This window comes from Cydia amplana, chromosome 26, assembly GCF_948474715.1.
Source record: "Cydia amplana chromosome 26, ilCydAmpl1.1, whole genome shotgun sequence".
Lineage (NCBI taxonomy): Eukaryota > Metazoa > Arthropoda > Insecta > Lepidoptera > Tortricidae > Cydia > Cydia amplana.
In genome coordinates, this window is record NC_086094.1 from 307,813 (window position 1) to 425,477 (window position 117,665).

The 117,665-nt window shown below is 41.2% G+C and overlaps 12 protein-coding genes and 1 long non-coding RNA gene across 13 annotated transcripts in view; 7 read left to right on the forward strand and 6 right to left on the reverse strand.

The window, feature by feature from the left end:
- The first annotated feature begins 5,372 nt into the window (after nucleotides 1–5,372).
- LOC134659973 (gastrula zinc finger protein XlCGF57.1-like) lies at nucleotides 5,373–8,943 on the forward strand. The gene is made up of 3 exons (XM_063515670.1): nucleotides 5,373–5,451; nucleotides 6,353–6,547; nucleotides 7,550–8,943. Exons 1-3 carry the CDS (start codon nucleotides 5,373–5,375, stop codon nucleotides 8,914–8,916), a joined length of 1,641 nt encoding a protein of 546 aa, XP_063371740.1. The 3' UTR covers nucleotides 8,917–8,943.
- A 3,705-nt stretch (nucleotides 8,944–12,648) lies between these two features.
- On the reverse strand, nucleotides 12,649–17,132 carry LOC134659974 (gastrula zinc finger protein XlCGF7.1-like). The gene is made up of 5 exons (XM_063515671.1): nucleotides 17,080–17,132; nucleotides 16,838–17,015; nucleotides 15,718–15,801; nucleotides 13,994–14,089; nucleotides 12,649–12,869 (listed from the first exon to the last, which is right to left on the reverse strand). Exons 1-5 carry the CDS (start codon nucleotides 17,130–17,132, stop codon nucleotides 12,723–12,725), a joined length of 558 nt encoding a protein of 185 aa, XP_063371741.1. The 3' UTR covers nucleotides 12,649–12,722.
- A 47-nt stretch (nucleotides 17,133–17,179) lies between these two features.
- LOC134659975 (oocyte zinc finger protein XlCOF6-like) lies at nucleotides 17,180–24,568 on the reverse strand. The gene is made up of 7 exons (XM_063515673.1): nucleotides 24,545–24,568; nucleotides 23,463–23,572; nucleotides 22,170–22,266; nucleotides 21,631–21,693; nucleotides 20,347–20,439; nucleotides 17,314–17,529; nucleotides 17,180–17,278 (listed from the first exon to the last, which is right to left on the reverse strand). The coding sequence occupies exons 1-7, from the start codon at nucleotides 24,566–24,568 to the stop codon at nucleotides 17,180–17,182; spliced, it is 702 nt and encodes a 233-aa protein (XP_063371743.1).
- Nucleotides 24,569–25,866: 1,298 nt separating this feature from the next.
- On the reverse strand, nucleotides 25,867–28,743 carry LOC134660119 (uncharacterized). Its single transcript, XR_010097843.1, has 3 exons — nucleotides 28,633–28,743; nucleotides 27,019–27,093; nucleotides 25,867–26,019 (listed from the first exon to the last, which is right to left on the reverse strand). It is a non-coding gene; the product is annotated as an uncharacterized LOC134660119 (long non-coding RNA).
- Nucleotides 28,744–30,149: 1,406 nt separating this feature from the next.
- LOC134659976 (zinc finger protein 652-like) lies at nucleotides 30,150–39,730 on the reverse strand. The gene is made up of 11 exons (XM_063515674.1): nucleotides 39,485–39,730; nucleotides 36,701–36,835; nucleotides 35,892–36,014; nucleotides 35,559–35,775; nucleotides 34,893–35,036; nucleotides 34,227–34,370; nucleotides 33,561–33,704; nucleotides 32,923–33,038; nucleotides 31,522–31,653; nucleotides 30,764–30,892; nucleotides 30,150–30,290 (listed from the first exon to the last, which is right to left on the reverse strand). The coding sequence occupies exons 1-11, from the start codon at nucleotides 39,617–39,619 to the stop codon at nucleotides 30,150–30,152; spliced, it is 1,560 nt and encodes a 519-aa protein (XP_063371744.1). The 5' UTR covers nucleotides 39,620–39,730.
- A 1,989-nt stretch (nucleotides 39,731–41,719) lies between these two features.
- LOC134659977 (uncharacterized) lies at nucleotides 41,720–44,917 on the forward strand. Its single transcript, XM_063515675.1, has 5 exons — nucleotides 41,720–41,874; nucleotides 42,826–42,960; nucleotides 43,527–43,847; nucleotides 43,922–44,047; nucleotides 44,741–44,917. Exons 1-5 carry the CDS (start codon nucleotides 41,746–41,748, stop codon nucleotides 44,915–44,917), a joined length of 888 nt encoding a protein of 295 aa, XP_063371745.1. The 5' UTR covers nucleotides 41,720–41,745.
- LOC134659978 (zinc finger protein 585B-like) lies at nucleotides 44,917–49,461 on the forward strand. The gene is made up of 6 exons (XM_063515676.1): nucleotides 44,917–45,066; nucleotides 45,930–46,063; nucleotides 46,764–46,838; nucleotides 47,831–47,960; nucleotides 48,744–48,836; nucleotides 49,234–49,461. Exons 1-6 carry the CDS (start codon nucleotides 44,950–44,952, stop codon nucleotides 49,459–49,461), a joined length of 777 nt encoding a protein of 258 aa, XP_063371746.1. The 5' UTR covers nucleotides 44,917–44,949.
- Nucleotides 49,462–49,543: 82 nt separating this feature from the next.
- On the forward strand, nucleotides 49,544–49,999 carry LOC134659979 (zinc finger protein 771-like). Its single transcript, XM_063515677.1, has one exon. It carries the CDS (start codon nucleotides 49,544–49,546, stop codon nucleotides 49,997–49,999), a length of 456 nt encoding a protein of 151 aa, XP_063371747.1.
- A 25,267-nt stretch (nucleotides 50,000–75,266) lies between these two features.
- On the forward strand, nucleotides 75,267–76,748 carry LOC134660306 (zinc finger protein 271-like). Its single transcript, XM_063516052.1, has one exon. The coding sequence runs from the start codon at nucleotides 75,297–75,299 to the stop codon at nucleotides 76,722–76,724; it is 1,428 nt and encodes a 475-aa protein (XP_063372122.1). The 5' UTR covers nucleotides 75,267–75,296; the 3' UTR covers nucleotides 76,725–76,748.
- A 9,244-nt stretch (nucleotides 76,749–85,992) lies between these two features.
- Nucleotides 85,993–89,112, reverse strand: LOC134659980 (zinc finger protein 782-like). The gene is made up of 2 exons (XM_063515678.1): nucleotides 88,791–89,112; nucleotides 85,993–87,017 (listed from the first exon to the last, which is right to left on the reverse strand). Exons 1-2 carry the CDS (start codon nucleotides 89,110–89,112, stop codon nucleotides 86,056–86,058), a joined length of 1,284 nt encoding a protein of 427 aa, XP_063371748.1. The 3' UTR covers nucleotides 85,993–86,055.
- A 2,853-nt stretch (nucleotides 89,113–91,965) lies between these two features.
- On the forward strand, nucleotides 91,966–100,047 carry LOC134659981 (gastrula zinc finger protein XlCGF57.1-like). The gene is made up of 2 exons (XM_063515679.1): nucleotides 91,966–92,431; nucleotides 98,999–100,047. Exons 1-2 carry the CDS (start codon nucleotides 91,966–91,968, stop codon nucleotides 100,045–100,047), a joined length of 1,515 nt encoding a protein of 504 aa, XP_063371749.1.
- A 9,048-nt stretch (nucleotides 100,048–109,095) lies between these two features.
- On the forward strand, nucleotides 109,096–112,946 carry LOC134659983 (zinc finger protein 184-like). Its single transcript, XM_063515680.1, has 3 exons — nucleotides 109,096–109,507; nucleotides 111,094–111,219; nucleotides 111,832–112,946. The coding sequence occupies exons 1-3, from the start codon at nucleotides 109,096–109,098 to the stop codon at nucleotides 112,944–112,946; spliced, it is 1,653 nt and encodes a 550-aa protein (XP_063371750.1).
- Nucleotides 112,947–116,046: 3,100 nt separating this feature from the next.
- The window catches only part of LOC134660184 (zinc finger protein 518A-like), a 2,190-nt gene continuing 571 nt past the window's right edge, over nucleotides 116,047–117,665 (reverse strand). The window contains exon 2 of the mRNA XM_063515909.1: nucleotides 116,047–117,441. Within this exon, the coding sequence (XP_063371979.1) occupies nucleotides 116,069–117,441 (1,373 nt within the window). The 3' untranslated portion in view covers nucleotides 116,047–116,068. The remainder of the gene's footprint in view (nucleotides 117,442–117,665) is intronic.

The window sequence follows — 117,665 nt, forward strand, 5'->3', positions numbered from 1 at the left end:
ATTTTAAATAAATAAACCAAGCAACAACGAAAAAATACACTAAGTACACATTTAGTAATTTATTTAGAATGTTATAAATTTCAGAAAATAAAAGTCTGTAAAAAATAATAAATCAAATAAATTCAGCTGTTAATCAGTCTTACGTAATAAATGAATGGTGCCTACTTTTGTGTAACAAAACGTGTAAACAGTTATATTAATTAAAGAAAAATCATATTTACTAGAAAAAATAATCTATATTGTTCAGTCAAGCTGAACAATGTTCGAATCTTGGAGGATATATTCAAACGGAGACGCCATGTCTGTAATTTTCTGTACAAAACAGTCTGCCGATTTTTGCGGGGGAGGGGAACGTCAAATGTATGCGTAACGTAAAAATAAAACCAAAATAAAATAACTTAATATAATATCTTTTTTAAAAAAAGGGAACCGCCTTCAAAAAACCAACCCACTGAAAAGCACAAAATAATTTTTATATGGCATCCCTATACGTCTCCAGTCCCTGTCCCGTCGTAAAGCAAATTTCTGCCAAAAAGTAATTAATACCTAATAATAAGAAAATTAATAATCATCCGGGTAATTACTTAGTTTTTGCAGTCGGTGCCAAACCAAAATTTTTGAGAACCGATATTTTAGACAACAAAGAACTGCACTTACTTGCATTATAAAGACATAGGTACTTAGTTTACTCATTAATTTATTTAGTTCTTGTAGGTACTAGGTACTTACTCGTATTTTTTTGCTGATTGGTAGTAAAGAATGTTTTTGTTGGTTTGGCACCGCCTTCAAAAACTAAGTAATTACCCGGATGATTATTAATTTTCTTATTATTAGGTATTAATTACTTTTTGGCAGAAATTTGCTTTACGACGGGACAGGGACTGGAGACGTATAGGGATGCCATATAAAAATTATTTTGTGCTTTTCAGTGGGTTGGTTTTTTGAAGGCGGTTCCCTTTTTTTAAAAAAGATATTATATTAAGTTATTTTATTTTGGTTTTATTTTTGTTTATTTTTAATTTTTTAATTATTTTTTATTTATTTTATTTTTTACTTTTTAGTGATAGGTAGGTACTTCATTTATTTTAGGTTTTGGGCTAAAATATACTAGTTTGTTAGGTTCTCTATTTAGTTTTAGTGTAATTTAGTATTAAGTTAATTTGGTTTGGTTTTCTAGATGTGACGGATGACCTAAATAGCGTGGGCCTATGTTGCACCAACCCTGAGTTCCATTAGGTGAGCCAGGGTTCAGCATCAGCTCTATTTTGGGTACTGCTCTCCCAAGTGCTCATCAAGATGTGACGGATGACCGAAGTAACGTGGGCCTATGTTGCACCAAACCTGAGTTCCACTAGGTACAGCCAGGGTTCAGCATCAGCTCTAACTTGGGTACTGCTCTCCCAAGTGCTCATCAAGATGTGACGGATGACCAAAGTAGCGTGGGCCTATGTTGCACCAAACCTGAGTTCCACTAGGTACAGCCAGGGTTCAGCATCAGCTCTATCTTGGGTACTGCTCTCCCAAGTGCTGATTAAGATGTGACGGATGACCAAAATAGCGTGGGAATATGTTGCACCAAACCTGAGTTCCACTAGGTACAGCCAGGGTTCAGCATCAGGTCTATCTTGGGCACTGCTCTCCCAAGTGCTCATCAAGATGTGACGGATGACCAAAATAGCGTGGGAATATGTTGCACCAAACCTGAGTTCCACTAGGTACAGCCAGGGTTCAGCATCAGCTCTATTTTGGGCACTGCTCTCCCAAGTGCTCATCAAGGTGTGACGGATGACCAAAATAGCGTGGGCCTATGTTGCACCAAACCTGAGTTCCACTAGGTGCAGCCAGGGTTCAGCATCAGCTCTATCTTGGGTACTGCTCTCCCAAGTGCTCATCAAGATGTGACGGATGACCAAAATAGCGTGGGCCTATGTTGCACCAAACCTGAGTTCCACTAGGTACAGCCAGGGTTCAGCATCAGCTCTATCTTGGGCACTGCTCTCCCAAGTGCTCATCAAGATGTGACGGCTGACCAAAATAGCGTGGGCCTATGTTGCACCAAACCTGAGTTCCACTAGGCACATCCTGAGTTCCACTAGGTACATCCAGGGTACAGCATCAGCTCTATCTTGGGTACTGCTCTCCCAAGTGCTCATCAAGGCGTGTCGGATGACCAAAACAGCGTCTACATATGTTGCACCAAACCTGAGTTCCACTAGGTACATCCAGGGTTCAGCATCAGCTCAGATCTATGTATACTAAAACCTTCTCCAGAATGTAACAAACACTTTTCTGAAAACCGCATCAAAATCGGTTCAGCCAAACGCGAGATAATCGCGAACAAATATACATACATACATACATACGGGTCAAACTGAGAACCTCCTTTTTTTTTTTTTGAAGGCGGTTAAAAATAGCCATGTCAGATAAACGTCAGTCCATACATTGTGTTTGACCGTTGGCCGCCATTTTCGACAGAGGGGAAAGCCCGTTAATGGCTACTCCGTTTAGTTGTATCCTCCAAGGTTCGAATCAATTATAGACAACACTCACTCACATACAGAAGCAATTTAACTTTGGATAACATTTATAGAAAGAACAGAAGAATAAAGTTATCCCTTTAATAACTTGTGTAATAAATAAACCATGCTCTACAGTCTATTTATATTTATACTTTTAAACTTCATATAAAATGCTGTCTCACGGATTTTTTTGCTTTTAGGGCGTTTTCTAAAATAAATATTGAAAACCCGATTCTCACAGATCCTGGTGTTTTTGGGTTCTTTCAACTCAGAATCACTAGCATATTCAATCCTGATGATAAAAAAACTTGTCCCAAAAATTTGTATGAAAATTGTACATTCCACTACGTCACGTCCATACAAGTGAAACATTTTCTCATAATAAAACGTGACGTAATGGAATGGACATTTGGGGACATCGTTTTTTTAATGGAAGGATGGAGAATGCTGTCGATTCTGAGCAGAATGAGCCCAAGAATGTCCAGATTTGAAAGAATCAGGTTATCGATATTTATTTTAGAAAACGCCCTTTAATACTTCTGTTGCGTGGGATATATAATTTGAAAGTGTCTTAAGACTGAAAGAAAAAGTTGATAATCATAAGTTGAATATTCATCATCAGCAACTGATATTTATAATAAGCTAGTAATCTCACACTGCTTTCGTCGTAGGGAACAAAGTGATTTAAGATATAATATGTACCAAAAATAGTAAAAATATCCAAAAAGGAGTTCATGGGGCTGATGACCTCATCCAAGCGCGCATGTTGCTTTCTTACTAAATATCTCTAGAACTAACCTTCAGATACTGTAACTACTTATTTTAGACGAAATAATGGGTCAAAAATCAACGTATAAACACCTTTTTTCAATTGGATTTCACTTATTAACTGATATAAAACGGTAACTAACGAAAACAATCACGACACTAAACTCCGTTTCAAGGAAAGAAGCAAAGAGTAAAGTAAGTATATCTTGCTCCTTTGTTTTGTTTATTGGGGTTGCCAGTGAAATAAAATTATAGATTTAGCAGCATTTCTCAAATATACTTGGTCAACCAGATCTTGACATTAGAAAAAGGCGGCAAATTTGAAAAATGTAGGCGCGAAGGGATATCGTCCCATAGAAAATTTGAATTTCGCGCCTTTTTTAGGGTTCCGTAGCCAAATGGCAAAAAACGGAACCCTTATAGATTCGTCATGTCTGTCTGTCTGTCTATCCGTCCGTCTGTCTGTCCGTCCGTATGTCACAGCCACTTTTCTCCGAAACTATAAGAACCTTCGATCAACACGGGCTTCCGACAGGTCGGAAGGGATAGGCCCAAGCGATATCTTGACATTCAAATCATTCTGCCATTTTTCGCGGGGGGGAACGTGCACACAGTCGCACTTCTCACACACTTGCATACAAAATCCAATCTGTAATGACGACACAAATACATAGAAAATGACACCCTACACAGACAAATCTTGCACACCTCGATCTGTTTTTGTGTACGGACGAGTCACAAGTGTCACAACACGCACACTAACACATTTTCGTCAAAAGATGAGAAGTCGGATTTGTTGCACGACCGATCCACAGTTTGTACTGGGCGAGAAAAATCGATAAATCCAGCAATTACATGAGACTAAAATATAATAATTGTGTTTAAATATAATTAATATAACACCTTCTTTTTGTAAATTTGATGTCCCCGACCTCTTTTTACAACAAAAAACCGAGCAATTAGGCATTTTTTCTGCTGCTGTGTTCACTCGCGCGTCTGGACTCGGTCTAGTTAAAAATCCGAGCGCAACTAGTTTTATTACCCGCGCTAGATCAGTTGATCTTGTACCTAGGCAGAGGGGAAATAGTGCGAATGCCGCATCCCTTCCGTGTTGATCGAAGATAAGAACTATACTGTTGAAACTTGGTAAGTAGATGTATTATGTGAACCGCATTAAGATTTTCACACAAAAATAGAAAAAAAAACGAGATCTAGTAAGTAGTTTTTTTTTATACGTCATAAATCGCCTAAATACGGAACCCTTCATGGGCGAGTCCGACTCGCACTTGGCCGCTTTTTTTTACTGACAAGATTTGGTTGACCAGCTATACTTTGATTAACGAGACTATGGACAGCACCATGCACCAAGGCCATGGACAGCACTGTCAGCACCTTTGGTCAGCACTGACTGCTGCTGTCATGCTTCAATTGCTTCATGCTATTCAAATGCTATTGTTGATAATGCTTAGCGTCGTCATTTATTTTTTTTCTACTCCAGCACTTAAATGTGTCAATTAAATGACTGACAGTGATATCTAAAGCAATGTCATTTGAATGATTTGTCTATAGGCTCATAAGATGACTGCTAGCAGTCATCTTATGAGTATAATACAACTGCTTTATTTTTTTTAAAGATACAAGTTCCGATCATCTTGATTGAAAGAGGTATGTTTTCATTTACAATAATAACTCTTTTTTTTTTTAAATAATAACTCAATTTTTTTTAAATAATAACTCTTTTTTTTTAATAATAACTATTTTTTTTTGCTGCAGCTGTCATAGAAAAAGTAATGTATGCAACAGCTCATAATTGGTTCTTAAAATTCTCGGGTCTTTTTTTACAAAACTCGACTACGTCTCGTTTTGTAACTTCGACCCTTGAATTTTAAGAACCCTTATTATATCACTGTTGCATAAACTACTATATTTTCATTTTCTTTAATAATATCATAAGTATTATGCTTATAATTACTGTCAAGTAAGACAATATTGTATACGTATAACTTTTGAGTGACAGTTGTGAGTTGTGACCCTATATACTTACTTTACTCTTTGGTTGTGACGCTGACGCGGCCATTGCGAGAGATGGAGACGAGTGCTGACGCGGGCAGCATGTCGTCGGCGCGCGTGAAGCAGGAGGCAGAGACGGACCAGACGGAAATACGTAAGCTCATCACTACACCTTACAATACAAAGTCCCCCGCCGCGTCTGTGTGTTTGTTTGTATATTCGCGAAATCGATAAACTCTGAAACTACTGAACGGATTTTCATGCGGTTTCCACCTATCAATAAAGTGATTCTTGAGGAAAGTTTAGAATGTAAACCTTACTCAAGAATCACGCAAACGCGAAAAGCATTTTTTTAAATAGGGTTTAAAAAAGGTCTATTTTTTTGTCATTTCGATCCACTGTGCTTCGCACGCACGGGTTAACAAATTATCTTCAAATTATACATCTAAAGTTTAGATGTATAATTTGTTAACCTGTGCGAAGGAAGCCGGGGTGGGTCGCTATAGTTCGTTTTTTTAGCATTAGAAAGAAGGTAAGCGATCTTGACATGTCTTTTAATTGAAAAATGCTTTTTAAAAATCAGTAACTATTACTTATGAAAGCAGAAGAATATAAATGATCCTATTAGATTAATTGTTACATATTTGCCATTATTTATTTTTAAAACGTGTTTTTCAATAAAATGACACGTCAAGATTGTTTACCTTCTTTCTAATGCTAAAAAATACGAACTATAGTAGAATATACACCGAGATAAATTCAATTCATTCATTCAACCTGTATTGTAACTTCAATTTAACTGATTTCATCTATTAAACATATAAAACATTCTCAAAAACAGGTACCAGAGGAGAAAATGTACATTTTTATACAAAACCTGTGGACTATTGGAATTTAGTCTGCTGCATTACTACTTATTCGTTTATACATTGAAGTGTTGGCCTGGTTGTCTCAATGAACACACATGTGGGCAGCATTGTAAACAATCTATGTTGATTTATCCATATATTTGTCTGACTTACAACTCTAATGGTAATTACAACCCTTTGTTTCAGCCCTTATTAAGGAGGAAGCCGGATTTGTGGATGCAGAGGCTTGTGTGAAGGAGGAGTGTGAGGACAGCACAGCCGGGTGCGGCGTGAGCGAGGCCGCCATGCTGGCCGGCCTGTACGACGAGCATGTGGTCAAGGACGAGCTCGTGCTGGGGCCGGAGCGCCCGCACCGCCCCATAGTCGCCCCGGTGGTGACAGGTGTGTTGATTGTTGTTTAACTACTGTCAGAACTACTTCGCAAAGCTCCTCCCGACACACACACATTCAAACTACCATAACACACACACACACACATCAACACAGAGTCTAAATTCTGATTTGCTATGTACGAGTATTGATTTGTCTTTTTATTTTTGTTATTTGATATTTATTATTTATTTCTTATGACGATCATAATATGTATTCTTGTAAATTGACATACTGTAACAATTTATAATATAATGCTATATTATGAAAAAATAAATCGAAATCTATTTTAAATCTGTAAATATGTTTTCTATTTTTCTACAATGACTTTTGTGATTAATCTTCAGCTGAATTAATTGAAAATTTCGTTTTAGATGTATAGATGATGTATAGGAATATGTTTAGATGGAACATATTGATAGTTCTAGCAAAAAAGTTATTCTTTATTCTTAAAAGACATATCGCTAGCCCAATATTACAGGGTTCTATGTTTTACTTTTATCGAACTGAAATTTGAACATTGTCACTAAGTTGACTTTTAACTATCTTGAAATTGTAACATAGAACCCTGTAATATTGGGCCAGCAATATAGCAAAGTTTAATTTTATCCTCTGGAGTGGCTTGCTTGCCGCATAGATGCTAATTTTCAATTGCTTTACACACATTGGCTATTGAAAGTTCACCCTACCGTTAAAGTTTAAAGTGATGATATTTAATGATTAATTTGGATTCGGTTTGTGATGGTTTATAGCTAGAGTTTTCTTCGCGTTGGTGTGGTCAATATTGTGTGTTTCACTTGGTAGCTAGTTTACCCCCATGCTTTAAAACTCTTGCACGTTTTGAAGCATCTCAGTCGTTATGGATCACCAGCTCATCTATTGACAAGAATGAAGTTTGAAAGATAATTATTAGTTAAATTGTTAAATTAAAGAAACTTATGTATGCCCTGCCACTATTACATATTTATCAGGTTGGTATTTTGGATATTTGAGTATTATTTTGTCGTGTTACAGCGCCCACTCTTGCGTCCTCAGCGGTGGTGTCGTGTCGGCGCGGCTCGTGCTCGGTCAGGCTGGAGCGCCTGCTGGTGGACGCGGCGCGCCGCACCTGCCGGGTCGGGCGCCGCACATACAAGCTGCACGCCACCGAGCCCGCACCCACACCCCATGTCACCACCACCATCTATCAATGTCACCATTGCGGCAAACGGTTCAGGAGCAAGTCGGTTTTGAAGAAGCACGTACACAATCACTCGCCTTTACATAATTCAACCGTAGGGGATTATCGTTTAGAACGACATCAAATGCTACACGGTGACAAAAAACTGAAGAAAAAGGCTCACATGATTATACACTCGGGCGAAAAGCCTTTCAGGTGTAAATACTGTGGCTACGAGAGTAGTAGAAAATCAAATTTACGGACTCACCTGATGACTCACACAGACGAGAAGCCTTTCAGGTGTACACACTGTGACCACAAGTCTAGAACAAAACCACACTTACGGAATCACCTGATGACTCATACAGACGAGAAGCCTTTCAGTTGTAGTCACTGTAGCTACAAGTGTAGAAGAAAAGCAGATTTACAAACTCACCTGGTGACTCACACAGAAGAGAAGCCTTTCAGCTGTAGTCACTGTAGCTACAAGTGTAGAAGAAAAATAGATTTACAGAGACACCTGATGACTCACACAGACGAGAAGCCTTTCAGTTGTAGTCACTGTGGCTTCAAGTGTAGAAGAAAAGAAGATTTACAGAGACACCTGATGACTCACACAGACGAGATGCCTTTCAGGTGTACACACTGTGGCTACAAGTGTAGAAGAAAGGGAAATTTACATACTCACCTGATGACTCACACAGAAGAGAAGCCTTTCAGTTGTAGTCACTGTAGCTACAAGTGTAGAAGAAAAGCAGATTTACAAACTCACCTGGTGACTCACACAGAAGAGAAGCCTTTCAGTTGTAGTCACTGTAGCTACAAGTGCAGAAGAAAAGCAGATTTACAAACTCACCTGGTGACTCACACAGAAGAGAAGCCTTTCAGCTGTAGTCACTGTAGCTACAAGTGTAGAAGAAAAATAGATTTACAGAGACACCTGATGACTCACACAGACGAGAAGCCTTTCAGTTGTAGTCACTGTGGCTACAAGTGTAGAAGAAAAGAAGATTTACAGAGACACCTGATGACTCACACAGACGAGAAGCCTTTCAGTTGTAGATACTGTAGCTACAAGTGTAGAAGAAAAGAAGATTTACAGCGTCACCTGATGACGCACACAGATGAGAAGCCTTTCAGGTGTAAACACTGTGCCTACATGTGTAAAAGAAAAACAGTATTACTGACTCACCAGATGAGAAGCCGTTCATGTGTAGTGTAGCCACAAGTGTAGAAGGAAATTTGGCTTACGGACAGCGTGAGTCAACAAGCCGTCCAGCTTGTTGACTCACACTGGTGAAAAACCTTTCAAGTGCAAGTACTGTGACCACAGGAGCCGTCGTAAATTCTATTCGTCGTGTTCCTATTAATGTATTACTACATGTACACTTTTTAGAATAAGAATAATATTTATTAACAGAAAAAACCTTATTAATAATACATAGTATCATTTTGTATCATTCTTACATTTTGTTTTCATTCGGCGATTAAATGCATTGAATTTATCAACTTAGTATGTTGGCGCCTTTACATTAAATATTCTTTAACCTTTTCGACGCCGTGTCAAACACAAAAGCTGTCACGCTGACGCCACGTCACCGAAGTGTTAAAACTGAAATTGAACTTTATGCATATGCACGTAGGTGTATGTTGCTCTGTGATATGTGACCGATTAATCGGTCTCTGGCGTTGAACCTACGGTGCGGATATATCGGTCATTGGCGTCCAAAAAGTTAACTGCATTTCAATCTGATACATTTTACTTTTTGTTTTCATCTTTTGAACTCTGACACCTCAGTTACTCTAGGCGCTAATGAACGAAGTAGTCCGAAATTTAGGATCTATTCTAATAGCTGCTTTGATAGTGCACGACACCTTGCACTTTGTGACTATGCGCTGAAACTTGGCACAATTGATTCTTAGCTGGTCTTGAGTTGGTAGAGATCGGCAGCCGACGAGAGCCACCTCTTAGTGGGTGGGGGGAGGGGGGGGGAAGTTCGACGCTGCCGCGCTTCAATTAAAGCAGTAGTAGGGCATGTGATATATCATTTTCGGATAAATTAAGGACGAGGAATTTATGTTTAGAACAAAAACAATGCACTTTCTAACAAAAAAAATGAATAAAGTAGAAAAGACTAAAAAAAGTATATTTGTTTTTTATAATTACCAACTTTTTTTTAAAGTATGACAGAAATCTCAAAACAAAAAATATAGTCGTAAAGCTACACTCATCTAGTTTACAAAAATATATAGTTTATTATATAAATCTGTTGAAACACGGGAGATAAAAAATAATATTCAGTGTGGGTTAGGGTGATCTCAATGCATGATCGTCCGTGAAGTAGTGCTTAGGTACTGTTTTAAACACACGAATGGTGAATATATTATTGTTTTAGATCTGTTAGCGCCACTTGCATCATCCCACTAACCCGGGGTTAACCGGTTAAACCTGGAGTTACCATTTAAGCTGCCGGGTTTTCCAATTGAACCAGCCACGGCACTGTTTTATGCATTTGCAGTATTTGCACCTGACAATTTCTAAACGTGCTTCTGCAGCAACAGGCAAGTACGTCCATATAGGCTCCAGGTTGTTGGTGACCTTCGTGCAACCTCAAGTAGACGGACAGGGTAGATTTTGAGCTTGTGCCAATAACTGACACCAAACATGCACCCCTTGATATAATATAATATGGCTTTTAAATATGCTGATCTAAAGTAGCTTTGGTCTGTGGGATGTCTTCTATCTGCCGGTCTTTCTTAGTATAGGTACTGTTATTTACGGCACTCATTTACTGAAGTATACGATGCTGATCTGAAATAACAATTATGACCCACAATCTTCCGGTTTAAGCTTGGAGATCCTATTATAATTTGTTTCAAAAAGCAGAAAATCTGACCTATCTTATAAAATGACACTCGGATCATGGTGCATGCATCTGGTGCTGTCGATCGAGGCTTTACGACACTCATAATACGTACTGTGGATACGTATGTGATGTGGTGGTACTGGCAGTTGCACAATTGCATATATGCAAAATTTACCTTAGTTTGAGGAACTGTGGGTGCATTATAGGAACAGGAAAACATAATCAGTATGTGTGCTGTCATGATATCGCCACCGCCTTAGGTATAAATGGTATATTTGGTGATAGAAAATTAAGAAAAGACGGGTTTGACACGGTGTCTTTGTTCAATGGTAAAGGAAAGAGAATAGTGTACTTCAGTAAATGAGTGCCGTAAATAACAGTATACTAAGAAAGACCGGCAGATAGAACACATCCCACAGACCAAAGCTACTTTATATCAGCATTTTTAAAAGCCATATTATATCAAGGGGTGCATGGGGTCAGTTGGCACAAGCTCAAAATCCAGGTACCCTGTCCGTCTACTTGGGGGGGGGGTTGCACGAAGGTCAACAACAACCGGGAGCCTATATGGACGTACTTGCCTGTTGCTGCAGAAGCAGGTTTAGAAATTGTCAGGTGCAAATGCATAAAACAGTGCCGCGGCTGGTTCAATTGGAAAACCAGGCAGCTTAAATGTTCAGACCTCAAGATAAGATAAGATAAAAGATAGTTTATTCAAGTAGGCATAATTACAATGCGCTTATGAACGTCAAATAAACCTAGGTAGACCTCTGTATGTGCACTTGTGCAGTGGACCGTCATCATCATCTTCCTCGCGTTGTCCTGGCATTTTGCCAAATGTACATTGCGTTGTTTTATTTAAAATACTACGCGCCACTTGCATGATCCCACTGACCCGGGGTTAAGTGGGTAAACTAACCCACACTGAATATTATTTTTTATCTCCCATGTTTCAACAGATTTATATAATAAACTATATATTTTTGTAAACTAGATAAGTGTAGCTTTACGACTATATTTTTTGTTTTGAGATTTCTGTTATACTTTAAAAAAAAATGGTAATTATAAAAAAAAAACAAATTATACTTTTTTTAGTCTTTTCTACTTCATTCATTTTTTTTGTTAGAAAGTGCATTGTTTTTGTTCTAAAAATAGATTCCTCATCCTCAATTTATCTGAAAATGATATATCACATGCCCTAATATTTATAGCTTTCGAGAAATGTGGCTTCAATTGAAGCGCGGCAGCGTTTATGCATATTTTAGCATTATTTATGAGTAAAAATACAACATGTTTCCTTGATTTTTTATTTCCTTACAAGTAACTTTGTACCTACAATCGAATATAAATACTTAGGCTAATTCAGTTTTCATATCATATATCTTATTAAATATCCCGAAGTGGCATGTAAATACTAAACATATAATAGGGACAATCTAATCCATACTATAATATTATAAATGCGAAAGTGTGTCTGTTTGTCTGTTACCTCTTCACGCTTAAACCGCTGAACCGATTTAGTTGAAATTTGGTATGAAGATAGTTTGAGTCCCGGGGAAGGACATAGGATACTTTTTATCTCAGAACTCACCCATTAAGGGGGTGGAAATTTGTATGGGCAATCAATAACCGCTGAACCGATTTAGTTGAAATTTGGTATGAAGATAGTTTGAGTCCCGGGGAAGGACATAGGGTAGTTTTTATCCCAAAAAACCTCCCTTTAAGGGGGTAAAAAGGGCGGTGGAAGTTTGTATGGGGAATCGTTAAAAAGCAGATTGGGTAAAAATAAGCTACCCAAATTACTAACTCCGCGCAGACGAAGTCGCGGTCAAAAGCTAGTAGTAAATATTTACAGAAAACTTCTAGCGCAGCCCACAGCGGCAAGTAACAAATAGCAAAAGTATGTCATACTCAAGTGACGTATTGAGTAAGGGCTGATTTAGACGGCACGCGAACTCGCATGCGGTTTTAGTTACATTGCGGACTGCTGGTTACGTCCAATTCAACCGACCGATCAAAACCCGCAATGTAATGAAACTCGCATACGAGTACTAAGGCTATACAAAGAAGCTTTACACGTCACAAGACGGGGCGATGTTACTTTAGTAATATAGCCGGCTCAAACTGGCGAAGGGTAAGTTGTATGTCAGTAGTGCGTATGTCAGTCGGGCTTGTCGCGCTTGCCGCGGTTGCGCGGCGGCGCGGGCAGCTTCTTGTGCACGTACTTGACGTGCGTGTGCACGGAGCCGGACTGCGTGAACGCTTTGCCGCATATATCGCACGCGTATGGTTTCTCACCTGTGTGTACCTGCGCAGATTGAGTTTTATTCAGATTTTATTATTAGAAATGACGATTTGACATCATTATTGGCATCACAAAGTAGATAAATCGTCAAAATTCTTTTAATTTACTCTGGCACAGCAACATTATCAGTTTTTAGGGTTCCGTACCCCAAAGGGTAAAAAACGGGACCCTATTACGACTTCGCTGTCCGTCCGTCCGTCCGTCTGTCACCAGGCTGTATCTCATGAACCGCGATAGCTAGACCGTTGAAATTTTCACAAATGGTGTATCTCTGTTGCCGCTATAATAAAAAAATAAAATAAATATTTAAGGGGGGCTCCCATACAACAAACACGATTTTTTTGCTCTATTTCTTGTTGATGGTGCGGAACCCTCCGTGCGCGAGTCCGACTCGCACTTAGCCGGTTTTTTATTTTATTATATTATAAATGGGCTTACTCATGGCCACAGACAGTAGAAAAAAGCAAATAAAAAAAAAATTAGGCGTGGAGAGTTGATTTCCCATAGAAAATTTGAATTTCGCGCCTTTTTAATAACAAGTTGGGTGTGTTTCAGTATACATCGATACATTTTGGAGGTTTCAAGCGATAAGCCAGTACAGACATATAATACCTACTCACGTACTCATTACTCAAGCTAGCGATGTGAATGTATAATCTATGTATTTATGTGTCGTGGCCAGATCCTGGAACTGATAATAATTTCATGAAATGATCGGTTAGCCACATCATGAAAAAGTCAAACCTGGGCCGTGTTGCATAATAAACTACAACGCGTACAAAGAGTTCCGCTTGTACCTTATATTCGTTGTAGTTTTATACAACACGGCCCTGACCTTACCATATCATGAAGTGAACTCTAAAAAAAATAATATGCTTTATTCAGCAAATTACGTTAGTGGTATATACAGTCATGAACTGAAATAGATATTAAAGAAAACAAATCAAAATATCGAATAAAATAGTTTGATTTGTTCCCAAAGTTGGGTATATACAGTCCTTAAAAGTATCAAAATAAATCAATAAACTACTGTACTGTTCAAAAAGACGTTCTAAAATGGCATTTTATGAAATGATAATATTCTATGATCTGGCCACAACACATGTAGCATATGATCTAGTACTCACCGTTTTGTGTTTCTGCAGCATGGTCTTCTGTGTAAAGGCCTTCCCACACAGCTCACACTTGAACGGCCGCTCGCCCGTGTGTTTGAGTAGGTGAGTCTGGAAACACCATATATCATTAACAGTGTGTTCCAGGTCGCTAGTTTATATAAGGTTGGTTATTTAACTTATTAACAAATAATGATTTAGCTGCAATTTGTGTACATTTTACAAAGACTTTCATTATACAGATTTGAAAAGTAAATTTTCACCTCAGCAGCTCGAACAAGGGTACTTTGCTACTTAAAAACAGTGAGCAAAATCGCATTTTGCTCACTGAGTGAGACAAAATGACATTCAAGTGACCTTAATATTCAAATGTCATTTCAACATGCGGGGTCTAATACAAATTCGAAATACTTGGATTTTATTATCTCTGTCCCTTTCACGTCGTTAGCAAAAAGAAAGAGACAAAAAAATTTTCAAACGACATTCAACGGTATATTGACGGTTTATAATAGACCCCCGAAAACCGTCAGAACGCATCGTTCCAAAACACATACAAGTATGAATTCTTAATATGTAATTAATGAAAATAAAGTTTCAGATTTGATAAAAACTGATAAAAACACTATATTTTACGTAATTTATTGTACGATTAAAATAATGAACTCAAAAAATACACAGTATATCACGTAAAATAAATAATTATACTTTTAAGAATCTCTACAATAGTTTACAAATAGTATCCGTAATTCGGACCGTATCTTACAATGTTTTTTTTTTACAAAAAAAAGTTGCCGATTCAAATGTCAATCAATTGATGGTCGTTGTTTTCATATATTACCTATTTTACTGAAATTTACTACGTTTGTTTGTTTGTTATTGTGTTTGATTGTGGTAATTATACTTAATTGTTAGTATGTCTTAAGAAACATGACTAAATAGGTAAGTGATGAAGAAGGATTACATTTTTCGGGTTGTCTAAATGTTCTTACTGCTGAGGTGAAAAGTTTTATGAACTACACGAGATCAAAGTTATTTACATCTCGTGCGCTTTTGAGTCCCTTACTACGCTCAAGATTCTAAATTAGATTCACTCGCTACGCTCGTGAATCTACTATAGAATCTTTCGCTTGCACGGGACTCAAAATAAGCACTCGAAGAAATATCAAACTTTGATCTCTTGTTGTACAAATAACTATTTTTGATATCTACAGATAGACTAAAAAGTTTTTGACCCGGATGAAATTACGCGTCAAAAATATCTACCGTTCTCTAATAATTTTACAAAAAGAGATACGAGTATGTGAATCACAGTGTGGTAGATATTTCTGAACACGAAAGTGTATACATATTTATAAGAGGGTGACTGCATCTGGGTCAATCAACTTTTAGAAGTTAACTCAGGAGACAATAAGTTAAAATGTTCACTAAAGTATCTGCATAATTTTTCAATAACAGTGTGTGAGTGCCAACAAAATCGTCCAAAAACTATTACGTTTATAAAGACACTTCACACTCTATGTAGAGTGAAGTGTCTGGTTAAAAAAAATACAAAAAGAGGGTAAAAAAATTTGTCCAGTATTTTGGACAGCGCCAAATTAAGGGTTAACTTATAAGAACTTCATTAATGCTTAATTCTCATGTTTGTAAGTACAAGTTTGGGTGCTACGTTTTTAAATGATACATTGTGTAGCCCAGGAGACTTGAGCACGGCAGCTAGTGATAACAGTTGATTGACCCACCTGCAGTCCCTTGTGTGTGGCGTAACGCAGCGGACAGTGCGGGCACGCCAGCGGCTTGTCCCCCGTGTGCGACCGGATGTGGTACTGCGCAGAAACGGGACACTTACTATCTGTCTAGTCTAATCAGTTCCATTTTCAAGCCGTAATAAAGATTAACCAGTATAGAATCTATATGAAAACAGAGCGACGTCACGGTCAAGTTAAATTTTTTATAGTTCTATCCAAAATTCAACATATGTCATCATACATGTTGAATTTTATAACAAAATCTAGTAAAATATATAGCAAATAAGCAGTTTTTCACAATTATGTGGATATTAAAATAATACAAAAATACAGGACCTGAAAGTTTCAAAATTTGAGTTTCCAAAAAGGGAAAAGTAAGGGTACCATTCGATTCCTTACATTTTATCCAGAAAAATATTGTATGGCAACTATATACATAATCGCAATATTTCACCGACAAAAACGCAATTTTCTTGTTTTGTCCTTACTTCAAGATGGACACTGAGTGACCGTGACGTCACGTTCACTTATCATTTAGTTAAGAGCGTTTCGCGAGTGAAGTACGACTGTCGGACTTCGACTATCATTCCTCACTTTTGTATTGGTTTAATGCAATACGTCCCATATAGACATTTGATCCCAAAAACAAACCTGATCGATTGATAAACGTACCATTAATGAAAATGTGTCATCTAGCCTATTTAAACAAAGAACAGAAATAGTATTAAAAAAAACTGATGTCTTCGTTTTTCCAATAATTTTCTGATGTCGTGAATGGTGTATTCATTTATTTTAAATACAGGCAACATTCCTGTTGAGAGGCAGAGGTAGGATCGCTTAATACAAAATTGCTAAAAACAAGTCAAGTGAAGTGTACCTGCAGCGCGACGGGCGTGGAGTAGTGCTTGGGCAGTGCGGGCAGGCGTGGGGCTTCTCTCCCGTGTGTGAGCGAATGTGATACTTCAGGGCGATGTACAAAGTCAAGTGAAGTGTACCTGCAGGGCGACGGGCGTGGAAAAGTGCTTGGGGCAGTGCGGGCAGGCGTGCGGCTTCTCCCCCGTGTGCGAGCGGATGTGGTACTTCAGGGCGATGTACAAAGTCAAGTGAAGTGTACCTGCAGCGCGACGGGCGTGGAGTAGTGCTTGGGGCAGTGCGGACAGGCGTGCGGCTTCTCCCCCGTGTGTGAGCGGATGTGGCACTTCAGGGCGATGTACAAAGTCAAGTGAAGTGTACCTGCAGCGCGACGGGCGTGGAGTAGTGCTTCAGGCAGTGGGGGCAGGCGTGCGGCTTCTCTCCCGTGTGTGAGCGAATGTGATACTTCAGGGCGATGTACAAAGTCAAGTGAAGTGTACCTGCAGCGCGACGGGCGTGGAGTAGTGCTTGGGGCAGTGCGGGCAGGCGTGGGGCATCTCCCCCGTGTGTGAGCGGATGTGGCACTTCAGGGCGATGTACAAAGTCAAGTGAAGTGTACCTGCAGCGCGACGGGCGTGGAGTAGTGCTTGGGGCAGTGCGGGCAGGCGTGGGGCATCTCCCCCGTGTGTGAGCGGATGTGGCACTTCAGGGCGATGTACAAAGTCAAGTGAAGTGTACCTGCAGCGCGACGGGCGTGGAGTAGTGCTTCGGACAGTGGGGGCAGGCGTGCGGCATCTCCCCCGTGTGTGAGCGGATGTGGCACTTCAGGGCGATGTACAAAGTGAAGTGTACCTGCAGCGCGACGGGCGTGGAGTAGTGCTTCGGGCAATGGGGGCAGGCGTGGGGTTTCTCCCCCGTGTGTGAGCGGATGTGGTACTTCAGGGCGATGTTGTTCTGTAACAAACGCTATTATTCAACCACTCCTGTTTCTACAGGGTCAATTGCAAAAAAACAACGGGTTGCACTCCGGGAGTGCCGGCAGAAGTGAAAACTCAATGACATTGTAACAGTTTTTCGATCAGGTCACGTGTCCGTCTTACGAAGCGTCTTACGACTTACGCTCTCGCGAGTTTAACATTTTTTCCCCATCACAAAAAGTGCACAGCGCCGCTAAAGAAGTTTTCACTTCAAAAAAATTTACATAATTAAGGTAGTTAAGAAGCTGTGATTAGTCTTAAGTAAATTTGATTCAATTGTGTTACGAAAATTAACCATATATGTAAATTGTATTGTATTGTAAGAACAATACAAATCCTATTAAGTAATTCATACACATATAAGTCTATTGCATACGCTAACACACTTTCATGCATATAACTTAAACAGAAATGGCTTAACTGTCATAACACAATGGAATTAATTAACTTATAGACTAACTACTACTTTAGCAGATAAGTCTATCAACCTATGTATATTAGGCAGTCATCCCGAATATAATAAAATAAATAAACTAGCTTTTACCCGCGGCTTCGCACGTGGAGTTTTTTTAATTTTGGACCCCATTTCACCCCTTTAGGGGATGAATTTTGAAAAATCCTTTCTTAGTGGACCCCTAGACCTTATAAGGAACCTACTTGCTAAATTTGGACTTTCTAGTCCCAGCGGTTTGGGCTGTGCGTTGATTTAAGTCAGTCAGTCAGGTCTTTCACGTTTATATATATATAGATTACAGGTCCTACCCTACGTTTTGCCGAGTTTTATAGCATATTTCAAACACGATGGGTACGGTGAAAGATGTCATCTCAATACAATTTTACGAGATTTTGCGTTTTAAGATTATAAATTGTATGACATCTGGCCCCTATTTCACCACGGTGACAGGTGCGACAATAGGGATGTTGACAATTTTTTGGAACTGGTTTCATTTTGTAGATAGACACGTAATAATTACAGAAAAAAATATTAAAAAAATATATTCATTAATTTTGAATAAAAAAACATGTATAATAAGTTTCGTGTTTAAATTTCGCGCCTAAACGCTCCAAACTGTCACGTGACCTTGATGACGTAACGGCGTTTTAAACAAACTGCTGTCAGTCATTTTTTAAATTGTTTATATGGCAATAGACAATTTTTTTTAAAGGTTTAACACACTACCGCATCGGACAGCGACCTTCTTTCTCGCTCTAACTTATAGCTGCGTCCTTAACGCACCACCTTACACACTATCGATTCGTGCGCCGCACCGCACCAAGATCGCGTTTCGGTACGATAATCTGTAGACACTTAGGCAGGTTTTATAACTTGTCTTTGGTGATTCCACTGTGATTACGTCACGCGCTCCGATTGGCGTTTGCAGTCACGTGATACTGGGCATTATTTTAAATACTTTTGATTATTTCTAATTAATTTATTACGCATATTTACACTTGCAAAATATGATTTTCCGCGTTCTAATATTCCCTGCTATGGTAAAAACATAACATGCTATATATTCGCGATTCATGTCAACATCCCTATTGTCGACATCATAGTTACTGACTTCACAGGCCTCCATAGACTACGGTAACCGCTTACCATCGGAAGGGCGGTGTGCTTGTTTGCCACCAACATATTAATTTAAAAAAACTCCATTATATCGCCAATAAATAAGTACTTATTTTGCGAAGCTAATGACAATTGTCACAAGAAACACGACAATAGGGATGTTGACAATTTTTTGGAACTGGTTTCATTTTGTAGATAGACACGTAATAATTACAGAAAAAAAGATTAAAAAAATATATTCATTAATTTTGAATAAAAAAACATGTATAATAAGTTTCGTGTTTAAATTTCGCGCCTAAACGCTCCAAACTGTCACGTGACCTTGATGACGTAACGGCGTTTTAAACAAACTGCTGTCAGTCATTTTTTAAATTCTTTATATGGCAATAGACAATTTTTTTTTAAAGCCTTAACACACTACCGCATCGGACAGCGACCTACTTTCTCGCTCTAACTTATAGCTGCGACCTTAACGCACCACCTTACACACTATCGATTCGTGCGCCGCACCGCACCAAGATCGCGTTTCGGTACGATAATCTGTAGACACTTAGGCAGGTTTTATAACTTGTCTTTGGTGATTCCACTGTGATTACGTCACGCGCTCCGATTGGCGTTTGCAGTCACGTGATACTGGGCATTATTTTAAATACTTTTGATTATTTTTAATTAATTTATTACGCATATTTACACTTGCAAAATATGATTTTCCGCGTTCTAATATTCCCTGCTATGGTAAAAACATAACATGCTATATATTCGCGATTCATGTCAACATCCCTATTGTCACAAAATTCCGACACAGAACTCATTTTCTGTCAAGAATTACCGAAAGTTCTATTAAATCGTGTGACAATTGTCATCAACATCATAAATTGCGAAAGAGAAATACCTGTTTTTTGCCGATATAATAAAGTTTTTTAAAATAATACAATGATAGTGGCAAACAGGAATACGGCCCGCCCGATGGTAAGCGGTAACCGTAGCCCATGGATATCTGTGACGTCAGCAACAGTGACATTTGTCGAATTGTCGCACCTGTCCCCGTGGTGAAATAGGGGCCAGCTAACGTACCTGTCGTGTTTGAATAATACTATAACAGATATATATCTGTATTCTACTCATTTCTGTTGTGTTTCTGTTGTGACGTATTTTATATACATAGAATGTTTTTTTTACACAGGATCCTGTGGCCCCGTCCCTCGAGACGCCCTGTATACGCACCTGGCACTTCTTGCCACACATCTCACACATGAAGTGGTCCCCGTAGCGGTCGTACTTGCGCCCAGTCTTCGGCAGGCAGCGGCGCACTTTCACCTAACAACAATATACTATAGTCAGTCCAGCATCATATCTGTATTATGATTATCTTTATTCACACACTTTAACCCTTAAATGCATGATTTTTTCTGTTTGCCCGAAATTAATATATGTGTTACGTAATTGTTTGCTGATTATGGGAAAAATGGTAAAAAAAATATAACATCGATTTTCACTGCGAAATCAGTGTTAGAAGTTGCATAGGCTAAATCATATTTATGTAAATATATAATTTTCAGTAAGAGATATATGATAAATACTACTATCATCAGAAAGGTACACTATTTGTGATACACCTATGATAGAGTTTTTAAATATAAAATAATTACTAAACCCAAAAAAACATACAATATCACATACTAAAAATCATCAAATTATGATTTTTTTCAAATTTTCTGACATATCGTCTTAAAACGAATGTAATTTTTATAAATTAAAATATTGCGTAAATTTATATAAAAAATCGGAAACCGGATTAGTTTTTCTTATGATATCACTCATTGTCATTTATTTTGGATAGCTGCATATTGAGCCACGGACCATCAAATATACGATGCATATATACATCATTATGCATTTAAGGGTTAAATAGTAAATTTTGTCTTTTTCTAGCAAACACTGAATTAGCGAATGATGAAAGGGACCAAATGATTATGCTTGAGCTTATTCAACTCGACAGAAACGGCTTTGGACAGAGTAGCGTGGCGGTCTTTGGTGTCGGAGGCCAAGATCCACTTCGGGTCGTTGCGCCACAGCAGTAAGTAAGTAAGTAAGTATTATCAGATATCAGATTCTGATTCTTGGAGACCCTATACATCTCTAAGGATAATTTGATAAACTATGTTATTTTTTAGTTCTGACACTTAGAGACATTTACACCTCTAAATAAGTTTAATTTTTTTTTTCCATGTATCTGTTTTGTTTTTTTTTTTTTAATATTATTATTATAGTTTTTTATGTAATTCGACATTAAGAGACCTTATACATCTCTAAGTAATTGTATTACGTTAGTTTGATTTGGTAGTTGTAGTTGTATTTAATAATTGTTGATGTATTATTATTATTATTTTGCTTGTATGTAAATTCAATGTTGACGTGTAAAAGTGCCCCCTTGTGGCCTATTTGCTGAATAAATGTTGAAGTTGAAGTTGAATTAAACTCGACAGATGTTTATGAATAATAAAATACCTTGAGATGGACTCGCTCGTAGTGCACGCTGCGGGATGCCTCGCTCGCGAACGTCATGTCACACTGAAAAAAAATTTACATGTAATCAAATGCAAATTTTGAGTTGTTTTCTTATCTTTGCTGGTAGAATTGACTTTTAAATGATGATTTTGGATGATAAATATTTAATAACATTAATTTGAATTTGATTTTGTTTGATATTTTACATTTAATATTTGCTTCGGGTTGGTGTGGTGAAAAATTTTGTGTTTCACTCGGGGGCAAATTTTGTTTAACCCTGGTGCTTTGAAACCCCCGCAACGCTCAAGATTCCAATTTTCGAACCACTCGCTACGCTCGTGGTGAAATTTTGGCATCTTTCGCTTACTCGGGTATCAATATAAGCACGAGCGATTAAACAACAACTTTGCCCCCTTGTAAAACAAATAACTCTTAATTGTACATATTTATATCTATGCTCAGTAAACCAAATGTGTTAATGGAAAAAAGCGGCAAAATTCTAAATTAAATTTATTTATTTAACTCATCACCCCTCTCACCTCCTGGCACTGCGTCTGCCGATCTTGGTGTCTCTCTCTAACATGTTCCTGCAGCGCGGGATCATCTTTAAAGTTTTCTCCGCACAGCGCGCATGCCCTGTAAACCATTCAATCCAATTACATTGCCACTCTTGTGGATAAAATGCAATCACATCCGCTTTTGCCTCAAAAAGTAGCCGAAAACGACACCTCGCGTGATTTGTGCACAACCACTCATGAGACAGACAGACAGACAGACGGTCAGCGGAGTCTTATTAATAGGGTCCCGTTTTTACCTTTTGGGTACGGAACCCTAAAATTGGGTCACGTAGTATGGACACAGAATAAATAATAGTACTAGGTACAGAAGGTTCACTCTCTAACGAAACGCGTCTATTACGGCAGATATGACCGCTAGGTGGCGCAAGCGCGAGCAGGCGTCCGCTCCGTAGCGGACTTTCCGGTCGGTGCTACATTTATTGTCAAGTAGCAGTACTGATAGTTCCGCTACTCGATGCTAGATGTAGACACTAAAATTAATAGTCTAACTGATGTATGGAGTGAGCACTCTTGTCTGACTATAAAGTAGCCGTCATTAGAACTTGCAAACTATGTAAACAAACCGCCATATTGAAATTGTCTCTGAATGATGAATTTACTAGTGATGGGCAAGACTCTTACTTACTACTTTACTAATGTCAAACCATATCGAATAATAAAATACCAAAATTAAAAAACAAGTAGTTACTTATTTTTAATTTGTTTAATCACGATCAGAAGACAAATTGGTACTTAAGAATGATGTATTGATGTATTTTACAACCGCGGCGGTAGGTACAGAGCGTGAGTTGGGTAGTGTGTAACGGGTTTATATCACAAACTTTAGTCACAACGCTACCCATCATAGACAATTGTATAATTTAAAAGAAACAAAAACGTCATTCCATCAGGTCCTAATAACCTAACTTATGAAACCATTTTAAACTTTTAATCAAATATCCAAGATACAGTTATATATTTATGTATTTTACGGAACGGACCGTTTCAATAGTGTATATGTGTATAGTTTGAATTGTGTTTGACGGGGTAGTGTGAAAATTCAAGGAGAAACAGTCACAAAACAAAGTTACATTGTTTGTTTACATAGTTCGCAAGTTCTATTGACGGCAACTTTATTTAGTTTATTTCTCTATGCCTAGGGTTTGCACGACGGATCCGAAATGTATGGGAAGATTCGTGGATCCGGATCCAGATCCGGATAATTTCATACATTTCGGATCCGGATTGCAAACCCTATCTATGCCTCTATGGTACCTGGTGAGCTGGCAGGGGCGCGCGGCGAGCGCGGTGTGCCTGGCGCGCGCGTACTCGCTCTGGAAGCTCACGCCGCACTGAGCGCAGGGCGCCGCGCCTTCCTCCACCACCTAATCATTTTATAACATAAGATAAGATAAGCGCTGGTGGCCTAGCGGTAAGGGCGTGCGACTTGCAATCCGGAGGTCGCGGGTTCGAACCAGGGATGTTGCGAACATCCGCATCCGCAACCGCGGAACTTCCGCATTATTTTCAACATCCGCATCTGCATCCGCATCCGCATAAAATCGATGCGGAGCTTATGCGGATGTCGAACAAGTCGGTACATGAACGTCTTAGCGGCGGCGTAAGTGCTAGGTAATTTTGTCATTACCTATAACGAAATCGTCTAGATCCAGAAAAGTCGGCCAAGTTACTGTTTATTAAATATAACGCACCTATATTCTTGCTCAAATACTAAACGTTTCGTTTTTTTTTATTTTTAAATTAAAAAATACTAAAAATGTATTTGACGTTTTCTAAGTACCTAATCTTGACATCCGCATCCGCGGATGTGAGCCTTTAAATATCCGTATCCGCATCCGCATCCGCGGATGTCAAAAAATCTGCATCCGCAACATCCCTGGTTCGAACCCCGGCTCGTACCAATGAGTTTTTCGGAACCTATGTACCTACGAAATATCATTTGATATTTACCAGTCGCTTTTCGGTGAAGGAAAACATCGTGGGGAAACCGGACTAATCCCAATACGGGCCTAGTTTACCCTCTGGGTTGGAAGGTCAGATGGCAGTAGCTTTCGTAAAAACTAGTGCCCACGCCAATTACTGGGATTAGTTGCCAAGCGGACCCCAGGCTCCCATGAGCCGTGGCAAAAAGCCGGGACAACGCGAGGAAGAAGAAGATAAGATAAGATAATCTATTGACCATGTAATATACATTACATTTAGCACGTCATACATTACAGTTTATTTAAAAAAAAATTAATAATACGTCAGACACTTCTTTTTTAAAATTAATTCACTAAACTCTATACAAACTAATTCTCTAATACAAGGGTGGGTTTCGTTTTCTTGTCACTCACTGTAACTGGCCCCGTAGCCAACATGCCAATCGCTAACGCTACGTAGCGAACGAAACGTAACTGTCATTGTCACACTAATACGGAAGAGTGATAGAGAGACACAAAGCGATTCGATGGCGAAGCGCTAGCGATTGTCACCTTGGCTAGGCCGCCTGGTCACTCTTTAAAAGAAAACCGGCCAAGAGCATGTCGGGCCAAGCTCAGTGTAGGGTTCCGTAGTTACTCGACCGTCAAAATATACTTTTTAATAACTCCAAAACGGCTGAACCGAATGTTCTAGCGATCAGATCAGTACCGCTGAAATTCCTTGAATGTACTTACTAATTACTATAAGCTTTACCACAGAATAAATAATAGTACTAAGTACAGAAGACTCACTCTCTAACAAAACGCGTCTGTTACGATCAGCACAGATATGGCCGCTAGGTGGCGACAGCGCCACGCGCGGCTTATGGCTTTCCCCAAAATTGGGGCCGAACGGATGTACTTTTAGCTACCTGTAGCAAAGCGACGAAATCGCGGAGTGAGACACGCCTGGCTTTACTTTCATGTTTTTTTTTATATTTTCTGGACCCATTACCTGTCCACGAGGAAATTACCTGTCGATGAGGCAGTTACCTGTCGCTGAGGGAGTTACCTGTCGACGAGGGAGTTACCAGTCGACGAGGGAGTTACCTGTCGACGAGGGAGTTACCAGTCGCTGAGGGAGTTACCTGTCGCTGAGGGAGTTACCTGTCGGTGTGACTTCTTCTTGTGTAGCGCGAGCCCGAGTGCTCCGAGGAACGTTTGTCCGCACACGTCACATGTGGAGTTACCTGTCGACGAGGGAGTTACCTGTCGGTGTGACTTCTTCTTGTGTAGCGCGAGCCCGAGTGCTCCGAGGAACGTTTCTCCGCACACGTCACATGTGGAGTTACCTGTCGACGAGGGAGTTACCTGTCGGTGTGACTTCTTCTTGTGTAGCGCGAGCCCGAGTGCTCCGAGGAACGTTTCTCCGCACACGTCACATGTGGAATTACCTGTCGACGAGGGAGTTACCTGTCGGTGTGACTTCTTCTTGTGTAGCGCGAGCCCGAGTGCTCCGAGGAACGTTTCTCCGCACACGTCACATGTGGAGTTACCTGTCGGCGAGGGAGTTACCTGTCGGTGTGACTTCTTCTTGTGTAGCGCGAGCCCGAGTGCTCCGAGGAACGTTTCTCCGCGCACGTCACATGAAGGAGTTACCTGTCGACGAGGGAGTTACCTGTCGGTGTGATTTCTTCTTGTGTAGCGCGAGCCCGAGTGCTCCGAGGAACGTTTCTCCGCGCACGTCACATGAAGGAGTTACCGTCGACGAGGGAGTTACCTGTCGGTGTGACTTCTTCTTGTGTAGCGCGAGCCCGAGTGCTCCGAGGAACGTTTCTCCGCAAACGTCGCACGACTTGTTCTGGTTGGGGTGCTGGATGCGGACGTGCGTGCCGTACGTTGACCGCTTTCTACAATAAACATACAACATATTAACAATTTGACCACCAAAGACGTCAACGCGCACAATTGGGTCAAAATTCTTTTCGTTGTCTTTTTTTTAAATAGATTTAGAAAACCAAACAGTCATATAAACACATCAAAAATGCAATACAAAAGATGTATGTACTACAAAAGAAAAATACAACAATAAAAGACCTGAAGGTTCATAATTCATAACTATAAATTATGTTAACTGAAATAAATATATAAAACTTTGTCTTGTCCTCTTGTTTTTTGTCCCCAAAAACTGTGACGGAGTGGAGCTTTTTGTATGGGTGTGTACCAGGGATGTTGCGGATGCCGATTTTTTGACATCCGCGGATGCGGATTTTTAAAGGCTCACATCCGCGGATGCGGATGTCAAGATAGGTACATAAAAAACGTCAAATATTACATTTTAGTAATTTTTATTTCAAAAAACCGGCCAAGTGCGAGTCGGACTCGCGTTCCAAGGGTTCCGTACATTAAGTCCCACTCACGCTTGACTGCTCATTTCTAATAGGTTTTTTTGGTTAATGACTAAATTACCTATAGTTCGTTTTTTTTTAGCATTAGAAATAAGGTAAACAATCTTGATGTGTCTTTTAATTGAAAAACACATTTTAAAAATAAGTTACGGTAAATGTGTAAGAATTATGCATCTAATACGATCATTTATATTCTTCTGCTTTCATAAGTAATAGTTACTGATTTTTAAAAAGCGTTTTTCAATTAAAAGACATGTCAAGATCTCTTACCTTCTTTCAAGTTCTTTCTAATGCTAAAAAAACGAACTATAGCAGTCTAGCACTTACGCCGATGCTAACACGTTCCTGTACCGACCTGTTCCAGATCCGCATCCGCATTAAACTCCGCATCGATTTTATGCGGATGCAGATGCAGATGTTGAAAATAATGCGGAAGTTCCGCGGTTGCGGATGCGGATATTCGCAACATCCCTGGTGTGTACGTCAGTAGTCAGTACTTACTTGAAGGTGTCTCCGCAGTACGGGCACTCGTAGCGCAGCCCCCTGTGCTCCTTAGAGTGCGTCATGGCGTGCGACCTGCACACATTAAGCGCTTTTAGGGTTCCGTAGTCAACTAGGAACGCCATGTCCGTCTGTCTGTCTGTCCGAGGCTTTTCTCCGTGATCTAGTGCGAGAAAGCTGCAATTTGGCATGGACGTGTAAATGAATAAATCCGACAAAGTCGTACAATGAAATATTTTACCTTTACCTCCCCTACACGTAAAGTGGGGGTGTAAAGTGTGGGGTATCGTTGGATAGGTCTTTCAAAACGAATAGGGGTCTTCACCAACATGTTTTTGATAAAGTGAATATTTTCGGATATAATCGCTCCGAAAAAAAAAACTGACACACACTAGTAATATGAGTAGTAGTATAGGTACAGGGTTTTTTTAATGTAGGTATGAATGCAGTTTTTCTTGTTACTAAAATCGATGACATGGTTCCTAAGAAGAGATCGTCGTATGTCTTATAGTTTCAGATTTTTCCATACTGACTGATCTAAAGGGACCACCCTGTATAGTATTATATATATATATACGGTAATGTTACAATGTTATAGAATAGAATATGATTTATTTCAGCATAGGTACACAGTTATACAATACATACACAGGAAGAAAGAAAAAAAAACTTATAACTAACTTGTACACTGTCACTACACTGAAAAAGGTGAACACTCAGCATGATGACGGGTCCTACTGGAGTAGTATAATATAATAATATAGTATAATATAATAATTATACCTGACGCTGGTCTTCCGTGAACACCTGTAGGGAGCGTAGTTGCGCGCAGCTACCAGCTAAATACAGTAGAGCTACTAAGATAACTATATTAATTGTATTAATTACGATAATACACAACGAAGCGGCAACGAAGCAGTTGACATCAAATGATAGTATGACTAGCATGGTCTGGAAAATGTAACATCCATACTTAATATTATAAATGCGAAAGTGTGTCTGGCTGACTATATATATAAATACAATACATAAAATAAATAAATAGTCTAAACAGTTATAGTAGGTAAAAATTCGAAATGACTCTATTTTTTGCTTATCTTTGCTTTTTGAAATGGCTCTGACACTACTTTTTGCTTTGACAGAAGATAACTTTTTAGTTAACTTTAAAAGACTGTAAAGAAGTTAGTTGCTTAAAAGGTGGTGGCAGGTTGTTCCAGCATTTTGTGGCGGTATACTTAAAACTGCCACGAAATGCTGCAGTTTTGTGTTTTGGACACATGAGTAGAGTGGATAATCTTTGGCGCTGCAAAAACCGGAGCTTCTCATGCAGGTATCGAGGTGCTTGAGACTTCACAATCCCGAACAGTACGCAAGCAAAGTGAAGAGAGCGCCTAGATTACATGTTCATTAGGTCGCTTCTGTTAAGATATGGAGTTACGTGAGTTCTTGGTGGTATTATAAAACAATAACGTGCACAAGCATTTTGGACTCGCTGAATCACTTTCTTTGTGTACGATAAGAGGCAGGGACCTACAACTGTGTCAGCATAATTAAGTTTCGATAGTTTCAGTGATTCGCATAGAGTAATTCTCAGGTCTATGTTAGTAACAATACCTGTCCCTGGCGGTGAAGCCGCAGTGCTGGCACACGAACCGTAGCCGGTGCGTGGCGAGGTGGCGCCGCAGGATGGCGGGGATACGGAACCGGCACAGGCAGAGCTCGCACCGGGCCCACGGACCGACACACTAGTAATACTATATACACGGTAATGTTAGTAACAATACCTGTCCCTGGCGGTGAAGCCGCAGTGCTGGCACACGAACCGTAGCCGGTGCGTGGCGAGGTGGCGCCGCAGGATGGCGGGGATACGGAACCGGCACAGGCAGAGCTCGCACCGGGCCCACGGACCGACACACTAGTAATACTATATACACGGTAATGTTAGTAACAATACCTGTCCCTGGCGGTGAAGCCGCAGTGCTGGCACACGAACCGTAGCCGGTGCGTGGCGAGGTGGCGCCGCAGGATGGCGGGGATACGGAACCGGCACAGGCAGAGCTCGCACCGGGCCCACGGACCGACACACTAGTAATACTATATACACGGTAATGTTAGTAACAATACCTGTCCCTGGCGGTGAAGCCGCAGTGCTGGCACACGAACCGTAGCCGGTGCGTGGCGAGGTGGCGCCGCAGGATGGCGGGGATACGGAACCGGCACAGGCAGAGCTCGCACCGGGCCCACGGACCGACACACTAGTAATACTATATACACGGTAATGTTAGTAACAATACCTGTCCCTGGCGGTGAAGCCGCAGTGCTGGCACACGAACCGTAGCCGGTGCGTGGCGAGGTGGCGCCGCAGGATGGCGGGGATACGGAACCGGCACAGGCAGAGCTCGCACCGGGCCCACGGACCGACACACTAGTAATACTATATACACGGTAATGTTAGTAACAATACCTGTCCCTGGCGGTGAAGCCGCAGTGCTGGCACACGAACCGTAGCCGGTGCGTGGCGAGGTGGCGCCGCAGGATGGCGGGGATACGGAACCGGCACAGGCAGAGCTCGCACCGGGCCCACGGACCGACACACTAGTAATACTATATACACGGTAATGTTAGTAACAATACCTGTCCCTGGCGGTGAAGCCGCAGTGCTGGCACACGAACCGTAGCCGGTGCGTGGCGAGGTGGCGCCGCAGGATGGCGGGGATACGGAACCGGCACAGGCAGAGCTCGCACCGGGCCCACGGACCGACACACTAGTAATACTATATACACGGTAATGTTAGTAACAATACCTGTCCCTGGCGGTGAAGCCGCAGTGCTGGCACACGAACCGTAGCCGGTGCGTGGCGAGGTGGCGCCGCAGGATGGCGGGGATACGGAACCGGCACAGGCAGAGCTCGCACCGGGCCCACGGACCGACACACTAGTAATACTATATACACGGTAATGTTAGTAACAATACCTGTCCCTGGCGGTGAAGCCGCAGTGCTGGCACACGAACCGTAGCCGGTGCGTGGCGAGGTGGCGCCGCAGGATGGCGGGGATACGGAACCGGCACAGGCAGAGCTCGCACCGGGCCCACGGACCGACACACTAGTAATACTATATACACGGTAATGTTAGTAACAATACCTGTCCCTGGCGGTGAAGCCGCAGTGCTGGCACACGAACCGTAGCCGGTGCGTGGCGAGGTGGCGCCGCAGGATGGCGGGGATACGGAACCGGCACAGGCAGAGCTCGCACGAGTGCGGACCCACAGTCTGGGAATATAATAAACACTTGTAAAAGTTCTCGGAAACTTCAAGAAAATTTCTCTGGAATTTTCCGTGACCACAGCTGGTGCAACTCAGCTGAAACGTCGGAATTAAAGGTAAAAACAATTAAATTATATCGCGGTAGCCGTTTGTGTAATTAAATATGTGTACAAAACGCGAGAGTTTAAAGTGTTAAATTTCTTTGGAAACCCAAAAACTATTGATTTACCTTAATTATAAACTGAAATCTCACTTAGCTAACAATCTATTATATTGTAGATTTAATTAGGCTAAGTCTGTCCGTGAACCTTGTATTTTTTTATTATTAATAAACAGTTTAAAAAAATATTTTTTAAATAGATATCATAAACTAAAGTAGAAGTGACCAAGTCCCCCGGTGGCTCGGAATCGAACCCGCGTCTGCAGCTTACGCGGCTAACGGCCCACGCTGTATAATATTGTATTGTATTGTAACGTACCTCGTCGTGATGTTTGGAGTCGTGGTTGGCGAGTGTCGCCTCGGTGTAGAACCCCTTGAAACATTTCTCGCATTTGAACTGAGAGTTCATGTAGTTGTCCTTCTCTTTCCGCGACGCCATGTCTTCAATCTGACGATACATACAATGATGATGTATTTTTGTTGCCGCTTTGACAACAAATACTAAAAAGTACGGAACCCTCGGTGGGCGAGTCCGACTCGCACGTTACTTCCTGTTTTAATAAATGTTAGTTGTATTTTTAAAGGGAATTGTAATGTAGTGCAGTGTAATGTAGTGTATTATAGTGTAGTGCAGTGTAGAGAAATGTTGTGTAGTGTTGTGGAGTGTCATGTAGTTTAGTGTAGGTACAGTAGTGTAATCTTGTCTAGTGTAGTGGAGTATAATAAGCTGTGTAATGTATTGCAATGTGGCGTAGAGTTGAATAGTGCGGTAAGTTGTGTAGTGTGTTGTAGTATAGTCACAGAATAAGTAATAGTATTATCATACAGAACGGCCACGCACCGCCCCGCCCCGATTCGGATTACCTCGCCCCGCGACTGGCCGCGACATGAATGTGTGCGTAAGTCGCTCTACTGAGAGCATGTCAGGATTCCGTCAGAAACTCAATGACGCGTGTACAGACGTGCCGCGCACACATATAAACGCAAATCATTTTTGATGTATGGCGTGTCCGCCCTGTGGTATATAGTGTAGTGCAGTGGTGACAGTGGTTGTGTGTTGTGGCGTAGTGTACCCACCTGTTGTTCCCTGGACAGTATGACGACATCGAAGTTGTATTCCTTCTCGAACGCGGGGAAGTCTTCATCCCGAATCTTCTCAGTCTTTTTCCGTTCTCTGCTCTTCACTTTCTCAGACTTTGTTTTTTTCGTCTGTGGATGCAAAATCCTATATTAATTGTTGATTTTATACCCGAGATAAGAAAGATGGCATCTTGATTGCCCACATTTTTCCAACCGATTGGGCAAGTAAGTAGTAACACTGATTTAAACTTTCACGATTTTTACACATTATTAAATTGTACAACGGGACTTAATCGCGTATCTAAGTTTTAAGATTTACCTCCGACGTTTCGAGGACGGCGTTGTCCCCGTGGTCTCGGAGAAGACTGGCTTAAGTTGACATCAGCATCTTCTAACCGCGCGAGTTTGCAAAACGCAAAACGTTCAAGCTGATAAACAAGACCAAGTGCGGGTAGTTCGAAAAACTCGCGCGGTTAGAAGATGCTGATGTCAACTTAAGCCAGTCTTCTCCGAGACCACGGGGACAAAGCCGTCCTCGAAACGTCGGAGGTAAATCTTAAAACTTAGATACGCGATTAAGTCCCGTTGTTCAATTTAATAAGAAGTAAGTAGTAAGTAAATAGTGTAACACCGCTCACAATCTCTCAGCTTGGCCTTAAGGTTGACTGGTAGAGAATGCCTTATGGCATTAAGTCCGAGTCCGCCTTTTATACTATAAGGTTTTTTTTTTGTGCAATAAAGATTAAATAAATAAATACCACCAATAAATAAACTTAGTATTGCACCATTAAATAAAATGAAATGTGACGTTTTGAACCACATTGTCGGTTGTCGATAAGGTTGATTTCAAATTGAAGCTATATGGAAATAGTGTCTTATTATTAAGTAACCTTTTGGTTGAGAATGGCACAAATGTAAATTAGGTATTAGGTGGCACCAGGCGGTTTTATTACTAAGGGATATCTTCCAGACAATCTTTGTGTAGCAGATAAATGAGAACTCAAAACAGTCATAAAATGGTCAAGCCTCATTTAGGATTACGAGTTACTAGAGGAATATTCGCAAGAAGTAGGTATTTCAAACAGAGTTATGTTACCGTGGTACTCGTGGTAGTGCATACTTATTTTTCATCGTATTGTCTTGCTATTTCTGTCAGTCTCTGTACAAAAAAACGAACATTGACTGAAGTAGCATGACAAATACGATCGTTTCCGAGAAAATACGATGGAAAACAATTATGCACCACATCTGTACAGGGGCCAGATAAAACCATATAACTGCGAAAGAAGTAGCGTTATGATAGCCCTTCCAATCCACCGAACACCACTCCCCTTCGATTTTCTTCTTATTTCCCTCCGTCTCACTCTAACTATAGACGACCAGAGAGAGACGACTTACCTTCGATTTCCTCATAACCTTTTTCCTCTTCCCCTTGTGCTCCCCGGGTCTCTCCTGCAGCTCGCTGAGAGCGACGTCATCGTTGGACTCGTACTCGCAAGCCAGCTCGTCCTTCACTATGAGAAAGAGAGGGAGACATACGTCTTTCCCACTCACACTATACACAGTTGTTGCAGGTAGCGCGCAGAGAGGCAGAGACAGAGGGATAGTTAGATAGAGACGTCATTTACGGTTTACCTTAGATTTTTACAACTTTCCTCTCCCTAGATTTGTACAGAATGTGAGCCATGTCAAACCATACAAGTGTCTATGTCCTCTATCTCTATCGCACTCTAGCTAGTCAGAGAGAGACAACTAGAAAGTCAGAAAGACATACCTCTCACATTTACTAAACTCATAACCTCAAGGCAACTCGTCCTTTACTATGAAAGAGAGTCACGAGACGATGAGAGGAATAGAGAGAGACGCCACTCACCTTCGCTAACTTCACAACTTACTATCGTAGTTTTGTACAAAATTCGCGTCATATGAAACCATACAACCGCGAAAGAAGTAGCGTTATGATATGATAGGCCTTCCAATCCATCGAACACCACTCCCCTTTCTTTTCTTCTTATTTCCCTCCGTCTCACTCTAACTATAGACGACCAGAGAGAGACGACTCACCTTCGATTTCCTCATAACCTTTTTCCTCTTCCCCTTGTGCTCCCCGGGTCTCTCCTGCAGCTCGCTGAGAGCGACGTCGTCGTTGGACTCGTACTCGCAAGCCAGCTCGTCCTTCACTATGAGAAAGAGAGGGAGACATACGTCTTTCCCACTCACACTATACACAGTTGTTGCAGGTAGCGCGCAGAGAGGCAGAGACAGAGGGATAGTTAGATAGAGACGTCATTTACGGTTTACCTTAGATTTTTACAACTTTCCTCTCCCTAGATTTGTACAGAATGTGAGCCATGTCAAACCATACAAGTGTCTATGTCCTCTATCCCTATCGCACTCTAGCTAGTCAGAGAGAGACAACTAGAAAGTCAGAAAGACACACGTCTCACATTTGCAAAACTCATACTCTCAAGGCAACTCGTCCTTTACTATGAAAAAGAGTCATGAGACGGTGAGAGGAATAGAGAGAGACGCCACTCACCTTCGCTAACTTCACAACTTACTATCGTAGTTTTGTACAAAATTCGCGTCATATAAAACCATACAACCGCAATAGAAGTAGCGTTATGATATGATAGGCCTTCCAATCCATCGAACACCACTCCCCTTTCTTTTCTTCTTATTTCCCTCCGTCTCACTCTAACTATAGACGACCAGAGAGAGACGACTCACCTTCGATTTCCTCATAACCTTTTTCCTCTTCCCCTTGTGCTCCCCGGGTCTCTCCTGCAGCTCGCTGAGAGCGACGTCGTCGTTGGACTCGTACTCGCAAGCCAGCTCGTCCTTCACTATGAGAAAGAAAGGGAGACATACGTCTTTCCCACTCACACTATACACAGTTGTTGCAGGTAGCGCGCAGAGAGGCAGAGACAGAGGGATAGTTAGATAGAGACGTCATTTACGGTTTACCTTAGATTTTTACAACTTTCCTCTCCCTAGATTTGTACAGAATGTGAGCCATGTCAAACTATACAAGTGTCTCTGTCCTCTATCTCTGTCGCACTCTAGCTAGTCAGAGAGAGACAACTAGAAAGTCAGAAAGACACACCTCTCACATTTACAAAACTCATACTCTCAAGGCAACTCGCCCTTTACTATGAAAGAGAGTCACGAGACGGTGAGAGGAATAGAGAGAGACGCCACTCACCTTCGCTAACTTCACAACTTACTATCGTAGTTTTGTACAAAATTCGCGTCATATGAAACCATACAACCGCGAAAGAAGTAGCGTTATGATATGATAGGCCTTCCAATCCATCGAACACCACTCCCCTTTCTTTTCTTCTTATTTCCCTCCGTCTCACTCTAACTGTAGACGACCAGAGAGAGACGACTAACCTTCGACTTCCTCATAACCTTTTTCCTCTTCCCCTTGTGCTCCCCGGGTCTCTCCTGCAGCTCGCTGAGAGCGACGTCGTCGTTGGACTCGTACTCGCAAGCCAGCTCGTCCTTCACTATGAGAGAGAGAGGGAGACATACGTCTTTCCCACTCACACTATACACAGTTGTTGCAGGTAGCGCGCAGAGAGGCAGAGACAGAGGGATAGTTAGATAGAGACGTCATTTACGGTTTACCTTAGATTTTTACAACTTTCCTCTCCCTAGATTTGTACAGAATGTGAGCCATGTCAAACTATACAAGTGTCTCTGTCCTCTATCTCTGTCGCACTCTAGCTAGTCAGAGAGAGACAACTAGAAAGTCAGAAAGACACACCTCTCACATTTACAAAACTCATACTCTCAAGGCAACTCGCCCTTTACTATGAAAGAGAGTCACGAGACGGTGAGAGGAATAGAGAGAGACGCCACTCACCTTCGCTAACTTCACAACTTACTATCGTAGTTTTGTACAAAATTCGCGTCATATGAAACCATACAACCGCGAAAGAAGTAGCGTTATGATATGATAGGCCTTCCAATCCATCGAACACCACTCCCCTTTCTTTTCTTCTTATTTCCCTCCGTCTCACTCTAACTATAGACGACCAGAGAGAGACGACTAACCTTCGACTTCCTCATAACCTTTTTCCTCTTCCCCTTGTGCTCCCCGGGTCTCTCCTGCAGCTCGCTGAGAGCGACGTCGTCGTTGGACTCGTACTCGCAAGCCAGCTCGTCCTTCACTATGATGTCTTTGGGGGAGGGGAGGGAGGGGAGGGACGGGAGCGGGGAGGGGGAGAGAAGGGGGATCTCCTCCTGTAACAATACACCATATAGGGTATTTGACTTTATTTAAAATAAATTATTTTACACCGTGCATGAAATAAAGCAACAGAAGATTAATAGAGAACTTTAAATCTCGAGTCACTTACTTTTATAAGATCGTCGTTGTCATCATGTTGGAAGAGTACAGGCTCAGGACAGACAGAGATGGAGAGAGGCAGACTTAGGCCCTCAGCTATACGGTCCACTGTACGAATGTAGTCTGTCGTTATCTGAAAGATTATAGGACATATTCCGAGTAGGACATTAGACCAGTGGTTCCTAACCTGGGGGTAATTACCCCCGTAGGGGTAAACCTGGTATTTTACGGGGGTAATAAGCTAACCTAATATAACAATACAACAAACGTACACGTTTTATTTTTTTATTACCATTGGGAGGAGGGGTAAAATCAGGTTCCCTAGTTAGTCATAGGGGTAACCGGACTGAAAAGGTTAGGAACCACTACATTAGACAAACAGGGAGTATTACTGCAATGTTTGGCCGCCAGAGCGCAGCACTAGCGCCTTTCGTAAAACATAGAGTAAGTTATACATACTGTGCCTTAAACTGTTTTTACAAGCTTTTATTTAACTTGCAATGTACCTATGTATGTATGTAGTTAACTATGTTTGTAGTCGGACTCGCGCACGGAGGGTTCCGCACCATCAACAAAAAATAGAGCAAAAAAATCGTGTTTGTTGTATGGGAGCTCCCCTTAAATATTTATATTATTTTATTTTTAGTATTTGTTGTTATAGCGGCAAGAGATACATCATTTGTGAAAATTTCAACTGTCTTGCTAGCGCGGTTCATGAGAAACAGCCTGGTGACAGACGGACGGACGGACGGACAGCGAAGTCTTAGTAATAGGGTCCCGTTTTTTACCCTTTGGGTACGGAACCCTAAAAAGACTAACAGTATGTTGTAGCATGAGGATCCTCTTGAGTGCCCGCTGCGCGCGGCGGGAGCGGGCGCGCAGGTCGCTCGCGCGGCGCAGCAGCGCGCGGCACGCCACGCAGATGTGCTGCGGGTAGCCGTCCCATGCCGACAGCTAGAAAAACATTACATTGGAATGTAGGTATAAGTAACTTGATATATTATTCTTGTAATACATATAAGGAGAGGCATGTAATATGACTCTCCTCCACATAAGGAAGGGAATTTAGGTCATGATACTGGACACCATCCACGTGTAAGTCTCCCCACCTCAACACGTGTAACCTAAATTCCCTATGTTTATATAAATACCAGTTTTTAATCAATAAATTACAGTATTTACTCGGCACTCCTGTGTTTCACTACTTACTTGGGTCCCATCATTACAGTCTATATCATTCAGATCTTACAATAAATTTAAAACCCAGCTCATTGAAATGGATGAATGAATGAACATGTCTTAGAACTACTGCTAGAAATCTTGCTTTCAAATAAGACATTGCTAAAACTGATTGTTTCTACTGTGGTTGGCTCTTATTAAGTTACAGATATTGCCTTACCATTATAGATAGAGCTACAGGATGGCCGGAGGCGTTTCCATTGCAAAACATATCGGCAGAAATAGTAGCACAAACTATTTACGATGGCTGGATTGTGCGATTCGGATGTCCAGTTACTTTAACCAGTGATCAAGGTAAGCAATTCGAAAGCAATCTTTTCAGACAACTAATGAAATATACAGGCACGGAGAGGATTAGAACTACGCCATATCATCCTATGAGTAACTCGGCTATTGAGAGATTTCACCGTACTTTGAAATCTGCGTTAAAGGCACGTATAAATAGTACTTCATGGGTTACAGAATTAAGCACAGTTTTACTAGGTTTACGTTCTGTACCTAGATTAGATACAGGCGTGAGTGCAGCTCAATTAGTTTATGGCTGTTCCATTCGTTTACCTGCTGAATTTTATTGTAATGTTGATAAAAATATAACAGAACCATATACTATGTTAGATAAAATTAAGGAATCGATACGTAAATTAAAACCAAGACCATTCTCTCATAATAGAGACGATAAATTCTTTGTAAGTCCTGATCTTAAAACCTGTGATTATGTGTTTGTACGTAGAATAGTAAAATCCTCATTACAGACGCCTTACGAAGGGCCATTCAAAGTTCTGAAAAGAAATGATAAGGTTTTTAAAATTCAATTAGATGAGCGTGAGGTAAATATGTCAATTGACAGGCTAAAGCCTGCATACTTACTTAACGAAAAAGTGAACTCATCACAAAACTTAACTGTACCAAGTACGCCACAAGCTGATAGCGGAATCGCTCCGCCTATGCATAGCGTTGCGCCCTATGTTACGCGCAGTGGTCGGACAGTTAAGAAGTCGGTCAGATTTTGCGATGAGTAAACTTAATATATAGCAACTATTATTTTAATTTTGCAAATAAGTATTAATTGTGACAACACTTTATGTAGGTTACATGTGTTTTATAAATATGTAATTTTAAGAAACAATTGGCACTCCACTCGAAACAGTGAAACATTTAATACCTAATCATGGGAAATTACAGTACCAAGAAAGACTCAGAAAATATGGATAAATTTAATACCGTTACGGCAGAAGCATCTATTAACGTTTCCGGACTCGCTACCCAGATAAACACGTTCAGTTTCGTGTTATTGGCAATAATTATTGTTTTGATGATATTTTTACTGTGCTACTTCTACAGTCGTTGTAAACAAAGGATGAATAAATGGTTCACCAAGAGAGTTCAGGTCCTGACGAAGGACCAACAGCTGTCTTCTGGAGTTCAGGCGACTCCAAGCCAGCCACAAGTGCCACAACAGATTTATTTGAAAGTCTAAGTGCAGTGCAAATTGTTTAACGTGGTAAAATAAGCTACTCATTTTTTATTGTAGGTCGGATAATATCTATATTTAGATATCGTGACGTGTTTATGTATTACCATGGTATTACTTAAGTGACTACCTATTGTGCATTCATAATTTCAACCTTAAGTTCAGCATTGTACTCAAGTTACATTGTGTCCTGTTATCGCTCTGATTTCAAGTACCTAGTAACTGCGCGATATTGTTTTCATAGCACATTTGATTTGATTTAAAGTTTGTTTGATTTAAAATAGTGAAGGTAACAGACACAATAAAATACAAAATATGTAGATCCGTTTAATGTGTAATTACAAATGGTTCTTACTGAAGCATAACAATATTATGTAATTTGTTTATTATTAAGTTTTCTTAAAAAATTTGTAATTTTTTTTTGTTTTTTGGGGAGGGACGACTATAGGGACAGATTACGTGGTCAGCATTTCCCCGCGCTATACGGAATGCCCGCCGCGCGACTTGCTCCTCAGTTGTTCCCCGGCTGTGTACTGAGAAATACACGTTCTAATTAAGTATTCCGGATTATCATTTATATACTCCCAGATAGTTAATTCCTATATGCTCCTTCCTGATGTAGAAAATGTTGTATCTGAGCGGCTTTTAACCATAACACATACGTAAATAATGTTTTAAATGTACTTTTAATGTTAATCAGGTGCGTTAGCGACTTTAATCGTTAAAACTAGATACTAGAACTACAAGAAACATATCCGAAAAACGCTAGCAATATAGAAATATTAAACTGACAATTCCGTAATTAACAACTAAAACTCTGCATTAGAACCTATTATAATATAAAACACAAGCATATGATCTATAAGCTTGTATAATTTATCATTTGAACTCACGGTAGTGCCTGTAATATCAATGAAAGCATTTTCCAATCGGTGCTCCAAAATCCCATACAAATGAGTGTCCGTCGCGAGACATATGCGGCAAGCTAGCAGCTCCTCCGCACTTTCCTGCTTCAAGCTTTTCAACATTTTGAGCCGGCTACCGCATTTAGAACGGATTTTGTGTGATTATTGTTGTAAAATCTGTGTAATACGTAAAATCGATATGTAAACACAGTTATAGATAGAGTGACATGTCAGAAGTTGTGTTGCATAAACTTCTTATAAAATAAAGTATATTAGCTTTTTGTAAAATAAACTTTATGATCAACAAATAGGGTCTAATTCTAAATTTTATATACGTCACTTACTAATGCTCTACAATTAATAAAATTAGCATCTGATCTGATTGAACGTGTAATGTTGCCAAGGTAAAAAATTACAAAGCACGGTAACATTAGGGTCCTTTCTACTAGGCAGATAATAGTCCATTTAGACTCTCGCGCAAGCCACGAGACGAGCCGCGAGCCGCGCCACGAGACGCGAGTGTAAGCGGTGGGCTCGCGGCTCGTCTCGTGGCTCGCAAGCTCGTCGAGCTAATATAATTTAAACACTAACGGCACGGCATAAGGTTTATAACCGAATGACAAGCCGAACGCGAGTGTAAGCGGTGGACTCGCGTCTCGTGGCGCTTATTATTCAATATACTCTATGTGTCAGACTCATCTGTCAAAATCTTGATCAAATTCAGTGTTGCCAGATCGTACCTTTTAGTACGGTTTTGCGTACTATTTTTTACCCTTCCGTACCTTTTTAGTACGCAGCGTACATCGTACTAAATCCGTACCTTTTGAAGTACGATTGTTTTTCTTTTTTTTTTTTTGGTATGTTGGTTCATTCAGGGCAAAATTTCTAATCTGAATATAATAGCCAAGGTAAAAAAGTACCACGTACTTACGTACGTACTTACAAATAGTAGTTGCAGTCGGCAGTTGTGTCTTAACAAAACTCAGATAGTCAAAATCAAAGAATATATAATACTCACTAGGTCGAAATTCGATCGACGGTCGGCCATTTATATCAATTTATACTTGGTCAAGCAGATGTAGTCAGTAGAAAAGCGGCCAAGTGCGAGTCGGACTCGCCCATGAAGGGTTCCGTATTTAGGGGATTTATGACGTATTAAAAAAAAACTACTTACTAGATCTCGTTCAAACCAATGTTCGGTGGACAATGGTAATGTACATCATATATTTTTTTTTGTTTTATCATTCTCTTATTTTAGAAGTTACAGGGGGGATGGGGGGGGGGACACATTTTACCACTTTGGAAGTGTCTCTCGCGCAAACTATTCAGTTTAGAAAAAAATGATATTAAAAACCTCAATATCATTTTTGAAGACCTATCCATAGATACCCCACACGTATGGGTTTGATGAAAAATTTTTCTTTTATTTTCAGTTCTAAGTATGGGGAACCCCAAAAGAAAAACTACTTACTAGATCTCGTTCAAACCAAAGTTACAGGGGGGGGGGGGGGGGGAGAGGGACACAGATTTTACCACGTTGGAAGTAAATTTTTGAGTTTCAGTTCTAAGTATGGGGAACCCACAAAATGTGTTGTTTTTTCTATTTTTGTGTGAAAATCTTAATGCAGTTCATAGAATACATCTACGTACCAAGTTTCAACAGTATAGTTCTTATAGTTTCGGAAAAAAGTTGCTGTGACATACGGACGGACAGACAGACATGACGAATCCATAAGGGTTCCGTTTTTTGCCATTTGGCTACGGAACCCTAAAAAAGGCGGCAAATTTGAAAAATGTAGACGCGAAGGGATATACCCATAGAAAATTTGATTTTCGCGCCTTTTTTTACTGACAAGATTTGCTTGACCAGCTAAATTTTAAAACAAATGAGTTGTATTTTGTACCTACTTTAAAATACTTAGTTCTTTTCTTTATTGCAAAAAAATATATAGCAAATGTAGGCAAACGCTGATGCTAATTACGCCTTCATTGGAGTAAAAGAGAAAGATCGCTGCTATTTGCGAATTTCGGTTTTCGCGGTAGGCTCCCTGAATGTAAAAATTGTTTCTGTAAGAAATTTTTCAAAAAAAAATAATTTCGTACTTTTTTTACCCAAATCGTACCTTTTTTGACGTACGAACGTACATAAGCTGGAAGCGCTCTGGCAACACTGATCAAATTGTTGTTGCGATCTCAAATGTATTTAAATCATGAGATTCATGAGATAAAACTGCGATTAATCACGCAAAATGACTGCTATTAAATTAGAAGCAGACGAGTTACTGGCGTGTCGCATTTGCCTGGCCACAGACTTGAAACTCTTCGGAATTATTGAGAGTAAACTGGAAGACTCATTTGCCGATATTCTGGGTACTCCTGTAAGTAAATTTATATTCAATCGAGTTATATTGATGTCTACACAGCGGTTTTTAACGAAAGAGAATTACTTAAAATATATATTCAGTTAAGGTCTAAATCCAAGTGGGACATGACAATGTTTGCAATAAGAACAAATAATTTATACCTAGATAATTAAGTTTAAGAGTAGGTATCATTTATCAAACACTTAATAATGGCTGATACGGACTAGTTCATGCATGTAAAATCCTGTACATAAGGACTACATGAATATAATGAAACACTGGGATTCATTGTGAGTGTTATATTTTAATCATGATGAAGTTAAGATTTCAATGTAGTAAATACAGTGAAACCTGGTTAAGTGGGACCTCGAAATTGTTTTTTAGAATTTTATAGGAATTGACCTCTGTATCTGAGATAACGTCAATCTATGACCTCTCGAACTTGGACTTTATTGATCAATTTCCGTATTCTTACTAACTCTTAGTCTATACACAAATTTCGCAGTTGCTTAATTGTGTCTAAACAACTTCAAGTTTCATTTAGTTACTTTATGTAGTTAAAACTATCGAAACTAAAGCTGAAATCTTGATAAGTATCACAAATAAATAAAAAAATTAAATTTAAAAAAAATCTATCCTTTGGTTTGGAGAATCATTCAAAATAAATTCAAAGAATATTTAAACAGACTTAAAATATTTAGGGACAAAGATTATTTTACCTTATAACTGAAATATATCCTGTATTCTCACCACTATTAATGGGACCCTCTGTACATGAGACAGAAATTTATTTGTACCTGGCTAACTGAGAGCCTGGATAAGTGGAATAAGTGAGACAAATCTACTCATCCCTTGAAGTCTCACTTATCCAGGTTTCACTGTAAATAATGTTGGAATCTTGAATCAATGTTTATGTGTGCTGTACGAGAAAGCCTCATCGTAGGCACATTATATTTCATGCGACAGGTGTCGTTGGGTGACGGGCTGCCCGACCGCGTGTGCGGTTCGTGCCGCACGGCATTGCGGCGCAGCGCGGAGCTGCGCGCGCGCGCCCGCGCGGCTGTCGACGTGCTGCGGCGGCTGTTACTGCAACAGCATTATGTAAGTCACTGTATGTGCCGTGCCACATGTAGTCAACAAAACTATTCGCTTAGCTCTCCCGCATACATTAATATAATATGCTGGGGTGCTAAGCTTATAGGTTTGGCGACTGTACATGCAGTGTTGTTATTTGACGAGATAAATATGTTGCCTATGTTCAAATAATTTGACGTTGTCATGGCAGTATGTAAATAAACATGTCAATGAAAAAGTGTGATCTTATTTGAGAATGATAATAATATATAATAAACAAATAGAATATCTCCGCTAAACGTATGTATCGTGTTACTGGGCGTCGGTAACATAGTGAGGCGAGTTTTCACTTCTATCGGCACTCCCGGAGTGCAACCGTTGTTGCTTGTTTTATTAGAGATATGTATTGTAGTGTAGGTTAAATTGTAGATCTTAATTATTAAACTTGATGTAACCGAGGCATAAATAAACGCAATATAAACGAGACGATTGGTCAGTGGCAAATAAATTTATGTCACACACGCGCAATTTGTGCACACGCGCAACTTTGAGGAGGCCTTTATAGTAAGGTTCTATTCTATCTTCTTTTACAGATTACCACCGATACCATCCGTGCTATCGACCGCACATCGCTTCGTATCGACGACAAGACTCACATAGCCGACTACCCCACACATACAGAATACCCTGCAACTGGCTACTTTCAGGACTCAGTCAGTGACCATGACGACAAAAGTGACGTAGATTTAGTAGAAAATACAAATATGGTAGAAACGACAGTGGTAGATAATGGTAGAAGCATAGAGGAAATAAAAATAGTAGAAACGGATGTGATAGTAGAAAGTAGTAGGACAGAAGACGTTAAGAAAGAGAAGAGGAAAAGAATTAAGAATGAGAGAAAGAAAGTTGTTAAGGTAAGTTTTGTGATTTTCCCTTTACACAATATATTTTAAATAAAGTGTAGTAAGTAAATTATATTAATTTCAAGGTAAAAGCGAAGCCGGAAGTGGAATGGGTGGTGAAAAAGAAGCCGGTGAGGAAGAAGAAAGGTTTTAAGAGATATTTCATGTGCGACGAGGATTATATCAAGTTCGAGGAGAAGTATAACATACAGGTGAGCTCGTGTTTCGCACAACTTAAGGTGCCGTGGGTTCAGCGAACAGGTTTTATGAAAAATCATAACACTTTTTGTAGATCATAATGTGGTTGCTAATAACTAGAGTTAGACCAAGATAAGTATGCAACGATTTTGATAGCACACGCAGTGCAAGTGTTATACGTCATAATTTCATAGGAGTTTGTTTGAGTAATTTCATTTTGTTAAAAATAACAATGCTATCATAACGCGGGCAGTACCCACTACTCAGCGAGCTTCATACGGAGGAGGACCTGAACTCACTGCACCTTAATAACGTCTACAAATACCTGTAAATCTCTTGTTGAAGAGGATTGTGGGCGGTAGACGACCGTTTCTCCGGTTGGCATTATGTTAAATACATAGGTAATTCCCTATATCTTATATCGATGGCAATTGATGTGTTGTTATTGTCAGGTTGTTGTTGTTATTCACAAGACATAAGAAAAGGAAAAGAGGTAGACCATTTAGAAGACGGGTGGACGACATCAAAGCCATAGCAGGAAGCACATGGACAAGAGTTGCCAAGGATAGAGAGGAATGGAGAAGGTTGGAGGAGGCCTTTTGCCAATAAGTGGCACACAGACAGGAATAAAATATGCAAGAACTGTAGAAAAATAAATAAATTTACTTTATTGTCTGAAATAAAGGATTATTGTATTGTATTGTCAGGTGATACGATTATCAGAAGAGGAGCAGGCGGCCGAGATGGCGGCGCGGCGACACGCAGACAGCTACAGGAACGCGCTGATGCGCTGCGAGCGATGCTGCAAGGGGTTCCTGTCCGCTTTTACCTATGAGAACCATCTGAAGGTCCACGATCCGGTGAGTTTTGTTATTGTCAGGTGATACGATTATCAGAAGAAGAGCAGGCGGCCGAGATGGCGGCGCGCCGACACGCGGACAGCTACAGGAACGCGCTGATGCGCTGCGAGAGATGCTGCAAGGGGTTCCTATCCGCATTCACCTATGAGAACCATCTGAAAGTGCACGATCCGGTGAGTCTTGTTATTGTGTCGTCTACAGGCAAGAGGCGAAAAAAACTAAAATAAATAGTAAAACAAGTATTGAAAAAATTATTGTGCATTTGTATACCCGGTGCTTGTTGATGGTGCCACGCAATGTTGGTTTTTACTTTTGACTCTAATATTGATCATCATCTTCCTCGCGTTGTCCCGGCATTTTGCCACGGCTCATGGGAGCCTGGGGTCCGCTTGGCAACTAATCCCAGTAATTGGCGTGGACGTAGTTTTACGAAAGCGACTGCCATCTGACCTTCCAACCCAGAGGGTAAACTAGGCCCGTATTGGGATTAGTCCGGTTTCCTCACGATGTTTTCCTTCACCGAAAAGCGACTGGTAAATATCAAATGATATTTCGTACATAAGTTCCGAAAAACTCATTGGTACGAGCCGGGGTTCGAACCCGCGACCTCCGGATTGCAAGTCGCACGCTCTTACCGCTAGGCCACCAGCGCTTGACTCTAATATTGATATAGATATATTATAAATTATCATGTTAATTCCCTGATTTATAAGATCTGGAATCACTACATGTATAAAACAAAGTCGCTTCCCACTGTCTGTCTGTCCCTATCTATGCTTAGATCTTTAAAACTATGCAACGGATTTTGATGCGGTTTTTTTAGTAGATAGTGTGATTCGAGAGAAAGGTTTATGTATAATTTGTTAACCCGTGCGAAACCGGGGCGGGTCGCTAGTATATTATAATTCTCTTAAGAGTCCCCAGCAAGCTCGGCCGAATTTCACCTTCCTATACAAACTCTTAAAATCTAAACTTCACGAATTGGAAATGTATATTCAAATTCTTACATCTATTTATGTTTAATTTTGCATGTCAGGCGGTGTCAGGACCGAACGAGTGCCGGTGGTGCGGCTGCCGGTTCAAGTGGCCGAACAACCTTCGAACACACTTAATAGAGACGCACCAACTCAAATACGTGTGCAAGCAGTGCCAACGCGTCGTTAAAGGGAGGTAATGTATGTTGTACAGTCAGCAGCAGAAGTTGCTAAGCGGGCGGGGTTCAAAATTACCTTGACGCTCTTATTCTCTTAACAATAAAGTTACGTCAAGATCATTTTGAACGCCGCGTCCGCTTAGCAACTTCTGCTGCTGACTGTATGTGCCAGGCCCGAACTAGTGCCTCAAGTGGCCCAACAACTTACGTAACCTCATAGAGAAGAGACGCATGAACTCAAATAGTGATGTGTGTGTTCATACGGTTCATACCAATCATTTTGACATTTTGATTTGCTAAAATGTTATTGGTAGAAATTAGATTAATAGTAGAAATTATGGAAAACTAAAAAAGTACAAATAATGTGTGGTTTTTCATGTTTTATGTGTCGTTTTGTACAATAAAGTGTTTTACTACTACTATTACTACTAAAGTAGAAACGGTAAAAAAAAATAACATAAATGTCTCACTTAATTTATTTTTGTCTCTTTTAAAAACGCAATTTTTCAAAGCTCTGTTTGGTTCGTTTTCTTTCATATAGTTACTTATTTAATTTTGGTAAAAAAAGAAACACACTGAATGTATAGTAGAAACAAACTGAATGTATAGTAGAAACAAACTAAATGTATAGTAGAAACAAAGTAAATGTATAGTAGAAACGAGAAAAATGGTAGATACGAGGAAAATGGTAGAAATGACAGTCGAGCTGTATTTCAGACACGAGGCGCTGCTGCACGCGGAGTACCACGCCGGCAAGACGTGGGAGTGCGGCCACTGTGCGCGCACTTTCAAGTAAGAACATACACTTTTTTAAAGCTTGTTTTTAGGGTTCCGTACCCAAAGGGTAAAAAACGGGACCCTATTACTAAGACTTCGCTGTCCGTCCGTCTGTCACCAGGCTGTATCTCATGAACCGCGATAGCTAGACAGTTGAAATTCTCACAAATGATGTATCTCTGTTGCCGTTATAACAACAAATACTAAAAATAAAATAAAATAAATAGTTAAGGGGGGCTCCCATACAACAAACACGATTTTTTTGCTCTATTTTTTGTTGATGGTGCGGAACCCTCCGTGCGCGAGTCCGACTCGCACTTGGCCGGTTTTTATTAATAATTTTAGTGTTGCCCCTTGTCCTCTCTAAAGTTCACCACACACGGACTGAATTTTTTCACTGGAATGGGTGTAAAAAACCAACCGGGCTAGCACATGATTGGCGCGAAAGTATCTCGCCCGCAAAATACACTACCCGTCCCTTTTTAATTAATACAATTAGAAAAAGACGGGTAGTCTATCTCGCGAGATACTGTCGCGCCAATTATGTGCTAGGCCTACAGGTGCCATAGACACAATTTCGTGAAAGACGAAACCATAATGCTTAAAAATAAAGAAAAAGTAAAAAAAATCACTGTTTCGGGCGATACTCGAACTAGACGCATTTGAAGGATATGGTGAAAATGAAAACATTCGCTGTCAACGGATATCTCTTGGTAGCTTAGTTGGTAAAGCGGCCTGGTATCCTACAGTACAGTGATGAGTTCGAGTCTCACCTGAGACATTTATTTTTACCAGTTTTACCGCCCCGCCCCGGCTTCGCACGGGTTAAAAAATTATACATAAACCTTCCTCTTGAATCACTCTATCTATTAAAAAAAACCTCATCAAAATCCGTTGCGTAGTTTTAAAGATCTAAGCATACATATGGACAGACAGCGGGAAGCGCCTTAGTTTTATACTATGTAGTGACATTGTTAAACCTTCGCTAATGTTTTATGTTTTTCTAGGAAGAAGTCGACATTCTACACGCACGTGCGTATGAACCACGCGACGTCTGAACCCACCTCTAGCACGTGCGAGTTGTGTGGCGAGTCCTTTAAGGGCCCGCCCGGGCTCAAGCTGCACCAGATCAAAAAGGTACCATACGAGCACCATTCATTTATTACTTTTATCTACACACATGTCATTAGTGCTCTATAATGCGTTCAGAAACCGTAGGAAATGACAAGTTTTTTTACAACCAATTTTACTATGTGAACTTTCTTATCTGTGGCAGTAGGAAAATTTGTACTTTAATGTACATAACGTTATAGATTTTTGTAAGGTTATGAGTTTAAATTTGGAACAGCAGTCAAAACTCAAGTGGGTGTCTATTCTAGTATCCATAGATATTAAAACAGTTATCGATACGAAACGTCAATGTTTTTTTAATATAAATCGCACGTAATTTGATCTCGAGTGACATGAGAATAGGGACTTCATTCTTTTGTCTAGGAATTTAAAAAAAACTACGGATGCGTGACATGCGTGAAAAAAGTTTTCATTCACCGGCATTTGACGTACAGTTTATCTTTTTATTCGTTTTAAGTATGTGTTTAGATAAAGTAGTGTATGTAACTGTACATAATTAGGCATTAAAACACTCGTGTGATCCTATTAAGAAACTTACTAACGTTCGTTTCTTAAACCCACACTCGTATTTTAATGCCTCTCATTATGTAACAGTCACATAAACTACTAGTATGCAACGTTGTTTAACTGAGTCAAAAAATACTCGTGGCGTCTTTATTGTCAATTTTCGGCTTCGCCTCAAATTGTTACTCACGCCACTCGCCTTTTTTGACCTCTCTTAAACAACGGTTGCATAAACTACTATTAATTATTTTATGATTTTATTAAAATTAGTTTCACTGTGTATAGTGCAACAAGAACTTGAAGGTGCAAGAGGTAGCGGCGCCGACGATCGTCGCGAAAAAGGGGTTCATCTGCGAGGTCTGCGGGAAGAACTGTACGGTGAGTCTTCACAACATTTTTAGGGTTCCGTACCCAAAGGGTAAAAAGCGGGACCCTATTACTAAGACTTCGCTGTCCGTCCGTCCGTCTGTCACCAGGCTGTATCTCATGAACCGCGATATCTAGACAGTTTTCACAAATGATGTATCTCTGTTGCCGCTATAACAACAAATACTAAAAATAAAATGAAATAAAGGGGGGCTCCCATACAACAAACACGATTTTTTTGCTCTATTTTTTGTTGATGGTGCGGAACCCTCCGTGCGCGAGTCCGACTCGCACTTGGCCGGTTTTTTTAAAAGTTAAATTTACTAAGAACTTCGTCTATATGTATTTTATCGATGTACGTAAGACTAACTATATTATTATTTTTGACACAATTTATATATTTTGCCAGTCGCTGTCAATCCTGGCTGTGCATCTGCGAGCGCACACGGGCGACCGGCCGCACGCGTGTCCCGGCTGCCCGCTGCGGTTCGCCAAGAAGGACAACATGGAGAAACACCACCGAGTGGTGAGTCTGTCTGTCTGTCTGTCACACACGGCGACCGGCCGCACGCGTGTCCCGGCTGCCCGCTGCGGTTCGCCAAGAAGGACAACATGGAGAAACACCACCGAGTGGTGAGTCTGTCTGTCTGTCTGTCACACACGGCGACCGGCCGCACGCGTGTCCCGGCTGCCCGCTGCGGTTCGCCAAGAAGGACAACATGGAGAAACACCACCGAGTGGTGAGTCTGTCTGTCTGTCTGTCACACACGGGCGACCGGCCGCACGCGTGTCCCGGCTGCCCGCTGCGGTTCGCCAAGAAGGACAACATGGAGAAACACCACCGAGTGGTGAGTCTGTCTGTCTGTCTGTCACACACGGGCGACCGGCCGCACGCGTGTCCCGGCTGCCCGCTGCGGTTCGCCAAGAAGGACAACATGGAGAAACACCACCGAGTGGTGAGTCTGTCTGTCTGTCTGTCACACACGGGCGACCGGCCGCACGCGTGTCCCGGCTGCCCGCTGCGGTTCGCCAAGAAGGACAACATGGAGAAACACCACCGAGTGGTGAGTCTGTCTGTCTGTCTGTCACACACGGCGACCGCCCGCACGCGTGTCCCGGCTGCCCGCTGCGGTTCGCCAAGAAGGACAACATGGAGAAACACCACCGAGTGGTGAGTCTGTCTGTCTGTCTGTCACACACGGGCGACCGGCCGCACGCGTGTCCCGGCTGCCCGCTGCGGTTCGCCAAGAAGGACAACATGGAGAAACACCACCGAGTGGTGAGTCTGTCTGTCTGTCTGTCACACACGGCGACCGCCCGCACGCGTGTCCCGGCTGCCCGCTGCGGTTCGCCAAGAAGGACAACATGGAGAAACACCACCGAGTGGTGAGTCTGTCTGTCTGTCTGTCACACACGGGCGACCGGCCGCACGCGTGTCCCGGCTGCCCGCTGCGGTTCGCCAAGAAGGACAACATGGAGAAACACCACCGAGTGGTGAGTCTGTCTGTCTGTCTGTCACACACGGCGACCGCCCGCACGCGTGTCCCGGCTGCCCGCTGCGGTTCGCCAAGAAGGACAACATGGAGAAACACCACCGAGTGGTGAGTCTGTCTGTCTGTCTGTCACACACGGGCGACCGGCCGCACGCGTGTCCCGGCTGCCCGCTGCGGTTCGCCAAGAAGGACAACATGGAGAAACACCACCGAGTGGTGAGTCTGTCTGTCTGTCTGTCACACACGGCGACCGCCCGCACGCGTGTCCCGGCTGCCCGCTGCGGTTCGCCAAGAAGGACAACATGGAGAAACACCACCGAGTGGTGAGTCTGTCTGTCTGTCTGTCACACACGGCGACCGCCCGCACGCGTGTCCCGGCTGCCCGCTGCGGTTCGCCAAGAAGGACAACATGGAGAAACACCACCGAGTGGTGAGTCTGTCTGTCTGTCTGTCACACACGGCGACCGCCCGCACGCGTGTCCCGGCTGCCCGCTGCGGTTCGCCAAGAAGGACAACATGGAGAAACACCACCGAGTGGTGAGTCTGTCTGTCTGTCTGTCACACACGGCGACCGCCCGCACGCGTGTCCCGGCTGCCCGCTGCGGTTCGCCAAGAAGGACAACATGGAGAAACACCACCGAGTGGTGAGTCTGTCTGTCTGTCTGTCACACACGGCGACCGCCCGCACGCGTGTCCCGGCTGCCCGCTGCGGTTCGCCAAGAAGGACAACATGGAGAAACACCACCGAGTGGTGAGTCTGTCTGTCTGTCTGTCACACACGGCGACCGCCCGCACGCGTGTCCCGGCTGCCCGCTGCGGTTCGCCAAGAAGGACAACATGGAGAAACACCACCGAGTGGTGAGTCTGTCTGTCTGTCTGTCACACACGGCGACCGCCCGCACGCGTGTCCCGGCTGCCCGCTGCGGTTCGCCAAGAAGGACAACATGGAGAAACACCACCGAGTGGTGAGTCTGTCTGTCTGTCTGTCACACACGGCGACCGCCCGCACGCGTGTCCCGGCTGCCCGCTGCGGTTCGCCAAGAAGGACAACATGGAGAAACACCACCGAGTGGTGAGTCTGTCTGTCTGTCTGTCACACACGGCGACCGCCCGCACGCGTGTCCCGGCTGCCCGCTGCGGTTCGCCAAGAAGGACAACATGGAGAAACACCACCGAGTGGTGAGTCTGTCTGTCTGTCTGTCACACACGGCGACCGCCCGCACGCGTGTCCCGGCTGCCCGCTGCGGTTCGCCAAGAAGGACAACATGGAGAAACACCACCGAGTGGTGAGTCTGTCTGTCTGTCTGTCACACACGGCGACCGCCCGCACGCGTGTCCCGGCTGCCCGCTGCGGTTCGCCAAGAAGGACAACATGGAGAAACACCACCGAGTGGTGAGTCTGTCTGTCTGTCTGTCACACACGGCGACCGCCCGCACGCGTGTCCCGGCTGCCCGCTGCGGTTCGCCAAGAAGGACAACATGGAGAAACACCACCGAGTGGTGAGTCTGTCTGTCTGTCTGTCACACACGGCGACCGCCCGCACGCGTGTCCCGGCTGCCCGCTGCGGTTCGCCAAGAAGGACAACATGGAGAAACACCACCGAGTGGTGAGTCTGTCTGTCTGTCTGTCACACACGGCGACCGCCCGCACGCGTGTCCCGGCTGCCCGCTGCGGTTCGCCAAGAAGGACAACATGGAGAAACACCACCGAGTGGTGAGTCTGTCTGTCTGTCTGTCACACACGGCGACCGCCCGCACGCGTGTCCCGGCTGCCCGCTGCGGTTCGCCAAGAAGGACAACATGGAGAAACACCACCGAGTGGTGAGTCTGTCTGTCTGTCTGTCACACACGGCGACCGGCCGCACGCGTGTCCCGGCTGCCCGCTGCGGTTCGCCAAGAAGGACAACATGGAGAAACACCACCGAGTGGTGAGTCTGTCTGTCTGTCTGTCACACACGGCGACCGGCCGCACGCGTGTCCCGGCTGCCCGCTGCGGTTCGCCAAGAAGGACAACATGGAGAAACACCACCGAGTGGTGAGTCTGTCTGTCTGTCTGTCACACACGGCGACCGCCCGCACGCGTGTCCCGGCTGCCCGCTGCGGTTCGCCAAGAAGGACAACATGGAGAAACACCACCGAGTGGTGAGTCTGTCTGTCTGTCTGTCACACACGGCGACCGCCCGCACGCGTGTCCCGGCTGCCCGCTGCGGTTCGCCAAGAAGGACAACATGGAGAAACACCACCGAGTGGTGAGTCTGTCTGTCTGTCTGTCACACACGGCGACCGCCCGCACGCGTGTCCCGGCTGCCCGCTGCGGTTCGCCAAGAAGGACAACATGGAGAAACACCACCGAGTGGTGAGTCTGTCTGTCTGTCTGTCACACACGGCGACCGGCCGCACGCGTGTCCCGGCTGCCCGCTGCGGTTCGCCAAGAAGGACAACATGGAGAAACACCACCGAGTGGTGAGTCTGTCTGTCTGTCTGTCACACACGGCGACCGGCCGCACGCGTGTCCCGGCTGCCCGCTGCGGTTCGCCAAGAAGGACAACATGGAGAAACACCACCGAGTGGTGAGTCTGTCTGTCTGTCTGTCACACACGGCGACCGGCCGCACGCGTGTCCCGGCTGCCCGCTGCGGTTCGCCAAGAAGGACAACATGGAGAAACACCACCGAGTGGTGAGTCTGTCTGTCTGTCTGTCACACACGGCGACCGCCCGCACGCGTGTCCCGGCTGCCCGCTGCGGTTCGCCAAGAAGGACAACATGGAGAAACACCACCGAGTGGTGAGTCTGTCTGTCTGTCTGTCACACACGGCGACCGCCCGCACGCGTGTCCCGGCTGCCCGCTGCGGTTCGCCAAGAAGGACAACATGGAGAAACACCACCGAGTGGTGAGTCTGTCTGTCTGTCTGTCACACACGGCGACCGGCCGCACGCGTGTCCCGGCTGCCCGCTGCGGTTCGCCAAGAAGGACAACATGGAGAAACACCACCGAGTGGTGAGTCTGTCTGTCTGTCTGTCACACACGGCGACCGGCCGCACGCGTGTCCCGGCTGCCCGCTGCGGTTCGCCAAGAAGGACAACATGGAGAAACACCACCGAGTGGTGAGTCTGTCTCTTTATGTTCATCTGGAAAACCACCGAGTGTTTGTTTGTGCGAGAAAACACGATGGCATATTCTGATTCTTGGGATTAGTTGCCAAGCGGGCCCCGGGCTCCCATGAGCCGTGGCAAAATGCCGGGATGACGCGAGGAAGACGATGATATTGCAATCAGCCGTTGTATTCGTGGTGCAGGTACACCTGGGTCAGCGGCCGCAGGTGTCGTGCGGCTTGTGCGGCAAGCTGCTGGCGCACGCGGCCTCGCTCAAGCTGCACGTCAACACCGTGCACCTCAAGCTGCCCGCGCCGCCCCGCGCGCCGCGACCACACAGGACCAGGAGGAAGGACAACGCTAGTTCTACTTAATACATTATAGCATAGACTAGGAATCCTCTAGACGGAGTTTAGAGCAATAGGGATGTTGACATGAATCGCGAATATATAACATGTTATGTTTTTACCATAGCAGGGAATATTAGAACGCGGAAAATCATATTTTGCAAGTGTAAATATGCGTAATAAATTAATTAAAAATAATCAAAAGTATTTAAAATAATGCCCAGTATCACGTGACTGCAAACGCCAATCGGAGCGCGTGACGTAATCACAGTGGAATCACCAAAGACGAGTTATAAAAGCTGCCTAAGTGTCTACAGATTATCGTACCGAAACGCGATCTTGGTGCGGTGCGGCGCACGAATCGATAGTGTGTAAGGTGGTGCGTTAAGGACGCAGTGAGAAAGAAGGTCGCTGTCCAATGCGGTAGTGTGTTAAGGCTTTTAAAAAATTGTCAGTTGCTATATAAAGAATAGGGATGTTGACAATTTTTTGGAACTGGTTTCATTTTGTAGACAGACACGTAATAATTACAGAAAAAAATATTAAAAAAATATATTCATTAATTTTGAATAAAAAAACATGTATAATAAGTTTCGTGTTTAAATTTCGCGCCTAAACGCTCCAAACTGTCACGTGACCTTGATGACGTAACGGCGTTTTAAACAAACTGCTGTCAGTCATTTTTTTAAATTCTTTATATGGCAACTAACAATTTTTTTTAAAGCCTTATCACACTACCGCATCGGACAGCGACCTTCTTTCTCGCTCTAACTTATAGCTGCGTCCTTAACGCACTACCTTACACACTATCGATTCGTGCGCCGCACCGCACCAAGATCGCGTTTCGGTACGATAATCTGTAGACACTTAGGCAGCTTTTATAACTTGTCTTTGGTGATTCCACTGCATAGATGGTAGTTCCACTGTGATTACGTCACGCGCTCCGAATGGCGTTTGCAGTCACGTGATACTGGGCATTATTTTAAATACTTTTGATTACTTTTAATTAATTTATTACGCATATTTACACTTGCAAAATATGATTTTCCGCGTTCTAATATTCCCTGCTATGGTAAAAACATAACATGCTATATATTCGCGATTCATGTCAACATCCCTATTTAAAAAAATGACTGACAGCAGTTTGTTTAAAACACCGTTACGTCATCAAGGTCACGTGACAATTTGGAGCGTTTAGGCGCGAAATTTAAACACGAAACTTATTATACATGTTTTTTTATTCAAAATTAATGAATATATTTTTTTAATATTTTTTTCTGTAATTATTACGTGTCTATCTACAAAATGAAACCAGTTCGAAAAAATTGTCAACATCCCTATTATTTCATGAAACCGATACTGCAAAAAATACTGGGTTGCGGGGGACGAGGTGAGCGAGTCCCGTGCCGTGATTGGTCCGTTCAAAGACACGGACGTCACACAAAGACACTGACTCGAAAATGGAGTAAAACTACCGTATATTTGTGGCAGAGGGGGTAGCGCTACTGTGCTCAGTCTGGAGGATGTCTTGTCTGTGCTTATTGTAATTGCCTATGTCAATTGTCAATATGTAGGTCATTTAATGTAATTACGTTTTAGAATATTATTTTTTCTACTCGTCGACTCTTAATTCAAGGTTTACGTATACAAAACTACAAGATGATGATTCGAGAGAAAAAAAACTGGGTTTGCAGTGGACATGGTGTATGTATACCTAACTTCATTTCCTAAATTCTGTACGTACCTATACTATATGTGATGTCATGATGTGTATGCTTGCCTGCAACTTGTATTCTAGTCATTCGTAATAAGAACCTGATGTGATGTGAGGTAGATAAGATGATAACATTAACTACATGTTTTGCGTTAAAAATATATTTAAATTGTCGTATAATGTACTAACACTGAACTTGGCAATAATGTAAATAAAGTGATATACAATATTATTGTTTTTTTATTCATTCTGCGCAGATTTCACCAAAATCTTGTTAGCTGAGGCCCTACCGCGAAAAATTAAAATCGGAATTTCTTTTGTCTGCTTTTCTATCGTTCGAATATGCAAGAGCCATAGAGACGCAGATAACGAAAGAAAAAAGGTTTTTGTTTTTGGTCGCGGTGCGGTGCGGTAGTGTGTTAGTGCGATGTATTGAATAAGGGTAGATTAAGATTTACGCGCCTACCTACGAAAAACAAATAAATCAGTCTTGAATATACTCGCGTTCTGTGTTATTTGACTCCTATAGATTAATTCCCAGTACATAATATTTGGCTAACGAGGATGTCGAAAACATTACCTTTTAACATTAAGGAGTTTAATTTACGCTCGGGAAAGTGGAATACGTACATAAGTCAGTTAACGGCATGGTTTGATGTAACAAACGTAAAAGCGGACAATCGGGCGCAGTACCTTATCGCGGTGGTTGGTACGGAAACTTTGGACTTAATAATAGATTTGTGTTATCCATCGGAGCCCGATACAGTGAGTTACGACGATATAGTGTCAAAAGTTCGCGAACATTTATCACCTAAGCGATCCGAGTTGGCAGAGCGTATGACATTTCGGGCATGTAAGCAAACGGCCGACCAGTCCATTAATGAGTACGTGGCACAACTCAAGCAGCTTGCTCAGAAATGCAATTTCACCAGTGCTACGTACTTAGAAGAGAACCTACGTGATCAGCTCGCATACGGATTGAGAAGCGATGCGATACGTTTCAAGCTGTTAACTGAGGACAAATTAACATACAGCCGCGCAGTGGAAATAGCGACGTCGTTGGAGGCGGCGGAGCGAGACTCAAAGGCGAGCGGACCCAGCGGCGGCGCTGGGGGCGGGACATCGGCGCCGATGTCGACGCGAGAAGAGGACGTGCACGCGGTGCGCGTCGGCGGCGGCGGCGGCGCGCGCGCGCCCCCGCGCCGCAGGCAGCCGGCGGCGGCGCCGCGCGCGCGCTGTCCCCGGTGCTTGGGCACGCACCATCCGAGGAGCTGCTCATTTATGAACACGGAGTGCTACGTGTGTGGCAAGAAGGGACATATAGCTAAAGCGTGTAAAAACCGTAAACATCATAGCGTCAACGTGTGCACGGAGTATACGGACGCCAGCGACGACGTCGGGTCGGAGGCCAGCGACGACGTCGGGTCGGAGGACGGCGACGACGAGTACGACGTGCCGTTATACTCTATAGACGACGACGATGCCGACGGTGATCAACCATGGTGGCGCACAGTGACGGTGAACGGAGTCAAGGTGCGCATGCAACTGGACTGTGGCTCTGCGATAAGCGCTATGTCTAGCAATTTGTTTAACCAGCTGTTTAAAAATGTTAATTTGTTGCCTTCTAATACAAATTTAAAAATGTACGCGGGACAAAAAGTCACACCGAAGGGCATTATGTTGTGTGAAGTTATGTATGGCAATAAAAAAAATCAAATTTAAAGTTAGTCGTAGTAGACTCGGACGACAGCCCGCCCATTATCGGACGTCGGTGGATGACGGCGTTAGGTATAAAATGCAGTCCCGAGACTCCCGAGTCGATATACAATATTAATAACGGTCGCGAAGGTGTAGGGACACAGCTGGCTCGAGAGTTCCCGCAGGTGTTCGCCCAGAGAACTGGCAAGTTCACAGGTAAGCCCATACAATTAAGAGTGGCCAGCGACGCGCGGCCCGTGTTCTGCAAGCCGCGGCCGCGCGCCGCCGTGGAGGCCGAGCTGGAGCGCCTGCAGGCGGACGGGGTCATCTCGCCGGTGGAGGCGAGCGAGTGGGGGACGCCCGTCGTGCCCGTCATCAAACAATCAGGTGAGGTAAGTATCCCGCAAATGGTAGCGGGGCGCTTGCAGCGGTGGGCGGTAATTTTAAGCGGATACGACTATGAGATAGCTTGCGTTAAATCGGAACAAAATTGTATAATGTTTGAATACAGGGTGGTGGTACCTACGACTCTGGGCGCACGCGTGCTGCGCGAGTTACACGCAGCGCACGGCGGCGCGGTACGCACGAAGGCGCTGGCGCGCGCCTATGTATGGTGGCCCGGCCTGGGCGCGGACGTGGAGCGGGTGACAGCCGAGTGCGCAGCGTGCGCGGCGGAGCGCCCGGCGCCGGCACGGGCGGCCACGCACCCGTGGGAGTGGCCGCAGGAGAGGTGGTATCGAGTACACGTGGACTTCCTAACGCCGACAGCTGGTACGTATTATTTTGTCCTGATTGACGCCTACTCCAAATGGATTGAGTCATACCTAAAGAAAGTGGACATTAAGCACATCCGCATTTCCCCGTATAAGCCGAGCAGCAATGGGGCTGCCGAAAACACAATCGGGTTAATTAAAAAATGCTTAAAAAAGGCGGAACGAGATAATGTGAATGTGCATGAAGCATTGCAAACATACCTATTAACCCATCGCATAACCCCGCATTCTACGATAGGTAAGTCGCCAGCTGAACTATTGTTAAAGCGCACCATACGCAGTCGCTTTGATTTGCTGCGGCCAGACCCGAGGGAAGAAGTAAGGGAAGCTCAACGAAAACAGATAGGTATGAAGGCATCGCCGACTCGCGAGTTTAAGGTAGGAGAAAAGATTATGTATCGAGTCTATCAGCAAAACAAGCAATTTTGGGCAGCAGGTTCGGTCATCGAACGTCTGGGCCCCTTGACATACCGCGTAGAAGGGGCCGACGGACGCAGTCACAAAAGGCATGTCGATCAATTGCTTAATGATAGCAGCGTTAACACAGAGGGCGTGAAAGGTACGAAAATATTAACATGTTCTGACTCACAAGAATTGAACCGGGCTACCACGCTAGCTCAGGGGATTCCGGCCAGCACTGAGTCACTACACCGCACAAGCAACGACAATAGCACGACTTCAAATATACCTGTACAAAGACCGAAACGCGTTCGTCGTCCACCGATAAGATATATATTATACAATGTTAGTATAATAGCAAGCTTATCTATTATAAGCCTTATCCAATTGTGTTAAAGACGTCTTAGATTATGTAATAATATTGTTGTAAGTTAGGCGCTCATAATTTGCATGTTAGTTTTGTAGACACTATTCAAATCAGTAGGTAACGCTAATTTAGACCTTGTTGTCATAGTATGTAAATTTAATATCGCTTGATATCGCCGACTGAGTATAACACTAAGGTACTTTTTATTACATTACAATAAACGCATGATTGTTCCGGAATAGTAATTTAGGGTGTAAAACAGATGTTGTATTTAGTTAGAATAAGTATTCAATAGCCTATGTAATTAACCTAAAATATGTGTATTGTACTACTTAGTAACCAATGCAATAGAAGATAGATGTGGATAAGCAAACTGACACGTAACATAAGTATGTACATAAGAAGTTATTACTAAGCTCATTTTCTGTAAGGGGGGAAGGATGCGATGTATTGAATAAGGGTAGATTAAGATTTACGCGCCTACCTACGAAAAACAAATAAATCAGTCTTGAATATTCTCGCGTTCTGTGTTATTTGACTCCTATAGATTAATTCCCAGTACATAATAGTTAGTGATTTAAATTTGTTAGAAAATCTGTGGAGCCCTTACGTTAAGCGCGTCCTTTTCTAATCTGTAGCTAGAGTGAGAAAATGTCATCAAAGGGAAATGGCTAGCTGAAATAGTCCTGGCACCTAGTACCAAGTCGTGGTTTGAATACCAAAGAAAATATGTAGAAAGGGGATTTATTACAACTATGTGTAGATTGCGCATTGGTCATGGTCGTTTTGCTGCACATCTATAATATTCAGATTAGAGCTAAGTGATTCTGCTGTTTGTGCACATTGTAATTTTAATTTATGTGATCTTGATCATATTTTTTTCCATTGTCCTTCATTTAATTTACAAAGGCTATTGTTTGTTGCTATGTGTATGGATACAGGTTTGCAAGTTCTGCCAAACTCTGTACAGGGCCTTTTGAAATATCAACAATTATATCCTGTAATCTATGAATTTGTTATTCACACTATTGGCAGTCTGTAATTTTTTCATAAATGATTGAAATAACCATAAAATGTATGTCTAATGTAATGTTAAATTTTAGGTATAAGCTGGGCATTGTAATTACTTTACACATAGACTAATGTAATGTAACTTTTAAATTCATATCACATTGTACTGTGTATAAGCTGGAATTGTAATTTGTTTCGTTTTATGTTTGAGCTGATGGCCAAGTTGCCAATGCTCGTAATAAATTAAAAAAAAAAAATGAGAAAATGTCAAAATGTTTGAGGTTAGTTTATTTATTATGTTCTAAGCTGAATATCTTATTCTTAATATTCTGTAGATTAGTATTGTAGTCAAGTAAATAAATAATCGTACCCCCGGTACTGTTGCGAGCCCGCCCGGGTTGTCCTCGAGTCGTGTTGGTCGTGTATTCGAAGATAAAGGCATAGGTGTGTATTTTATACTGTGTATATCTTGTATAGCTCTTTATTCTGAAATATCTGGGTGACCGAGCTTTGCTCGGAAAACATAATAAAAACTCGAAAACGCGCGTTTTTTCAGAGATAAGACCTAGATACATCAATTTTTCGCCCCCGAAAAACCCCGTATTGCAAATTTCATAGAAATCATTAGAGCCGTTTCCGACATCCCCGAAATATATATACTTACATATAATAGTAGTTTATGCAACAGTGATATAATAAGGGTTCTTAAAATTCAAGGGTCGAAGTTACAAAACGAGACGTAGTCGAGTTTTGTAAAAAAAGACCCGAGAATTTTAAGAACCAATTATGAGCTGTTGCATACATTACTTTTTCTATGAGTTATTATTAAAAAAAAGTGTTATTATTTAAAAAAAATTGAGTTATTATTTAAAAAAAAAAGAGTTATTATTGTAAATGAAAACATACCTCTTTCAATCAAGATGATCGGAACTTGTATCTTTAAAAAAAATAAAGCAGTTGTATTATACTCATAAGATGACTGCTAGCAGTCATCTTATGAGCCTATAGACAAATCATTCAAATGACATTGCTTTAGATATCACTGTCAGTCATTTAATTGACACATTTAAATGCTGGAGTAGAAAAATAAATATACAAGAATTGCTCGTTTAAAGGTATAAGATATAAAAGTTTCTGCTATGTTATGTACCTGATAAACTGACGCTGTATCGGCAGGCGTGTCTCACTCCGCGATTTCGTCGCTTTGCTACAGGTAGCTAAAAGTACATCCATTCCGGCCCCAATTTTGGGGAAAGCCATAAGCCGCGCGTGGCGCTGTCGCCACCTAGCGGCCATATCTGTGCTGATCGTAACAGACGCGTTTTGTTAGAGAGTGAGTCTTCTGTACTTAGTACTATTATTTATTCTGTGGTATCGGTGAGACGTGACTTCGATTTCGTAACGCGCCTATTTCCTCACGTTTACGCCGACTGACTTTATTTATAAATGTTGTCTTAGGGTGGTAATCCATCTGTCCAATATCTTGGTCCAATTTCATTGCGTCTCACTCTCTCATTAAGCAAAAGTTGAGACAAAATACACTTTGGACAGGTGGAATAGTGGAATACCACCCTTAGACACTAACCAGGGCTCGGAGACCGTTTTATTTTTCAAACCGGTTTCGTTCAGATCACCCTGATATGAAAGGCATTTATTTTCCGTTCGCGGTTACCGGTTAAATACCTGATTGTTCGTCCTTCGTTTTTGTGGAAAGAAATAAAGTGGTTAAATTGAAAATATTGAAGCAAGTTAGAATGAGTAAGTTATTCCTGTTTCTTTCACGCATGACAACAAGTTTAACTGAGTCTCCAAAAGCCAGGAGTATGACTACCTCTGCTTATCTTTCAAATCTGCCCTGTGCACAACCTCCTTAAGTACTATAATATGTAATGAAGTAATTTTAGACAGACCGGATACCGGATATCCGGCCTGGACACTGGCCGAATATCCGGTATCCGGCCGCCGGATATTCGGCCGGTGGAACTATACCTATATTTTGAGTTTTGCAGTTGCGCGTCGTCGGCGTCGTGCAGGTTTCGACCTGTTTCGTAGTGAACGTTCGCGCGGACACATTTCTAGGATCGTAACGAGTTTTATCATGTCATGACGTAGTAAGTTCATTTATAGTTACAAGTGCGCGCGCGTATTTTTGTGTAAACAAATAAGTGTATTAAGTTGACTGTACCTTGTTCCAAGCCTTCAAATTGAGATGGCGACATTCGTTTCATACTGGCAACACCACAGTTCCGATGACGTCAGGCGCAATACCGGCTTTTATAACGGGTTTTCCATGTTTTTTCGAATCCAGCTGGCGGGCTGCGCGCCAATGCTCAGACCATTGGCGATTTGTTTCTGGCAGAGGAAACACCTATAAGTTTAGAAAAATTTCGAAGTAATTTTCTAAACAATTTCAGTTCCATTATGGAGAGTTCAAATCCTAATAATGTTCAACATGATCCAGGTGCATCGGGTTTAACTGAGCATGAACGCATGACCAGGTTAGAGGATGTAGTGTCCAATTTGGCCCACGAGGTAAGGTCTTTACGTGACAATTTTTCTACTCGTTTGCGGGAATACTCCAGTGATTCGGACGTGCTATCAATTGTCGCGCCTGAAGATCTGGAGGTTCCAGAGGCTCCTCCGGTGCCTGTCCCGGGGCCTGCAAAGGATATTAGTTTCAAACTTGAGACTACCCTCAAGTCGTCGGGCGCGATAACCTCAAAGGAGCATGCTGATATTTTGGACAAGTTGCAGCATTTCAATTCGAACGACTGGTCGCAGGTACGGTACATAGATGCTCAGAATACGTACGTGTCATCACCTGGCTTTACTGATTTGGAGAGTAATGACATGATAAAGTCTTTTGATCGTAACCGTGCCCTCGCCGTTACAGAAAAGACTCTAGCCGCTGTGTCTCATGCTCTCATTATACAAAATGAGAAATTGAAAGCTGGCTTTGAAACTTTCGTGTCTTGGATAAGTTCGCAAGGTGATTGCACGGTTGAGGCGGTAGCAGACAAAATCAACGAGGTGTTCTCGGAAGGTGACTATTCTCGCATTCACTTGGACCTCTTGCAGATGGTTTGTGGCCGTCGCGCAGACATTATCCAGCAACGGAGAGATGGAGTATTGCACTTCGTCAAAGATCGCTACATGAAGGAATCTCTTCGGAAGATCCCTCCAACACAGGAGCACCTCTTCGATGACAAGCGGTTTTCTGACTGTATAACGAAGAATGGCGGAATTGACAAGGTATTTTTCTGTCCACGCACTCCTGCGCAGGGAGTTGCTAGCAAACGAGCTCCTGCGCAAGGAGTCTCACAGCCGGAGCAGAACAAGAAGGCTGCGGACTATTCTAGTTTCCGCGTGTATCCAGGGCCTTCTGCTGCTCCCGCCCAGGCTCCTCAGGACAGAAAGCGAAAAGCCGGGCCATTTCGATCCAATCAGCGAAGCGACAAATATTACAGGAACAGGCAAGGTAAGCGATCTCGCAGGCGCTACGACTGACTATCTCAGCTTCAAAGCGGGTCAACTGGAGCTTTTTATAAACCAATGGAAAGCCATGGGGGCTCCAGACTACATAATCAAGATTTTGTCTGGGTACCGGATACCCTTTGTCAAAAAACCGCCTCTAGTTCACCCCTCCAGACTTTCATCAAAATTTTCCACGAAGGAAAGTCCGGAAATGATCGTTCAAATGAAAAGCATGATGGAACAGGGTGTGCTAGAGCCGGCTTCGTTGACCCCAAGTTTTGTATCGAACATGTTTTTGGTTCCGAAAAAAGGTGGGAGCGTACGCCCAGTCTTCAACCTAAGACAACTAAACAAGTACGTATATGTGGCCAAATTTCACCTCATCAATATGTACAAGGTCCCAGACTTTCTTCAACCACGAGATTGGCTCGTCAAGCTCGATCTCCACAACGCATACTTTCATATTCCGGTCACGGCATCACACCGGAGATTCCTGAGGGTAATGTTTCAGCACCGGCTTTGGCAGGTGACCTCCTTGCCATTCGGCCTCGCATCATCTCCGAGGACATTTGCTCTAGTCACCAATTGGATTGCGGAAGTGCTGAGATCTCGCGGTATCAGGGTCATCGTATATTTGGACGACTTTCTTCTTGCATGCCAGAGCCGATCATTGCTTCAGAATCAAGTAAGACTCACCCTACAGATCCTCGAGGGTCTAGGCTGGACTGTAAATTACGGAAAGTCCGTCCTAACCCCCCAGAAGTCCATAGAGTTCCTGGGAATTCGTTGGGACCCTTGGAGCAACCTGAAGTCCCTCCCAGAAGCAAAGATTCAGAATGTTGTGCAAAAATGCCGAATGCTGGTAAATCGCAGGTGCGCTTCATTAAAGCAGGCCCAATCTTTACTGGGTCTAGTGAATTTCGCCAGCTTCGTTGTTCCGAGGGGTCGACTCAACAGCAGGCTGTTGATGACGTTTTGCAACCAGCTGCTGCACATGTCCCCAAGAACGAAGGTAAAGCTTCCAGTAACTCTATACACCGAGCTGGATTGGTGGATCAACCACGTAGCTGCCACATCTCCTCTTCACCCTCCAGCGCCCCAATTCTTTCTGACTACGGATGCGTCTGGCCAGGGCTGGGGCGCTCTACTCAACAACAAGCAGTTAGCTGGCCAATGGTCGCTATGGGAGGCTCGTCAACATTCAAATCTCCTAGAGATGATGGCAGTACAGAAGGTAATAACATCGCAGAGCCGGTTACTGACGCAATCGTCTCTAATGATTATGTCGGACAATCGGACGGTTGTGTCATATCTGCGCAACGAAGGCGGTACGAGGTCACAGCAGATGATGGAGATGACTTACCTGGTGATGGATGCGTTGGACCGCTATCACATTCACATGACAGTCCAGTTCATTCCCGGCAGATACAACACGGAAGCAGACAGACTCTCAAGGTTTCGCGGTCAGTCGGAGTGGCACCTGCTGTCTCCAGCAACGCACCAGATATTCCAGGTTTGGGGTACTCCGCAAATAGACCTTTTCGCATCGAGGAGAGCCCATGTGGTGCCGACATATGCGACTCTAGACCAGACGGATCCAGATGCGTCCTTCGTCGATGCGTTCAGTCGGAGATGGGAGTATCAACTGGCGTGGATATTTCCTCCCCCATGTCTAATCCCGAGAGTTCTTGGTCACCTGAACGACGCAGAGGGTATGTACCTATTGATCGTGCCGAATTGGGAGAAGGTGTTTTGGCGCAGCGACCTGAAGAGCCGATCCCTGGCCCCTCCAATAGAAATTCAGGACCTGGAGAACCGCTTAGTAGACATACAGACTCGGAGACCTCCGATCGATGTCAAGCGGATAGCTTTAGAAGTCTGGCTGATACAGGGTGGGCCGCATTGTTAGGTACGTGGAACGATAAGCAAAAGGATTTACTTGCAAGCGGTTGGCGAAAATCTTCGTTAGCTTCTTACAAGCCAGCGTGGCTAAGGTGGTGTAGGTGGTGTACTGCCCATAATGTCGCCAGAGACAATCCAGAACCGCAAGATTTGGCAAGATTTCTTACAGACTTGCACCTGGTAGAAAAGTTATCCCATAGTACAATTTGCTCACACAAATCGGTTGTCTCAACTTTTTGTCCCGTACGTGCAGGCCCACCGCTTAGCTCGCATATAGTTGTCCGCCAGGCTTTGAAAGCTATAGCTTTGAGTAGACCCATGCCTCGTAAGGCAAGTATATGGGATGTTAGAGATTTATGTACTTATTTGGAGAATAACGAACCTTTACATACCAGTTTATTTGAGGTGTCTAAGAGATGTGCGATTTTGTTATTGCTTTGTTCAGGGCGACGCGTACATGACCTGACGTTATTGAGTATAAATGATTCCAGTTGTAAGATTGATTCTGACAGTATTATATTTTGGCCCGAATTCGGTTCCAAGACAGACAGTGCTTCACGCAGGCAATCTGGTTGGAAATTGTTATCATGTGATTACAATAAAAATATAGATCCCGTTTATTGGATAAAATTATTAATTTCCTTGTCTCGGAACCGAAGAGGGAATATAAATAATCTATTTATTTCTATATGTGGTCCTGTGAAGCCAGCTTCACGAACCATCATTGGTGGATGGATAAAGGCGGTCCTTAAAGACGCTAATATCAATAGTAGTGCGGGCAGTGTCCGTTCCGCGGTTGCTTCGTCGGGCTGGCTTGATAACCATAACATTAATGATATCTTGGAAAGAGGTAATTGGCAAAGTGCTAATACATTTCATAAGTTTTATAGAAAAACGATTAGTACTCGTGATTCGCATTCTAATCCTTTAGATAGATGTTTTGAGACGATATAATTCACTTATTCTAATCGATGTTAATATAAGGTCATACCAATCAGGTTTATTATAGAAGTTGGTTTTTATGTTAATGCAATACAGGTTTTCTTTTAAGTCTATCTAGTCTTTTATTCACATTGGCGATCTATTCAATATTATCAATCCTCACTCATCCAGCAGTCGATAACAAACACTTCTCAATTTGAAGGCTTGGAACAAGGTACAGTCAACTTAATAGACAAATTTTACCTAAAAATAAAATTTATATTAAGTTACTTACCTTGTTCCAAGCCTGATTTCATTGCTGCCTGCTGGCAATTTGTAAATTTGATACTTGTACACGATTAATTTCATTCACATACACATTTTATCATAATCATAATACTTATATTTCAGCAAAAGTAAGTATTATCATAATAAAGCTTTTATTTCAGCAGTAGGGTTTAGTTTTAAGCTTGTCTTTTCAGCTGTCAATGAAATACCGTGCTACCTCTGTAAACAAAACAAGTACCTACAGCTGCGCTGAATACTGTGTTTGTTTACATGATAAAACTTCGCCACCTGTCTACCCACAGTGGCAATTTTGCCACCTGTCTATCTACAGTGGCTAACTACCGTCCACCGTCATAACATTGGACGGTAGGTCAAGATAATCAAATTGAGAGTCCAATGGTCTGAGCATTGGCGCGCAGCCCGCCAGCTGGATTCGAAAAAACATGGAAAACCCGTTATAAAAGCCGGTATTGCGCCTGACGTCATCGGAACTGTGGTGTTGCCAGTATGAAACGAATGTCGCCATCTCAATTTGAAGGCTTGGAACAAGGTAAGTAACTTAATATAAATTTTATTTTTAGGTAAAATTTGTCTATTGTGTGACATTGGTTACGTATTCATTTCTATCTACTGTGTCGTTAGCATTATGACCGTGACTGTTTTTTAGATTCATTATTTTACCCCAAATTTGTGTTAATTTTACTATCCGGTATCCGGCCGGATACTAGAATAACGGCCGGATAGGCCGGATACCGGGTAGTAACCGGATATCCAGAGCATCTCTAGTTGTGACACAGTTTTGTGGGGCACGTATTTGATATTTGATATGGATATTAACACACCCAGCAGCATTCTGAGCGTGTTTATGGAGCGCGAAAACGGCCTCATGCTCAGCCGTTGGCAGAGACTGCATGCAGTCGTCGTTTAGTTTTAAGTAGTTAGTCTCTTTTTATGTCTTACTAACACTAGAAATAAGATTTTAATGTTTACTATCCATGTATGGACCTTTTAGTCTGAAATAAATAATTTTTATTTATTTTGTTATTTATTAATAGTCAGTGGCATAACATGAACTAAGTAGTCTATTTATAGGCGTGGACAAAGTCACATCTGCTTTTCTTTCAATGTGTTTTCCCAGGATGATAAAAAAAGGGTGGAGTGAGTTATGTTTATTTTCAAAAATAAAGAATGTTTCCTTTAAGTTAAATTAGCTAGGTAATTTAAGGTTTTAAGGCACTTTCCCTCCAGGGCCGATAATTTTTTTTCACCCTGTATTATTGTTTAATTTGTTTACTTTTTTGACCTGAGGATGATTAAAAATCAGAGAACTGAGTTATTGTTTTGAAGCAAGTCATTCTGTATATTCATTGCAGGTGCTACCGGTACCAGTTACTATAGCTATAGCACACAACATGTCTCTAGAGACAGCACATCTTGTGGAGACAGAGGTGTGCGTGAAAACGGAGCACGGAGAGGTGTGCGTGAAAACGGAGCCCGGAGAGGTGTGCGTGAAAACGGAGCCCGGAGAGGTGTGCGTGAAAACGGAGCCCGGAGAGGTGTGCGTGAAAACGGAGCCTGAAGAGGTGTGCATGAAAACGGAGCCCGGAGAGGTGTGCGTGAAAACGGAGCCCGGAGAGGTGTGCGTGAAAACGGAGCCCGGAGAGGTGTGCATGAAGGAGGAGCGGGAGTCCGAGGCCAGCGTGCTGCGCGGAGTGAGCGCGGCGGCCGCGGAGGCTGAACTATACATCGACCATGAGGTCAAGGACGAGCTCGTGCTGGGCCCCGAGGAGTGGCACCGCCCCAGGGTGCTCCCATTACAAGGTCAGTTATTATTTAAAAATAATGATATGGTTGTATGAAGCTGAGCTATTTACTATTTATTTATATATACATATACAGATAGTTATGGATATTTACCTTTGTACATTATCTTTTATCAAAATTTGCAAACCATCTTACTGGGGCCCGTTTCTCAAAAGCTTGTAACTTGTAATACAAGTGGCAGTCCCTTTAAAGCTGTCAAAAAGTGACATCCGCCTGTATTACAAGTTGCAAGCTTTTGAGAAACGGGTCCCTGGTGTCTGATAGAATTGATATTTGAAATACAATGCAATATTATTTAAATAATTCACTCATATTACCAGCCATAATAATTAACTAGTGGCCCATAGATAAATACTTTAAATTATACTGGGTCAACCAAATCTTGTCAGTAAATAGGAACAAAAAAAACTATACTCATCCTTTTCTTTTGGGTGCTAGTACTAGTGTAAGACAAAGATAGTATGATTCTCTCTGTCTATGTTTGAAATCAAACAGACCTTTGACACACTATAGCATACAATAGCATAAAATATATATTTTAAAACGAAATACTACAAATCACATTACGGTTGCTATGCCTTACGCAACCCCGCAGTGTCAGGGAGCCGGCCGCGGCCCCGCCGAAACTTTACATCCTTCAGCCAAAACTCCTCCTTGGCATAGAGAAAAAAATACATAGAGTAGTAATAAAATAGTCTTTTTGGTACTAAAACTGATGTATGGAGTGAGCACTCCATACATCAGTTTTAGTACCAAAAAGACTATTAGCATCTAGCATCGAGTAGCGGAACTATCAGTACTGCTACTTGACAATAGATGTAGCACCGACCGGAAAGTCTTATGCTGTTGAGATAAGACTTTGCGGTCGGTGCTACATCTATTGCCAAGTTAGCAGTACTGATAGTTCCGCTACTCGATGTTAGATGTAGACACTGAAATTAATAGTCTGAACTGATGTATGGAGTGAGCACTCTTGTCTTAATATATTTCTCTATGTCCTTGGTGAAGGTTGCTAGACGTTGAGTCGGAACGCTCCCCACAAACGAAATAAAATTCGCATTGTGTCGAGATTACAACATTTATAACTTCGCGACCCGCAGGATGAGTCCGGACTTTGCTCTTACATACTTTTTGTCTTGATGCAGGACAGTAAAGTGAGAAACATCTTCGCCTTCCGCAGACAATAGGGAATCTTACGCGATACACGCAGAGGGGCGCCTCTACCACAATCTATCACAATCCTGGGGGTCTACCTCGAAACAAGTAAATCGAAATTTCGGTCTCTGTCACACTCTTGCATATTCGAGCGATAAAGAGGCAGACTAAATTTTGATGATCGCCTTTCCCGGTAGGCCCTTGTCATTGTGAAAAAAATACATAGATTGCTCACTCCATACATCAGTTTTCCATAGACCGGAAAGTCTAATGCTCCACAACAAGACTTTCCGGTCGGTGCTACAATGTCAAGTAGCAGTACTGATAATTTCGCTACTCGATGCTAGATGTCGACTGCGAAAATAATAGTCTTTTTAACTCACATTTATAGACGGTCTAAAAATGCGAAATGTGTGTGTGTGTAAATGGGGTCTATAAATGTGAGTTAATATGTGTTCAAAACGCGAAAGTTTTAAATACCTATTTTAATAGTCTTTTTGGTACCAAAACTGATGTATGAAGTGAGCACTCTTGTCTTACTATATATTTCTCTATGGCCTTGTTAACAAACCGCCTTGATGCATCAATGTCATATTTTATTGTCTGTGAAAACTTGTCAAAAAACAGTTTAAGGCACAGTATGGTTTACTATAGGCGCTAGTTCTGCACTCTGGCGGCAGAACATTGCAGTAATACCCCCTATTAGGGCCCGGCCACATGTGAGCGGTGCGGCGCCGCCGCCGCCGCGCGGCGCGGCACCGCAGAAATCTGCGGCGCCGCAAACCGCTCTGCGGCGACGCCCGCCGCAACGCAAAATTTTGCGGTGCCGCGCTGCGGCGCCGCAAAGCGGTGCGCGGCGCCGCGCGCGGTGCCGCAAAGCGGTGAGTTTCGCCGCGCGCGGTGCCGCCGAGCGGCGTGCGGCGCCGCAGATTTCTGCGGTGCCGCGCCGGTATTTTCTTTTGAAATGATTTGCATCTTCATTCATTATACGAAGATATGGGTCCACCCAAAATTTTCTTTTCAATTGTTTTTTTATTTCTGCGCCTTCTTAATAGCACTGGCAGTATACCGAGAAATTCAGTAAAATGCTGCAAATGATGTTAAAGGTATGAAAATCGGTACGATTGATCTTTAGGATATTTGAAACAATTTGACCCGAAGCACCATTAAAAAAATGAGATGAGATATCTTTTTAGGGTTCCGTAGCCAAATGGCAAAAAATGGAACCCTTATAGATTCGTCATGTCTGTCTGTCTGTCTGTCTGTCTGTCCGTCTGTCCGTCCGTATGTCACAGCCACTTTTCTCCGAAACTATAAGAACTATACTGTTGAAACTTGGTAAGTAGATATATTCTGTGAACCGCATTAAGATTTTCACACAAAAATAGAAAAAAAAAAACAAGAAATTTTTGGGGTTCCCCATACTTCGAACTGAAACTCAAAAAAATTTTTTTTCATCAAACCCATACGTGTGGGGTATCTATGGATAGGTCTTCAAAAAGGATATTGAGGCGCGAGATACACTTCCAAAGTGGTAAAATGTGTCCCCCCCCCTGTAACTTCTAAAATAAGAGAATGATAAAACTAAAAAAAAATATATGATGTACATTACCATGTAAACTTCCACCGAAAATTGGTTTGAACGAGATCTAGTAAGTAGTTTTTTTTTAATACGCCATAAATCGCCTAAATACGGAACCCTTCATGGGCGAGTCCGACTCGCACTTGGCCGCTTTTTTGAAACCTATCGTGTGTGGTATTAAACGAAAGGGCTTTCTGAGCCGATTCCAAAAATATCATATCATTACATTTCAGTCATTTTTTTTAGGGGTCCGTACGTCAAAAGGAAAAAACGGAACCCTTATAGGATCACTCGTGCGTCTGTCTGTCCGTCCGTCTGTCACAGCCTATTTTCTCCGAAACTACTGGACCAATAAAGTTGAAATTTGGCACACATATGTAAGTTTGTGACCCAAAGACGAACATGTAACGTAAATAAATGAATTTTAAATATGAAGGCCACTTTTGGGGGGTAAAAGAGGAATTTAAAAATAAAGTTTTTCAAACTATATCGTGTTACATATCAAATGAAAGAGCTAATTTTGAGAATCTCAAATATATTTTTTTTATAATTTTAAGATAAATAGCAGTTATTCTAGAAAATAGGCAAAAAATTACCATTCTCCCCCTTTATCTCTGAAACTACTAGGTCTAAAATAATGAAAAAAATACACGAAATAGTTCTTAACCTATAGATGACAGGAAAATCTATTAGAAATGTGCAGTCAAGCGTGAGTCGGACTTAAGTACTAGTTTTTGATCCGACCCCTACGGGTTTTTTAAAGACATTTTACTCACTTTTCAATAAGTTGAAATTTGGCACACATATGTAAGTTTGTGATCCAAAGACGGACATGTAACGTACACAAATGAATTTTAAATATGGAGGCCACTTTTGGGGGGTAAAAGAGCAAATACAAAAATTAAGTTATTCAAAATATATCGTGTTACATATCAAATGAAAGATCTCATTTTGAGAATCTCAAATATTTTTTTTTTATAATTTTAAGATAAATAGTTTAGCAGTTATTCAAGAAAATAGGCAAAAAATTACCATTCCTCCCCTTTATCTCTGAAATTACTGGACTAAAATTTTGAAAAAATTACACTAAATAGTTCTTTACCTATAGATGACAGGAAAACCTATTAGAAATGTGCAGTCAAGTGTGAGTCGGACTTAAGTACTTAGATTTTGATCCGACCCCTACGGGGTTTTTAAAGACGTTTTACTCACTTTTAATGAAGTTAAAATTTGGCACACATATGTAAGTTTGTGACCCAAAGACGGACATATATGTAACGTAAACAAATGAATTTTAAATATGTAGGCCACTTTTGGGGGGTAAAAGAGCAAATTAAAAAATAAAGTTTTTCAAACTAAGATATCGTGTTACATATCAAATGAAAGAGCTCATTTTGAGAAAAGTTTGTAAATTTCTGTTACCTAAAAGTGTTTCAAAGTAAAGTTTATTAATTTAATTATTAATTAAATTTTGGAATGATCATTTTAAGATAAATAGTTTAGCAGTTATTCAAGAAAATAGAAAAAAAATGACCCTTTCCCCCCCCTTTATCTCTGAAACTAGGTACTGGGTCTAAAATATTGAAAAAAATACACTAAATAGTTCTTTACCTATAAATGACAGGAAAACCTATTAGAAATATGCAGTCAAGCGTGAGTCGGACTTAAGTATTTAGTTTTTGATCCGACCCCTACGGGTTTTTAAAGACATTTTACTGACTTTTCATTAAAAAAAAACATATTGTTAAAAATTGTGTAATGTGCGGAACCCTTGGAACGCGAGTCCGACTCGCACTTGGCCGGTTTTTTTTAATTAAGTATAATAAAAATAATTTTCAAAACATCAAGTTTGGGCTTCTCCAGATACAATACCGTTCAATATTTTTTTGTAAAATATACCTCAAATTATACCTAATATCCTATTATTCCTATTATCCTATTAGGATATTAGGTATCTAACCCTATGAAAGCAATTTTGAAAATAATTTCATGAAGTACTTTTTTTTTAATTTTTCAATTTTACAAAGTGTGATCTATGAAAAGTGTGATCAATTAAATATTTAAATAGAAAGCAAAAAAATTAATATAAGTATAACGGTTTTTCCAGAAAGTCGCTTATATCTCGGAATCTATAAGTCGTAGTAAAAATTATTTATGTAAGAATTAACTGAAAAATCTCACCTTTAACCCCCCCCCCCTTCCCCAAGTTCTCCACCCCCCACTTATGAGAACTTTTTCTTACTTAAAGCTTACATATTACCAAAGGAACATGTAAACCAAGTTTCAATACTCTTATTTTACCCGAATGACATTATGAGTATAATTCGGCAGGGGTATTATTACACTTTGTAAAATTGAAATAGTATTTTATGCAACCGTTGTTTAAGAGGGGTCAAAAAAGGCGAGTGGCGTGAGTAACAATTTGAGGCGAAGCCGAAAATTGTTAATAAAGACGCCACGAGTATTTTTTGACTCAGTTAAACAACGTTCCTCCTATATTATGTTAACGTCCTATATTATGTTAATTATGAAAATAAAATTTGAATTATGTTATTTAATTAAGTATGTGCACATGGACATTCTTGTATATAGGCATGGTTTAGTTTATTAGTTATAAGTGTTTAATAAGTAGGCATATTTTAATATTCCTGCTTATAAAACTGTATTGTTTGCATGCTGTTTGTGGATAGCTGAATAAGGAGGACAACAATAAACGTGAACATCTGTAACTGTACCCTTTTCACGCAAATAAATGATTTATGATTTATGATTTATGGTTGCATACAATACTTTTTCTACGACCAAGCACTTACTTACTTTGAAAAAAAAAATTGTAAATTTAACAAATATTTTTCATTCAACAAAAATAATACTTTAAACAAGTGGAATCATATAGGACATATATGTAGGTAAACAAACCAAAAGTATACAGCTAAGATACGCGACTCGGCCACCGCGCCCCGCGCCCCACGGCCGGATGGTCAACGACACCTTCTAGTAACTCATGAGGCCCTGGTACTTGCTCTTAGTTAAATTACAATTTTGGATAGTTTTTTTTTTCTCGATTTTGGCCACAGTAGCCTATGGAGACTAACAAGCAACGCTAAGCGGTGTTCGTAGTCTATGGATCTTGCTATATTACGGGTGTCACATGCGCGTTTCTGACTTCTAAAGGAATTTTATTGTTTCTACTATAGAACCTAATGAATATTTTGTAAATTGGCAGCAATGCACTTAGTACTCATCAATCAATTAAAATTAGGTTGGCAACAATATATTTCAATACAATATTTTTTAAGTGGTGATTACACGAAGTATCGTAAAAGTACCAAAAAGATACTGCGTGTATGCACAAATACTTTTTTGGGGAATAGACTAAAGACTTGTCTTGACAACTATAACATAGGGGTTTAAAGGTGTGTGTATGATGACCTTTTAAATGACAAATAAAGGTACGGGAGTAGAAAAAATTAAAACAAATATACTAAATGTAAATATTTTCAAAATTGCTTTATTAGAATTAGATATGAGGATATTAGGTATAATTTGAGGTATATTTAACAAAAAAAAATTTAACGGTATTGTATCTGGAGAAACCCAAACTTGGTATGTTTTGAAAAATATTTTTATTATAATAAAAAAAAATGACTCAAATGTAATGATGTGATATATTTTTGGAATCGGCTCAGAAAGCCCTTTCGTTTAATACTACACACGATAGGTTTCTAAACAATTTTTTTTTTAATTTCATACAAAAAAAAGATGACGTCATAACTCCTCTCGTTTTTATTTATTTATTGGTGCTTCGGGTCAAATTATTTCAAATGTCGTAAAAATCAATCGTACCGATTTTCATACCTTTAACACCATTTGCAGCGTTTTTTGGCGAACCGCTATCGCTATAACAACAGCAAGAGCAGAACACGTGTGAAGGGATCCATGTCTGATTAAACAACTGGTAGTCGAATTTTATTATTTACTATGCAGCGTGGCATCGCACGCGGCGCCGCACGCCTCTTGGCGGCACCGCGCGCGGCGAAACTCACCGCTTTGCGGCACCGCGCGCGGCGAAACTCACCGCTTTGCGGCACCGCGCGCGGCGCCGCGCACCGCTTTGCGGCGCCGCAGCGCGGCACCGCAAAATTTTGCGTTGCGGCGGGCGTCGCCGCAGATTTCTGCGGTGCCGCGCCGCGCGGCGGCGGCGGCGCCGCACCGCTGACATGTGGCCGGGCCCTTACATGTGATCTGATGCTTTTTCTGCTCTACGAAGCCGGGACCGGGAAGCGCGGGACGTTCATTTGGCGCAGCGGGCCGAAAGTTGGAGGTTTCTGGCCGGAGGGCAGAAAAAGTAATTATAAGCTGTATATCCGTTTAAATTGTGTTTCAGTGTTTTCGGACAGCAGCGCCGCCCGCGCTAGGGAACAGCTCGCGATGGTTTGCTCCGTGGTGCTCGAACGCCTGCGTGACGACGCGACTGTTCACAGTGGAGGCAAACCATATGGCTGCGAACACTGTGACGAACATTTTATAAATAAGTCTATTTTAAGAGAACACATACAATGTACTCACTTATCGTCTGGATCCAAGGAATTTAATTGTGATTTTTGTAGTTCTACATTTCAAACTAAATTGCTTGTATTAGAGCATGAAAAAAGTGAACATGGTGTTACAAATTGTGTCATGTGTGCTGAATGTGAGTATTCAACAAGTTCCAAGAAGAGTTTGCGGATCCATATAAAGAGTCACCATATCAATGTTAACCTTAACCAATCACACTTACAAATACACCAGATGATACATACTGGGGCGAAGCCATTTCAATGTAGCTACTGCGACTACAGGTTCAGGCTGAAAGGACGCTTGCTAGTACACCAGAGGACACACACCGGGGAGAAGCCTTTTCAGTGTAGTCACTGTGTTTACAAATGCCGTCAAAAACACGACCTAAAAAGACACATCATGATACACACTGGGGCGAAGCCATTTCAATGTAGCAACTGCGACTACAGGTGCAGGCAGAAAATAAACCTGCGAATACATCAGATGACACACACCGGGGAGATCCCTTTTCAGTGTAGTCACTGCGATTACAAATGCAGTCGAAAATCAAACATAAAACTACACATAATGAAACACACTGGGGCGAAGCCATTTCAATGTAGCAACTGTGACTACAGGTGCAGGCGGAAAGGACAATTGCTAGTGCACCACAGTACACACACCGGGGAGAAGCCTTTTCAGTGTAGTCACTGTGATTACAATTGCAGTCAAAAATCAGCCCTAGTAAAACACATGATGATACACACTGGGGCCAAGCCATTTCAATGTAGCAACTGCGACTACAGGTGCAGGCGTAAAGGAAACTTGTTAGTACACCAGAGGACACATACCAGGGAAAAGCGTTTTCAGTGTAGTCACTGTGATTACAAATGCAGTCAAAAATTCGACCTAAAAAGACACATAATGACACACGCTGGGGCCAAGCCATTTCAATGTAGCAACTGCGACTACAGTTGCAGGCAGAAAGGAGACTTGTTAGTACACCAGAGGGCACACACCGGGGAGAAGCCTTTTCAGTGTAGTCACTGTGATTACAAATGCAGTCAAAAATCAGTCCTAAATAGACACATGATGATACACACTGGGGCGAAGCCATTTCAATGTAGCAACTGCGACTATAGGTGCAGGCGGAAAGGAGAATTACTAGTACACCAGAGAATACACACAGGGGAGAAGCCTTTTCGGTGTAGTCACTGCGATTACAAATGCCGTGATAAATCAAGCCTACGAAGTCACCAGAAGACGCATACTGGGACGAAGCCTAACAACGCAGCAATAGCGAGTACAAGTACAGCCTGAAACAGCACCTGCATAGATACATTTTTTTTTTAATCTAATCTAATGAATAGAATCAGGCGTTACTTTGCGAAAATCCATGTTAATTAAAATCAAAATATTACTTTGCTAATCCGCGAAAAGATAACGTGTTAGTCAATCAGTGCTAACCCGTTATACTTACTTTATTGCCGTTTCCGAGCGTCAGACCGTCAACATCTCCTGAGGATGCTTCGTAGAGAGACGAAACACGTGTCGAGTGTTGTTCTTTTGGTGGTGGTTTGTTATATTTATGTCGTAGTCAGATCGTATAATCCGCCGTATTACATTACGGCTAGCCGTTTTCCAAAACAGGGGCGTTTTGAAATGCGGCGGTTCGACGATTAGCCGGATTGTCATTGCAATACGTTCTACCGTACGATAAGGCGGCCTACGTTTAGCCGCATCCTACTACTATTTAGATTACAAAAGTGTGACCAGTTCTTTCGGTCACCTACGTAACCGGAGTTTGACAATGTTTTACCATGGTCCCACCGCACTACATGTGTTTATTTTCCAAAACATTTCCTTTACAACTTAAATAGACGGAGCCCCGCTTTCCGGGGCTCCTATTTCTGGGCGGTTTGCCCTTCGGGCATCTGAAGCTACCTAACGAACCTAATCTACCTACACTTTTTTCCCCAAAGTGTAATGTTTTCACGGACGTCTCACTAAATCAATAGGTAGGTAGGTTAGGTTCGTTAGGTAGCTTCAGATGCCCGAAGGGCAAACCGCTCAGAAATAGGAGCCAGTTAAGTTGCGAAGGAAATGTTTTTTGAAAAGAAACAGTCCGACGAACTCCAGATTTGATGGACACCCCAGCTTTTTTCATAGTTTGTTGTTGTTATGTCAGGCAGCGCCACGAATGTTAAAAATGGGAACTAAAAACTGTCAAAGCGGCGGCTAATGACTAGCCATGGTATAATAATATACTCCGCCTGGTACTCTATTCCGAGATTCGCGAATGACCTAACTGGCACTTGCCTACGTCATCATGCTGTTTACAGGTTCTCAAACTTTAAAATGTGGGAGAATTTTAACCAACAGTGAAAATTATTTTAACGGCATTAATTTTAAGTTATTCATGTAGAAACATAGTAAAATAAAACAAATCTATACTGCACTTTTCACTCCTACTCTTACAGTTCCGAATAGAGCAGCCAACCATTTTCGTAACAAAACATTAATTACGAAGCTTACGACGTGAAAAGTTTGGAAAACACTGCGACTGCTGACACTGAGCGAGAAGGAAATAACAATTAACACGCGTTCGACAAGGACGGTCGGTCAGGGACAAAATGGCGGATTGTCAAATGTGACAGCGCTATCCTGTGTTGCCAGTAGTGTAAACAGAATTACCCGAACGTCTGAAATTTCTTTCGTGAATCGGAAGATATTGCTAACGAATAATTAAAAATGACGTGTTATTGTAAAATTTAAGATAAAATACATATAAATGAAAATTATTAAATTATAAAGAAATAAATTAACTTATTAACCATAGATATAATGTACCCATGTAACATGTTATGTTGAAATAAAGTGGCAATGTTATTGTGACGTAGGCAAGTGACACTCTGGGAAGAGAAGACCATGTTTTATTAGACCATGTGACTAGCTGTATTACATTACGGCTAGCCGTGTTGAAGAACGTATGGCGCCGAATACATTCCGGCGGATTCTCATTCAGCCGCATTCAATCCGGCTAATCGTTAAACCGCCGCATTTCAAAATGCGCCTGTTTTTGAAAACGGCTAGCCGTAATGTAATACGGCGGATTATACGATCCGACTGCGACATTTATAACGGGTTAGCACTAATTGACTAGCACGTTATCTTTTCGCGTATTAGCAAAGTAATATTTTGGTTTTAAAGTTTTAATTAATCTAATCTGTTTATTTCAGTTCAGTGTTAGAGGTACAGTCAGAACTCAGTTGCAATTTCTATATTTGGAGATTATCTTAACTAAGTTTTTAGCCGTATTACATATATGTAGGTATTGTATAGTTTTAGGTTAGTGCTTACATGTTATTTTAACATTAGTGTTAATTAATTAAACATGATGTTAAAATATTTTTATTAAGGAAACTGTACGTCTAGTTTTAAGAAAAAGTTCCAGTGTAGTATACAGTATAACTGTTTGTTTCTTAAATAAATAAATAAAAATACTTACTACTTGTTTGGGTAAGCTGTTCAGGATATTAGGTAGGTATATTGACTAGAGCCATTTCCCATATTCATTGGTATAATACTTTTTGGTATTTTAAAGTATGGATCATTGGATAAGGTCCGGAGGTGGGATGGTCTCTTATACCTGACCCGCTGCCCCAACAAGTGTTTCTATTCTAATTAGAGATGCCACGAATATTCCACAACTATTCGGTATTCGGCCACTTTGCCGCATATTCGGTATTCGGCCGAATGTTGCCTGCTATTCGGCCGAATACCGAATATCTGTTGCACCTACTTAAAAAGAAAAATTGCACAATAAGAATAACCAAAAACTACATATATATTTAGAATGTGTTCTTGGAAAGTTGTTAAATACGAAGACCCTTTTTTGAGCATTTGTTGATTAAAACGTATTTTATTTTTATCATGAGTCTGTTTTGTTTGACTCTATTCATTAATGCTGTTCAACAAAAATATATCTTAGCTAACGTCATCTAACGCTAAGCTTTGTTAGCGATGAGTTTTCATAACTTTGCATAACAGTTACATTGTAAGCATATTTATCATTAGGTATAATAAATAAATAACAATATGGGGCATTATCTATGAAAAGGTACCTTATTGTCGATGGCGCTTACGCCGCACAGCGTCGCGCGGCATTGTATTTATATCGGAGCATCGTTAACAATGGCGTAAGCGCCATCGACAGTAAGGTCCCTTTTCATAGATAACGTCACATATTATAGTATCGGTTGATTAAAATTGTGGTTTATTTTCTGGGCTGCGATTATAGCTGTCTTTCTTTATAAGGGAACCGGAGGGAAATTCCTTGTGTATTGTCTATTGAATGTAGGCTAGTATGTTGTCTCTGCACGGAACTGACAAGGAAGGGAACCCAACTGTCCGGCTCCGATTTGATTAATTTTTATATATGTTATAGAGTAGTCTAAAATAACGGACACGTATTTTTTTTAGTTGCCCATACTCACCCTACTGGGAGAAATTGGCCTCCAAAGTACTGAAAAGTGAGGAAACGCTCTAACTTCTGTAGAGAGTTTTGTTCAAGAAAATTGCTAGTTAATTACTGGTTTAAATATATGTTGGAGTGTGAGTCATGAAAGAGCAGATAGAATATTCCAAAGCAACGCTGAATAGCATTCAATCATTTATTTATTGCATTCATGTACAACAATAAGAAACTACAAAGTAACATATAATTATTACTTAAGGCCTCATTCGTAACTAATATGAAAAATTCAGAGTGCTTTTTCTGAAATATATTCTAGCCTACTGTATATACACTTCACCATTGAAATTGCCAGAATCACGAAATTACTATACTAAAACAATTTTTCTTAAACTAATTCTCAGATAATAAAAAAAAAGTGAACGCCGAAAATAATTCTGCGCCAAATTGCCGTCAAAAACTTGATACGTGTTGACGAATCTAATTTCCAGCACAACCTGTTAGTCACCATTATATACCATTGACCATTACTGAACATAACTAAAAGAAGCCGTTCGCAGATTTTGTTTAAGAGTGCTATTACATTTCGGGGATGAGCGAGTTTAGGTATTTTACGCGCTGCGGCAGGCCCCGCGAGCTCAGTACGCCGATCCGTTCCACCGCATTTTCCCTCGGTCGCACTACAATGATGGATTAAACATTCTTGATCCGATCGTGAAGCATATTGAAATCAACCATAACAACACTAACTGTACTTTAATATCAAAGTCCTAAAAATGTTATTTGGTACGAAAATACTAAATCCAGTGCAAATATACATACTTATGTAGGTCATTATTACTAAAAAGAAATTATACGTAAGTACTTAGGTACTCGCTTATTTTCATTTTTCGTCATTGCATATGGTATAGGTTGTATAGTGAAACTATTTTAGCTATATAATAAAACCTTTAATTTGTATCAACGAGGGTTTAGAAACGAGCTGGTACTAAGCATCTGATGATGAAGCCTGATGATGATGATGAAGGTGGTCACGGATACCAATCAACCATGTAGTAACATGATTAGGCTCGTTTGATTCGTCTCAACAAGATCTTTGGCACTAGGTGATACTCAGGGTCTGATGATGGAGCTGGAACGTAGTCACCGGTACCAGTCAACCATGCAACTAAACCACTTCGTGTTTGGGCTCGTTTGATTCATTTCAACAAGATCTTTGATACAAGATATGACTCAGGGTCTGATGATGGAGTTGGAAGGTGGGCACCGGTACCAGTCAACCATGCAACTAAACCACTTCGTGTTTGAGCTCGTTTTATTCGTCTCAACAAGATCTTGGACATTAGGTGATACTCAGGGTCTGATGATGGAGCTGGAAGGTGGTCACCGGTACCAGTAAACCATGCAACTAAACCACTTCGTGTTTGGGCTCGTTTTATTCATTTCAACAAGATCTTTGGCACAAGATATGACTCAGGGTCTGCTGATGGAGCTGGAAGGTGGTCACCGGTACCAGTCAACCATGCAACTAAGGGATCATCCATTAATTACGTCACACGAATTTCTAGGTTTTTTTTTACCCCTCCCCCCCTCCTTGTTACACTTGGTCACATTTTGCAAACCCCACTCCCCTGGTGTGACGTCACATTTTAGGCAATTTTGTTTTCAACGAAATCGACAATATTAACTCGGCATAATTTTTTTAATAAAAAAATATTTTTGATATATAAATATTAGTAATTTTATAACACAACGAAATTTACATCCAAAATCTCATTATTTAACTGTACAGCGAATAAAAAAATATAAATTAATTTTCGGTTACTGATGAGGTTAAAGTGACATCACAATGTTTGTGACTCCCCCCTCCCCCATGTCACAACATGTCACATTTTCTTGACCCCCTCCTTCCCCCTAAACGTGTGACGTAATTAATGGATGACCCCTAAACCACTTCGTGTTTGAGCTCGTTTGATTCGTCTCAACAAGATCTTTGGCACTAGGTGATACTCAGGGTCTGATGATGGAGCTGGAACGTAGTCACCGGTACCAGTCAACCATGCAACCAAACCACTTCGTGTTTGGGCTCGTTTGATTCATTTCAACAAGATCTTTGATACAAGATATGACTCAGGGTCTGATGATGGAGTTGGAAGGTGGGCACCGGTACCAGTCAACCATGCAACTAAACCACTTCGTGTTTGAGCTCGTTTTATTCGTCTCAACAAGATCTTGGACATTAGGTGATACTCAGGGTCTGATGATGGAGCTGGAAGGTGGTCACCGTTACTAGTAAACCATGCAACTAAACGTAGTGGCTTAGTTGCATGGTTGACTGGTACCAGTGACCACCTTCCAGCTCCATCATCAGACCCTCAGTACTATTTTGTGTCAAAGCTCTTGTTGAGACGAATCGAACGAGCCCAAACACGAAGTGGTTTAGTTACATGGTTGACTGGTACCACTCACCAACTTCAAGCTCCATCATCAGACCTTGAGTACTATCTTGTGTCAAAGATCTTGTTGAGACGAAAAGTTGCGTGGTTGACTGGTACCGTTGACCACCTTCCACCTCCATCATCAGACCTTGAGTTCTATCTTGTGTCAAAGATCTCGTTGAGAGTAATCAAACGAGCCCAAACACGAAGTGGTTTAGTTGCATGGTTGACTGGTACCGTTGACCACCTTCCACCTCCATCATCAGACCTTGAGTTCTATCTTGTGTCAAAGATCTCGTTGAGAGTAATCAAACGAGCCCAAACACGAAGTGGTTTAGTTGCATGGTTGACTGGTACCGTTGACCACCTTCCACCTCCATCATCAGACCTTGAGTTCTATCTTGTGTCAAAGATCTCGTTGAGAGTAATCAAACGAGCCCAAACACGAAGTGGTTTAGTTGCGTGGTTGACTGGTACCGTTGACCACCTTCCAGCTCCATCATCAGACCCTGACTTCTATCTTGTGTCAAAGATCTCGTTGAGAGTAATCAAACGAGCCCAAACACGAAGTGGTTTAGTTGCGTGGTTGACTGGTACCGTTGACCACCTTCCAGCTCCATCATCAGATCCTGAGTTCTATCTTGTGTCAAAGATCTCGTTGAGAGGTATCAAACGAGCCCAAACACGAAGTGGTTTAGTTGCGTGGTTGACTGGTACCGGTGACCACCTTCCAGCACCATCATCAGACCCTCAGTATTATCTTGTGTCAAAGATCTTGTTGAGACGAATCAAACGAGCCCAAACACGAAGTGGTTTAGTTGCGTGGTTGACTGGTACCGTTGACCACCTTCCAGCTCCATCATCAGACCCTGAGTTCTATCTTGTGTCAAAGATCTCGTTGAGAGGAATCAAACGAGCCCAAACACGAAGTGGTTTAGTTGCGTGGTTGACTGGTACCGTTGACCACCTTCCAGCTCCATCATCAGACCCTGAGTTCTATCTTGTGTCAAAGATCTCGTTGAAAGGAATCAAACGAGCCCAAACACGAAGTGGTTTAGTTTCGTGGTTGACTGGTACCGTTGACCACCTTCCAGCTCCATCATCAGACCCTGAGTTCTATCTTGTGTCAAAGATCTCGTTGAGAGGAATCAAACGAGCCCAAACACGAAGTGGTTTAGTTGCGCGGTTGACTGGTACCGTTGTCCACCTTCCAGCTCCATCATCAGACCCTGAGTTCTATCTTGTGTCAAAGATCTCGTTGAAAGGAATCAAACGAGCCCAAACACGAAGTGGTTTAGTTGCGTGGTTGACTGGTACCGGTGACCACCTTCCAGCTCCATCATCAGACCCTGAGTCCTATCTTGTGTCAAAGATCTCGTTGAAAGGAATCAAATGAGCCCAAACACGAAGTGGTTTAGTTGCGTGGTTGACTGGTACCGTTGACCACCTTCCAGCTCCATCATCAGACCCTGAGTTCTATCTTGTGTCAAAGATCTCGTTGAGAGGAATCAAACGAGCCCAAACACGAAGTGGTTTAGTTGCGTGGTTGACTGGTACCGTTGACCACCTTCCAGCTCCATCATCAGACCCTGAGTTCTATCTTGTTTCAAAGATCTCGTTGAGAGGAATCAAACGAGCCCAAACACGAAGTGGTTTAGTTGCGTGGTTGACTGGTACCGGTGACCACCTTCCAGCTCCATCATCAGACCCTGAGCCCTATCTTTTGTCAAAGGTCTTATTGAGACGAATCAAACGAGCCGAAACACGAAGTGGTTTAGTTGCGTGGTTGACTGGTACCGTTGACCACCTTCCAGCTCCATCATCAGACCCTGAGTTCTATCTTGTGTCAAAAATCTCGTTGAGAGGAATCAAACGAGCCCAAGCACAAAGTGGTTTAGTTACATGTTTGTTTAGTACCGGTGACCACCTTCCAGCTCCATCATCAGACCTATACTCCTATACTGTGGATATGGACCTATATATGTATATTCTGAGATGTCATCAAAAACATTTGTATTCAGCCATTTTTTTCATTTAGTACCTTTAAAATATCAGGTCATTACAAATATTTTTAATGCGGTCCGGTTGCATTACTATACTATATAAAACCAAATACACAGTAGTAGGATCAACGTTTCTCAGTCGCCGTTTACACGCAGCGTCACGCACACAGTATATCATTTTACACGGCGCCTGCCGCACACAACGATAAAAAACCTCGTCGACGCCGTTGTAAACGTGCGGAGCCGACCGACACACGTCCTACCTCTACAAGCTCTGCCGCGGCACTGAGCTCACGACCGCGCGTCATCGGTAATATTAGAGAGGTTTTCAAAAAATTGCCAAAAAATTATAGTAGAATTTCATAAACACTAATGTATACCAACAGTATAAGCAAACGCTGCAGATTGCTTGAGTATGAAAATGACTTCGATATTAAGTAGAATTTCGTAGGAATTGACACTTGTTTCGGAGAGAAAATTGAGTTTGTTTTTCTTCGATTTTCTCTTTCTCAAAGGTATTTAGGAAAAATGTCAAAAGTAATTCCTAAAGTACAGGGTATTAGTAATACAAAATAACCAGCTTTACCACAGTAAACTTCTCAACATTTACAAATATGAGCTCACAATTCAGTACTAGACGTGGTTTTTCGGAAACGACCATCAGAAAAAAATTCATTACTAATTTAATAAGTCTTTTTTCTAATATTTACAAAGTAATTCCTAAAGATAAGAAGACGCTTTTACTGGAACAAGTACTCATTATTTCTAATAATGAGCGTAAAGTACTGAATGTCATCGAGGAATATCATCAATTTTGCATTATTTCGACTTTCCTTGTGGGAGCGCTCTTAATAAAATAGTGTCCGACCGAAGATTCGGTTACGGTCAGTTTCGGCCAAATAATCATGTTTCGGCCGTAGTTTCGCTTTCGGTCAAAAAACGGCAGGGCCGAAACTTAAAAAATAGTACGATGAAACTATGTGTAAACTATGTGACAAAGACCAAAAGTTGGGGAACAAGTAGAACAGCAATATTATTATACTGATTTATGTATACAACAATTAAATGTTTTATTAGAAAACACAATTCCCCTAATGAGGGCGCCACTGGACGGTCGACGTAGTCTTAATATTGTGTACAAAAGCGATTTAATGACATTTTTTCAACGATTTTATCAAGTCAAGAGCCATAGCCAAACCTTCGGCTTCGGCAAAAAACATGTTTCGGTCGGACACTATTACGATCTTCCAATATTATGAATATTATGATCCAATCCAAGTCAAATAGTTATAATACTGGTTATAGTATATACTGGTTCTTTCCTTCTTATCAAACTGTGTAGTATTAAATACTGGATGGATTTCATTAATTTAGATATTTCTGTAACAATAATAATTTGTGTTAGAAAACTTAAGAACTTTAACATGCTTATAATTTAATTACAATAAATAACGATGGGACTAGTCAGCAATTACATAACTTTTAAAAGCAAAACATTCATAGCAAAAGAAAAATACAAATAAAATAATAAAAATGACAAAATTAAATTAAATATAACATAAAGTAATTATATATTGTTTTTTGTTTGTTAAAAAACATACGAAAAATATATAATCTACCTTATTTTATACAGTCTATTTATACTAAGGTTTAAATTAAGATGCTTACCTTTGTGCGGCTGTTCAAGGTCTGGTGAATTATTATTTGTACTTGGAAGGTCGCTCTGGTAAACTATTTTATTTGGAGTGTTTGCTTTTATGGACTTGTAAACTTTTTTTGTAAATAGTAGCAAAACTACAGTGCTCACATTTGTAAGGCTTCTGCCCTGTGTGCTTTCTTAAATGAACTTGCAAATTTCTTTTTGTGCTACCAGAATAATCACACTGGTCACACCGGTGAAGGCTCTTGTTAGTGTGTGTCCTTACATGTTCTTGCAAATCATATTTGCGAACACTGGCGTAACTACAGTGATCACATTTAAAAGGTTTTTCACTAGCGTGTTTTCTTATATGAACGAGCATATTATATTTACGGCTGCTAGCATAACTACAATGCTCGCATTTGTAAGGTTTTTCACCAGTGTGTTTTCTTATATGAATTATCAGACCCTCTTTGCGATAACTAGCAAAGCTGCACAGGTCACACTGGTAAGGTTTCACATTAGCATGTGTCATTACATGAACTTGCAAAAGAGCTTTTTGGCTGCTAGCGTAACTACATTGCTCACACATATAAGGCTTTTCACCGGTGTGTTTCCTTAAATGTACTAGCAAAGATCCTTTTCGTTCGCTAGCATAACTGCAATGCTCACATTTGTACGGCTTTAGACCAGTGTGTTTTCTTGCATGAATTCGCAAAAGATCTTTATGGCTACTAGCATAACTACAGTGTTCACATTTGTATGGCTTTTCGCCAGTGTGTTTCCTTATATGAACTAGCAAAGGACCTTTTTGTCTGCTTGCATAATTACAGAGGTCACATTTGTATGGGTTCTTGGCATAAGTATGTTTCCTTGCATGGATTGGTAAATGGTGTTTATATTTGCTAGCGTAGCTACAATGGCCGCATCTGTATGGCTTCTCATCAGAATGTTTTCTCAAATGGCTTATTAGCCATGACTTTATAGCTGCTGTATATTCACAGTGGGCACATTGGTAAGTTTTGGGTCTGCCGCTTGGCCTCTTCTGTGGAGTTTTTCCTGCAACAAGATTGTTGTAATTTATTAAATTTTAATATATAACAAAGAAATACAAATAATTTATTGAGGATAGAAACAAGTGAAGGCCAATATTAATTATTCACTTAATTTAAACTATAAGCTTTATATTTACAGTTTCTATGGAACAGTAAATGTAGTGATTATCGCAACAGACCATTTTTCTATTTGGCTATACTTCGTTCCGAATAATTTATTTTTGTGATATAATGTGATCTATCGTCGGATCGCCTGCCGCGCTATAGTTTAAGATGGTGGCAAAATTGGCTCGCGAGCCAAAATACAGGTTTGCCGCGGTCGGACAATGCTCGCGCGGCCGCCGCGCGATATCGAGACGCGGCTTTACAACAAGCATAGCTAAGTGGGTATAAGTCTAGTGTTGCATTTAACCTGTTGTACAATAATGGGTCCAAAAATTAAAGTTAAATCACTCAAATGGAGGTGGACAGGACATATGATCAGAGGCAAAGAGAAATGGAGCAAGAGAATTACATGGTGGTTCCTGAAAATGAAATGGGAAAGACGAAATTGTAAAATTCGCAGGGAGACAGTGGACTAGACTGGCGAGAGACAGGGAAAAATGGAAAGGGATGGAGACAGAATGCAGGAGATGGAGGCCTTTGCCAAACAGCAAATGTTGCCACGCCCTAGTAGGGTCCATGAATGTACTAACTAACATAAGAACACCTTGTAATACAATGGTTGCAATAATGAATTATGATTATGACCAAACCGCTGTTGTCTGAAATAGTAATATGTTAAATTATGTATATTGATAAGTTGTGTACATTCTTAAACTGTAAAATTTGTCTGAATAAAAGGCTTATATTATTATTATATAAAAATGGGACCAAAAAGACAAAAAATCCTCATGAAAATACGTGTTTTCTTTGTAGGATTTGGATAGCTATAATATCTTTGCGCCTTTTATTTCTATATTAAGTGTTGAAAGGAGTTCTGATGTGCTGCTTTAGTGTTGTGCATACAAAAAAAGTCGGTTGTTATAATATCAACACTTATAACTCTAGAACGGCTGGACCGATTTTCATGGTTTTTAATTTGTATTAATAGCAGAATAACTATTAAAAACATTGGAAAAATTTACGAAAAAAAAATGAAAGAAAAAATATTTTCCAATATAAAGCTTAAGCTGTGTTGAGCAAAGCCGTACCGAGCCAACCAAGATGAGATGAATTGAGTTAAGATAAAATACATTTATTTGCGATTAAACGTATATTACACCTATGTTTAGTATTTTATCTAAAAGCACTATATTTTTTTGAAATGTACTATATTTTTGATGCCTTATTCTGGAAAATACTATATTCCACTAAAAAAATAGTTGGCAACCCCATGAACCTATAATATTCTAGGTCCATGGGCAACCCTACCCACAACTAGGGTTGCCAGATCGAAAGCCGCTATTATCGGGAAAAAATATAAATTTTTCGGGATTTTGGGCCTTAAGTCGGGAAAAAAAAACCTATCAAATTAATTTAATTGTATTAAAAACAACGATATTTAACATTATTGGCACTACGTCAGCTGCTCTGCCCACTCTCGCCACGCGCGCTGGCGGGCTCGACGCGGGTCGCTTGCTCGCTCGACAACAGTTCGGAACTTGAAATTATTGTTTTATAACGTGAAGCTGTTTTTCGGGACAATTTTCACTTCGTCGGGAATCGGGAACACATGCTAAAAATCGGGAGAATCCCGCCGAATCCCGACCATCTGGCAACCCTACCCACAACTGACCTGTTGGTGCGTGGCGCACGCGCCGCTCCACTAGTACGGGGCCGAGCACGCGCTCGTTGTTTACGACGTGGTCGCCGTAGAGACCCGCCGCCGCCGGGCTCGCACTGAGTGACCCGTCTTCTACGCCCACATCTGACCAGGAAAGGTCGGCTTTTATAGACGAATCATCGCACCAAGGCTCGTCTTTTACACACACATCGTCCAGCAAAGGTTCAACTTTCACAGACACTCCCACGAATGTGGGCTCTGTTATACACACATCCTCACAGGGCTCGGCTTTCACGCAAACACTCTTTGCGTCCTGTAACGCTGACGATTCCATCGTCAACTAAAAACTGTTTCAATATAATCTATATAGTTACGTAAGTAGGGATAATAAGTAAACTTATTACAAATACGATATTGTTTTAATTTTACACAAAATCAACTCGATTTTAACTTTCAAAATTATTGCTATGGTCTTGGAGGATATAATCATTACATCCGTATTCATGACCACAGATTAATTATGACAGTGACAACTGACAATACCACAGAATAAATAATAGCCGTAGGCCCATAGAAGGTAAGATCCTATAGAAATGGTATAAACGTGCCTCCGTGAGGGACAAAACATACGCAATGCGACACTATGATTGGTCGAATTTATTTATCTTGACAGTAGAAAAAGGCAGCAAATTTGAAAAATGTAAGCGCGAAGGGATATCGTCCCATAGAAAATTTGAATTTCGCGCCTTTTTTTACTGACAAGATTTGGTTGACCAGCTATAGATTCATGCAGTTGACACAATTCCTGACAGTGATATAATAAAAAAAAACACGGACATTTTCAGTGTGAACCACTGAACAGTTCACAGTGGAACAGCTCTAGCTCTTGTAAACTACGAAGACTACGAATATTTGTATCGTCAGTCAGTAGAAAAGAGCGGCAAATTTAACAAATGTAGGCGCGAAAGGTTTTCGTCCTTCTATTATATAATAAGTCTACTAAATGAATTTTAGTTTTATGTTATTTTTTGTGCTAATAAACATTTCTATTTCTTTCTCGCTCTCACTTATGGATGCGGCGCACCAAGACGCGGTGTGGTGCGGTAGTGTGTTATGCCCTTAAAATTTGATAGATCTGTGGCACTCGTTAAGCGCAACCTTTGTCCTTTTTTTAATCTGTAGCTAAATGTCAAAATGTTTGAGGTTAATTTAGTATTAGTATTTACTATCTTATTATTGGGAATTGTATTGTATTGTAGTCAAGTAAATCAATTCCCGTACCCCCGGTACTGTCGCGAGCCCGCTCGAGTTATCCTCGAGCCGTGTTGGTCGTGTGTTTGAAAATAAAGGCATACACATAGGTGTGTATTTCATACGGTGTATATATTATTGTCTTGTATAGCTTTTTATTCTGAATAAAAACGTTTTTTGCTATGTAACTATGTATAGTAAGCTGCAAAGATAACGGACCACCCCTGCACACAAGTTTATATGCAGGGGGGTCAGTTATATCTGCAGCTTAGGTACTGTACATAATAATAAACTACATAATGCTGCATCGCTGAGACCCGACTGTGATTTCGTAACTACTGTGATTTTATAAATGTTGTCTCCCTAGAAACTATCCGGGGCTAGTACTATTATTTATTCTGTGCCAGGGCTCAGAAATGAAATGAAAAGGATTTTCTTTCCGTTCGCGGTTACCGGTTAAAGAACTGTTCGTTCGCCTTTTGTTTTTGTGGAATGAAATTAACCAGTTAAATTGAAAATATTGAAGCAAGATAGGACAAGTTATTGCTGTCTCTTTCACATACGACTACAAGTTTAGCTGAGAGTCTCCGAAAGCCGGGAGTATGACTCTACCTCTGCTTATTTTTCAAATCTGTGCTGTGCACAATCTCCTTAAGTATAATATGTGAAATGAAGAAATTTTAGATAGTCGTGGGACCGGGACGGGGCATAGTATTTGAGATTTGAAATGGATATTAATAGTCAGTGGCATAACATGAACTAAGTATGTAGTCTATTTATAGGCGTGGACAAAGTCACATCTGCTTTTCTTTCAATGTGTTTTCCATAAAAAAAGGGTTGAGTGAGTTACGTTTTTTTTTTTAATGTTTCCTATCCTGTAAAATGAGCTAACTTAAGGAGACCTCGAACAAGATGGGAGGATGAACTCAAACTCACAGCGGGCCCGAAGTGGAGAAGAGTGGCCCACAACAGAGCCCAATGGAAAGAGCTAGAGGAGGCCTTTGCCAAGCGGCACACTGAGCTTAGAGACATACTCTAACTCAGAATAAAAGGGGTTAATAGATCGATAGATAGATAATATTGTTTAATTTGTTTACTTTTTTGACCGAGGAATGTATGGGTAAAACCCTTGGGGTTCCCAGTGTATCTTGTGTAAATCACAGAACTCCCTGAATCTTCGATCAACACGGGCTTCCGACACGTCGGAAGGGATAGGCCCAAGCAATATCTTGACATTCAAATCATTCTGCCATTTTTCGCGGGGGGGGGGGAACGTGCACACAGTCGCACTTCTCACACACTTACATACAAAATCCAATCTGTAATGACGACATAAATGCATAGAAAATGACACACGTCAAAGACAAATCTTGCAAACCTCGATCTCTTTTTGTGTACGGATGAGTCACAAGTGTCACAACACGCACACTAACACTTTTTAGTCGAAGAATGTTATTGTATTCTGAGAGATGAGAAGTCGGATTTGTCGCTCGACCGATCCGCAATTTGTACTGGGCGAGCAAAATCGATAAATCCAACAATTTCATGAGACTAAAATATAATAATTATGTTTAAATGTAATAAAACGTATGATATGTAAAAAAAATATTACATGTGAAATGTAACACCTTCTTTTTGTAAATTTGATGTCCCCAACCTCTTTTTACAACAAAAAACCGAGCAATTATTATTTTTTCTGCTGCTGTGTTCACTCGCGCGTCTGGACTTGGTCTAGTTTAAAATCCGAGCGCAACTAGTTTTATTACCCGCGCTAGATCAGTTGATCTTGTACCTAGGCAGAGGGGAAATAGTGCGAATGCCGCATCCCTTCCGTGTTGATCGAAGCCCTGAATTGTTGTTTTGTAGCAACACAGGTCATCATGGACATACATTGCAGGTGTTACCGGTACCAGTTACTACAGATATAGCACACAACATGTCTCTAGAGACAGCACATCTTGTGGAGGCAGAGGAGGTGTGCGTGATAACGGAGCACGGAGAGGTGTGCGTGAAAACGGAGCCTGGAGAGGTGTGCGTGAAAACGGAGCACGGAGAGGTGTGCGTGAAAACGGAGCCCGGAGAGGTGTGCGTGAAAACGGAGCCTGAAGAGGTGTGCATGAAAACGGAGCCCGGAGAGGTGTGCGTGAAAACGGAGCCTGAAGAGGTGTGCATGAAAACGGAGCCCGGAGAGGTGTGCGTGAAAACGGAGCCCGGAGAGGTGTGCGTGAAAACGGAGCCCAGAGAGGTGTGCATGAAGGAGAAGCGGGAGTCCGAGGACAGCGTGCTGCGCGGAGTGAGCGCGGCGGCCGCGGAGGCTGAACTATACATCGACCATGAGGTCAAGGACGAGCTCGTGCTGGGCCCCGAGGAGTGGCACTGCCCTAAGGTGCTCCCATTACAAGGTCAGTTTATTATTTAAAAATAATGATATGGTTGTATGAAGCTGAGCTATTTACTATTTATTTATAATATACATGGGTTCATAAATGGGAGGAGCTTGCCGAGGACAGAGACAAGTGGCGCAAACTGGTGTTCGACGGGCGTAAAATTCACGACTACGCTTGGTTTAAGACACTCGCAAGTAAGCGAGCCAAGCGTCATCAGCCTGACACTTGTTCGCCACGGGTACATTACACCTGCCAGGCCTGTGGTCGTGTTTGCCGCTCCCGTATTGGCTTACATAGCCACGAAAAACGTTGTCGCCCTACCTGACACTGTTTCAATAGTCTGTAATAGACTTTAAGGCCAATGATGATGATGATATATACATATACAGATAGGTATGGATATTTACCTTTGTACATTATCTTTTATCAAAATTTGCAAACCATCTTACTGGGGCCCGTTTCTCAAAAGCTTGTAACTTGTAATACAAGTGGCAGTCCCTTTAAAGCTGTCAAAAAGTGACATCCGCCTGTATTACAAGTTGCAAGCTTTTGAGAAACGGGTCCCTGGTGTCTGATAGAATTGATATTTGAAATACAATGCAATATTATTTAAATAATTCACTCATATTACCAGCCATAATAATTAACTAGTGGCCCATAGATAAATAAATAAAATAAATAAATATTAGAGGACATTTTTTACACAAATTGACTAAGCCCCACGGTAAGCTCTAGGCTTGTGTTGTGGGTACTCAGACAACGATATATACAGTGTGTGGCCTGTAACACGGGCGAAAAATTAAAACGTAGATTCTACTCCTCAAACTAGACAATGTTTGTTCAACGACTTTTAAAAATAACTTGTGGTTTGTATTTTAAAACACTTTAAAATTTATTCGAACACGCAATGTATTACGAAATTGATTATGCCTGTACGGTGACAAGACTGACGGGCAATGTCAATTAGACGGAATTTAAAGTACATTGAAAATATTATTTAGTTTGTTTGAAAAAGGGACAATTTTAAGACTACATAATTTCAAAAAGTTGTTGAACAAAAGTTTCATTGTTTGAGGAGTAGAATCTACGTTTTAATTATTCGCCCGTGTTACAGGCCACACACTGTATAATATACAAATACTTAAATACATAGAAAACAACCATGACTCAGGAACAAATATCTGTGCTCATCGCACAAATAAATGCCCTTACTGGGATTCGAACCTAGGACCGCGGCTTCACAGGCAGGGTCACTACCCACTAGGCCAGACCGGTCGTCAAAAATACTTTAAATTAGCATACAATAGCATAAAATATATATTTTAAAACTAAATACTACAAATCACATTACGGTTGCTATGCACTACGCAACTCCGCAGTGTCAGGGAGCCGGCCGCGGAACCGCCGAAACTTTACATCCTTCGGCCAAAACTCCTCCTTGGTGAAGGTTGCTAGACGTTCAGCCGGAACGCTCACCACGAAATAAAATTCGCATTGTGTCGAGATTACAATTTCGCGACCCGCAGGATGAGTCCGGACTTTGCTCTTACATACTTTTTGTCTTGATGCAGGACAGTTTAAGTGAGAAACATCTTCGCCTTCCGAGACAATAGGGAATCTTACGCGAAACACGCAGAGGGGCGCCTCTATCACAATCTGGGGGTCTACCTCGAAACAAGAAAATCGAAATTTTGGTCTCTATCACACTCTAGCATATTCGAGCGATAAAGAGGCAGACTAAATTTCGATTATCGCCTTTCCCGGTAGACCCTTTTTTTTTTTTTTTTTAATCTTGTTTATTTTATAAGCCATACATCTTATGATTAAGTCGGCTTAAAAATAATAACATTGTAACTTAAACTTTAGGTGTTACTTAAAACATTGGGGTTACTACTTAAGGAGTATTTTTTAGTGTCCGACCGAAGATTCGGTTTCGGTTTCGGTTTCGGCTAGTTTCGGCCAAAAAATCATGTTTCGGCCGTAGTTTCGGTTTCGGCCAAAAAACGGCCGAACCTTTCGGCCGGGCCGAAACTTACTAAATAGTACTTCGTACTATGAAACTAAACTATGTAACAAAGACCAAAAGTTGACGAACAAGTTAATATGTATACAGAAATGAATTGGTTTATTATAAAACACAATTCCCCTAATGAGGGCACCACTGGACGGTCGACGCAGTCTTAGGAGGCTGTCAATACCTAAAACGCGCACACTATCTAATTGTATCGGAGTAAATGAGATAGCACTGTCGCATGTTAATGGGCCTGGGCAAGCGAATAATAAGAAAACTCATCATCTTCCTCGCGTTATTCCGGCATTTTTGCCACGGCTCATGGGAGCCTGGAGTCCGCTTGACAACTAATCCCAAGAATTGGCGTAGGCGCTAGTTTTTACGAAAGCGACTGTGGATTATTTGTGTAATATTAGGTACTCGTTAGCGGTCTAGGTATAAATGTTTTGACATTGTGATTTTATTTCAGACCCATAAGTCAAAAAAATAAAGACAACACCATTCAATGGTGATTTTAAGACCAATCTTGGCAATAGGGAATAGGCAATTACGCAAAACTGCGTAGAGGGCGTCACTAGCTCAATCACATGGCCTACCGTGAAATACGACAATCGAAAGTTCGGTTTCTGCTTTCTGCCTCTCTATCACTCTTGCCTATTCGATTGATAGTGAGGCAGATAACGTAATTTCGATTTTCGCGTTTCGCGGTACCTGTAAACAAACCGCCTTGATGCATCAATGTCCTAGTGAAAACCTGTCAAAAAACAGTTTAAGTATCTAGTATGTATAATTTACTTACTCTATGGTTTAGTATGTGCACTATTGCTACACTCTGGCGGCAGAACATTGCAGTAATACTCCCTATTATTTTCTATCGAGCCGATTTCGTTCAATCATGTATTGAGTACGACCACGGTCTTTAAAATATAATGAATATTAACATAATTCATTTTTGCTTCATTAAAACAAATAGTTTTTCTTAATAAACTGCTTAAGTAACATCAGGTTCTTAAAAAAAGGAGTGTACAGGTCGGCAACGCGCATGTAACACCTCTGGAGTTGCAGGCGTCCATAGGCTACGGTGACTGCTTACCATCAGGCGGGCCGTATGCTTGTTTGCCACCGATGTGGTATATAAAAAAAACAATTTCAAGGACATTGGGTGTTGACAGCCCCTTAATATATATGTGTATAAAAGCGGTTTTATGACATTTTTTCAACGATTTTTACAAGTCTACAAAAGTTTCGGTTTCGGTTTCGGTTTCGGCCGAAACTAGAGCCTAAGCCGAACCTTCGGTTTCGGTTTCGGTTTCGGCAAAAAAACATGTTTCGGTCGGACACTAGTATTTTTATAATATTCAAATCTAACAAAAATTACCTAGATACTTAAACTATATGTGTTACTTAAACAATTGGGGGTACTTGAGGAGTATTTTTATAATATTCAGATCTAAGGTCCAATGACTGTACCATGAAACTTAAAAATCTACCACTATATTCGATAGTGAACCCTGAGCTTAGGATTTGATGGACGAAGAAGAGAAGATCCCCCGCAGAGCACCGAGTTTCTTTTAAGAGATCTAGTCTAGATTGTTCGTTGATTTTACACTCGAGAACTAAATGGAGGAGGTCCTCCTCTCTATCGCATCGTGTACAGTTTGGATCGTCCCTTTTTTTCATTATGAAGTTAAATTTGTTGAGTGGGATGTGGTAAGTTCGGGTTCGAAAGCAGATAACTAATTCTTTTCTGTTGAGGTTTCGAGAGACAAACCAAGGTATGCGGGGTGGTTCGTCTACAATGGTCCTGTACCATATACCCTTGTTTTTTGAGCACTCATTGAAATAGGCTTTGAATTTAATGTAATTGTCGCCTTTTACTTTTGGAAGATGATCAGTGTAGTGCGGTATCGTATCGAGAGGTATGCCGTTCTGTAGAGCCTCGGATGCAAGAGAGTCTGCTACCTCGTTACCCCTGACGCCCACGTGTGAAGGAATCCATTGTAAACGAACTTCAACCCCGTTACGTATCAATCTATGGATACATTTAATAATGAGGTAAGCTTCGTATCTGCCGACACTACCGCCCTTAGCACTTCCCAACAAATGTTGTAGACTGCTCTTCGAGTCTGTAAAGATTACAATTTTACGATATGTTGTCGACTCTATGTAATGTATTGCTTCATTAATTGCTGTCAGTTCGACTCCCATTATGGGTATACATGGATTTTCAATAAGAAATTTGGCCCCAAAATCCGCAGCTTTATCGTAAAATGCGCAACTAGAACCGTGTTTAGTTTTAGACCCGTCAGTGTAAATTGGAAAGTGGTATAAGAACTGTACGTCTATCATATCTTCGGTACGTTGCTTAAGGTCATTGATGGGTAGCTGAGCTTTAGGTTCATCAATAGTGCTCACTCTATCCATTATGATTTTATCCCAAGGGAGTGTTTTAGTATCATAGGAAAGCAAAAATTGGGGCAAAACTTCAAATTTATACATAGGTAGGGTGGAATACTTTCTCAAACTGTCAATCAATAATGGAAGTTGGTTTTTCCGCCAATATCTTGCGCCCGAATCTAATGTGTTGTCTAATATTTCTAACTGTTTTCTTAAATAGTCGGATGTTCTAGAAGAAAGTTTCAGGAAGTATTTGTCGCTTAAATAGCTTCTTCTAAAATTTAAGGGTGGAATACAAAGTTCGCTTTCCATTGCAAAAATTGGGGTGTCCCGAATAAAACTTCCACACAAGCGAAGACATTGGTTTTGGATTACGTCCAACCTCTGAAGGAGCTTAGAGCTGGCGTTACCGTAAATTATACATCCGTAATCAAGTCTAGAACGCACCAGTGCTAAATAAAGTCTTCTTAAGTGAGTTGGGTGGACACCCCACTTTGAGTTACTTAAGGAACTAAGTATGTTAACGTATGCAATACACTTTTGGGTCGTTTCTAAAACATGTCGAGTCCAATTCAGGCGACTGTCCACCCAAACACCCAAAAACCTTGTACAATTAATAACCTCAATTTCAGTGTTATTTATGCGTATACTAATAACAGGTACTTTGTATTTTCTAGTAAAAATGCAGAGTTTTGTCTTTGAGAGAGATATTTCTAATCCAATTTTCTCTAACATTGATGTAAAGATGTTAAGACTTGATTGAATGGTACTAGCACAAAAATCAATGCTTTGATTAATACAGTAAAGGGCGAAATCGTCGGCATATTGTGAGACCTTAACTGTCTTAACGAGTGTGTTGCATAACTTAATTGTGACTATATTAAATAAAATAGGTGACATAGGGTCACCTTGAGCTAAACCCTGTCTGCTTATTCGTGTTATTTCTCTACCATTCCGTAGCTTATATATCAAAAATCTCTCCTTCAAAAATTCTCTAATATATCTACACAGGAGCGGATCCACATCAAATTCAACTAAAGAGGTTATCAGAGGTTCAATTGCCACATTGTTATAAGCGTTACTTATGTCTCCGTAAGCGCATAAAACATAGTCTTTGTTTATAAAAGCAGTTTCTATATCTAAAATAAACCTACTAAGATTGTCTCGACATGAAAGTCCACGACGGAAACCCAAAGTACTATAATTAAATAATTTGTTGCTTTCGAAATGATACTCAAGGCGACGAGTTATCATTAAATTAAAGGTCTTACAAAGGCAGTTAATAAGTGAGATAGGACGATACTTAGGAGTATCCGTATTTCTCTTTGGTATGGCTATAAGTTTGATCCTACGCCACTGCTCTGGTATCTCACCTTTTTTATAAATTGTGTTAAATATGTGCAGAAGGTATTTTTTCGCATTATCCGGTAAATGGCTAATCATAGAATAAGTAATAGAATCTAAACCGGTAGACCCTTGTCATAGAGAAAAAAATACATAGATTGCTCACTCCATACATCAGTTTTCCATAGACCGGAAAGTCTAATGCTCAACAACACGACTTTCCGGTCGGTGCTACATCTATCATCAAGCATTACTGATAATTTCGCTACTCGATGCTAGATGTCGACTGCGAAAATAATAGTCTTTTTAACTCACATTTATAGACGGTCTAAAAATGTGAAATGTGTGTGTGTGTAAATGAGGTCTATAAATGTGAGTTAATATGTGTTCAAAACGCGAAGGTTTTAAATACCTATTTTAATAGTCTTTTTGGTACCAAAACTGATGTATGGAGTGAGCACTCTAGTCTTACTATATATTTCTCTATGGCCTTGTTAACAAACCGCCTTGATGCATCAATGTCATATTTTATTGTCTGTGAAAACTTGTCAAAAAACAGTTTAAGGCACCGTATGGTTTACTATAGGCGCTAGTGCTGCACTCTGGCGGCAGAACATTGCAGTAATACCCCCTATTACATGTGATCTGACGCTTTCTTATATACTGGCCGTTTGTGTGTACTATTTTCTGCTCTACGAAGCCGGGGCCGGGAAGCGCGGGACGTGCGTTTGGCGCAGCGGGCCGAAAGTTGGCGGTTTCTGGCCGGAGGGCAGAAAAAGTCATTATAAGCTGTATATCCGTTTAAATTGTTTTGGTAATTTGTGTTTCAGTGTTTTCGGACGGTTGCGCCGCCCGCGCTAGGGAACAGCTCGCGATGGGTTGTTCCGTGGTGCTCGAGCGCCTCCGTGACGACGCGACTGTTCACAGTGGAGGCAAACCATATGGCTGCGAACACTGTGACGAACATTTTATAAATAAGTCTATTTTAAGAGAACACAAACAATATACTCACTTATCGTCTGGATCCAAGAAATTTAATTGTGATTTTTGTAGTTCTAAATTTCAAACTAAAATGCTTGTATTACAGCATGAAAAAAGTGAACACGGTGCTACAAATTTCATGTGTGCTGAATGTGAGTATTCAACAAGTTCCAAGAAGAGTTTGCGAATCCATATAAAGAGTCACCATATCAATCTTAACCTTAATCAATCACACTTACAAATACACCAGATGATACATACTGGGGCGAAGCCATTTCAATGTAGCTACTGCGACTACAGGTGCAGGCAGAAAGGAAACTTACTAGTACACCAGATGACACACACCGGGGAGAAGCCTTTTCAGTGTAGTCACTGTGATTATAAATGCAGGCGAAAATCAAGCATAAAAATACACATGATGAAACACACTGGGGCCAAGCCATTTCAATGTAGCAACTGCGACTACAGGTGCAAGCACAAAGGAAGCTTGTTAGTACACCAGAGGATACACACTGGGGCGAAGCCATTTCAATGTAGCGACTGCGACTACAGGTGCAGGACGAAAGGACACTTGCTATCACACCAGAGGATACACACTGGGGCGAAGCCATTTCAATGTGTTAACTGCGACTACAGTTGCAGGCAGAAAGGAAGCCTGCTAAGACACCAGATGACACACACAGGGGTAAAGCCTTTTCAGTGTAGTCACTGCGATTATAAATGCAATCGAAAATCAGTCCTAGAAAGACACATGATGATACACACAGGGGAGAAGCCTTTTCGGTGTAGTCACTGCGATTACAAATGCTGTGATAAATCAAGCCTAGGACGTCACCAGAAGACGCATGCTGGGACGAAGCCTAACAACGCAGCAATAGCGAGTACAAGTGCAGCCTGAAACTACTATTTTTTTTAAATCTAATCTGTTTATTTCAGTTCAGTGGTACAGTCAGAACTCAGTTAAAAATGTCTTAATAGGCTACATGACTAATTTTCATTTATGGTATCAATCGATCGGGGTTGTTTTTAGGATCAAATGTCTATATGGGACCCATTGCATTAAAGTAACACAAAAGTCAGAAATTGTAGTCAAAGGCCGACAGTCGCACTTCACTCGCGAAACGCCCTAAACAAAACGGCAAGGAAACGTGACGTCAAGGTCTCTGGGAGCCCATCTTGTAGTATGGACAAAACAAGAAAATTGCGTTTATGTATATAGTTGCTATACAATATTTTTTTGGATGAAATGTAAGGAATCGAATGGTACCCTTACTTTTATTGTTTTTAGAAGTTAAAAAAAACTTAAATTTTGAAACTTTCAGGTCCTGTAATTTTGTAATTTTTCAATATTTTATTTTAATATCCACATTATTGTGATAAATTGCTCGTTTGCTATCTATTTTACTAGATTTTGTTATAAAATTCAACATGTGTCATCATCCCTATTTGGAAATTATCTTAACTAAGTTTGTAGCCTTATTTATACATATATGTAGGTATTGTATAGTCTTAGCTTACACGTTATTTTAACATTAAGTGGCCTACTGATTAACAGTCCGCCGGACGGTATCGGCCTGTCAGTTTTGACAGTTCCGAACAAGTGACAGGCCGATACCGTCCGGCGGAGTAACGTCAGTGGGCCCCTTTAGTGATAAAAATACTTACTAAGCTGTTCAGGATATTAGGTAGGTATATTGACTAGTGACCTGTGACCTTAGTACTTAAATAATTAATGATAATTATTTTTATATTGAAGTTTTACTTTCAAAGGAACAATAGTTTTTAGTAGTGTAGTATTTGAATGTACTCAAACACTCTATTGATAGGTGAAAACCGCATAAAAATCCGTTCGGTAGTTTTTGAGTTTATCGCGAACATATAGACACACAACAGACAGACGCGCCGGGGGACTTTTAAGTGTAGTGATGTTAATTTTTTGTATGTATTATATGTTCTCCCATAGCTAGAGATACCATAGTTAATTACAGAGTCTGCAAGTGCCATGTATAATAGGCGGACTACGACAATAAAATGTCATACTCCGCCTATGCTTTAATATGCTAAGGTTGCTTAAAATTGCCCTAAGTTTGTTGCACACATGGTCAACATGTAGACCCCAGTTAAATTTGGTGTCAAGTTTAAGGCCCGGGTTCCTCAACTACTTCTAGGTACAGTATGGTCCCTGTGTGCATACATATGTTCAAGTGCTAGGGGTGTATGTAGTTTTAACATAGGGTGAGTGAATATACATTATCTGGTTTTCTTAGAGTTCCGTACCCAAAGGGTAAAAACGGGACCCTATTACTAAGACTCCGCTGTCCATCTGTCACCAGGTTGTATCTCATGAACCGTTGTAGCTAGACAGATTGAAATTTTCACAGATGATGTATTTTTGTTGCCGCTATAACAACAAATACTAAAAATAAAATAAATATTTAATGAGTGGGGCTCCCATACAACAAACGTGACTTTTTTTCCGTTTTTTGCGTAATGGTATGTTACGGAACCCTTCCTGCGCGAGTCGGATTTAACGCAAAAGAGCCACATTACAAAATTCGACAAAGTTACTGGATTATATGTACAGTTGGGCCAATTATCGAGCGTTGTGCCGTGTGCCGTGCCATCATTGGATTTTCTCAGTTCGCTTAAGTCTCCGGCAATACTGACTGTGTTGTATCTCGATTATAAATGCAATCGAAAATCAGTCCTAGAAAGACACATGATGATACACACAGGGGAGAAGCCTTTTCGGTGTAGTCACTGCGATTACAAATGCTGTGATAAATCAAGCCTAGGACGTCACCAGAAGACGCATGCTGGGACGAAGCCTAACAACGCAGCAATAGCGAGTACAAGTGCAGCCTGAAACTACTATTTTTTTTAAATCTAATCTGTTTATTTCAGTTCAGTGGTACAGTCAGAACTCAGTTAAAAATGTCTTAATAGGCTACATGACTAATTTTCATTTATGGTATCAATCGATCGGGGTTGTTTTTAGGATCAAATGTCTATATGGGACCCATTGCATTAAAGTAACACAAAAGTCAGAAATTGTAGTCAAAGGCCGACAGTCGCACTTCACTCGCGAAACGCCCTAAACAAAACGGCAAGGAAACGTGACGTCAAGGTCTCTGGGAGCCCATCTTGTAGTATGGACAAAACAAGAAAATTGCGTTTATGTATATAGTTGCTATACAATATTTTTTTGGATGAAATGTAAGGAATCGAATGGTACCCTTACTTTTATTGTTTTTAGAAGTTAAAAAAAACTTAAATTTTGAAACTTTCAGGTCCTGTAATTTTGTAATTTTTCAATATTTTATTTTAATATCCACATTATTGTGATAAATTGCTCGTTTGCTATCTATTTTACTAGATTTTGTTATAAAATTCAACATGTGTCATCATCCCTATTTGGAAATTATCTTAACTAAGTTTGTAGCCTTATTTATACATATATGTAGGTATTGTATAGTCTTAGCTTACACGTTATTTTAACATTAAGTGGCCTACTGATTAACAGTCCGCCGGACGGTATCGGCCTGTCAGTTTTGACAGTTCCGAACAAGTGACAGGCCGATACCGTCCGGCGGAGTAACGTCAGTGGGCCCCTTTAGTGATAAAAATACTTACTAAGCTGTTCAGGATATTAGGTAGGTATATTGACTAGTGACCTGTGACCTTAGTACTTAAATAATTAATGATAATTATTTTTATATTGAAGTTTTACTTTCAAAGGAACAATAGTTTTTAGTAGTGTAGTATTTGAATGTACTCAAACACTCTATTGATAGGTGAAAACCGCATAAAAATCCGTTCGGTAGTTTTTGAGTTTATCGCGAACATATAGACACACAACAGACAGACGCGCCGGGGGACTTTTAAGTGTAGTGATGTTAATTTTTTGTATGTATTATATGTTCTCCCATAGCTAGAGATACCATAGTTAATTACAGAGTCTGCAAGTGCCATGTATAATAGGCGGACTACGACAATAAAATGTCATACTCCGCCTATGCTTTAATATGCTAAGGTTGCTTAAAATTGCCCTAAGTTTGTTGCACACATGGTCAACATGTAGACCCCAGTTAAATTTGGTGTCAAGTTTAAGGCCCGGGTTCCTCAACTACTTCTAGGTACAGTATGGTCCCTGTGTGCATACATATGTTCAAGTGCTAGGGGTGTATGTAGTTTTAACATAGGGTGAGTGAATATACATTATCTGGTTTTCTTAGAGTTCCGTACCCAAAGGGTAAAAACGGGACCCTATTACTAAGACTCCGCTGTCCATCTGTCACCAGGTTGTATCTCATGAACCGTTGTAGCTAGACAGATTGAAATTTTCACAGATGATGTATTTTTGTTGCCGCTATAACAACAAATACTAAAAATAAAATAAATATTTAATGAGTGGGGCTCCCATACAACAAACGTGACTTTTTTTCCGTTTTTTGCGTAATGGTATGTTACGGAACCCTTCCTGCGCGAGTCGGATTTAACGCAAAAGAGCCACATTACAAAATTCGACAAAGTTACTGGATTATATGTACAGTTGGGCCAATTATCGAGCGTTGTGCCGTGTGCCGTGCCATCATTGGATTTTCTCAGTTCGCTTAAGTCTCCGGCAATACTGACTGTGTTGTATCTATTATGGTGACTTTTGTTTTATATTACACGAAGTTGATAAGGAATAAAAAGACATCCATAAAAACGATTATCATTGCAAAAACTATTTATTTAACTAGCGAATAATAAAATGAAAACCTTTGTCGGTAACAGATATATGTATAGTTCGTTTTTTTAGCATTAGAAAGAAGGTATATAAGCGATCTTAACATGTCTTTTCATTGAAAAACGCTTTTAAAATCAGTAACTATTACTTAGGGGAATCAGAAATTAATTCAATGTCATACTTATCTAGGCGTATTATCTTCGAGAAACGATTCGACTGAACGAACATATTCAGACTGTGTAGTAATAATGTTCTATTAATAGGGTTACCAGTTTAGTGTTAAACATTTTATCATTCATTCATTCGTCATCTGGTTCGGCTTTGATAGCATGTACCTAATACTTTCTGCCTTCATAATATAAATATGTTCCTACTTATTTATTTAATTATTATTATTATCGTATGGCTTTATTAACAAACAGGACATCAAATTTACAAAGGTTACCAATATGTGTACAGTGAGCTGCTGAGTTAAGTGACCCCCCTACTAGAAACAAATTAGGGGGGTCACATAACTCTGCAGCTTAATGTACATCTATAGCTTGAATCTAAGGCAGGCATCCATAGTTGTCGCGTGCAGTTCTATCAAGCCTTCACAAATGGCCCTCATCCCTCATCAGACTGTGGCTGTGGCGCGCCACCACATCCACGCAGACCAGAAACCGAGACACTTCGGGCGGCATTTAACTATGTTACTTGTTTCAAATAACCTTTTAAAATTTATATTTTAGGAATAAAGCCCTTGCTACACGGTCGCCGACAAGCCTTCTAACCGTCTGACCTTGGTCTGTCCTTGGTGAGTTTTGGTCAAATTTTGTTGGAAACAACTGTCTACACGGTCCGTCCAGACCAAGGCCACGCGGTCTGAGGGGCTTGTCGGCGACCGTGTAGCTTAATATATTTAATGTCACAGCTGTTGGTTCTCCAATTAACCTTTTGGACGCCAATGACCGATATATACACACCGCAGGTCCAACGCCAAAGACGTCATAGACCACAGAGCAACATAGACCTAGGTATGTATAAAGTTCAATTTCAGTTTTGACACTTCGGTGACGTGGCGTCTAAGAGACAGCTTTTGTGTTTGACACGGCGTCGAAATTAAAATTAAATAAAAAAAACACATAAAGCGCCCTGGGGCCTTGCATTCGGTGCTAGTGACAATAGTGGCTATATCAAAGCTCTTTTTTAGTGCTTCAGCATCAAATGTCTCTTTAAGCTTCCTGTATGTCTGCACCTGTACTCGCAATAACTACACTGGCAAGGTTTTTCACCCGAATGTATCTTTTGATGACGTCGTAGATCTGATTTGCTAATGCACTTGTAGTCACAGTTACTACATTGGAAAGGTTTTTCGCCCGAGTGTATCTTTTGATGACGTCGTAGATTAGATTTGAAAATGCACTTGTAGTCACAGTTACTACACTGGTAAGGTTTTTCACCCGAGTGTATCTTTTGATGACGTCGTAGATCTGATTTGCTAATGCACTTGTAGTCACAGTTACTACATTGGAAAGGTTTTTCACCCGAGTGTATCTTTTGATGACGTCGTAGATTAGATTTGCAAATGCACTTGTAGTCACAGTTACTACAGCCAAAAGGCTTTTCCCCATTGTGTGTCCTCTCGTGTCTTCGTAAATTTGGTTTCTGACTGCACTTGTACTCGCAATAACTACACTGGAAAAGTTTATCACCCGTGTGTATCAATTGATGACGTCGTAGTTCTGCTTTGCTAATGCATTTGTAGTCACAGTTACTACAGTCAAAAGGCTTTTCCCCAGTGTGTTTCATCTCGTGTCTTCTTAAATCTTGTTTTTGCTTGCAGTTGTATTCGCAATAACTACACTGAAAAGGCTTTTCCCCAGTGTGCGTCATCTCGTGAAATCGTAAGTATGTCATCTGCTTGCACTTGTAATCACAGTAGTTACATTTAAAGGGTTTGACACCAGTATGTATCATCTCATGAGTTCGTAAACTTGTTTTCCGCTTGCATTTGTATTCGCAATAACTACACTGAAAAGGCTTTTCCCCAGTGTGCGTCATCTCGTGAAATCGTAAGTGTGACATCTGCTTGCACTTGTAATCACAGTAGTTACATTTAAAGGGTTTGTCACCAGTGTGTCTCATCTCGTGCGTTCGTATGTTTCTTGTTAGGGGCTATATAAGGCTCCAAAGCCTATGTATCACTGCGACCATCGCTGATCTATTGTGATCGGTTCGTATGTTTACTTGTTGACGACTCCTGAAGTCACAGTAGCTACACTTGAAACGCTTCTCGCCAGTGTGAATTATCATATGATCCCGTAAATAGGATTTTTTATGACTTTTGTAGTCACAGTAGATACACCCGAAAGGTTTTGCACCTGTATGTGTAATCGTATGAGCCTTTTTATGCACTTTTTTGTCGCCATGTATCATTTGTTGTTGTTCTAAACCATAATCCCCTCCCGTCGAACTATGTAAAGGTGAGTGAGTATGTACGTGTTTCTTCAAAACCGACTTGTTCCTGAACCGTTTGCCGCAATGGTGACATTGATAGATGGTGGTGGTGACATGGGTGGTGGTGACATGGGGTGTGGGTGCGGGCTCGGTGGCGTGCAGCTTGTATGTGCGGCGCCCGACCCGGCAGGTGCGCCGCGCCGCGTCCACCAGCAGGCGCTCCAGCCTGACCGAGCACGAGCCGCGCCGACCCGACACCACCGCAGAGCAGACGAGAACGCACGCTGCAACACGACAAAACAATACTTACGGCTTATCTACGATAACCTGCCAACACCTATCAAACAAACTTACATATGTACAAGTAATCTGCGCAAGTAGTCGTAGCATTTTGTGATTAAATAGAGAACATAATTACAGAATTTAAACATAACATTAACACTCTGAAAACGAACACATTAATAAGGAAGTGTCCGTTGTCAAGGTCTCTAGGAGCAACTTTAAAATAGGGTTGGCAACTGTCAAAGGTTTGCATAGATGGCGCCACCATAGCTTGCCCCTTTTTCTATGAGATTTGGCATAAAGGGCTGGCACCCAGGGCATATAATTCCATCAAAAAAAAATTGTCAATTCTAGGGATTGACAGGGCAAGCTATGCTGGCGCCATCTGCTAAATACTTTGACCCAACCCCATTGTAATGTAATCAAGAGTTGTGGTGTTGAGTTCATTAGCTGACTCTACGAGGCCGACTCTGAGACACTGACACTACTGACAGTGACAGTACAGTTGACATCAAGGCCCCAACGCCCATAGAAGGTAGGATCCTATAGAAGGGGTATACGCGTGCCTCCGTGATGGACAAAACATACGCAATGCGACACTATGATTGGTCGAATTTATTTGGTGCCCACCATAATCTATACTAAATTTACGGTAAGGAACAAAAAATATGTGAGACTATGACAAGGACAAACAATAAAAGCGCTTTCGCTGCTATTCCTACTGAAAGACACATAAGACTATCCCTATCTGTCAGTTATCCCCACCACTCATGCCCAATCCAGTTTAATACCAGATTCATGCAGTTGACACATTTTCGGACAGTGATAGGGACATTTTCAGTGTGAACAGTTCACAGTGGAACAGCTCGAGCTCTTGTAAACTACGAAGACTACGAATATTTGTATCGTCAGTCAGTAGAAAAGAGCGGCAAATTTAACAAATGTATGCGCGAAGGGTTTTCGTCCTTCTATTATATAATAATTCTCTTCTTTTCTGTTCTGTTGGTCTAAAATTTAGACTCTAAATGAATTTGTTTTATGTTATTTTTTGTACTAGTAAACATTTCGTATTCTTTCTCGCTCTCACTTATGGATACGGCGCACCAAGGACGCGGTACGGTGCGGTAGTGTGTTAGGCCCTTAAAATTTGATAGATCTGTGGAGCTCGTTAAGCGCAACCATAGCGCAACCTTTGTCCTTTTTAATCTGTAGCTAGAGTGAGAAAATGTCAAAATGTTTGAGGTTAAATTAGTATTTATGTGGTAATTATTTATTCCAAGATATTAGAGGGTAGATCGTTTATTTATTAAAAAAAAATAAAAATATATATATATTTATTATTTTCTAAGCTGACTATCTTATTATTGGGAATTGTATTGTAGTCAAGTAAATCAATTACCGTACCCCCGGTACTGTCGCGAGCCCGCTCGAGTTGTCCTCGAGTCGTGTTGGTCGTGTGTTCGAAGATAAAGGCATACATAGGTGTGTATTTCATACTGTGTATAATTATCTTGTATAGCTTTTTATTCTGAATAAAAATGTTTTTTGCTATAAATGTTGTCTCCCTAGAAACTCTATCCGGGGCTAGTACTACTATTTATTCTGTGCCATGGCTCGGAAACCGGTTTCGTTTAATCACGGAAATGATGAAAAGGATTTTCTTTCCGTTCGCGGTTACCGGTTAAAGAACTGTTCGTTCGCCTTTTGTTTTTGTGGAATGAAATTAACCAGTTAAATTGAAAATATCGAAGCAAGATAGGACAAGTTATTGCTGTCTCTTTCACATACGACTACAAGTTTAGCTGAGAGTCTCCGAAAACCGGGAGTATGACTCTACCTCTGTTTATTTTTCAAATCTGTCCTGTGCACAATCTCCTTAAGTATAATATGTGGAATGAAGAAATTTTAGATAGTCGTGGCACAGGGATGGGGCATAGTATTTGAGATTTGAAATGGATATTAATAGTCAGTGGCATAACATGAACTAAGTATGTAGTCTATTTATAGGCGTGGACAAAGTCACATCTGCTTTTCTTTCAATGTGTTTTCCCAGGATGATAAAAAAAAGGGTTGAGTGAGTTATGTTTATTGTTTTTTAATGTTTCCTATCCTGTAAAATGAACTAACTTAAGGAGACCTCAACAAGATGGGAGGATGAACTCAAACTCACAGCGGGCCCGAAGTGGAGAAGAGTGGCCCGCAATAGACCCCAATGGAAAGAGCTAGAGGAGGCCTTTGCCAAGCGGCACACTGAGCTTAGAGACATACTCTAACTCAGAATAAAAGGGGTTAATAGATAGATAGATAGATAATATTGTTTAATTTGTTTACTTTTTTGACCTGAGGAACGTATGGGTAAACCCCTTGGTGTTCCCAGTGCATCTTGTGTAAATCACAGAACTCCCTGAATTGTTGTTTTGAAGCAACACAGGTCATCATGGACATACATTGCAGGTGTTACCGGTACCAGTTACTACAGATATAGCACACAACATGTCTCTAGAGACAGCACATCTTGTGGAGGCAGAGGAGGTGTGCGTGATAACGGAGCACGGAGAGGTGTGCGTGAAAACGGAGCCTGGAGAGGTGTGCGTGAAAACGGAGCCTGGAGCGGTGTGCGTGAAAACGGAGCCTGGAGCGGTGTGCGTGAAAACGGAGCCTGGAGAGGTGTGCGTGAAAACGGAGCCTGGAGAGGTGTGCGTGAAAACGGAGCACGGAGAGGTGTGCGTGAAAACTGAGCACGGAGATGTGAGCATGGAGGAGGAGCGAGAGTGTGAGGCTAGCGTGCTGCGCGGAGTGAGCGCGGCGGCCGCCGAGGCTGGACTGTACGTCGACCATGAGGTCAAGGACGAGCTCGTGCTGGGCCCCGAGGAGTGGCACCGCCCCAGGGTGCTACCATTACAAGGTCAGTTATTGTTAAAAAAAAATTCAAGCTATTTGGCTCATATACACATACATTTGGTACATTATTTACATTACAATTAATATCACATTAGAAAATGTAATAAATAAGTATAAACTTAGAATTTGAAATTTAAGAAATATAGAATTAAAAATGACATTAAATATGCTCTAATAAAATTAACATTACAATTTTAAGTTTACAAATAACATTAAAGAAGAATAATAATAATACACACAAAACTAACCGACACCTGTCCTTACATGCCTGTTGCAACAGTGTGTGATGTAAGGACAGGATGTGTATTCAAAAATAATCATATGTTTACATGAAGCTGAGCTATTTATATATACTATAAATACCTACCAATATTTACCTTTGTATGTATCTTATCTTAAAATTTACAAACTATCTTTAACCCGTTTTGTCGACTAAATAACTAGTGTTTAGTTTTAAGTTTATAAAATACATATGTATGTTAGTCTGTAAGGTATTTCTAACATGGGCCTTGTTGAATTAAATTTCTAAATAAATAAATAAAATAAAATTTAACCAACTACTGCCGGGCTAGCACGTACATGATTGGCGCGACAGTATCTCGCGCCGAGGTAGACTACTCGTCCCTCTTTTATTAACATACTTAGAAAAAGACGGGTAGTCTATCTTACCGCGAGATACTGTCGCGCTAATCATGTGCTAGGTGTGCTGATTGTACCTATTGATATTTGTAATACATACAATGCAATGTTATTTAAATAATTTACTCATATTACCAGCCATAATAATTTACTAGTGGTCCATAGACAAATACGGTAAATTAGCATACATATTATAAAATATATATTTTGAAACACTAAAACTCACTTTATGGTTGCGATGCATTACGCAACCCCGCAGTGTCAGGGAGCCGGCCGCGGAACCGCCGAAACTTGACATCCTCCTTGGTGAAGGACTGAAGGTCGCTAGACGTTCAGTCGGAACGCTAACCACAAACGAATTATAATTCGAATTGCGTCGAGATTACAACTTCGCGACCCTAAGTGTAAGGCCTGAGTGGACGCTCGAGTTGGGCGTGCAGCGGGGCGGGGCGTGCGGCGTGCATGTTAAACAAATGCAAACGTATAGGAGCGGCCTTAGTGCACGCTGCTTAAATTACTCCTGACCCCGACGCCACGCTGCACGCCCCGCCGAACGCTCAGCTTCGAGCGTCCACTCAGGCCTTACACTAAGAATACTAAGATTAATCCGTACTTTGCTTTCACATACTTTTTTGTAAACACAGGACAGTAAAGTGAGAAATAGAGTCTGTGCACAAAGAGAAGAGTCGTGGAATGTATGGGGCCCCATACATTCCGCGACTCTTCTCTTGCCGCACAGACTCTATCTTCGCTTTCCGCTGACAATTACATGTGATCCGAAGCTTTCTTGTTTACCGGCCGTGTGTGTACTATTTTTCTGCTCTACGAAGCTGGAAAGCGGCAACTTTGTTTAGCGCAGCGGGCCGAAAGTTGGCGCTGTGCGACCGGAGAGCAGAAGTTATTATGATGTGGTATAATCCGTTTAAATTGTTTTGGTAATTTGTTTTTCAGTGTATTCGGACGGCAGCGCCGCCCGCGCTAGGGAACAGCTCGCGATGGTTTGCTCCGTGGTGCTCGAGCGCCTCCGTGACGACGCGACTGTTCACAGTGGAGGCAAACCATATGGCTGCGAACACTGTGACGAACATTTTATAAATAAGTCTATTTTAAGAGAACACATACAATATACTCACTTATCGTCTGGATCCAAGAAATTTAATTGTGATTTTTGTAGGTCTACATTTCAAACTAAATTGCTTGTATTAGAGCATGAAAAAAATGAACACGGTGTTACAAACATCGTGTGTGCTGAATGTGAGTATTCAACAAGTTCCAAGAAGAGTTTGCGGATCCATATAAAGAGTCATTCTGTGGAGAATCTGTTTCATGGTAGTCAGTATAAAAGTAAAATACACAAACACCAAAAATTATACTTTGGGGAAAAGCCTCTTCTGTGTACGGAACGTGGTTTAAAATGCAGTGTTAAATCAAACCTGCGACGTCACCAGAAGACGCACAACAGAAGACACCAAAAGCCGTACACATGTTGTCATTGTGGTTACAAGTGCCGTAATAAGTCATACTTACAAATACACCAGAGGATACACACTGGGGCGAAGCCATTTCAATGTAGCAACTGCGACTACAGTTGCAGGCGGAAAGGAAGCCTGCTAAGACACCAGATTACACACACAGGGGAAAAGTGTTTTCAGTGTAGTCACTGTGATTACAAATGCAATCGAAAATCAGACCTGGAAAGACACATGATAATACACACTGGGGCCAAGCCATTTCAATGTAGCAACTGCGACTACAAGTGCAGGCAGAAAGAACAGTTGCTATCACACCAGAGGATACACACCGGAGCTAAGCGTTTTCAGTGTAGCCACTGCGATTACAAATGCAATAGAAAATCACTCCTAGAAAGACACATGATGATACACACTGGGGCCAAGCCATTTCAATGTAGCAACTGCGACTACAGCTGCAGGCAGAAAGGAAGCCTGCTAAGACACCAGATGACACACACCGGGGCGAAGCCATTTCGGGTAAAGTCTTTTCAGTGTAGCCACTGCGATTACAAATGCAATCGAAAATCAGTCCTAGAAAGGCACATGATGATACACACTGGGGCGAAGCCATTTCAATGTAGCAACTGCGACTACAAGTGCAGGCAGAAAGAACAGTTGCTATCACACCAGAGGATACACACCGGAGCTAAGCGTTTTCAGTGTAGCCACTGCGATTACAAATGCAATCGAAAATCACTCCTAGAAAGACACATGATGATACACACTGGGTCCAAGCCATTTCAATGTAGCAACTGCGACTACAAGTGCAGGCAGAAAGAAAACTTGCTAACACACCAGAGGATACACACCGGGGCGAAGCCATTTCAATGTAGCAACTGCGACTACAGCTGCAGGCAGAAAGGAAGCCTGCTAAGACACCAGATGACACACACCAGGGCGAAGCCAATTCGGGTGAAGTCTTTTCAGTGTAGCCACTGCGATTACAGGTTCAGGCAGAAAGAACACTTGCTATCGCACCAGAGGATACACACTGGGGCGAAGCCATTTCAATGTAGCAACTGCGACTACAGTTGCAGGCAGAAAGGACACTTGCTAAGACACCAGATGACACACACAGGGGTAAAGTCTTTTCAGTGTAGTCAGTGCGATTATAAATGCAATCGAAAATCAGTCCTAGAAAGACACATGATGATACACACTGGGGAGAAGCCATTTCACTGTAGCAACTGCGATTACAAATGCCGTGATAAATCAAGCCTACGAAGGCACCAGAAGACGCATGCTGGGACGAAGCCTAATAACGCAGCAATAGCGACTACAAGTGCAGCCTGAAACAGCACCTGCAGACACATTTTTTTTTAAATCTAATCTGTTTATTTCAGTTCAGTGTTACATGTACAGTCAGAACTCAGTCACAATCTCTTAGAGATTATCTCAACTAAGTTTTTAGCTTTTTTTATACATATATGTAGGTATTGTATAGTTTTAGGTTAGTGCTTACATGTTATTTTAACATTAGTGATAAAATTACTTACTACTTGTTTGGGTAAGCTTTTCAGGATATTAGGTAGGTATTGACTAGAGCCTTTTCCCATATTCATTGGTACTTTTTGGTATTTTAAAGTATGGTTCATTGGATAAGGTCCGGAGGTGGGATGGTCTCTTATACCTGACCTGCTGCCCCAACAAGTGTTTCTATTCTAATATCACAGCAAGCTTTGCTTTATCATACACACTTAGTATTATACAGTACTTAAACGTGGCAATATGCCGGGAAAACGCGAGGAAGATGATGAGTTAAATAATTTATGATAATTATTTTTATATTGAAGTTTTATTTTCAAAGAAACAATAGTTTTAGTAACGTAGTATTTGAATACTAGCGACCCGCCCCGGCTTCGCACGGGTTAACAAATTATACACCTAAACCTTCCTCAAGAATCACTCTATTGATAGGTGAAAACCGCATGAAAATCTGTTCAGTAGTTTTTGACTTTATCGCGAACATGTAAACACACAAACAGACAGACGCGGCGTGGACTTTGTTTTATAAGGTGTACGAGTAGTGATGTTCATTTTTTGTAAGTATGTATTATGTTCTCCCATAGCTAGAGATATCATAGTTAATTACAGTCTGCACGTGCCATATATAATAGGTGGAGTATGACATTTTAGGCTTTAATATGCTAAGGTTGCTTAAAATTGCCCTAAGTTGGTTGTACACATAGTAAAGATGTGGACCCCCGTTAAATTTGGTGTAAATTTTAAGGCCCAGGTTAGTCAACTGTGCCTTACTTTTCTTAATACCAAAATCGCATAATCTGACTGATGGATTTACCCAAGATCGAAATTATCCAAATAATTATAGTCTTTGATAATTATCCTATAAATATCGGATAATTATCCCAGTTATGGATGGATATCCTTTCGAACCCTGGATTTACTCAAGTTTGAAGTTAATCGACTCGGCTACTTCTAAATAGTTGTTCACAGTCACAGTATGATATGTTCTCCGCGTGTGCATACAATACATGTTCATGTGCTACAATAGGGTATTTGACTGTATTTAAATTAAAATAAATTATCTTACACGATGCATCAAATAATGCACCAGAATATTAATAGAGAAACTTAGACAGCAGTTATTTTTAGACACAATTTTAAAACCCGTATAAGGGCTCAATTAGACGATTCGAGAACTCGTATGCGAGTTTCATTACATTGCGGGGTTTGATCGATCGGTTGAATTGGACGTAACCAACAGTCCGCAATGTAACTAAAATCGCATGCGAGTTCGCGCGCCGTCTAAATCAGCCTTTAACTATAAAGAGTAGGTAATTTGATTGTGATGTCACATGCTAGTGTTTCATACACTTCATACAAATTCCAAAGTAGCAAAATCGTTTTGACAGTTCGAAAAAAGAAACTGATTTGCCTAGTAGTCAAATACCCTATTCTAGGGGTGTATGTAGTTTTAACATACACACATTATCTTGATTTTTAGGGTTCCGTACCCAAAGGGTAAAAACGGGTCCCTATTACTAAGACTCCGCTGTCCGTCTGTCACCAGGCTGTATCTCATGAACCGTGATAGCTAGACAGTTGAAATTTTCACAGATGATGTATTTCTGTTGCCGCTATAACAACAAATCTCATTATCTTTGTCCCATTTTCGTACATTTACGCCGCGGTCACATTAGAATATACGGTAGGTACGTGGCGCAATGAAAAAAATATGAAAAGTCAAATAAGTGATAAGTATAAAATATAAGTTAGCTATCAGTTTGGTGAACGAAATACACATATTACGAGGTCAGTCTTAGTTTTCATTCGAAGCCGACACTAATCTAACCTGAAGCAGGTAACCTCATCCTACCCGCTAGGACAGGGACTGCACTTCACACAGCTGGCCGGAGAGCAGGCGTGCGCACACACGTCTGTCGGGAGCTGGACACGCAGAGCCACGTGTCTCCAGGTCCAGAGTATAAACTGGCTAAGTATGGAACTGACTGATTCAAGCGTGATATAAAGGCTGCATTCGGGGAATCGGCCTGAATGTGAACGCAGCGGGGTCCCGTTGTTTCCAATAAAGTTTTAAGTCATAACATAATTTGTCATATTATCATTAGTCATAAAACTGAAACCGTTAACATTTCAGGATTTTCGTTAGGTTATCCTGTAGATAGGTTGGGTTAGGTTTGTTTTATGGCAATCCTGAAAAGTGACGCGTTTCCGAACCAAATGCATTACGACTAACGAAAATTCGGGCAAATAATATATTATGGCTTAAAACTATTTGGGAAACAATAGAGACCCCTTGTGACTGGTAGACAGGTCACGGAGACAGACTGCCATGAACTATTTGTACCGGCCCAGGAGCAGGGTCGGGCTAGCTCGGCTGTGTACGTATCATCCTTATATCTTACACCGATAATAGTGAAATGAAATGACAAAACGAGTTGGCCTATTTCGTCATTTGACTAAGCATCACTAGGTACTAAACAAAAAACCAACTCAGGAAGTGAAAATAAGTTGATTTAGGGATTTGACAAATTTCCCTATTTCCTAAGAATACAAACACCTTTTTTCATTTTATCTTACTTACTTCTAGTAGGTAGGTACTATATAAATATAATTTAAAAAAAATTAATGTGTTAAATTAGTTAAACGGTAATCTTTATTTTCAAAACATAATAAATAACACTTAAATCAAAAACTTATAAATAGAAAATTTGGCCAAGTCGTAGTCGCTCGGTAGGGTGCCCAGAAGGCTGGCCGCATTGCCCCGCTGGATGGCAATGCTGATCCGCTGGGCAAAATATTGGCCAGCCCTCTGGTCACCAGAAGGCCAAAAGCCTCTATAAGGCGCTTTGACAGCTCCTCATAGAGGCTACGCTCGCTAGGTCACCATATTTATAATATTAACAACAAATTGATCACAGTATAGAAGACTATTATTTGTTATCGAAACAGTAATTATATGTACACTCTGTCTTGACCCATGGCAACGCAAAGCATGTTTCGCTACTAACAACTCCATCGGGTACCTCCGGAGGTTCCACTTTAACCAAGCATGGTCCTGTGCCTTTTGATGCTTCTACACCCGTCTCTTTATTAGAATCATATGGTTCTTCTTTTACAATGATTAAACTATTGTTCATTTTCTCATTCATATTATCAGAATCTACACAAATTATTATTGTCCTCTGGTTCTTTGGGCGTTGCACTTCTGACACAAAATGAATCTCTGTGGGTTCAATATTGAATTCATACCAATTCTCTTGTTCTTTCTTGACTCCATCTGTGTTTGTTTTGTCAAACGTACATTTATCAAGCATATTTGTCTGTCCATGTCCATTGTTTACGCTTAACTCATCGCTCTCATCAGTTTCAATTTTCACTTCTTGATCAGATCTTTTTATATCGTCAGGCTCTTGTTTTACAGCGTCATCTGTCCAGTTGATTTCTAAATCATCAATCGACTCCCTTTCACCGTCCGCTTTATAAAATATTTCCTTCGCATTTACATGTTCTTCTACTTTAGTATCCTCAGGCTCTGTAATTTCTTGTCTTTCTATATCTTTTGTTATTTCGTTTACTTTTGCCTTCTTCGTATAGGTCTTAACTGGACAAGAATGCGTTCGCATGTGTGAAGCCAGAAGAAAATCGTGCTCAAATTCTGCTTTACATACGCTGCACTTGTTTTCTAATCCATGAGTATGTTTAGATAGATCATCCATATTTGGGTAAGCCTCCCCACATTCGTAGCACAGAAAAGAAGTAAACCTCTGATTGCACTTAGGACAGTGTGCATAAAAGGCGACATAGCTTTCTCGATAAACCGTCAATGTATCTTTGTTATTAAAATGTTCTTCACAAGCGAAGCATGTGAACTTGGGTTTGTAATGATACTTCCTAAAATGAGTGATGTATGTACTGTATGAGTTTGAGTATAATTTGTTACAAATTTTACAGAACATACACTTGTGGTCCTGCAGCTGTTCTTTAGTACTGTACTCTATCTTGCAGTCGTTGCACGTGTGCTGATGCTTTAGCTGGTTGTGACTTTTTAAGTCTTCCTTTGTTGGGAACTGTACATTACATGTGCAGCATTTAAATTTCCTTTGATATTGTCGCAGGTTCTGTATTTTCTTTTTTCTTTGCGGTGTTGCTGCTGCCATAAGTTTCTTCTGTGTTGCTACGTGTTGTGCATGTTTGTTGTATGTTAGTGTGTGTTGTCGTTTGCCATGTTGTGTTGTGTGTGGTGTGACTTCCGGCTGCAGATGGACAGGGGCGTACCTGATTCGCGTACTTGATCGTATTGCATCTGTAATAAATAAAACCGTGGTGTTAGTCTTGGGGTTTTCCTGGAGAAGAAAATGTTATGTTGGAGCAGGCACTAGTTTTTAGGGTATGTATAATTGTATATCATAAAATAAGTCAATTTTAAGCCTAGCAGTTCTAAGGATTCTTATAACTAAGGTTGTCAAATGCATATTGTTAACCCTTTGCCTGTGAACACATACAATTAGTTCATTTGAAAAAGCCCAT

Excerpts from the sequence above, each read along its gene's own strand:
- LOC134659983 (XM_063515680.1), top strand. The coding sequence starts at position 109,096 with ATGTCTCTAGAGACAGCACATCTTGTGGAGGCAGAGGAGGTGTGCGTG. Across the intron at positions 109,508-111,093 it reads CAGGGTGCTACCATTACAAG|TGTATTCGGACGGCAGCGCC; the intron begins GTCAGTTATTGT and ends TTTGTTTTTCAG. Across the intron at positions 111,220-111,831 it reads ACCATATGGCTGCGAACACT|ACCTGGAAAGACACATGATA; the intron begins GTGACGAACATT and ends ATCGAAAATCAG.
- LOC134659978 (XM_063515676.1), top strand. The coding sequence starts at position 44,950 with ATGGCGGCGCGCCGACACGCGGACAGCTACAGGAACGCGCTGATGCGC. Across the intron at positions 45,067-45,929 it reads ATCTGAAAGTGCACGATCCG|GCGGTGTCAGGACCGAACGA; the intron begins GTGAGTCTTGTT and ends TTTGCATGTCAG. Across the intron at positions 46,064-46,763 it reads CAACGCGTCGTTAAAGGGAG|ACACGAGGCGCTGCTGCACG; the intron begins GTAATGTATGTT and ends GCTGTATTTCAG.
- LOC134659976 (XM_063515674.1), bottom strand. The coding sequence starts at position 39,619 with ATGTTGAAAAGCTTGAAGCAGGAAAGTGCGGAGGAGCTGCTAGCTTGC. Across the intron at positions 33,705-34,226 it reads TCTCTCTCTGGTCGTCTATA|TGAAGGACGAGCTGGCTTGC; the intron begins GTTAGAGTGAGA and ends TCTTTCTCATAG. Across the intron at positions 33,039-33,560 it reads TCTCTCTCTGGTCGTCTATA|TGAAGGACGAGCTGGCTTGC; the intron begins GTTAGAGTGAGA and ends TCTTTCTCATAG.
- LOC134659973 (XM_063515670.1), top strand. The coding sequence starts at position 5,373 with ATGGAGACGAGTGCTGACGCGGGCAGCATGTCGTCGGCGCGCGTGAAG. Across the intron at positions 5,452-6,352 it reads GACGGACCAGACGGAAATAC|CCCTTATTAAGGAGGAAGCC; the intron begins GTAAGCTCATCA and ends CCTTTGTTTCAG. Across the intron at positions 6,548-7,549 it reads AGTCGCCCCGGTGGTGACAG|CGCCCACTCTTGCGTCCTCA; the intron begins GTGTGTTGATTG and ends GTCGTGTTACAG.
- LOC134659980 (XM_063515678.1), bottom strand. The coding sequence starts at position 89,112 with ATGGAATCGTCAGCGTTACAGGACGCAAAGAGTGTTTGCGTGAAAGCC. Across the intron at positions 87,018-88,790 it reads CGTGCGCCACGCACCAACAG|GAAAAACTCCACAGAAGAGG; the intron begins GTCAGTTGTGGG and ends ATCTTGTTGCAG.
- LOC134659974 (XM_063515671.1), bottom strand. The coding sequence starts at position 17,132 with ATGCCCCACGCCTGCCCGCACTGCCCCAAGCACTACTCCACGCCCGTC. Across the intron at positions 17,016-17,079 it reads TACTCCACGCCCGTCGCGCT|AGAAGCCGCACGCCTGCCCC; the intron begins GCAGGTACACTT and ends CACACACGGGAG. Across the intron at positions 15,802-16,837 it reads CCACGCCCGTCGCGCTGCAG|TACCACATCCGGTCGCACAC; the intron begins GTACACTTCACT and ends GTTTCTGCGCAG.
- LOC134659977 (XM_063515675.1), top strand. The coding sequence starts at position 41,746 with ATGACTGCTATTAAATTAGAAGCAGACGAGTTACTGGCGTGTCGCATT. Across the intron at positions 42,961-43,526 it reads TGTTACTGCAACAGCATTAT|ATTACCACCGATACCATCCG; the intron begins GTAAGTCACTGT and ends CTTCTTTTACAG. Across the intron at positions 44,048-44,740 it reads AGGAGAAGTATAACATACAG|GTGATACGATTATCAGAAGA; the intron begins GTGAGCTCGTGT and ends TTGTATTGTCAG.
- LOC134659975 (XM_063515673.1), bottom strand. The coding sequence starts at position 24,568 with ATGTTGGCTACGGGGCCAGTTACA. Across the intron at positions 21,694-22,169 it reads GGCAGACGCAGTGCCAGGAG|TGTGACATGACGTTCGCGAG; the intron begins GTGAGAGGGGTG and ends ATTTTTTTTCAG. Across the intron at positions 17,279-17,313 it reads CCACGCCCGTCGCGCTGCAG|TGCCACATCCGCTCACACAC; the intron begins GTACACTTCACT and ends ATCGCCCTGAAG.
- LOC134659981 (XM_063515679.1), top strand. The coding sequence starts at position 91,966 with ATGTCTCTAGAGACAGCACATCTTGTGGAGGCAGAGGAGGTGTGCGTG. Across the intron at positions 92,432-98,998 it reads TAAGGTGCTCCCATTACAAG|TGTTTTCGGACGGTTGCGCC; the intron begins GTCAGTTTATTA and ends TTTGTGTTTCAG.
- LOC134660306 (XM_063516052.1), top strand. The coding sequence starts at position 75,297 with ATGGTTTGCTCCGTGGTGCTCGAACGCCTGCGTGACGACGCGACTGTT.
- LOC134659979 (XM_063515677.1), top strand. The coding sequence starts at position 49,544 with ATGGAGAAACACCACCGAGTGGTGAGTCTGTCTGTCTGTCTGTCACAC.